Source organism: Oreochromis niloticus, linkage group LG4 (genome assembly GCF_001858045.2).
Source record: "Oreochromis niloticus isolate F11D_XX linkage group LG4, O_niloticus_UMD_NMBU, whole genome shotgun sequence".
NCBI lineage: Eukaryota > Metazoa > Chordata > Actinopteri > Cichliformes > Cichlidae > Oreochromis > Oreochromis niloticus.
The window spans coordinates 19,295,356-19,408,081 of NC_031969.2; the positions used below are offsets into that span (position 1 = coordinate 19,295,356).

The window sequence follows — 112,726 nt, forward strand, 5'->3', positions numbered from 1 at the left end:
GCATGTGATGTGAGCGAGAAATAATAATCACCACAGCAATTTGTTACCGTCAAGATCCCCTAGATAACAAAAGGAATCCCGGAAAGTGGATCGTGTAACTGTAAAAATAAGAGTCACAGAAAATGTCCACGAGAAAAGAAGTCGGAGAGATTTAAAAGTAGTTCTTATATAGTGCTTTTCTACTCTACAAGAGCACTCGGAGTACTTCATAAAGCATGCTTAACGATCTATAGCCATCAACCTAAATGCCATTTCATTCGTCATCCACGTTACTGAGCGTGTTTATTACTACTATTTATTACTTCTATTGGAAGACAGAGGGCATTAGCTTGAGAACTTTATTCTGAAAGGCACAGCCGGAAACGCATTGGATAAGTTGACGTTGCATTGGTGTGTTTTCTGTGAGAGCGGAACAGTGCCGCACCAGCTGGATGTGACAGAGTTGCATGTAGAGGGTCCAATCTGTGCTCACAGGCTGAAACAGTGACAGAGATCTTAGGTGGAGTGGAGTGTGCGCGTGCATGCGCTCGAGACTCGTCGTGCAGCGAGCTAATAAAGCGTGCACGTGTCAGTGATCAATTAATCTGTCAGGGTTACAGTGAACGAGGACGGAGAGGAGACGGCGGGGACTGTGGCGGCTGTGGAGAGCTGTCACTTTCTCTGCGCGTAGGATTATCATTACGCACGTTATGCGGAGCGCAGCTTCGGTGATGCGCTGAGTCGGGAGAGGTGCAGCGGGGAGCAGCGAGAGTCAGCCCGGACATTCAGCGGCAGTAACTGGAAGAGGGGGGGGGGATCCGTGTTGTTATGGGTATCGCTGGATTCCGACCGGCCGTCTGTTTTATTTATTCCGGTGAACACTCCGACGTTGGTGCCGAATCAAAGTCACATATGCGCACTGCTAAACAAAGGATTTAAAGGGAAAACGATAAAGAATCTCTTACATATTTCAACCCTTACACCCGGTTTGTCTCATCCTCTCTCTTGTTTTTGGACTTCCATTCATGCACATTCTACCGCTGATGAAAACAGACACGGGCTGAATAACCGGGTACCTCTGGTGTGGAACCAGGAGCAGGAGGAATCCTCTGGTCTTATCTCATAAGAGTCCATGTGGATGGAGAGAGAATACGCAAACCCAGCGAGCGGAGCTCATTACGAAATGTGACATTTTTATTGTTTCCCATCAAACCCGACAACTGTGCACCCGTCTTCATCCTCGAACACCTTTAATTTACGTCGTTCAAGGTACGTGCTGCTCACCATGTCGCCTACAGATACTGATTTTTTTAAGGGAAAAAGGGGGGTCAGGGGGGAGTTATCCTTGTGGAAATGTGTACGCACGACATTTACTGAGGGCTGTTTGGCTGAATACACTACAGGGAATCACTGTTTATTTGAATGCACCTGCGTCTGTACTGTATTAAGGCTGACTTTTTTTTAAAGGGGGGTTTATCAGCACTGAGAAGGAAGTTGCATCACTGACAGCCATAGAAAAAAAAGGCGATGCACCAAATGCAGGTGTGGGGAGCAGAGGGCAAACATGGGATGAGCATTTTTGCAGAAATATATATTCAAGCACGAGGCTCAACTCACACTGTCTTAAGGCAAATTAGGTAAAAACTAAAGAAAATGACTGTGAAGCAGTTCGACTGGTGAGACATTTGAGCTTTTTTTTCTCACGAGGATAGAAACGCTGCTCTCTTTTAGTGGCAGCGACTCCATTTTCATCCCACAACACACTGGGATATTTTGGGAGTGTCAATCACTCCGCTGTGCTTTAGTTCGGAGGTTAGATGTCATTCTTTTATTTTTGGAATCACACACACATTCCCCCCAACCCCCGGGATAACAATGGCCTTACTTCTGGTCCCTCAAACAAACACACTCTTCTGGAAGCCCCCAGGGATCCTCCCATGTGGTCGTATTGTTAAGAGAGAGGGGGATGCTGAAAAAAGGAAAAGAAGAAAAGGGCATTCTCTGAATTTGTGTTTGCATTAAGCTGCTTCTTTGGCCAGCTAAAACACAGGGGTGTCCCTTTTAGTAGACTTGAACCTCTCATGCTGGCCTTGCAGACAGGACACAGTGCCCAGGATGTCTAACTTGACAAGAAATCGCACTTAAATGCCCTCTTGAGCCCAATTAGAAAAAGGATCTTTGCATGGAAACTGATGCCAGTTTATGGATTACCTTCCTTTTTGATCAGTAGATAGATGATACGTGAGCCCTGAGCACAGGATTGTGTACTGAGAAAGCTCACTGGCCTGTTATGGAGCGCTTTGTTTTCTATCATTAATCAATATTCAGCAGGGTGAAGCTGTTTATTCTCAGACTGTGAATTCATGAGTTACTTAGTATCCTCTTGGGGGAAAAAAAAGCTACAGTTTGTCCTCCGGGAGGACGCCATATGTGCCATGTTCAGACGATTGTATACGTGTGTGTGTGTGTGTTTGTGTGCATGTGTAGCTTCTCTATGTACACATGACACAGCTGACTGTATAAGATGGGGTATTTTTGTCACTTACATGGGAACTCCTTGCTTCTCCTTTTATATGTGCATTTGTGATCATGCACCTCCCACCCTTTCCAACATACACACACACACACACCCACACACGCTCCAGGCAAGAGCCTCGCTCCAATTCTTCCTCCGCATATCCGGCTGTTCCTTCTTCCTCTTGCCTCTCTGATCACTATCACGCTCTCTAACCAAATCTGATCTCCCTGGGCCCCTGTGACCACCCCCACCTTCCAACCCCAGCCTCCTTCATCTCCACCCCAGATCCCATCAAGTTATCTATAATGGATGCCGCTCATTCGTGTCATACAGAAGCAGAACACGTGACACCAGATGTCCGTGGCTCTAGTTTCAGGGTACACTTTGGGGTTTGGCATGCCTTCACATCTGACCCGTCACCTCACGCTCGTTGTTATTGTTGGAAGGAGAGAGACAAGGTAGTCGAGGGAGGGGAGTGAGGGTTGAGAATAAACACTGGTGCTCTTAATTGCCAAGTCAATTAGCATATGGTCTTGCTGCGAGTCCAGTCACATGGTAGTGAGGCTTAATTAGGGTGGCCAGGGATGTCTGAAGAGTCTTGGGAGAATACTTACACTGTCAGATTCTTCAGTATGGCACCCAGGAGCTTGGTGTGGCAAATGTATCACGTCTTTTCAGGCTCTTCTTTCAGGGTTTTTTTTTAATTCCTAAACCTGTTTATATACGTTGTCTTTGAGTTTTTTTTCCCCTAAACTTTGCCTTTCCAACTTCTTCCCACTGTTTTAGCACCCACATGTACATCACAGTGCAATAACACATCACTTCCCTCATTTTTCTCTTTAAATTTCCATTGTTTTGTCCGTTGCTACCAGCTGGATTATGATCGAGGTCACAAATGTCATAAGACTGTTGACAAACTCAGTCAGATCAGATGATGGAATTCAATTTTGGCTATTTTATGTGAAGTAGGAAGTTGGATGCTTTCCAACAAATCCATTCCCTCACATTTGTTTATGATAAACCTTCATCAAAAAAACGGCATCATGAATGGGTAGCAGTTGACCGGCTATGACAAAAATCTTGTCTGAATAATGAAGAAAGCGTGCTGTACTTGCAGGATCAAAGCTGCTATAGATGTCTCCAATCCATGCACAGGAAACTAACTCTAGGATGTCTGCTGCTGCGTCGCTGTGATCTCAGGTCTGTTTATTTCAGCAGCCTGGCAGGAAGTACAAGACTTGGAAGTATAGAAATATATATTCATGCACGAGACCCAGAATATAAATTGGCCACATATTGGCGGTTTTCATCATTGAATGTCTGTGACTCTGGTTAAATGCACTGCTAGAGAGGATGTCTCTGGTCATCTTGTCAAAGTGTTCTCAAGAGAGAAAGAAGACTCTTTGCTATAGAAAATAAAACCAAGTCCAGCCAAGCCAAGTTTAATTTAAAACCCTCTCAGATCCTCTAAAACTGGTTGATGAAAACAGAAAACTGGAAGGAAGAAGATGTGCGAGTCCTCTCACTCAGAACGTCTTCATCTGTAGACCATGTACTGTCTTAATATACTTTTACACTACAGCACTTAGAAAGAATAGAATAAAACTAACTCTTACATTAACTGACTGTACTTCATTTAATAACTGAAAAAGTTACAGGAATAAACACCTGTTATTCAAATGGTCAGTATTTTAAGTAATTTATAGATTTTTGTCAATGCACTATCCTGACTTTATTTGGTTTATTTATTTTGTTTGTCAGCTAGTTATTATGTAGCAAAGATTTTTATATAAACAACATTATCATTATTTTAAAAATGCCCTGAAAGGATCTAATTGCAACCTTCATAATATTCTATGAGGACGAGTCAGTGGAGAGAGACAAACACCAGTTGTTCTTTCAGACCAGGCTTTAGTTCCTGAAGCCACTGCAGGCCTGGGTTCATATTATATATATATAATCCCAGCTAATAATGTAAACGTATGCAGTGTTATAAGAAAAGGTGGAGAATGGTGGAGTTATTGAGCGGTGCCACCAGCAAGCAGATGCCAGGACAAGACCTGTAATTGACCCGCTCACCTCAACAGCTGGATCCGTGCGTTTCCAGATGTATACCTATGCATTTAAGCACTCGCACAGACGCACATTCATCCCCATTCAGATTCAAATTCTCGGCATAAGACACAAAAAATGACAATTACTGCGGGTTGTCAAATCGGAATAATCCCCCCAATTATCACAAGGGTAATTAGAAAGCATCTGCTCGTGAGCTACGTCTGATAATTGTTGGAGCTTGTAATTGTACAGGACAGCTTGCTTCTACACCCCACCCCAAACCCCCATCCCCCTCCCACCCCATCCCTGCCTATCCAGCCTGGGGCAGATCTGAATGACTGCAGTGCTGCACATTTGCACTCTCATGCTTGTATTCCTGTTGCATTTTAACAGCAGCGGTGTAAGGAATTGCATGCTGCATTCTTTCCACAATCAGTGTTGTGTCAGAATGTGTTGCCTTCTCACACACCACACACACACACGCACATCCATAGTAAATGCCACCAAGCTGGATGTTATGTGCACATAATGCCAGTATGTTTATGCGAAAGCAACACATGTAACAGTGCTAGATGGGAAATGAAGGGGACTAAGATGGACCTCGGGTTGCCAGCAGGCTGCTTGGCACTGAGGAAGATGAAGCCTGAGAAACAGCAGCCATGCAGCAGAACTGGCAGGAGCTGGATCCTTCCCTCAGTTACATAAGATACACAGCGAAAATAAAAGGAAAGGAAAGCAGGGGGGATGAGGAGGAGGAGGTGGAGTAGGAAGGCGGGGGGGGCCACAAGCAGGAAAGGGGAAATGATGCCAAAATGGAAGCAAGACGGTGCATTTGGGATTAGACACTGGGTAGCAAAAGAGGGGGACTAGTCGAGGTGTGTGAGGCGCATCTTTCACAGCACGTCTTCAAATACAGCGAGTCGAGGCCGCTCTGGCTGCTCTGGAGGAGCGGGGGGATTGAAAATCCAACAGAATAGAGGATTTTTTTTTTTAATGGAGGGGAGGGCAGAGATGGCTGCGTGATGAGTGACAGAGAGAGAAACACGTCTAGAGAGAGCGAGGGGAGGGTGAGACGGCGGCTACATCCTCTGGGCTGCACAAACCAAAAGGCCAGACAGTTTCGCTTCTAAAACCACTCATGTAAAGCTGAAGTAAAAAAGAGGTGTCTGTAGGTTTCTGCGTGGCATTTTGCACATGCACGTCTCGCTGCTTGTGCATGTGTGCAGCCATTCTCTCTGCGCATCCTTCAGCCTTGCAGCTTACCGGTCTGCCAAGCCACTCAAAAAGCAGCCAGAGCAACCATCTGTGCGAGAGGGGGGTGACGAGATGGCGAGCGAGTCAAAAAGTCACGAGTGTGCAGGCCACAAGCTCCAGTCCCTCCATGTCCTGTTGTGATGTGCACTTGTCTCGAGTGCAAAGCGTTAATGTCCCAGTAATTACAATGTGACAAAGGATGTGGAAAAGAAAGACAAAAAGAAGGAGGAGGAGCAGGCTGCTTGGCTTTTTGAGGATGAGCGAGTGAGGTTTAACTCCTTGGCTCCTCTCCCTTTTGTTCCTGTAGTTTAGAGACGGAGCATAAAAAGCGGGATGATGTTAGGAGGAAACATGAGTGTTTTTGTGCGTTAAGGCGTGCATGATAATGTCAGGTGTTTGTGTATGCACAAAAAGATCCAGCTCTGTATTTTTATGTGTGTGTGTTTTGGTGAGTCATTCCTCTGTAAGCACTGATTGATGTTAATATAGACCAATAATAACCAGCGGCTACGAGCTGCAGCAGCAAGGAAGGAAGGAAGGGATGAGACAACAGGAAATAACAAGCAGGAAATGAGGGAGCAAAGAATTTTATTAATGAGGAGGCATGAAGAAGAATTTTGGAGGGTGTAAATCTCTGAAGGATACATGAAAGGGCTCGAAACACATGAATATGCACAACGCACATATATATGCACACATCTTTCACTGTTATGCCCTCAGGGGAGGGGAAGGGGGGGAGAGAAATAAATAATGCTATTTCACAAACTTGTAAACAACTGCTCTCTTAAAAAATCCGTCTTAAATGTATATGAGGAAAGAAACATCAAAAGCTTGTAAATAAATGGATGGTCCAGCTATGCAGGCAGGGTACGAGCGCACAAGAGAGCAAGAAGGAAGGTCTGGAGAAGAATTATAAAGCAGTACATATTATGTTTTTCAGTTTCTTATAGAACATTAATAATGCTTTTTTACATCTTTAGGAACTTTTTTGTGGCAAAATAGGTTTGAACATGGGTGTTATTGGTCTTTTTTAAATTATGTTTAAGGGATCTTAGCTACACTTTATAATATCATTCAAAGATGTAGAGAATCTGGAGAAATCTCTTTCTGCAAAGGACAAGACAGAAAACTAAAACAGTGGTGACCTTTAGGGCCTCAGCCTATACTTCATTAAATTGAAACTGCAGTACTAAAAATCCCTGCATGGGCAGTAAATATATTTTCTATGTGATGTAAAACTGTATGCCATAGGGCTACTGCTCTTTTTCTCTCTGTCTGAGCTTTAGAGACAGAGAGTGTCTGTCTGTCCCCCCACGCCCAACCCCAACAAGACCTTGATTAACCACTGGCTCCTCACTGAAGAGAGACCACTTGGCTTGTTATCAGCACACAGTTCAAAAGTCAGCATCCTTGATGGTATGGAGGTGCATTAGTGCACATGTCACGGGTGACCTGCACACCTGCGAAGGCACCATTAAGACTAAGTGACATATACGTCCACCCATCTATGTCAAACCACATTCTGCATGTGTTAGAACAACACGGCTGCATAGGAGAAAAAAGAGCGCGGGTGGTTAACCTGACCCATCCTACAGTCCAGATCTGTAATGCATTGAATTCATTTGGAGCTCAACAAACTGTTAAGCCTCGGATGATTTATTTATACTAAATATAGCATTTAAATTATTTCAAATCTGCTTGTTTGTATTGAGATTTTACACCGTGTCCAATGTCACCGTCTAAGCTGTGACATACATGTGAGCGGTCAATTTGAGCTTATTTACACATCCAGCCATTATAAAGCAACTTAATCATTAGTTTAGAGTCAACCTACTACATTTAAACCTACTGTTGAGTGTCCTTTTGTTAAAGGAGAGTTAGAATGAGCTCTTGTTAGAAGTGTAAAAGTAAATGGCACCGGTAAAGTGGCAGACAGGCATCTGAACAATGAACTGAAAGTCACTATAGAGCAGCAGAGAGCTGCAGGTTGAGCGATGGTTTTTATTTAATGCAATGTTGTTAAAAAATATTGATTGTAGCTGGTTTCGTCTTTACTGTCATACCTTACAGGAAAGTCAGAAATGTCACAAAGACAATACAGCACAAAGCGGGGCTACACTGCTACTAATTCACTAGACTTCCTCGTACTTTCCAAATGTCTTGGGTCTATTTCTCGCTTCTTCCAGTCTGCTCTATTTAATAACTGGTGTGTTTAAACCTAGTACTCTCCTCTATCGCCTCAACCATATGACTCATCCCGACTTACTTGATATAGAGAAACAGAGGACATGAAGCTGGAAATATCCAGTGTTCACTATGTGGTATGCAAACACTGTCTATTCGTGGACACAGCGAGACGTTCATGGCGGACTCGCACTGTGACTAAAGTTCTCTGAAATAAACAATCCAACGTGCAGCTGTAAGCATGGAGAGGATAGAAAAGAGCAGCGTGCATGAGCCAGCCTGGAAAGAATGCCCGAAAGCTTAGTGACAGCAGCCTGGCAGGAAGATATGTTTGTGCGCGCGGTGTTGTGGCGCCTTTAAATACAGATCAACCTCCTATAAAACACACAGCTTGTCAGGTGAAACGACAGCGCTGATCATCCCAGCAAAGCCCACAATGAAATGAAAGATTGTGTATTTTTATGCGTGTTTGTGTGGCTGACAGCTGTGATGAATAAAGGAAAAGGGAGACTGAGACGGCATTGATTTTGCAGAGTGCTTATGTGTTTTTTTGTTTTTCCCCTCACTGGGACACTTTTCTCAAAAGTACACAAATGTTTGTACTTGTGCTCGAGGTGCTGTTGCTGTTGTCTACAATAGATTGTCACTAGGTGCCCTTAGATGCCTGATAGTGAGCCAAACTGAGTGTACACAGTAGTTCCTTTCTCTGTTTCTCTTGTTTTTTCATAAAAATATGCATGATGCTGCAGCTCCCCTGTCAGCACTCCAAAGGCTAGTGCGCTGGATAAGACTAGACAAATCACACCCCTAAAACTCTGTTGTTGTGTAGATACTCGGGCTCTTTTGTATTTTTCATTGGATGGGGGGGTTGCTGTTTTTATTTGAAGCCATTTGCCTCAGAAATGAACCCTTTAAAAAACTTCTAAAAGGTTCAAAAAAGGTCTGGCTATAGGCTATTATTGGTGAAACGGGACGTGTGTGTGTTAGAAAGGCTTCAGTCATTCACCCTGCATGAACTACTGTCTTTTGTTCCCTCTCTAAAACACAGCAGTGGCCGATTGTCTTTATTGTCACACAAAGGGATGATTGCTGTGGGAGTGACTGCTCAGCTCTACAGCTTTGCAAATGTTATTGACCAGAATGACTTACTGACTTTCTCTCCCCCACTTTTCTCCACTCTCCCTCATTGCCCCTTACCTCTGCATCGTCTCCCTATCTGTCTTCTCTCAGAGATGGCGTTCCCACCAGTTCTCCTCCTGCTGCTGCTGACTGTTGCTCACCGTGCCAGCAGCGAGCCAGAGGCGCTCCCCAGAGGCTGTGGCTGGGGCCTTGTGCGTCCGTACACCCTCCTCTGTGACCTGGACTCCATATGGGGGGTGGCCGTTGAATCCGTGGCCGCCGGTGGGGTGCTGGCTGCCATCTTACTCGCCCTAGTCCTGCTGTGCCGTTTACGCCACATCAGTGAGGGCGAGAAGCGGAGCGGCGTGGGACCTATCCTCCTTCTGCTTCTCGGTATCCTTGGCTTGTTCGGCCTGAGCTTTGCTTACCTGATTGAGCAGGATGAGTCACTGTGTCTTCTCCGCAGGGCCCTGTGGGGTCTCCTTTTTGCCGTTTGCTTCTCCTGCTTGCTGGTTCAGGGCGTCCGTCTGCGCAGGCTGGGCCGGGAGCGTCGCAGCCCTGGTGGCTGTGCCCTAACCGGCCTGGCACTGGGTTTGAGTGCCGTACAGGGCATCATTGCTGCAGAGTGGCTGCTTCTGACCGTGCTGAGGGAAGGAAAAGCTGCCTGTCAGTACCTTCCTCTGGACTTCGCACTGGCATGCAGCTACGTGCTAGCCCTCCTACTAGCCGCGCTGACCGCAGCCTCCCTGGCCCTGTGTGGCAAGACACGTCAGTGGCGCTGCAATGCCATCTGGCTACTGGTCACCTGCCTGATGTCACTGCTGCTGTGGGTGGCCTGGGTGGGCTTCTATCTGTATGGAAACAAGTGGCTCGGCAGGTCTCCAGAGTGGGATGACCCAGCACTGGCTATTGCTTTGGTTGCTCAGGGATGGCTGCTGCTGATATTCCATGCCATTCCCGAATCTCACGTTTGCCTGAGACCCCCGCCCCAACCCACTGCCCCGGATTACTTCGACACATCCCAGAACTCAACACGGATGAGGGAGACGAGCTTCGATGATGACACCCCTCTATCTCACAGGCAGTTTGTGGAGAACCAGGGCTACGGATATAATGACGAGAACACTGCAGGTACAGTGCAATCTGATACTTTTGAGCAAACAGGTGTAATTTAGCTTTGTAGGAGGAATGTAGGCCAAAGTGACTAATGCAACTCTTGGAAACATTTGTATGCTTGGCTAGTAATAACTGCAGGAGGACATTTCTGCAAGTGTTTCTTTGGTTCCTCCAGACAGAAAGCCGAGTGGTGAGTCAGGGTGAGTAATCTCTGTCCGTCTCTTCCACGCCAGGCTTGAGGAGCGGTGGCGGTGCCGGGCAGCACAGCAGCAACACCGGTGCCAGGCCAAGCGCTCCTTTCCGCAGCAACGTCTACCAGCCCACCGAGATGACCATGATCCTGAACGGGGGAGCGGTGAGTACATCCTCCCAGTCACAGGTACACGCCGCTTACACGCCGCTCTCTCATTCGACCACGCCGACAAGACTGCATGCACATTTGTGCGTTCTGGACCATACGTCATTGCACAAGAATGAGGGAGAGGTGTGAGAGTGTGTGCGTGCGTACTCAGTTTGTGTTTGGAAACTCTCAAGCGACTGTGTTTGTTCCACATGCATGGACGGATTTGTCACAAATGGTCACTCATCTGACATTGATCTGTGTAAGGGTGATCGTGAGGAAGCTTCTGCTTCTTATTCTGCTGTCTGTGTAAAAATATAATACCATTAATCCACTGAGTGATGCCACTGTCAGGTGACCCAGCAGGCATTGTGCAGGATGAATGGTCATCGTGGCTGGTGCAGGTGAACCGCTTTCCAGCCACTGTGCTATGAATTAAGCCCACCGAACAACACCTCGCATATTACAGAAGTCTAAAAAGCTGAAACGACACTCTGCTGACAGAGATAATTTGTAGTCACTATTCCTAGAAATTGCAGCTGGGCGTGCTGATTGAGCTGACAAAGGGAACGGAGAGGCGTCTCCTTAAGCTGCTTTGCATAACATATCACTAGTCTGCATGAACGGTGTTGTTGTGCACCCACGTGAAAGGCAGGCAGAGGTTATTTGTACAGCCGGCTCAGGGCGCTCTGAGGGAACCGATTTGCAGAAAGCATGAAATAAATAAGAACCTTTAACGGCAATTTTAAATGATACTAAAAAATAAAAAAATAAGAGCACAAAGAATTAAATAGATTACTGCAGGATTGTATTGCAAGGTTGATAATGGTCTAAGTACAGTTTGACATTTTAGGAGACTGGCACATTCCCCATCTTACAGCAAGTAAAACAGGAAAATCAATACCCCTCCACTCTTTACAGTAAATATCAATCATCTGCCAGGCAAGGAGTGGAAACATGGAAACATTTAGCCTTTTTTAATACATTAAATCAGTCTTTGTACTAAGTTAATAAGCTCCTGCTTAAACCCAAATATTTACACTTAAAATAAGTGTAACTTTAGCTAAAGTGCAAGCTAAGTTGCACTGGCTAAACGTGAAGGTGGCCTGTACTGGAGGTAAACCTTTATTTCTAATTCTCTCTGCGTGATGAGTCATGTTTGCCCATTTCTCACTGCAGCACTATTTTTGTATGAAGCCTCACTTTTAGATCCACTCCACTTTCTCTGTTAAGTTACTCCGATGATAAAAACACAGCACTTTCCAAAACCCTTTATTCCTAAATAGGAGTTTTATTGTGAACCATCTGAAGGAGTAGGCAACCATATGTGACAACATCTGGCTGGTATTAATGGATGACAAACCGAAATGGATCAGAATCAACAAATTAAACATGACAAAAAGCAACAATATGATTGTACTGCTGGATTTTTATTTTTTTTTAAATCGGAATGCACATTTTATGACAGGCACTTTGTTTTTTTCCCGGAGGCTGGTCATTATTGGAGACCAGGCTATTAACTGACCACAGTGCATTTGGGGGAAATATAATAGCTGCTATAATTGGATTCGTGTGGCTTTAAAATTTAATAGCAATACAATAATATGAGCTAACATTTTCCATCAATAAAAACATTATACTTTTTGACAGATAAATGTTGCATTTGTTCCCTTTCTACAGAGAGCAGTATCATTTACTGCAGTACCTTTGTTAACACTTTCCACGACGACGTCCCCTTTATCCTTAATGACTAGTTTTGACACCTCAGGATAGCTCACTAAAGATGTGGTTTCACAACCATTAGAACAGTTTCTGGGGGGTTTAAGGCTAGCTGCACAGGCTAACTTCTTCTGATGCGCATCTAGTCATTTTGTACTACAAGCAGGCCTGAAAGATGTTCATAAAAGAGCTTCAAAGGTTACTCCTAGTAGGTTTTCAAAGGGTGAAGAGTTAAATAGCATTTTTTAGAGAATATTAACTATGCATTTACCAGAAAAACATGCAGTTTTCAGTTTTTCTGGAGCCCTGAATACAGCCTGCAGGTTTTCCACTCAGGTTTCAGGGTACAGCTAGTCTCTGGCTATGTCCACACTAATGCGTTTTCGTTTGAAAATGATGCATTTTAGTCATGTGACGCAGTCATGTAACCAATTAAACAAAGATAGCGGAGGGCATTATACAGCGGTTGTTTTGTTTGCTCTCAATTTTGACAGCCCTAAAAAAGATTAATATCAGTTTGTACATGCTCCAGATAGCTTTTCTTCAAATTCTTTAATTCTCACTCGCTTTGGCAACTTTGTACTTTTGTGTTACTCGCAGCAACAACTCCGCCTCATTGTTAGTCCATTTAAAAAACTCGGCGACGTTTCAAGGAGCCAGAAAGTAAATAAACGGCAGACAGAAATGAGGCAGGCCAAATCTTCTTGCGCTTCACGCATGCGCAGTACTGGAACGTATGCGTTTTCGGACGTTTCAATGTGGACGCACAACTGTGTGAAAACGACTGAAAACACTAGTGTGGACGCGGAGCGTTTTCAGACGAAAAATCTATCCGAGCTAGTGTGGACGTAGTCTCTGTGTCACCTGAGAGGTCAATAAAAGGGCAAAAAAGCCAAAGTAGCTTCAATTCTGTGAATGATATTTGCAATTTACCTGGTTTTTGGCAGCTCAATAGCCTGAAGAGACACGTAGACTGGTTTTAGTGTGTAAATACATCTGCAATGGCAAAAACACAGGCATTTTGTTTTAAAACACAGAGAGATGTGCACATAAAGTGTGAATGGAACGTATGCAGACCCTGTAACCATGTGAATTAAAATGCATGTCTAAAAATGAGATGCTTTCACTAACAAACTCAACTTTTTCACCTACAGGTGCCCTCTGCCCCTCCTACCTACACGGGGAGGCAGCTGTGGTGAGCGAGAGGTTTGGAAAGAGGGTGTGTGATTTAAAAAGGAAAAAAAAAAGGACGAGATGAAGAGGGTGAGGAGGGAGAATGAGGGGGGGTCCAGGACGAAGGGCCCACCTCCCTGTCTGGCTGGACTGGACTAAAAGCACGGATGCCTACATCGACCTTTCACTCTGTGTACAGACTTTAAGACTGACTGTGTGCCAATCAACTACTGTTTGAGTGTGTGTGAGATTCAGAGAGAGTAGGATATGGAGGACAGAGCTGAAGGTTTTCTAGAAGAGTGGAAATGTGAAAGAAAGTAGCAAAAAAAAAAGAAAAGAAAAAGAGACTCTGATCTGAAAATGCCGACATGCAGTATTCCTTTTTAGGTATCATTTGCTCCTGTGACACTGCAACATTGTAGGCATCCCTGAAAACTGTGAAATAGATTGCTTTTTCGTGCTCTCTCTCTTTCTGTCAGGCAGGATGTCTTTTCTGCAGCTCCTCACAATGAAGGCGTTCGAGTGGAAACATTTGGCTCTGTCCTCCATCCCTCCACACCGTAGGTGTAGACAGAGCACATGGGCAAACTGTACAACTTGAGCAGGGCCCTCCTAAAATAACCCTGCCTCTGTAGGTGTGAATGTACAGCATATAAGAGGAAAGAGTGTGTATGTGTGTGGTCCCTATAACACTCCAGCAAACCTTTCCTCTCCAGACTGTTACCCCCTCAGCAACCCCCACACACCCCAGGCCTGTCTCCTCCCTCTCTCTCACCTCTGTTAGGGTTAGGGTTGTGATCAGAACCATCTGTGAATAAAACATATAACTCTTCTCACCTTCCGCCATCCTCCCACCTGCATGGACACTTTGCAAACACAAACTCTGAAGCCTGAACTGTGACTGGAAAGGAAGTTTCCCCGATGACCACAGCTGCACCTGAAGCACCTGAACAGAGCTGCCCACGAACTGCTTTTAGATGTACGATAAAGCAGAGCGGATTATGATTGGACTAAGGGGACATCAGTCATGACCGGGCGAGGGGGGGGAGAGGCGCCGCTTAATGAATCTAGGTCAGACTGCTGTGCGCTCCCACATCTCCAGAGCCACTGGCGTTTTGAAGCAGCCAGGAGAAACTCTCACTTTATATCAGCAAGAAACTGAGCGAGGAAATGAAATGGTCTCCTGTTCTTGGTTCCTGTATTTGTGTTTGTGTGTGCGTACGTGAGTGTTGTGATTTCACGAGTGTCGACGGGGGAGAAAAAAGATTTAAAAAAAAATCAAAGTCCAGGTACATTTCTGGTGCTAAATATTCCTCCACACGACCCTCCAGTGAGGCACGGAACTACAAAAACAACACTTATATTGATACAGTAGTCAAGCTGTGAGTGACAAGACTATATTTAGAGCTGTGGCTGGTGTGTGGAGATATCCTAGAGCCTCAGAAAGATCAGATTAACAGTGCAAGGTAGAAAGAGGGGGATCAAATGGAAAAGGAGGAGGAGAAGGAGGGTGGCGGTGAGTAGGAATGAGATAGCACAAGACGGCCCCAAAGGGAAGTCTGTGTGACAGTGAAATCTCTGAGACTTCCTCCACTCAGCCTCCAATCTGTGTGAGAAAATGGCTCCCACGTCTGTCCGTCTGTATCCATGTTCCTCTTCTCTATGTCGTTGTCTTCATTTTTGTTTTCTTTTTTCTGGTGGAGCGTCTCTTCCTCCTCCTCCTCCTTCCTCTCCTCCTCTGGACTCTTTCTGTGGTCAGCTATAGCTCAAGTCTCTGTGCCAAGAAGGACTCTTGTTTCACTGGAGTCTCTGTTTCACGCCCTTTCCCTTCATCATGGCACCGGCTCTCTCTTTCACCCGAGGAGCTGTGTACATAGTAGTGCTGTAAAGCTTTGCTTGCTTGTTTACCTTTTTTTCTTTCTTTTTTTTTTAACTGTAGACTGAGTTTAGATATCAGTGATTCATTGCAGAACTGACTGACCACTGCAAACTGATTTTATCTTCTTTTTTTAACTGGTTTGCTTTGTGTTTATACATTTGCCTGTTTGTTACATTATGCTTTTATTTTTTAAACTATAGCATTTTGGAAATGTTTCGCCAACACTAGATGTGCTTTTATTTTATTTTATTTTATTTTCATTTTTTTGTTTGTTTGATTAAGGAAATAATGTGAGTTGTCAATTATCAGGATTTATGTTGGTTGTACCTCCCACACTTTGCTGTTACGGGGATGCAAACATGATTATGTTCAAATTTTCAAAAAGACGACAATGCCTATTGATAATTTTGCCACTTCATGCAGTAAATCCTGACTTAGTCTGTGATATATTAGGGATAGCTATAAAAAAAAGAAAATGCAAAGCAGGGAGGGCTCAAGCCCACCAATAGTCAGTGTGCTGGCCCCTGATCTTACTAAGAAAAGACAAGGGGTCAATCCTTGACTACTGCTGTATGTTTATGTCTTACACACTGGCTATTCTAAAATAGGACTGCTACTTGCAGGCCAGCTTCATGCCCAAAGACAGCTTGTCCTGCTATACCAGGCTCTGTTTGGGCAGGCCTGGTCTGAAACAGGCTACAAGCCTCATATCCATGCAAGAAGAACTGTCCTCAGGGTTTTAGATGGTCAGCAGCAAAGAAACAAAGCTCCTGAGTTTCAGCACTCAGAGCTGAGGGGGAGGGAGGTTTCGATTCTTGTGATGTTTTCACTCTATGTGGAGTACATTAAAAAAAAAGAATAACATGATGTGACTTTGTAGACTTTGCACTCGTCAACTACCTATCTGTGCATGCTTATCACCATTTCTACATATATGACCTTTCTCAGACGTACTTTTGAATACTAACTATTTATGTAAAAGGTCATGTGGCAACAATCATACTTTCAGTGTATATCAGATGACACACTTAATGTCTGTGCTTTCTTAAACACAAAAGAGAGCTGGTTCTTGAGAAACAAAGGGAAATGGTCCAAAGCAGTACGATTCCCCCAAAAGGAACAAAATGCCATCATCACTGGACCTAATAATAACTTCCTCTGTTAGTTTGAAGAGTTGAGGGTAAAAAAAGAACAAAAAAAAAGGAGAATCTTCCGACTGATATTGTCTCTGTGTTTAAAATCAAATAGACTGTGGTGAGATTTTGCACACAACTTCTATGTTAAGTTTGTCGTCCCTGGGTAGCCCATTTGAAAACCCATACTCCCTGGGGTTGACATGTCCTTGCCTGTCCTCTCCTGATTTGTCTTGCCTTCAGACTGCTCCAGTGGGGCAGCTGACAGGGGTAATATTGGTTTTCACAGCTATGACTGTGCAGTGACGCAGCATGCCTATGTATAGAACTTGATTCCCCTGATTAGAAAAAGAAAAAGACAAAAAAAAAACCCAACAGTTAACTCTCTTGTTTCTGTAACCAATTCAGGACAAAAAAAGTTAAATAAAGGTGTCATATTTGTAGTTAACTTTTAATTGGATCTTGTGTTTTTTTCCTGATGACACATGGTAACAATAACAGCCAGGTATTATGGAAGAATAAAAAACTGCATGTGCTTTTCCCATTTTTGTGAAACCTTCGCAACATTTCTGTCCATACAGATGAAACCAGGTCATTGAATGTAATCTAAAGCAGTTGGTTAGCCTAGCTTAGCTTAGCACAAAGATGCACAAAAGGGATGAAACCATTAGCCTGTACAAAAACATATTCGTGTGAAGTAATTTAATGAGATGCAACATGTTCAATTGTAAGCTTTAAGCATGTTTTTTGTTACCTTTGAACATGGACAGGCTAGCATAAAGAATTAGCATAGTCTTTATGCTAATTAAGCTAACAGGCATACAGATTCCATCTTTAACAGAAAAACTACCCCATCTGACTCTTGACAGAAAATGTTCACTAATGTTCACTAATATCTGTAGCAAATTCTTGAATCACCCCTTGAATTCTTTACATTTTGCTTCCAGGAAGCTACTTTCTTATAATATTTTAAAATTGTCTTGAGCAACAATTTCCCACGTTCTTCTTTGGACACTGGTTGCTTTTGCACTCATTTAGTCCAGTCCTTGTACCTAACCATTTTCAGAGGAATGTTTTTTTTGTTTTTGTTTGTTAAGCTATTTAACTCAACCTACAAGTAATTAAGCATTACAAAAGGCACCTAACTTACGGGATGAACCAGAGGTTTGTGTATACATAACAGACAACTTCACGAAGAATAATTTTACAATTTCTTTAGGCATCTTTAGGCACTTTATTACTATTGCATAAACATATAATTTGTTTAAATTTCTTTACTTGAATCTAGAAAAAATTACAAAGACAACACAGTTTGACTGGCATAAAATATTGTTTTTCAACCAATAAGGTGACTTACAAAGAGCTGTTAGCTGAACATTTGGCATATCTCAGTATAGTTTGCAGTGTGTCCTCAAAAGAACATGAGAAAACTGGACTGGATAGGAAAAAATCCAGTAAAGACCTCACATGTGAGCGATGCATCTGGCCCTTGATCCATCTACCATTCACCAAAGCCTCATCAGAAAAGTTCCATCAGATTTTGAGCTACAATGCAATGCTATGTGGAAAGCATCTGATTGGCAGCAGCTTCATTTTTTAGCATGAAAATGATCCCAAACACATTGCCAGTGTAGTAAAATCATACAAATAGGAAATCATTGTGGAACACAGTCAGTCATGGATTAGCCTCCCCAGAACAACTTTGATGAAGCGGTGTGGGATCATCTTCACAGAGATGATTCTTCAGTGCGTTGAAGAATAAAGGAGATTTTATAAAACACTGACTTTCATGCTCACCCCTATCCTGCACAGATTTCAATAAAATCATAGAATCTATTTCCCATTTTCCCAGCAAAATATAAAGAAATGAGGGGTGGCTCAAGTCTTTTGCACAGTATTGCATTTACATAAATGTCTACTTTGTCCTTTGATGATAGAGATGGAAATATGAGTCTGTAGTTTAACTTTGGGCTACATGTTCTGGGTAGTTTTCTGTCTGACATAGGCTTCTTTAATACATTCAGTGCATTCATAGCACACACAGATCAAAGATATTTTAGTTTTTACATTTTAAATGTGTAAACAAAGTTTTAACTAACACATCAGCCTGGAATCACAACCCAGAACCACTTGTTATCTGTCTATGCTCTGACAGCTTGATACCGACACTACCTTCTGCCGTTGTGTGATCAAGTTTCAGTCGGGCACAGTTCTGCCAGACTTCGTGGAGCTGGCTCCTCTATCAGATGTCCCCAGAATTAAATGGGCCGTTTTATCTCCTCACGCAGTGGCAGCTGTCTTCCAGGCGTCCACATACCTGCAAAGGGAGATACATGACCCTCCCCACACCTCACTCTGAGGTGGTATGCTTCACTTGGTCAAGAAGCAGTTCATCATGAAACAGAAGATCAACCATCAGTACCCTCTCAGGTACGCTGGGTTTGTGGCGAGATGGAAAAATGCCAGGAGTGCACTTTATTCTTTCACTTTAATTGACACCCACAGTCAAGAGAAAACAGCTATAACCTGGACAGTGTTACACAAAGAAGAACTGCAGAGTCACTTGAGCAGCAGTCTTTTAATTTTTGCAAATCAAATTTCATGATTTCTGAGGCTGATTCAAGATAAATGTTTGAATGCCAACAGCTAGAAAAACAAACAGCTGAAGGTGGCAGACTCAGCGGGGATGATGCAAAATGTGCGCCTATTCAACAGATCAGGCAAAAGACCAGTAGGAAAATACTCCTATTAAGTATGAATAAACAAAGGTTAAATACACCTCATACATCTTTTTATGGCGTTATCGTGTGTCGTGTGTGTAATGAGTAGCCAAGCCATCCCACGTTTCTGTGGCAGAAATCTTAAGTGACTTACTGATTAACAAGGTTTTATTTTTTAATCTCCTCAGCTGTGTTATTATTATATACCTATACATATATATACATCCATCCACCCATCCATTCGCTTCAGCTTATCCTTTTTCAGGGTCGCAGGGGGTGCTGGAGCCTATCCCAGCTGTCACAGGGCGAGAGGCGGGGTACACCCTGGACAGGTCGCCAGTCTGTCGCAGGGCCAACACATAGAGACAGACAACCACTCACACTCACATTCACTCCTGCATTCACACCTATGGGCAATTTGGATTTTTCAATTAACCTATCCCCACAAAGGGGATATATATACACATATTCCCATATGTATTGTTATACAGGACAACCTTACTTTAACCCTTTAATGTAATAAAAATCTAAGCATAATATTAGAGATTCTTGTTTTTTTGTCATAGTTGCCAAATACAAACCAGTGATCTAAGTGATGTTTTTCCAATTCTCTTTTATGCTCAGCTTCTCTGACAGTGTCATTTCCTTTCCTGATAAACAGGATATAAAGCGGTGCACCGTGTGCCAAGCCACCTTTGACTCTGGCCTCAATTTCTGGCTTGAATGGAAATGCTATGACCTCCTTTGTGGAGTAATGTCTATTGCTAAGGAAAGAGGAAAAGACAGATCAAGGAAATGTGGTTATCTTCCACTGAGCTGTCATCCAGAGGTGCGGAGAGAGAAATTATGACGCCCGTTACAAGAGGTTTCACTCCTGACAGTATAATATGTGAACCGTGCTATATGGTGTTCATTGGCTGGGTGAGACACGTGAAGGAAACTGATCCATCAAAAAGGCAATGAAAGCAATAAACTAATTAGACACGGATCTCAGACCATAAATCCTGGCCTGGCCATATCAAATTGGTTACAGGCATCTTTTTTATTCTTTTCCTTTTTAAACAGGGCTTGTTTGACTGATCACTTTAGGTCAATTTGACATTAGCCTAACAGAGTTTAATAGTCTTTAAACAGCAGAAAAAAAGTTTTTACACAAAGCTAATGTTTCCAGTTACCAAGTCCCACCAGGGTAGCTCAGGTTGTGTGTTCCTAGTAGCGATGGAGACCCTGCGATCAGTTTGTTGGACACAGACAGGAAATTAGTCAGAGATGTAAAGGCTACTTCTTCCCTGACGTGCAGGCTGGGTGTGAGCCACTCACCAGGCTGTGGGCTCATACGGGTGGTGGGTGTTTGGACCGCGGTGCTCTGGGGAGTGGGGGAAACCACCTGGATGGACACATTGTTTCCAGGCTGGGGGCTTTCTGGAAGATCTGTCATAGCCGAACCCACTGGAGACAAACAAGAGATGTTCGGATATGTTTTTCAGGCAAAGTGTTTAAAAAAGATCCTTACAGTCTTTTAGGAATTTGACAGATTAGCTCATTTAAATAACAGGTCAAAAAATCTTGAGTGTGTTAGCCTTTAAAGACTTTAGCAGAATTATCTGTTCCTTGCACAAAAGTTTTAATGATATCAAGCGAGTTCTTTTCAAGTGCAGTTTTTTCAGTAGAATAAGTTGAAAAATTATGAACAGAACACGACTGAGACAAGTGCTGACACTTTCTCACTTTCACAGCTACAACGCTACTCTGGTTGCCTCTGCTGGTGTTGTTGTTATCAGTCAGTAAAGAGCAACAGCTTTGACACTGTTAAAGTAAGTATATGCATGAAAAACAAAAGCCGGTATCACTTTATAACAAATAATGCTACTAAGCATTATTTATGTATTAGTAAGGTATGTGTAGTTGCTTAATTTATCATTTATATAGCATTACTACTCTTCAGTATGCCATTTATAAATATAGATATATCATTATGACTACAATTATGATCATTACTAGCAGTGATAGCTGTCCACAGTGTAACAGTAACAGATGGATAAACATATCTCTATTTATAAACGTCAAACTAAGGAGGACTAATGATATATAAATGATGAATTAAGCACTTGCTAATACCTTAATAATGCCTAATAGTATGACATTATTATAAAGTGCTGTCATGGATTGCAAGTTACGGTTTTGAATGCTCCTCACTACAACCGGTCACAGCAGATGGCCCCGCCCCTCCCTGAGCCTGGTTCTGCTGGAGGTTTCTTCCTGTTAAAAGGGAGTTTTTCCTTCCCACTGTCACCAAAGAGCTTGCACATAGAGGGTCATATGATTGTTGGGGTTTTCTCTGCTTTATTTACAAGCTAATTATTGAAAAAGTGTGATGGAATTGTGTTTTTTAAATTTTGTTTTTTGTTATTTTTTTTTCTTAAAAAAATAACATTTTCTTTAAGATTTCAAATTGCATCCATATATATGGAGAATCCAAATATGCAGTGATTGAGCCCTTCAGTATTTTTTTTGTTTTTGTTTTATCATCTGAGAATCATTTCCTTGATTCAGAACCCATGACTTAGCTTTTAAAAAGCTGTAGTTTGGTGTGGCAGGTTAAGAAAATCTAAAAAAACAAAACAAAACAAGGGAGAATGCCAAAGCAATTAACAGATTTCTGTTGCTACTTCATTTCATGTTGATCTATTCAAAACAATGTCACTAACCACGTGATGTCACAAGCTGTTTTAACAGGGCTTAAACTGACGGTAAACAAGCACCAGTCAAGGACAGTCGAGGTGATTCATGAACTGCTGAGAGCTGCACCTGTCTAGTGCAATGTGACCTTTTGACATATCAGTGTGTGCCTGCTCTTTGCTCTTTGCCTCATTGTTTTTCTCTCCATCTCTGACTAATTCTGATTTCAGACTATGAAGCGGCAGAGGAGGTATTGTACGCCGGCTTTCTTGGGTCAAATGCGCAGCTGTTGTGGGACTTACAGAATGAGCATACAGTCGGGAGGGGAGCCTCCCTAAATAATTTCTCCCTCTCTTTGTAACTCTGCCAGTGCACCAAACATGGGTCATTTATGTGTCATAGTGCAGGAAGGCGACTTCTATAAAATCCAAAAAACAAAAACAGAAGAAGCCGGCAAACAAACTGCAACTTCTGTCTCTTTCTGTCTTTCTGGTTCTCTCCTATTTTCATCCATTGTAGACTCAGTTGAAGAGGTTGGAAAATGGTTTCCATGCAGGGCGACAGTCTGGACAGACGCTCATGCACTCTCTTACGCATGCACACCCATCCCCAGGCCCCCAGCTAGAATGTCAGGTCAGCAGTAGCAGCAGCGGCGGCGGTTAGCAGTGGCAGTGTGGCATGGCCGTCACACGCCTGTGGAAGAATGTTCGTCGGCCGCAGAGAGCGGCTTTGTTGTGTGGAATGCGTCTGTGGAAACAACCTGGGCTCATGATGCCGCCGTTCTTTGTTTCTGAGTGACAAAAACTGAAACACTACCATGACTAGCGTTATTGGAGTGTGGGTGTGTTTATCATGACACACCGCCACACCCCCGTCAGATGGGCTCAGTGTATGAATGCTCCTGTATCTGGGTTAAATGCGAAGAGCAGAATAGATTAAATATAGATGTAATTGCTTCTTGAGGGTTTCTTTTTTTAAAGCTATTTTCATATATTAATATCATTATTATCATATATAATTATTTTACAAATCTGTCGTCTGGCGGCTATTTTTATCCTCCCATCTAGAAAAAGTTCACCACAAAGTGCAGTCAGTAAATTATCAGGCAAGTACACAGATTAGAGCACCAAACAGGGTAAAATGTAGAGATTGTAATTATTTATGGATTCATTCAAGAAGACAATTCCCAGTATTCCTCCAAACAGTGTGATGTTGACACACATCCATCCCTATTTATTTGTGGGTAGAAGATGAGTGTTGCCTCGTTGAATATATCAGTTCCCTAAGGGGGAGACAATGCGACAATATTACTGTTGAGCTGTCTGTTGTAAGCATGGTGTAATCGGATTTCTTTCCCTCTGTGTCATTAGTCCTATTGTGCATGTAGGAGTTGCACCTTCTGTATCCTTATTATCGACATTTTTGAAATCATTTACGTGGACCCGCTGGAAAAGTAGACAGCTGCAACAATGCAAAGTAAAGCGAAGCTTCATTTAGTCATCTTTTGTTCTTTGCCACGTGTTTTGATTTTTCTGTTCACTTGCTAACTCGTTGTGATGCACCATGACGATACAGCGTTCCAACAGGCACGTGGAAAAATAAATACAATGTCCCTAAAAAGACCAAGCATCTACCCCCGCTAGCTGCACAAAGACAACCATTTGCACACATTCAATCTGGAAGCACCAATTAACCTAACTGCACTAAGTGTGTATGTCTTTGAGTGTGGGAAGAAGCTAGAGTACCCAGAGATAACCCACAAAGACACAGGTAGAACATGCAACTCTGCATGCAACACCCCAGCCAGATTGTAGATTCAAACCAAAAACCTTTTTGCTGTGAGGCTAGAATGCTGATCATTGTGCCACCATTGCTGCTCTACTGTTTGATGCCTATATTCAAAAAAATGTGACTTGATTTACATTTTTAGTAACTTCTGGAATCAGCAGGGGCAGGATGCACCTACAGGTGTCTTTATGCTCACATGCTGAAAAAGATGAAGCGAGGACAGCAAAAGCTACACATGAATGATGGTGACTAGTGCATTTAGTGGTCTGCCCCCAGTTGTTTGTAAGAAAGGTCTGGGTCTGCACTGCAGGCAGGCCGTGTTTCTTCTGCTGCAAAGACACAGTGCTGTAATAGAGGCAGTATGTGATTTGGCATTGTTTTGCTGAAATATGCAATGGGAGAATGCGTTGCTCTAAAGCCTGTATATACCTTTTAGCATTGATGGTGCCTTTCCAAATGTGCCAGCTGCCAATTCCATACATACTAATGGACCCCCATGCCATCAGAGATGCAGGTGTTTGAACTTCGCACTGTTCTTAAGCCGGGTGGTGCGTCTCATCTTTAGTTCACGGGATGCGCTGTCCATGTTCCAAAATACAGGGAGTGCAGAATTATTAGGCAAATGAGTATTTTGTCCACATCATCCTCTTCATGCATGTTGTCTTACTCCAAGCTGTATAGGCTCGAAAGCCTACTACCAATTAAGCATATTAGGTGATGTGCATCTCTGTAATGAGAAGGGGTGTGGTCTAATGACATCAACACCCTATATCAGGTGTGCATAATTATTAGGCAACTTCCTTTCCTTTGGCAAAATGGGTCAAAAGAAGGACTTGACAGGCTCAGAAAAGTCAAAAATAGTGAGATATCTTGCAGAGAGATGCAGCAGTCTTAAAATTGCAAAGCTTCTGAAGCATGATCATCGAACAATCAAGCGTTTCATTCAAAATAGTCAACAGGGTCGCAAGAAGCGTGTGGAAAAACCAAGGCGCAAAATAACTGCCCATGAACTGAGAAAAGTCAAGCGTGCAGCTGCCAAGATGCCACTTGCCACCAGTTTGGCCATATTTCAGAGGTGCAACATCACTGGAGTGCCCAAAAGCACAAGGTGTGCAATACTCAGAGACATGGCCAAGGTAAGAAAGGCTGAAAGACGACCACCACTGAACAAGACACACAAGCTGACACGTCAAGACTGGGCCAAGACTGATTTTTCTAAGGTTTTATGGACTGATGAAATGAGAGTGAGTCTTGATGGGCCAGATGGATGGGCCCGTGGCTGGATTGGTAAAGGGCAGAGAGCTCCAGTCCGACTCAGACGCCAGCAAGGTGGAGGTGGAGTACTGGTTTGGGCTGGTATCATCAAAGATGAGCTTGTGGGGCCTTTTCGGGTTGAGGATGGAGTCAAGCTCAACTCCCAGTCCTACTGCCAGTTTCTGGAAGACACCTTCTTCAAGCAGTGGTACAGGAAGAAGTCTGCATCCTTCAAGAAAAACATGATTTTCATGCAGGACAATGCTCCATCACACGTGTCCAAGTACTCCACAGCGTGGCTGGCAAGAAAGGGTATAAAAGAAGAAAAACTAATGACATGGCCTCCTTGTTCACCTGATCTGAACCCCATTGAGAACCTGTGGTCCATCATCAAATGTGAGATTTACAAGGAGGGAAAACAGTACACCTCTCTGAACAGTGTCTGGGAGGCTGTGGTTGCTGCTGCACGCAATGTTGATGGTGAACAGATCAAAACACTGACAGAATCCATGGATGGCAGGCTTTTGAGTGTCCTTGCAAAGAAAGGTGGCTATATTGGTCGCTGATTTGTTTTTGTTTTGTTTTTGAATGTCAGAAATGTATATTTGTGAATGTGGAGATGTTCTATTGGTTTCACTGGTAAAAATAAATAATTGAAATGGGTATATATTTGTTTTTTGTTAAGTTGCCTAATAATTATGCACAGTAATAGTCACCTGCACACACAGATATCCCCCTAAAATAGCTAAAACTAAAAACAAACTAAAAACTACTTCCAAAAACATTCAGCTTTGATATTAATGAGTTTTTTGGGTTCATTGAGAACATGGTTGTTGTTCAATAATAAAATTATTCCTCAAAAATACAACTTGCCTAATAATTCTGCACTCCCTGTAAATGTCCAGTTTTCCATTTTTTCTCAGTTCATTTTAAATGAGCTTTGGTCCAAAGAAGACAGCAGCATTGCTGGGTCGTGTTCATATATGGCCTTTTTTTTCGATGATGGAGCTTTAACATTTCTTTCATTGCCATCACAGAATCGTGCCTGTTTTTAATGCCTGAGTGACCTGAAGATCACAGGCATCCACTGCTGGTTTTCAGCCTTGTCCCTTGTACACAGAGATTTCTCTAGATTCTCTGAATCTTGTCATGATTATATGTACTATATATCACAAATATTCAAAGTCTTTACAATTTTACATTTAGGAACATTATTCTAAAATTGGTCCACAATTTGTAGAAGCAGTTTTCTGCAGACTGGTGAACCTCTGCCCATCTTTACTTCTGAGAACCTCTGTCTCTCTAATATGTTCTTTTTAGACCCACTCCTGTTACTGACCTGCTGCAAATTAACCTAATTAGTTGCAAAATGTTCCTCCAGCTGTTTCTGTTTAGCACTGCTTACTTTTCCAGTCTTTTTGCCCAACATCGCCAATTTTTTAAGACGTGTTGCTGTCATGAAATTCAAAATGAGCTAAGATTTTTTTTTTAAATCGTACATATTATACCTCATAGGAACGTTAGTAGGTTACTCTGCAACCATCCTAACATTTCAGTCTATGGAGTTGTTTAAAAAGCACAAAGATGATAGGAATTTCATTACATTAGTCAAAGGTATCAAGGGTATGGTGATGTTAGAAAAAAAAGTTGGAGGTTCTCCAAAAATCTTCTGCTTCATATGAAGCCCCCACATAAAATCCTGTTTGTCTGTTTTTTTCTGTTCTTTATTAAAAATAAATAAAATCTCTTTAGCTGAACTTTGCAACAGTCTTGTTTTTTTCCCCCGCAAGCCTACTTGGATTTAAGAAAGTGCTTGCACAGTGTACCACTCTGTTCTTATGCAAGCTTCCAAAGACAACGTGTAGTCATCATCCTTTAACTCTAATGCTTGTCAGTCACAGTGGACATGGATCTGCATTCTCAGCTGCTCTTCCCTGTCTTTCATATGTGCACAGCGCACACACACACACACTCGCTACAGGCAAAGACGTACACATCACTTTACCCTCGTCTTAGACTTCATCCCCTTCCCCTCTACACTCTGTTACTCCACTAGTTCCACACATGAATCCCCCCCATCCTCTCCCGTCGCTGTCACACAAGCGCAGCCTGAGCCTTCAAGACATTTTCTTTCTCTTTTTTATTTGCAATCTTCTCTCTCACTTACTTATTTTCTCCCCATGTCTGCTTCTCTTTCTCCGTCACTGCCCTCATTCTCTCTGTGTGTCACCGCTCCCAAAATCCTCATCTTTCAGCTTTAAACATCAAAGCCCCGTTGGCGTGAATATCTCTGCAGCCGTTTATATGTGTGAAACTCTATTTGTGCACAGGCTGACACACCGCACTGTATGTGTATTCATTTTTGTAAACCTGAATATTGTATGTACTGATTTCTATGCAGTCTAGTATCTTTGTATGAATATCAGCAGCTTTTGTCACGCACTGAAGAGAATTTGATAGTAGTAGATATAATGCTACTAGCAAGCCTGAGGGCTGGCATTCAGTGATATCATGTGAGTGTGTGTGTAAGTGTATGTGAGCTCACCTCGTCTCTCTTGTTTTGCCCAGAACTGCTTGACAGTTTTGGCAATGTCACGGGTCTCTCTCAGTTTTTTCTGCCACTGGCGCATCTCCTGAACATCTGGCTGTGCCCTGATCTATAACAATCACAGGACACGTGCAAAGGGAGCACATGCAGAAATTCACATGAGCAAACATCATCAATAACTTAATTGAGCCACAAGCTAATCAGTGTTAGTAAGCTGTTAGGACTGTTTAAATAAGGTTATTTAGAAAGTCTGTTACAGTATATGCTTTAGTTACTAACATTAAGAACACTTCCAGGGAGGGTTAAGTAAATAAATGCACTATTTAAATTATTATTTTATTTATTATTGGAAAAAAAATATCCAAACCTACCTGAACTTTTGTGAAAAAGTCGCTCCCTAAACTAGTTGTGCCACCCTTGGCAGCAAGAACTATAGTCACACTTTTGCGATAACTGGCAAAGAGTCTTTTTCACTGTGGAGGAATTTTGGCCCACTTTTCTTTACAGAATTGTTTTAATTCAGCCAAATTGGAGAGTTTTCGAGCATGAACGGCCTGTTTAAGGTCATGCCAAAGCATCTCAATCAGATTCAACTCTGGACATTGAATCGGCCGCTCTCTGGACATTCTACTTCAGGATTTTCTGGTACAGAGCACAATTCATGGCTCCATGAATTGTGCCAAGAACTGCTTATGTAAGCCATTTGGTCACATCTCCATGCAAATATGCGGTCCAGTAATACTGATTGCACTGTGGTTGAAACACATACTGCAACTCACACATCTTGCCAACACCATGCTGCAAAAATAAGTGAAAACAATAAGCCAAGCAAGTGATAAAATCCTATTTCCTATTTTAAATTAAATTAATTCATTTTAATGCATTTTAAAATATTAGGCCTTACTATGAGATTAATGAATTCAGTGCATTTAAGAGCATCTAAGGATTCACAGGAACCCTGATTTAGCCTAATCCAGGCTGTATGAATTATGCTTCTGTTCTTGGATGAAACTACTGCAGCTGTTGTGTTTGGTTTTGTGTGTGTGTGTGTGTGTGTGTGTGTGTGTGTGTGTGGGTGGGCTGCAGGACTTCCTGAAAGATTACCGAGCAAGTTTGATGTTGCAAATGTGAATAAAATATCTGTAAAGGGCTTCACCTCCTGTTCCCATTTATTCCTCCTCCTTTCTTCTATTCTTCTCCCACTAACTAGTCCTCCTACTCCTCCTTTTTCTTTCCTCTATGCTCTTTGTACTCAACTATCTCTGACAGGCTTCTTTCTTCCCTGGGTGGTAGATCTCTCCTCAGACACTGTCTTTCATACTAACACATTACTCTCCCTTGATTCCCCAACACATCAGTATTTCTTCCCTCTCCATCCACCTCTCTTTACTCTGAATTCTCTCCCACCTCTCTTCTCACCAGTCTCCTTTCACCCTGCTCCATTCAACCCCAACTTTCTCCTAAGTGCCTGGTTATGTGGCAACAAAAGTGTTGCTATTGTACAAAAGTGGGTCTGTTATATAAGCCTGGTGATAGGTTTAGGAATGGGTAAGACTAGAGCGCTCCAATAGTTCATTCACATGGTGTCACAGTGCTGCAGCAGCCTCTCTGCTGATGGGAGCAAACCATAGAAATGGAAATGAGGGGTGAGGGTCAGAGGGGTATTGAGGGAGGAGAGTGGGAGGGGGGTGGGTTAAGTCTGTTGTGTTTGCTCACCATCGCTTGTGTGCTTTATTTGTGTCTGTGTGCCATTTCTTCTCTGACACTCTTCACTGATGTCCTCCATAAATCTTGTATTCTCCCTTTCAGCTTCTGATGCTGTCAGCTTCTCCGAAATGATGGAAATGGAGCAAAAATCAAAGTCAGTTCTTGGAAAGCTGACTTTATGAATACACAAGCTTTCTGCAGGATGCTGACAGCTTGTGTATGACAGCAGGAGACAAAGGGCTGAGTTGTGTGTGTGTGTGTGCCTGAGTTTTCTGAAGCCTGTCTGTGTGCATCAGCACAGCTGATTTGCAGGGCTAAGTTATTTTGACCCTGGGCACGAAGCCTTGTTAAGAATTTTGAGGCTTTACTTGTACTGCATGTTAAAATATATGCATCTCAACTTCATTGTTTTTCACAGTTATTTATACTCATTTGAATTCTTAGTGAAACTTTGCTAACGCATTATCTTCTTGATATAATCATACGTGCTGATGCACTGCTCACGTGGCAGAGTCTGGTTTTGTGTGCATGTGACTCAGTCCTCTCATGCTGTATGTTTGCATGAAGGCTGGGATTAGAGTGATTAGAAAAATTACTGAGACACTGCAAGAGCCACTGTTATCACACACCACATTATCCACAATTGCATACAACATTATGGTGTGCACGCACACGTCGCAGTCTCACAACTCAGCCTTTCAAGCTGCATTCCTTTTCAGTGTAAAGCTGACTGTGAGACTGAGCTCCTCACCCGGTCTCACACCAAACAGCAGCAACACAATGGCTTCTGTTTGGAGGAAGTGGCTGCACGACCAAGTGCATAAAGACACAGCCACAGTCTGCTTTATCTGCCCTTCACACTCCACCCATCCATCATCTTTGTGTTCACCACAGCTCCCTTCAAGGCTTAACCAGCCCAGTGACCTGTAGCCTGTGTTCATGCCCCTGTAGACTGAGTCACAATAAGCAGTTGCACTGCCACCCTACTGTCCTAAAGGTAAAAAATACTTACATTTAAATAAGACCTAAGACAAATGTAGGCACAGATAAATGCACAAGTGAAAATATGGTCCTCATATTGAGATATCAGCCCATTTACAGGAGGGTAAGCAAGGACCAAGCCTGAGACATATTTTCTGCATGAGTGTCACTGCACGTGGCACATCAAAATGACTTAACAGGGAACCACATTTAAAACCATTCATCTATCGCTGCCCTTGGACCATTGAACTGGAATCATAGACCTACTTCTACTGTTGACTATGCAGTACTCTGGGGAGGGGCAAGTGTGTGTGTGTGTGTGTGTGTGTGTACATATATGTGTATGTTTCTTTCAACCAGCTCTATTCGTTTATGTCAGGAGGAATACAACTCAGCACTTGCAGTGCCCCATTTCTTAATAATATCTGGACCTGCAGTACAAGAAGGAGGGAAAGGTCTATGAAAGAAGGAAACCAAAGATTTTTGCTATTCTATTCAATTAATTTTACTTATGTAGTGCCAATTTACAACAACAGTAACCTCAAAGCACTTTGTATAGCAATGCCAAGACCCAAGAGAGAAAGAGAGAGAAAACACTCCATTTTCACAAGCAGAGACCTCAGGCAGAACCAGGTTCAGGAAGTCGCAGCCATCGACCGCGACCAGCTGCCGGCTGGGGATAGAGGTGACAGAGAAGTAGGAAAAACGACAAATTCTGGGAGCACACAAAAATTAATGCACGAGGAATGTAAAGAAGGGAGTATCAGTGAGAAAAAAAGATGTATGAGCATTTAAAAAATTTTTTTAAGATAACATAATCCGTTGTTAATAAAACCACCCGTGCTGCATGCATTCACACTCTGCGTACGAGCTAGCATCGGCTTAAACAGTGTTTTCAATGTTTTTCACGGTTTGGTTGCACAGCCTACTGTATGTCATATATGTGGTACAGTGTATACACTGCATAATGACACCAACACTGTCTTGGACTGGACAAAGCTACCAAAGCTAGCAGTATTCTGGCTGGTTGCAGCTAGCTAACTAACTGCCTTACATCAACCTTGACTAGAAAACATGAAGTTTACTTTTTAAATTTTAGCCATTCTAAGTGTCATGAAAGCAGATTTATCCAGGATGTGCTCATTGGGTAACAGGATAGGACTGACAATTAGTCAGCCACTGAATGCCAAATTTCACGGTCAGCTCTGGCCAACGGTTGTCACATCTGGTTTCGAAACAAAAAATTGATAACAGTGAAAACACTTCAAAGTTTCAAAATAGGACGGGTGATGTCACAGCGGCTACATCCTTGTTTTATACTGTCTGTGGTCGTATCAGACTTTTCTTATACAAAACTCTCCAGTGGAAATCAACTGATGGTACTTGCTTTAAGTTTTTGGAATTAAGTTTGATTTTTTTTTTTTTATACAGCAGATAAAAGGTGCGCTGCAGCTGAGATAAGGCCAGCCACATAAATAAATCTGCAACTGGAGCCAGTGGAAATGGCAATGATGATGATAAAGGGCAAAGGTACCAGACCACAACCCTCTAATATTGACAGTCTAATTGCAATGGGAATTTATTACACAACAGCCACACTACCCTAGCTCAGCTGACTTGAATAATCCTGAGAAGTCTTAGTGATCAGAGGAGACTGTGCGTGTGTGTTTATGTGTGTGTGTGTGTCCATGCTTGCACATCAGTGTGCATTAGAGTAGCAGGCATGGATGAATGGATTATAGTTGGGTTAAGGTACACGGTGTAAAGAAGCTTATATAATATGTTTAGACCTAGGAGCTCTTAACAGTTATACGCGAGTGAAACAAAAGACAAACGCACTGTCTGGGTCATGAGTTTGCATCTGTGTCTATGTGTGTTTGTATGTGTGTGTCTGTGTGCACTCCAGCACTGCTCTGCTTCAGCCCTCAGCGTTTTGATGAAAGAGATTAATAATGGAGGGATAAAATTCCACTCTACAAAAATACTCTCATGCCCCTTCGTGTCTTCAGTCTGTCTGTCTTTCTTACCAGAATACTCACACTCACACACACACACACACACACACACACCCTCTGCAGTCAGCGCTGCGTCAAGCTGGTTATATAACAGCCGAGGGTGTAAGTGTGAGGGGGGGAATGGGGTGCGTGTGGAGGCAGATGGGGGTGAAGTGAACAGAGTGCACTGATCTTATACTGACTCTATATATTACAGGAAAATCCCACAATCCTATTATACTCTAATAAACTATCCTCAAGCACTTAAAATCAGACAGAGAGGCAGATTTGAGTGAAACATTCTTTGGAATTCTTTACTTAGAAATGAGATTTGTGAACTACGACATCTTGATTGCACGCTGGTGTCAGAATAATTCTGTAATAGTTATGTTTAATGATCCCAGTAGAAGTTTAACAAGGCACTGGTGCTTTACAGTTCACTCGGTTTGTGCTGACGTGCTCGTCCCTCCTCTGCTGCCCACTCCGCTGTTAACTGCCGTTTTTCTCAAGTCAAGGTGACAGCAGTCGCAACACACTACAGCGCCTGTCAGGATTAAACAAAATTCAGCTCTGCTCCATGTAGCCTAAATAAGTCATGATAGCGGCATCTTCCAAGAGGCCAACCCTCAGCTGCAGACCCTGATTGTGCTGCATCTCTCTCCCTTTTCCCACCCCCTAGAAAACTGCATCTTCCTACTCTGACACCACTTTGCAATATCAGCTCGCCTCTTTCCTTCCTTTTGCCATCCATGCGAAAGTGTTCCAAACATAGACCAACCATCATCCTTCCTCATAATCCTCCCATTCCCTCTCTCTGTCTCTACCGACTCTCTCTCTCTCTTTCTCTTTCCCTGGATCCCTTGGGGTGCTCAGCTGCAGTCCTATCAGTGGCCCTGCTGAACCTCTTAGTTCAGGGTAAACATACAGCGAGGAGTGACAGACAGCTGGCTCACTGCTGCCACCACATGTGAGCAGAGATCAATTATATTTTGTTGTTCATGGAAAAAAAAAAAGTCAAATAAGAGGGAGTGCTGCCCTCTGCTGGCGCCCCAGCAGTCCACGACACACATTCCATCCATCTTTTTTATGCCCGCATCCACACTTTTATCTTCAGGCCCACATGTGCAAGCACATTTTCAAATCATTCAAATGTAATGCAATTGTGCACGTCGGTGCAGCTGGCCTCTTTTCCTCTCAGTGGTTTGTGCAGCCACACTGAAGCTGAATCCTCCCACAAGCACATCGGATAAGAAACGCACAAAAGAAGAGGTTCTGTCGAAACAAACAAAAAATGACCCTTGCTTATCCTTACACCACAGGAGCTGGTGTTTATCTGTGTGTCTGTGTGTGTGTGTGTGTTTGAGGGAGAAAGAGCGAGAGAGAGAGATGCTGCTGTTTGCCTCTGGAAGTGTCTGTGCATATCTATTTATATCACAGCACAGAGTGCTTCAGACCACAACACCCACACAGGAGGGAATTAAAGCCTGGCATCACTGATGACATAATCAAGCTGCTGAATGAAACTGCAGCCCCTGTGGAAGAGGGGGCTCTTTAAGGGGATGGGATTATACAACAACACTGAGAACAACGAGACTGTTGGCCGATGCACGCTTAGCGGGCGCCTATTGTAGCCTAACAGACACGCACACACACAGGGTCGCTGTGTTCTTGTGGGATGATTGACACTTTCTTCTTCAAAATGTTATCTTATGTCTACACTGTGAATTCTTTGATGAGTTTGTGAAGTTGGTCAAGCAGGCAAAGCTAAAGTTGTGTGTCAGTGAAATGTAAAATGCATCCAAGACTATGCAACACATTTCCTCTTCGTTCCATAAAAGAGGAAACTTTCTTAAAGTTTAGGTTTCCTGTTTATTTTATCACACTTTTTGGTGATTTTCAGACCTGCCATTCTGCAACCCCTAGTCCTTTTGTGGTGGGACAGAAAGCCTGTAAACAGCATTCAGCTTCCAGTCATGTCCAGCATACCTTGTATCCCCTCCAAAAAGCCTGGATGAGCAGAGCAGCCTCGCACTCAGTAAGCCGTAGAAACAGAGGGGTGGGAGGCCTGGGACTGGAGGGGATTGGAAAAGAAAGGGTGATGAGACAAGAAAGGAGAGTGCGCATGGAGTTTTTCTGTGTGTGTGTTCGGTCATAGCTTATAATTGCTTTGTGCTATAAACCAGGGATGTCAGACTCATTTTACATGGGCCACTTACAGCCCACTTTGACCTTAAAGTGGGCCAAACCAGTAAAACGTGGTGTAGTAAGATTGGTCATGGGGGAGCTCTTTATCATGCTGCCAAACTTTGGAAAATAGAATTAAAAGTCCTAGATTTATGCTCACCTTTACATTTTCTAAAATTGCCCATTGGGCCAGATTAGAGTCTTTGGCGGGCTGATTCTGGCCCTCGGGCCTCGTGTTTGACACCTCTGCTACAGACACTGGATTAAAAACTGTACACTGTATGTTTTTGTACAATAACTTCAGTATGTGTTATGAAAATTTTACCTTCATACTAGACTAACATTTTCAATTATAGGCCATCGAAGTACCAAGATGTGGGTTAATAATAATTAATAAACACCTCCATCATTCAACATCTAACTAACAAATACTAAAACTAAGAATATTCCCTTCAAATTTTTATTCTATTTTAGTTAGTTTTTCAACTTCTAGCATTTTTTTTTTTTATTCTCGTTTACTAAAATGTTTTTTCACACCCAGTTTTGGTTTCTGGTTTCGTTTTAGTTAGCTATAATAACCATGGTGTGCAAACTGAAGAGATACTCACTGCATCCCAAGCCAGTCCTTGACAAAGGGGATGTCATGAAAGTTCACTGGTTCCTGTCCACTCCTGCGAGGGTTATGGCTGAGGAAGGATGAAAAACTTGAAACATGCAGTGTTTCACATACACAGCACTTTCAATGTGACATCAGAGAGAATCTATGTGGTGAGGTGAGGGTAGTACTACAGAGTGCAGAGTGAGCTGTGTGCAGGAGGACTCTTACTTGTAGAGCCACTCAGTCAGAAAGTCACATGGGTTCAACGCTGTTATTTTCCTCTGAAATAAAAAAGAGACTGCCCTACATTCAGCATCTCCCTTGACTATAAAGCACAACTATTTCAGCAGCAAAATGTACAAGAGTTAAAACAACAAAGCTCCCATGTTGGTGTCTGTCAGCACTGAATTGTTTTTTAGATCCCTCTACTGGTAAATTATTGCTGTACAGCATTTAAATTTATCAGACTACCACCCAATGTCAGGTTTATGGCACAGATGCGCTAAACTAATTACTGTTAAATATTAAAATATTATTGTTATTATCCGTGAACTTTCAAACTTACCATTTTCCAAAAGAAAAGCAGAAAATAACAATAAAATTAATTATTAAATTTTGATTAAGATGTCAAATTATGGTTATTTACTTCCTGAACAGAAAAAAAAATATTTTAGTGGTTGATTTTTATCATTGATTAATTTCTGATTTCTCAGAGAAGTCCAATTTGAGGTTTACAATTGATTTTTATTAAAGACACTTAGACCTTAAAGCAGCCATTTTTCTGGGCTTCTCTTAGCAAAGCCTCCAGTCCAGGCACCAACACTGGAAACACTTTCTTCTCCAAGAAACGCGTGACAGGATCTGACACAAGCACAACATTTTAAAGACAGAGAATTATAATGATGGCAAACATGTATTAATACTTATAGTTTCACATTACAGGGAGAGCAGCCATACATCTTACTTTCAGGGACTTGGGGGAAAAGTGTAGTTTCAGCGGTTGGGGGACGATTCTGCTGTGACGGATGAGGTCCTTCTAATGCAGAGTACCCAGGGAGAGCACAGCAAACATCGGGCTCAAAGTCTCTGAGAGGATCATCATCCACAAGTACCTAACCAAACCAATCATTCAACTTTCATGAACAATTTAGGCTTCAAAAATAGTTTAAAAAATAATGTATTTTATAGTTTTCTGTTATAAGCCATATAAAAATGGAGGAGCTATTTTGCACTTCAAGTAATATTTTGCAACCCCCCCAACAGTTAGGTTGCATTTTGTCTCAGAGCAGCAGCTGTAATTTACACATCACATGTATGTGTTAGTGTTTTGTGCATGACGGAGAATGCATTTGAAGACCCAGTTGGCCCAGTTATCTCAAACGAGGCTGACACAGGATCCAGATTAAATCCCATAGATTTGTATTTGCTGACCTCACCTCGGCTGTGTGTACTTACGCTGTACCGGGAGAGCTGGGTGCTCACAGAGCTGGCCTCTGTCCACGCAGGGCTGGGACCGCTGCGCTGTTCGGCCTCAAACTCTACAAAGACACAGTGAGCACGTAAACTTTTGTTTTTCTGTTTCACCAGAGGGTCAAACAGGTAACGCCTTACCTTCACACATTTTCTGCAAAAATGATTTCTTAGTATAGATGATCTCTGCCATTATCTATGTTAACTCAAGCGGTTGCCATGGACTCACCGGTAGGTGTGCTCACGTGACTTCCGGTGTAAACAAGTCTGAAGTAGCGCTTCAGTAATGCATGAAAATATACTGAAACGATGCAATTCGTATCAAATAAACCGAGTCGGGGACGGGGGTTCGCCCTAAAAATGCTACTGCTACTTTTGTGGTCCTTATATCTTTCTTTTAAACTTTCAGCTGTGGCAAAATTAGGAAAAGGATTTCTAATTTTCATTTAACCACTAGAGGGAAGCAGATAACTACCCACTTGTATCGATCATATAACTCTTAGATTAATGCCAGGAGTTAAGGAGAAATAATCCTATAAAGGTATATTTACCTAACAACACTGCGAGACTCAGAGAGAAATAGGTCAGCAAAGACACTGAATAACGGCAGTCACTAAAGAGTATGCCGTGTTATTTATTTTGTTGTTTTCTAACAATAATAAGCAAGATGGTGTGTAAAAAAAGACTGATTTTGAATAATACAGTACTATGCAAGTCTTGAGACACCACTCATTTCCATAAATTTTGACTTTCTTGTACTTTAAAATTGGTCATGAGTTAAAGTACTCCAGGTTATCTGAAAGTCTTTCAAAGCTTTTCTTTAGACACTGGCTGCTTTTTCACTAAACACAGACCTATGATTCATTCACAAACCTAACTCCAGGGATGAATCAGAGTTGTGCCTCCAGTTGAATCTAAAAAAAATGCCAAAGATAACAGCTTAATAGATATAGCATTTTTGCACCAGCAAGGTGACTCCCAAAGAGCAACTGGCCAAAACTTTCTATCTGTAAAATACAGCAGAGGCTCTGCCCCAGTCTGGGGTCAGTTTCAGCCAGTGACGTTGAAGATCTTGTCAAAACTGATGGAATTATGAACGCAGAAAAGTACAATCAGATTGTGATCTACAATGCAATACCATCTGGAAAAAACTTGGCAGCAGCTTCATTTTTCAGCATGACAATGATCCAGAACACACTGCCAATGCAGTACAAGCGTACCTGGATGGACAACCCCCCCCACACACACACACACAATGAAACACCATCAGTCATGGATTGGCCTCCCCAGAGCCCAGAGGTCAACATTATTGAAGCAGTGTGAGATCATGTTGATAGATAACAGAACAAAAGGCAGCCGACATCCAAAGAAAAGCTTTGTCCTTAAAGAAGCCTGGAGAACTATTCCTGGAGACTGATTAAACAAAATTACAAGAAAGCTTGGCTCAGAGAGTTCAGGTGGTCATACCAAATATTGATGTTCAAGCTCATTAGAATTGTACAAACTCTGTTTTTGCCTCATGTTCTATTTTTGCATTTCATCCATTTCCAATTTTCCTCATAAAATATGAAGAGATGAGCAATAAAGATTTTTGTACGTGACTATATATGCCTCAAAAGTATTAAGGTAAAAAACACATGCATATTATTTTTGGTTAACTCAGAATTACTCAGGCCTGTTGATCCTCAGATTTTTGCTTGTAGATGCTGCTGCAAAAGATCAAACAAACAACATATTTACTTAACCGTTTCCGCTGTGAATATAAAAGAGGAAAAGTTAGAGCTCATCATAGTAATTTTTAGCCATGATGTTTTTATTTTTTCAAAATTAAAGTCTTTATTGGAATATATTCCAAAGCAGTTAAGTCATCTCATGACTGAACAAAAATAGCCATTTATCTTTAAAAAACAAACAAACAAACAAAAGAACTAAGATGGTTCCAAAATGCACTGAACAGCTTTTAACAAAATATACATTGCAGGAAGTCTTACCTTGCAGCCACTAATTGACTTGTTAATAAATAAGGTTGTGAACAAAAGTCTTTTTTTTTCCTTTTTACACATAACAATTTAGACTTTCCCATATTTTGAACCAAAATTGATGACAGAACCCTTAATTTTAAAGAAATTGTGAAGACCCGTGCCACAAACATTTGTCTAACAAGTTCTTGCAGAGCATCCTCTAAAATGAACACCCTCAAAAATCAAATCAAGAAAGAAGTAAAATACCACGAGTAACAGAAGAAATAATAGTAGTACAATAATAATGACAGGATGTTGGGTTTTTTATAAAGCAACACTGATAAAAGGAGATATTATAAAGGATCAGCGCATCAGCTATCAACAATAAAATATACAGATTACATTCCTTCAGGGTTTTCAGAATAGTGGGAGCTCATGTGAGGAGGACGATTAACTGAGCTAGAGGGAGACAGTGAACCTCTTCTTGATAGCAGAACAGAAAAAGCAAAGTTAGTGACAGGAGTAGTTCAACATTGGTAATTTCATGGTGTAAAAACTATGAGTCTACGAGTTAACACTCAAGTCTCTACATAATGAGACGTATAGTGAGGATCCTCCTAATACTTTAGTCACATAGAGCTCAGGTCAGTGGTTTTATAGTGTTGCTGTGTAGTTAAAGGAAACTTGCATCAGAGCCTCCGCTTCAGAAAACATTCAGCGCTTATCCATAGGCAGCATGTTCAGTTCCAAAATAAAAGTCTTAGTTATGGCTATATGGAAGCATGAAGCCAAGATTAGAATGTAGTGGATCTAATGCGTCGAGTGCAGACCTGCAGACTGCGCAAAACAGTTCTGTAGGAGTCACTGTGGAGACTAGACAGCAACAAAGGAAGTGACATGCCTGGATATCATCTCAGGCAAAGGTGCAGTGGTCTTCATCCTGAAAATAGTAGACTCTGATGTGAAACATTAAAAAAGAAAAGTTAAACAGAGATAAGAAAAAAAAAAATCAGACAGATACAGTGTGTGAAGAATTGGTGGAGATGAGTCTGTAACCCCGCCCCCCTCCCTATGTCAAGCGTCCACCTTCTTGTAGAAGGTGCCAAGGGGGGACTGGTGGGTTTGTCGGCTCACGCGAGCCTTGGTGCCCTCAGGGGTGGGGGCTGATTCAGTGCAAGAGGCCTTGAAAAGGGTAGCAGTGGGACTTAGCTTCTTCTGTGGTTCAAATTCTCTCAATCTTTAACAGTCTTCATCCAAACTTTCCTGTGATTCTTTCAAATAACGCAAAAAACTACGTTCATGACTCAGCCCGAGCACATTGCTTTAAACAATCCACATCTTCTTTGCTTTTCATACAAAAACATCCACAAACTTCCTGCAGAGTCCCTTCAGTTTTAAGGGTTTAAGCCAGTGAGAGCTATGTACAGATGGGGTGGTGCATCATATATAAGGGAGTATGGTGGTGGTGGTGGTTGGTTCAGCGAGGTCTAGGTTCTCCGTGGACTCTGAAGCGGTACAGGCAGGTGTATTCGGGGTGACCCCAGTTGGACAACACCCTCACTTCGATTATCTGGAACGTCTTGTCATTCTCCTCCTGAGGAGAAAAAAAGTGGAATATTTCAGGAACTGCTGACAAACACTGAGGTGATTATTATTATTATTTTTTACATTTCTAATCATGTTAAGAAGTGCCTCTAAAGTTACCATAACCGGGAAGATCTGCAGTGATTCCCCATCGTCCTGGTATATGTAGTTTCCCAGCAGCTTTCCCTCTTCTTGGTGCTCATCATCTAGACCCTGAACACAAACAAGCAGCCTGTGATCACCTGGGATGTTTGCTTTAGAGTAAAAGGTGTCTCATTGCATGGTTTTCGTTGGTGTGTTTCTTACAAAGACGGTGAAGTTGCGTGGGGCGCTGGTGATGTTTCCAGTTGGGGAGAGGGTCTTAGGGATGTGCTCCACAGCAAAGGATGTGGGCAGGATCCTCAGGGACAGGCGGATCACCAGATAGCCCTGAGAGCCTTTAAACGCCCAGCAGTTTCCAGGATACACATCAGGCTAGTGGAGGAGTGAGAGAGACAGGCTTTTAGATCAGCAGATTCTATCTATTAACTGGTTATATTTGGTGCTGCACAGTTTTATTCAGCTCATGGCGAGGCTCACCTGAATGACAACACGTGGAGACTGGGAGAAGTACCAGAGTGGCAGGCCAAACAGACTCATGAGGGCCGTCTTGGTTTCATATGTCTCGGAGCAGCGAGTACTGAGGATGCTGCCACCTTAACACACACACACAGAATCAGAAATTATACTAAACCGGAAGTTTTCTTTCTCAAGTCCACAAAAAAATCATTAATATTAAAGTACACCATACACAGTGCTGTGAAAAACCTAAACCTTTCCAAACCTTGCTGTCAGTTCCAAACAGTTTTTTAGACACCGTGGAGCTTATTGCAATTAAAATTGTACTTATAAAATAAAGACCTTCTGATTTTTTCCCCAAATGTTGGCTAAAAAGGAGATGCCAGTCATGCACATTAAGGAGGCAATGTGTGAGGAAAACCTGCTCTTCTTGTATGGCGAGACAACAGGATGAATTTATTGCGGTAATCACCAGCAGGACTGTGATTCTCTCTGCAAACTAGTTGCCCGGGGCAACTCTCCAACCACTGATGTTACGTGAACTTTAAATCTTTGCACAGTGTTGCACTATAGTTGAGTTGAGGACTGCGACTCAGTCTTGGCGATACCACTTTTAAACAGAACATCAACACAAGACTAGGATTGCTTTTACTGATCGCTATTACTTCTATGCAACTAGAGCATTACAATTAAATATTGTGCATTTTTCTTCTATGAAAGTGCAACAATCTTTCAGTGCACACACACACACGCGCGCGCGCGCGCGCTGAAGTCACCGGCCCATATAGGTCAACACTCTGCTTAGTGGCACATTTCACAATGGAGATTTTGACAATAATACCCTGGTGTCCTTGAGCTTGCTAATGCCTGCACTCTTATTGCATAAGAGACGTGTACCAATTGAATTTAATGTGATTTATGCAGCATTCAGATTTTACAGAGGGCTTTACCTTGCAACCTAAAGTTTTTATAAGAGTAGTCATGTACCAAACATTAGTTGTGTTGATATATTACTGCACAGACGTGACTTATGTAATAACCAGCCTGATAAGCCGCACTTAGCTTAGCTACTGACTTGTGTAAAGGATGGAAAGATTTCCTCCTTCTTACCTCCAGACTCCAGGGCATAGTCCACCTGGCCTGTCCGATCCTGGGAGTAGAGCTTCAGAGCATTCTGCACAATCAGCTTCACTTGCTAATAAGAAGCAGATATAAAAATGACATATGAGCATAAAAAAAACAAAAAAACATTGCAAAGTAACAGTCTTCAAGAGCTCAACTAGGATTATGTAAACACAACTGATGATGCTGATGGTAAGTGTGCACACATTACCTCTTCTGTCAGTCCCTCGGCAGCAGAAGCGTGCCGGACAGTTCCGGTTACTGTCTGAACAATGCTCTTGGCTCTGGACTCAGCCTCAACCACTGTCTGGGTCCGGCTGACCTCCAGCTGCTGGGATATGTTTCTCAGGATGCTAAGCTCCAGTGACGCCAGAGAAGCCTGCAGGTCAGGCGTGCTCACGTAGCGCTGGGACAGCCAGTGGATCAGAGACTCGGGCACCTCGCCCTGCTCCTCTCCGGAAGCACCACCACCAAAGAACAGAGCCTGCAACTCCTTACGCAGCTGAGAGGACACCTGGGCTGATATCTGGGAGCGGGACGGGAAAAAATTTAAAAACTCATATAAGAGGATTCACAGAACAGGCAGGCTAAGCTTTTATTGTCTTACAAAGCCAAACAAAAGTCAATATTTGACTTACAGTGTCTTGCAGCGTGTCCAGCTGCTCACACCTGCCCTTGCATCCTGCAACGCCCTGCAGGTCCTGTCTGATTTTACTCAGCTCTACCTCAAGTCTCTGTACTTCTGTTAGCAGAGCGTCATGGTCCTCCTGCTTCACCCCCACACTGATCGGGAGACAGAAACTCAAAATGTAAACAGCACAAACAACAAAATAAAGGGAAAAAAAGTGGACTGTAAGGTTTATTTATTCGTCTTTTTTTCTTGTACCTCACAGGAGCTGTGTCTGCTGCTGAAGTGACAGCTTCTTTCTCTCTTTTTTTCTTCTCATGTTCATACTGCTGCTGCTTCTGCTGCACCTCCTGCCGCACACATATACAACAGTTATGGAAGCAGTTTGAAAATATAAAAACAGGAGGATTCGGTTTCCATATTTTAAAAAACTGCAAGTGACAAGATACATACTGGATACTATTTTGTCAAGGAGGACATGTGATTTTGTCCTGTTGGCTTTCACAGTGAGAAAGTGCAAGTTTAAATATTTCACATTGCACCACTGTTCCCTTTATGCAGACTTAACACCAGGCCTGCCTTCATACCAGCTTGGCTGTCTAACCCGTTTTTCCAACACTATACAAATATCATCAGTATTTTAACTGTTTGTCACTTAGTGTTTAATGCTCTTTTATAGATTCTCAGTGGCGAAGCAGCAATCCTGCAGTACATACCTCAGTCTTAGCAGACAGAGCTTTGAGCAGTAACTCTAAATCAGCCAGTCGTGCTGCCTGATTCTCTTGGTGTTGTTTTTGCAGCTCTGCACCCTGCAAAAAAAATGTAACTCTTGTAACTTTGTTCTTGAGCTTTCAGCACTAACTTGCGTTTTTGGCATTGTGTCATCCACCTACCTGCGCTCTCTGTGTGTTCTCCTGCTCCAGCTCTCCTCGCAGCACACCGATTCTCTGGTCCAGCATGGAGGCCACCCACAGTCCTAGGCTCTCCCTGTCAGTCTGCGTATGGAGCTGCTCCCTCAGGGTGCTGTAGAGACCCAAAACGTTGTCATGGCGCTGCTCCTGCTTCTGGTCTCCCTGCTGGACTCGCTCCCACAGCAGGGCTAGCTGGCGCTCGACGCGTTCAAGACGCTCCATGTCCACACTGGAGACTGCCACAGGGGGAAGGACTGGCTGAGGGGGGAAATAAATAAATGAACATCATGTAAAAAGGATTAGAAACAAAATCAATCAGTGATTATAATCATGTGTATATATATTCATTCTCTCTTACCGGTGCATGTGAAACTGGGGTGGCTGGGGTCTGCTCCATTGGAGCCTCTGGTGCAGGGCCAGGTACAGAAGCGGGAACTGGTACCAAATTTGACAAGAAGTTGAAGGAAGACGCAGGACGCCACTCTGTTAGGTTTATGGCTGGTAGGTAGGCAAACAGGGCAGCAGTGGATGGACCCCACAACCACAAGGCTGCACACAAATCACAGATCACACTGTTAAATCTTATTCAACACGCTGATATGAGCCTAATCCCTACAGAGTCAACATGTCAACATTGTGGATACAAAACAGTCTAAATTGTGGGTCATGTGTATAATGCAAGGCATGAGATATTTGAATATTCACATGTATAAGTGCAGCTGCAAGACTACAGTGTCTAAATATTTCCTTCCCTCATTTACAGAAGCAGCAGTAAGCAAGCCCATCATGATGACAATGTAGGGGCTAAGCCATGTTCACAAAGGAGTATTTCAGCAAGTAAACAAAGGATTAATAAAATGTGTTTGTGATTTACCCTTATGTGAGTAGAGCTTGTGTGAGCAGAGCTCAGCCACAGCACAGCCCTGAAAAGGCTGACCTGAATCTGCTACTTGATTTGTCCCACACTCCGGGGACGCGTGCTGGTTATAACATCTACTGCTTCGCCACACGATCACTTTTTTCTATATGTGCTCCCTAAATAGGTTAGATATTTGATGAAGCACTCACCAAGGAGGAGCAAAAGGGGCAAAAGCAACAACAGGAGCTTCCAGAGTTTGGGAAGGCATCTGAAACACAGAACGTACATGCGTCAGAGCAATGCACAACTGACAGCAGGACATGTGTGAATGCAAAATTCCACGTTAATAACTCAATATGCTCTCAGAGCTCAGGAAATGTGGCCTTAGTAGAACTGAAAATGTCTTACTCAGTGCAGTCACTACTGCTTCGAGATTATGAGCTGTGGCCACTCGATGGGAGTGAAAATAACAACATAATGACCTAACTTGGCTTTAGAGAGTTCGTAGAGTTTGTTAACAGAACTTCCAGCACTTTCAATTAGATATGCAACGTGTAGCTGCACTGCTGAGGAAAGCCTAGGGTAAAACTGTCACATACTTAATTGCTAGTGGAGGTCAGAACTGATCGTACTCACTATAATGATTCTCAGTTGAGCCTGGCAGCTCTTTGTTTGACCAAAGTGTTTACACAGCAGTTACAGGGCATCATTAGCATTTATCTGGTGTCTTGTTTCTGGCTGCATGATGAAAGTCCAGTGTTCACTCTCTTTTAACACCGTGTTTGGCCTCTACTAACTCCTGATGGAAATAAGTTCGACTTTAGCAGCTAAAATGCAGGAATCCCATTATATTATTGCACAGTTTTATCTTTTTTTTAAATTCATTTGATGCATTGTTATTATAGAAAAATCAAATGTAGATATTTTAGTATTTTGAAAGCTATTCAACAGATTAAATGTTAAACTCTCTTCTATTCCTTGCAAGATTCTGAAAGACAGCTGAGGAGGGACGACTCTTACCGGGTTAGAAAGAAGACGTTGAGCAGAGACATGAGAGACACCAGCTGGTACCATCCTGTTGCAAGAAACCACAGAAGTCCTTTGCCTGCCTTCACTGTTGAGAAAGAAAAATACAAAACACACAGAATGAGAGGGCAAGAAAGAAGCAGAGGATGAACATTTCTAAAAAGATGAAATAAAAACAAGAGCCACTGACCTGGAGCCGCCAGGAGCATCCAGAACAGTGAGAGCACCCTTTGTGCTGCCGTCCCTACACCTGAACCTAAAGCTTTGCCTGCTCTCATCACACAGTAACCTGGCTGGAGGAGGCAGTGACCTGGAAAACAGGGTAAAAGAGGGAAATGTTTAATTCACTAAACTCAGCTAAAGCAATAAACTGATCGAGCTGCAACTGAATGATCAAAACGTACATGTTCTTGTAAATTTATACGGTGTGATCAACAATAAGAGAAGTGCTGGTTAACCTGCATAAACTAGGACGCTCCACAGTGCCCCCGCCAGTCGGCGGGACCTAGAGGACTGTTTGAGGAGGACGGTGTGTGTCTCAGAGACCTGCTTCCCTTTACAGTCATCACCTGTGTAAGCCCATATGATGGACAGCAGGCACGCAGAATGAACAGAAAAAAGCATGTGTGAATGAACTCATACAAAAAAATAAGAAACGTAGACGGCAAATTATCAAAGCAAAGCAAATTAAAATAAAGAAAATGAAAAACAAATTATATTATAATTTTTAAAAAAGAAGCCATGAGCATGCAACTCTGCAATGCATGAGATGCTGCATCATGCAAAGCTGCGTTTCCTGACTCAAAGGTCATATTTGTTTCTTTTATTCTTAATTTTAAAGACCATTGTGAAATCCAGCAGCTACTTCATCTATTACTAGTCTAAAACAAGATGCTTTTCAACCAGAAATTTGCTTTATTTCTTGGAATCATGTTCAGTCGTGTGGAATCTGACGTTTTTGTGTAAACTGACGGCTCCACATTAGTCTGAGGCACACATTTAAGACAAAGAAACATCTGCAGGTCACGTTGGTCAACGGGCTTCAGACCAGCTAAATCAGTTCACACAACCTTTGCTCGCTGATCTTAACACAGGTCACGCATATCATTAACTCTGTCAATCATGGCTACGTGTGAGAAAATGAGCACATGCATGTGTGTGAGTGTGTGTGAGTGCCTGCTTACACAGGGAGCCATTGAGATTAAGATGTGACGCATCTTCAGTAACCAGATCCTTCACATTCATGCTTCCACAGAAGCTCGAGTGAGCTGCAACATACACACAAGGCATGTATTAGCAATATTATCAGTTGTGTGAGAAAGTTATGATGAAAAGGAAGACGGAGTGTGAGGATGGCAAAACGCACGCCACTAATGTGACGTTGAGGTGTCCTCGTTAAGGAAGTGAAGAGCAGTAGATAGAAGAGTGAGGAGGAAACACAGCGATGCTGCAAGAATGTAGTGAAAAGGTCACAGTTGATAAAGTTCCTCTGCAGCTGTGAATAAAAACAGCTTAAATCAGCAGCAGAGTTGGAAATAATTTTTCTTTTTTGCTAATTAAAACTTTTGATTGCACATTGATAAAGTGGCTGGAGTCAAAGAGCCTTGTTAGTTCTGCTTGAGCAGCCACATACTCAACACTTAACAATCAGGCGATGGTTGTTTTGATTTTAATTTTGTGTTTAGATTACTTCCTCCTTCAGAAACAGAAGCCAAAAGTGTGAAAGTGAAGGTTGAAACATAAACACTTGAGGAAGAGATTCTTGAACGTCAAGCCCACTTCAAAAGAGAAATCTCCATTTGAGGCGCCTTTCTCCTTAAACAAACAAAACAGTAAGAGCTGAAGAAGGAAGTGATAAAAAAGAAATTATAACAGGAAAGTTTATTAACACAAGGGCAGGTGAAGGTGTCAGGAGCTGCGACCTTTAACCTTTGCCCTTAGTAGTAACAGTGGGTACCTTGTCCTTCATATCCATTAGCCCCGTGGCCCATCATCCTGTGGAGAGTGGTCTGCTTTAATAGCCACAGTTGGGATAAACTTGAGGACGCCGCTTGTCTCACAGAGTCCGAAAACGATGTCAAGGCACCTGGTGACACAGCGGTCCGCATTCTTAGTGTTAGTCAAAAAGGCACACACTCAACAAAAAGCTACAGATAAATATTGGTGATAAGACGAGGAAGAAGTGAAGTTAATGATAGAGTTTCCCCAAAGATGCACTCGAATAAATACAAAACAGGAAGCTATGGAAAGAATCCAGTAAGAGGAAAAGGTAACAAGGTTACACATGAAACACAAAGAGAGTGAGACAGAGTGATGATGACAGGGCTGCTGAGGTAGAAATCACGAGGTTTCAAATTAGAGGCACACATCTCTAAAAGCTCCTGGAGTCACTTCTCTCTCAAGATCACCAAGAGTCTCACTCTGAGTGGCTCAGGAAGTTGGAACAAACGATGAGAGAGGAAAATGTGGAAATGACGGGAAAAGAATGAAGAGCAAAAGAATGTCTCTTTTTGTGTACCTGTTCCTGTTTGGCTCTTGGCCCTTGAACCCAGCCAGACCACACTGTTGAAGAGCACAGTGACTAAGGACACTATGGGGGCCAAGGCTTGTTTGCTGTAGCGTATACACGTGTTAGACATAGAAGCCAGGACACCTGTAGAGAAACACCACTACTGATTACATTCTCATCATTTCACGGCTTTGTGAAGACATGCATTTAACCTCCCGGCTCAGTTATCCAAGCAATAAAAACAATGGCTGCATTTAAGTACAACATTTCTCACCCGTCTTGTTCCTTCGACTCCTGTCTCTGCTGTAAATACTGGTGAAAGGTGATGATGTTGACGAGAGGGCGTCCGTGGAAGGTTCGGCAGCTTGAAATGTTGACGACGATGATGACGATAATAATGACGATGCGGACTGTGTGACAAAGGAGTCCATCTTTGGAGAGTGTAAAGAGCAGTCTCTGCAAATGTAGCCATTGGAGAGTGCGGCGTGGGACTTTGACGTACTGGCATCGCCGTTGACGCTTGATAAACTGTGGCTGGGAGGCTGCCCTGCAGGTGGAGAGCGTGTTCACATGTTTATGAATCATTCATTAACAAACAAAGGAAACCATTAAACCACTAGTTACATATTCTTTTCCTGGTGTTAAGGTAGTTGACTGCACACAGCAACATTAAATACCAACAGTAGCAGAACAAGGATTAAGATCTTTTACTCTCTCTTGCAAGATTGCATAAATCTGCAGTGAGTGTGCTGGAGTACACTGCTGTTAAGATACATTTTTTGGTATGGATTTCTGGAAAAGTCATCTTAAAATCAAAACAGGGCTCTCCAGATTACAGGCTTTTGGGCCCCTCAGACTCAGTGATAATCAATAATGAATATCTGAAGCTTCAGCAAGCATTAATGATAATGTCTGAAAGTGATTTTACGTCAGATGTCTGAGTGAAAATGATCAGTCAGAGAGAAAGTTAGAAGCAACAGAATGTCTCCTGTTATTCTCTTGCACAGTCAGCGGCCTCCATCTGGATGCTTTAGCTCGCTGAACGACAGAAAGGGAGTTCGAAATGTGCCTCACTTTGTGAGAGACGTTTTTGTAGAAAAACGAAATTTGAAACGATACCATCCATGGATCTGTGTGCAGCTGCTTTTAAAGGAGTTTCAGGGGATCTCGGGTGCCCAAGTGGAGCAGGCAAACATGTTCACATTCAATAATAAAACTGATACTCAAATGTCTGAATTGAAAACGAATCAACAACTAAAACAATAGATAAAAAACAAACAAAAAACCCTGCAATTACCCAAACATAAATATTTGTTTTATATATTCTCATTTGTGTTGTAATAGCACATCTTTTACTTGACTGAACATTTTATTTTACCATTACTCCGCCTCATTTTCTCAACCAACTCAGCAGTTTCACTTCATCCTGCCATATCTCCACTCCTGAGCAATTATTCTGGGTATGCAAGATTATCTAATATAGGGTCAACAAAGAGCAGTTACCCAAGATAAGCCTGGTTACCCAAGATAAGCCTTAAATTCTTTTTGATAGAGTATTTAGGAACTAAAAAAAAATTACATCTGTCATTTTATTTTTTCAGAGAGGAAGTTCGGTTGTATATTCTGCCCTGTGGAATCAAATTAAAATGCTTAATGGAGATTTTTCAGAAGTATTCTCTTTCATGGTTGAGTCTTTATTGTTATGTAGTTATTTATTCCAACTTACCCCAGTGTCCATCCACACAAGTTGTTGTTGTGGTGGTGGTGACAGTGCGTTGCCTCAGATGCGGCTGCTCCACGATGGCTGTGATCTGAGCGGCATCAGACGCTGTGCTGCTTTGCTGCAAGCTGCTGCTGCTGTTAATAGGGGTATTAGCAGCTGAGAAGGTGAGGGTTTTCCTCGGTGTGGCGGCCTGGCTCAGGGATAAAGACAGGGAGTTGGAACTGGACTGTTGCTTTCTGCTCCGCAGCGTCCTGTGTTAGCAGAGAGGGGAAACAGAGCTGTGAGTTTTGCGGTGTAAACAAGTATACGCTGAAAGCCCTGTACGCAAGTTATACACAGTAAGAGCCGTCCCAATATGCAGCCTCATCAAGAGAGTGTGCCATGTGATCAGAAAAGGTGCTCGATACACTTAAACCTCACGTAGTTTACGCTTCTCTAAAACGCACTTTAAAGAAGTGGTGACAGCTACTCTGAGTCTGCTGCAACACACTAATCCAGGTGGCACTTAGCTCCTGGCTGATTTTGTACCTAGATTTATTTAGTTTATAACACGCTGAATATCATTACAACCAAATCTCCACATTTATCATTTAGAATAATCAATCACATTGATCAGAATGAGATTTCTGTGTTTCTAGGTGATGCTTATCTGAAAGCAGTCTTCAAAGACATGAGAGTATTTAAAATAGCAACCAGCAGAGACCATTATTGTTTTTGTTTTATTTGATCCTTTGTATCACTGAAAGAAACTCTTCTTTAACAAAAAATAAATAAATCATAAAAAGTCTTTCAGCTTGGTCCTTGATAGATCTGGTCAGCGATACGACAGATAGACACTGGTGTAAGTGAACCACTGTACCAATGTTCAGCTCATCTAGAATCACTAGTTTTAGCAATGATTTTGAAAACTACAATGCTTCTATAAAAAGTGAAAATAGGTAAATATAGGAAATTCAAACCCGCGGTTTTCTCCTGAAACCTGCTTTTTTGGGGAACCACAGTAACAGAACTGTAGCACTGCACGCTTGCTCAATTTTCGGTAATTGTGTGGGAATAAAGAAAACCCACAACTGAGCTGTGGTTTCTTTTTACAGACATGCAGTCAAAAAGTGCTGCAGAACAAAATAAAACTAAAAATGCCCAGCAATAATCACAAGAGACATACAATAGAACATTAAAACACAGCTAACAGCATTTGAAAACAGATTAAATACAGATAATAAAAATTACGTGATAAGAAAAGTCCGCAGAATCAGCTTAACGTAGATGGAGTGGCAGACTATTCCGAAGCTAAGCCATGAGACACAAATCAGTCTGTGTTGGTATTCAGAATGACCAAATGTAAATAAACAACATAAATAAATCAACATTCTTCTTTTACTCTTTGGTAAGTTAAATGTTAGAGTCAAAGAGGAAAAGTGCCCATTGCTGGTCTCACCGTGTCTCTCTCCTGGTGCTGGTGTAGCTGCTGCTGCTACTGCTGCTGTGGTGGTTCTGGGAGTAATCAGCCAGGTTCTCGTTTCCATAGTGACTGGCACTGGTCTGCAGACGCAGGCTCCGTCGTGACATCCTGGGCGACTCGTACACAGGGGCTATCTGGTGCTCTTTCTCAAACTCTAACGCTGCTGTTGAATAGCTGGAGCTGAGAGTGAGAGCGGACAGAGAAAAGCAGGAAGAACAGAATGTTAGAAAATTGGGAAGGAAAAAAAAACTGTTCTGTGAAAGAAGGCACTGCATGATAGTTAATTACAAAGAGGGCGTTTCTTTTATCCGCTGCATGGGAATCCTTTTGGAGACAAACAAGCCTTGAGAGTGTCTTTATGCTTCAAATCAATACTGAATGGGGATATCCTGCCTTTTTACTCATGTCTGTCCCTCAGTTAGTCAACTTAGAGACACTTAAAAAAAAAAAATAAAACAAAAAACAAACCCAGTCCTTTTTACAGAGCCGTGATGCTTTTGTTCCCTGCAACTGGCAGTGCTCCTGACAGGAAGTGACTCACTCACCACGGAGAGAGAAATATAAGAACAGGCACAGAGTGTCTCTGAAAGTAAAATTAGACAAACAAACCCAGTAAACATCCAAAGTATGCGAGAAGGCTAAACACGAGACTCTTACTCCCCTCCCTGTAAAACCAACTGAAAGTCAGAACACACTATGAATGTTGTTTGCCATGCTTCGCTGTGACTCACAGGGCCACACCCACCTGGCAGAGTAGGCACTGAGCCAGGGCCAACATTCAAACAACTGCAGACTACACTGGTACTGCAGACTACTAACTTGCTAATGCCTCTAGGCTGGTGCAAAAAGAAAATGCCTTAAAGTACAACTGTTCCATCTTTCTCTGTAGTAGTAGAGGCACGAATGCTTTACAAACATGACTGTAGGGTCTGAATGACTCATCAAGAAACCCGATTATAACAAAACCCTCAGTGCAAAGTTTTTGCTATATCTAAAGAAGCGCTGGTGTACTGGACTGTATTCATTTCTAGGCTTTATTAACATAAGTTTAAAAATTTGCATTAACATAAAAATATTGTACTTGTGATTATTTGTTTAGGCATTTAAGAAAATGTTTCCTTCTAAAAAAAATCTAATTTTAATATGACACATAAATGAAATGAAAGGCTTTTTTGACAGAATGTACAGTATTCAAAAGGTGTCTCTTTTAAATATTTATTATTGCTGATTAATGAGACAAAAGCATTTTATTTCTCCTTTAATCTATGAAATAATCAATTAAATATTTGATTACAGCACGATCTGTAAAGTCTGTCCACAAGTGGGGAGGGTGGAGCTCTGGATTGAGCCTCTCAATGGAGGACGGGGAATAAACTTCCTGTTACACTTCAACAAGGAAACTCCGTAACTGTGCAAACACGAGTTTTATGGCCTGTCCATATCTCTTGCAGAGCACACACGGCATATGATTTCAGAGGAGACTGACCAAGCCAGCAGTATGTGCATGCATTGGTGCACGTTTCTATCTTGTGCAGGTTGCTCTGTGCCCCTCCCTCGGTCTCTAAAACCCAGAGGATTACACACTCCCACTGAGAGCCAATTAAGTGCTTTCGTCCTCACTCTGCCTCTCGCCTGCTGATCCAACTGGCCCTTCTTTGAACACATGACCACCGGGGCAGTATCCTGCTGATCTGAAATTAACCTAGCTTCTATTGCAAAGCATATACACAGGATTGGTAGCAAGGAGAGGTTTCTGTAAAACACCAAAAAGTATAAAAATGTTACAAATCTTTCAAAGCAAAATAGGTTTTAAAATGCTATAATGAGCACTGTCATTAGTGGACTAATTAGTAGGAGGCAAGATAAAAATCTACAGTTTTATTTGTGTACAGTTACATTTTTGAGTAAAATCCAAACTAGAATCAAAAGTTGGAAACATTTTTGTCTCAAACCATTGTCCACTTATACCTACAGCACTGATATCCCTGAATAAGCATCTGTGCCGGGAAAATGACTAAACAACAGACCCAACAGAGCTTCAGTAGAGACTATAAGGACTCTGCTGGACACTGTCTAAACAAAGGCCTGAGAAAATAGTGCGTACCGTAACACAGGTAGGCTGAATATCAAAATAACAATCAGTTTTCCATCACACCTGCACCTCTTTTCATCTTATTCAAATTTGAAATTTAAATATTGGGAAACAGCTGCGTGGCAGTCGAGCATTTGCCTTTCCAAATCAACTGCGAGTCCCAAACTCTGACTATTCTCTTTTTTAAAGTGATCCAAAAAGAACCGAAAGGAGTTAATCCAGTGGTTCCGGTCCACAGCGAGAATGTCTCAATGCCACACGCCAACAGCTGCAACATAGAGTGGATAAAATGTAATAGCTGTTGCTTCCAGGTTACATTCTTATCAAAACACAACTTCATTCCTATTTATACAAGAACTCACGCACATACAGAAGTGTGTTTTTCATACCAAAGCATAATGATTCAGGTTTGATTAGTAACGTTTCAGTGGGGTGTGAAAGCAAGTGTTACAGGGAAGAGCAGGGTGTGTGCAAGAGGAAACTGTCTGCAAAGCCTACAGCCAGGTAGAAGCATCATAACAACCTTCTGTTCTACCTGGAAACCCCATGTGGGCATATTTTAACAAAACAAACACCATTTGGGTTTTTATAAAAACAAAGCTTTTACCTCCCAACAGAGCTGGTTACCACCCCCTCCTTTAGCAAATTTTTTTTTTTTTAAAGTTTAAAAACAAGCGATTCGTTTCATCGGGTATCCAAATTCATCCATGTGCCGCTCTCTCCCAGGCGGCTTCCACGGCCCACATCGGTGACAAAAATAGAGATGAACACAGCAAAGAAGACAAAGATGAAGAGCCATGCAGTACATTACAGAGAGAAGACACTTCCATCCTGACATTCAGCTTCCTGGAATCTCTCCTTACATAACACTAAAGCTTTATCTTCCCACACTCAGTGGGCGCAGCCAAACTTTCTTACAGCACACAACTGCACATCCAATCTGATCAGACTGGAATCTACATTTAACCAGCTTAAGTTTGCCTTGTTGTTACTTAGGACATTTCTTATGCAGTCGAGCTGTTTATATTTGTTATAGATTACTAAAGCTCAGCCTACAATCAAGTAAAAATCACAAAATGGGAGGGAGGTAAAAAAAACAAGAAATGATCTTGATGACATTCATTCATCCGGGTGTAAATGTAGCTGAGTGAGTCTGTTTACTATGCATGATCAGTGCAAGGAAGCATTTGTCCATGGGGCGAAAGGCAGGTCTCCACAGATCCCACTTATCAAAATAACCAACTGAAACAGAAAACCAATTGGTTTTTTTTAGGGTTTTTTTGTTTTCTTTTATGACAGCGCAGGAGTCGCAGCAGCTGCCAAAATAACTCAGTAACTTGTCATTTCTGGTTTCATCTTCATCTATCCAGTGATAGATGATCCCTGCACACCAACAGGAAAAAAGTTACTCCTGTGACATCACCTCAGGTGAGTCTACACCCCCAGTGCTAGAATTTGTTTCCCGTCTCTAAATAGCCTCCCACATGAAGCCTGCTTTGCATAGTGTATGCAAAAGTATGAAATCCCATCATAAAAAATACAAAAGGAGACACTTTGTTGACACCAAGCAAATAAAATGAGCATATCCATTCAGTTATTATAAAAGTAATAATTCTGAATACTGTGAATGAATACATAAAGTCATTTTTGTGATCAAGCATCATGCATTCACATACAGCATGTCTGTAAGTAAATGTAACCATCTTCACTACTAAAGAAGTTATGAGGGCAGCAAATAAAAGATTAAATAAATACAACCCCAAAACGTATAAACCCATTAAAAGCCCCATGTTCTCCAAGGGCCTGTAATCTGGAAAATACTGATACCATCAAAGTCAAATTTTGCATGGTTTCATTAAAAACACTAAAAACTTATTGCACAAAAAAGAAAAAAAAAAAAGATCAGCTGGGAGGCACTAATTAGTTTTTTCCCTTCATTTTTCATTAAACTTGTTTAAAAGTCCAGCAATGAATGATTTAGCCCACCTTGTTTAATGTGAACAGATGTAAGCTAAGCACTAAAAGTTGTACTATACCGTAACGTTTGCCTAGTTCCTTTATCACTTTTTAACTTCTTCATAGTTTTTATGAGCCTTTATAGGAACGGTTAGCTTGTAAGATATTAAAACTATAAAACTGTAACAGTTGTAGTTTTCTAAAAGTAAAAGAAAAATGTCATTTTTCCCAATGGCATTCAGACCTCAAAGATATCTCTGTTTCATCTGCAGGAGAAAATGTAAACAGCATAAAAGAGATCAAAGCAATTATGATAAGTGCAGAAAAAAAACAGTTAAACACAGCAGGAAGGCAGCTGAAGTCTGCTGCTATATGTCCAGTTAGTAAGAACCCTGCCCCATGATGGCTACCATTTGCACCCTCTCTCTCTAACACTAACACACTTGCACATACACACATACACACACACTCACACACAAATCTTCAACAGAGGTTATAAAAACCATTTGGGTTGTAAATCTCAGTGTGGAAACCACAGGTGTGGCTGCAGTGCTTTGTCAAAAGCTTGCCAGGAGGTTTCTACTCCAACACACAGGCACGCGTACACACACTATCATAAGAGGGGCATGTTGGCCTGATTTAAACTTTTAGAAAAATGAAAAGTCCTAGTTAAAATCGTCCAAACAAATAGTTTGTTAGTTGCCCAGTGCACATCTGAATGTCTTAAGTACTGTCCTACCACGTAAAAGAACCATTTACATAGAACACCACTTTCAGGAAAAAGGTGGATTCAGCCATCAGATTTTCTAATTGAATTTGTCCAATTTTCCATCCACAATCTCATAAACCAAAATTTCTTTGGCTGGTACTTTAATCTAATCACAGCAAAACATAACATCTCTTGTAAACAACACAAAATGTGTTATATGGGAATGCTGCAAGCCCAAGAAAATTGAACCAACTGCATTGTATGTGAATGTTCATGGGTTATTAGATTGGTGCCAACAGCAAACTATTTTAGAGACTTGGGATGCTGTAATTTGGCTGACGCTCGTTTCTATTTCGTTTCCATTATTCAAATCTCCTCCTTGTGATATTACGGGATTGTGTTGCTTGTGCTTAAATTGTATTCCTCTCAGTTTTTTCAATTGGAAATTCAGTTGTGCGAGCCTTCGAAAGTCTGTGGGGAAAATATGAAATCAGAGCACAAATGTAGCCCCCCTCTGTCTTCCTGTTTTGTTCAACTGAGCCCTTTAAGTGCCAAGGCCTATAGTTACCAGAATCCAGGATCTGAGAGTCTTCAAGTTTCCATCCAAATATGTTTGGGTGGGTTGGATTTGGCACTGAGATTAGGATCATTTGAGCCCACCCACAGACAGTACCTCCCTCTGCCCTGCTGTGTGGTGTCCTTTTCCTATCCGTGCTATAACATCACACTGTGCCAATTTATGTTGCTGTTGCTGCCACGGAGACCGTCCTAAACAAATCTCTGGCTGGAGAGAGAGACTCATCAGAAGCAGAAGCTAGATATTTACCAAGTCCACAGACAGATGCTGTGATGCAAAACCACAAGACAGGCCAGAAACAGAAATGCTTCTTTTATGCAGAATCCTTCATCATATTCATCATGCACTTAAGATTTAAGGTTCAAATTTCTACTTTTATGGCAGTGCGAACCGTTTAAAGAAACAGAAATGTTTGGATAACACTCACAAGAAAAGAGGAAACGTCTTGATGTATTCTCAATCATCCAGGAAAGTAAATCTCCAAAAGTTGAATCTGTTCATCTGGACGTAGCGTTTGGTGGGAGAAATGTTTCGTCACTCATCCAAGTAACTTCTTCAGTCTCAGCTGACTGCAGGTTTCCCCAAACCTTATAAACAGTACATTTGCATAATGACTGAAACCAGCCCACTGAAGGAACAATGGGCTGTGATCAACAATCACTGACCAAACAAAACCCACTGATCAAAGAACACTGATCAATGGCCATGAGTACCATTCACAGAGAGTTGGGGAATGGCTGCAATCACAGCATTGTAAGATGGCGAATGGTACTCATGGCCATTGATCAGTGTTCTTTGATCAGTGGGTTTTGTTTGGTCAGTGATTGTTGATCAATGGTCATGGGAATTTGCATAATTATGATTAAGGAACTGACCTCACAGCCCATTGTTCCTTCAGTGGGCTGATTCAGTCATTATGCAAATGTACTGTTTATAAGGTTTGGGGAAACCTGCAGTCAGCTGAGACTGAAGAAGTCACTTGGATGAGTGACGAAACGTTTCTCCCACCAAATGCTACGTCCAGATGAACAGATTCAACTTTTGGAGAAGAAAAGAGGAAAGCTAACTCTTAAAAATCCAGCTGCTGTCATTTACTTGGCAGTTGAGCAGCAGTGCATGTAGTAAAAAAACAGACCACATGTCAAAACAACTGCGGCAGCACGGTGAGCAACAACTGTCCAGCTGACTCTCAATGCACTCGGCCCCACCCTTTTCATGTTGTATCCCTGAACCTCGTCTTGCAGAGCATAACTAGCAGGTACAAATCTGATGAGAAAATGTGCTTTGTATGCTCTTGCAGATTTATGAATCAATTTGCTTAACCAAATTAATAATAATAAAAAATTCTGTTTAAATCTGTATTAAAAATGTTTCCATGACTAGAAGGCTGAGTTTCTGTTATTGTCACATTTATTTATTTATTTTTCATCGCTCATGTGTAGCTAATGTTTGCAGATAGCACTACATAGTATCAGAGTACTCAATCAAGCCTGCTGCTTACGGTTTTCACAGTTCAACCATCACTTGATGGAGAAAAAGCCCCCAAACAAAAGCGCCAGTCCTACTGACCTACTTCCACTTCTATAAAATATGAAGGGTCTCTAAGAGTCAACACTTGGCAAACACACCTGCTTTCAGTGCATTTTTCTGGAGGTGGTGCAACTAAATTCTCAGTCACAGCCTGTAAAGTGCAATTGTTCTTGTTTGCCATTTATCAAGTCAAAAGGTTAAAAAATATGCAAAAACAATCTATGATGTTAAACCTTCAAGCTTAGACTATGCAGTTATCTGAAAAGGCTTCAGAAATAACAAAGAGGATTTAGTCTCTCTCACTATTTCTGGGCTAGTGACATAAATATCACCCAACTCTAAACAATAATTCAAGAGAAGAAATAAGACAAAGTCTGTGGTGTTTTGTACTTCAGCCTTGTTCACACATGCAAAAGTTGTTTTTTTAAAGCTTACCTTTATCTTTTTCCGTCTTCTCAACAGTTTTAGGACACTTTTTAAAAACACCTTCAGCTGTGGTTTTGCTTTGCTGTGTCACTCCTAACAGCATGCTCTAAGCTTCAATTGTAGTTTTGCATTTTTATATGGATGGAGGGTTTTTTTGTTTGTTTTTTTAAACAAATGTTTGTTCACATTTTTTAATATTGATGACAGCGGGAAAACCCTGGTAAAACTCTCCAGGAAGCTGATTCTGATCATCTAAAACAGTGTCAAAAATAATGGAACCAATTTTCTGAGGTTTCATTATCAAGATTACGGAGCATAGGGCTGTGCGATATGACCAAAATCTCATATCCCGATATTAAGACATCTATCGTCCGATAACGATATAAATCACAAAAATGTAACATTTTCTGTAAATTCTGTGAATGTCGGGCAGCTCGACTTGCGTGAAGTGTTTCCAGCTAGGCGTCGCGTACCTGGAGTCGAGTGTTTTAACTGATGCATGAAACGATACATTTTTAGACATAGGTTGTAACAGCCGCCGTTTTCTTTGTGAGTATTTATTACACAGCGTGCTGCGGGGAAAAGCCTGTTCTAACGTTTGAGTCTAAGGTTTATTAAATACTCTGAATCTTTCACGTGATTCAGTTTATTTTGAAAAGTCTAAACAGGATCTTGAGCTTTATTGTGAAAGGTTTATGTGGAAAATAAACAAGCGGACACGAGGTGGTTTTACCGTCGTTGTTGCTAACGACAACGCATAAAAACAAGCGCTTGTCCGTCTGTAGTGTGGTTATATTAAATATAAGAGAAAGAGAGAACTTTAGGAAATTAATATAGCCACTACAGTGACCATCAAAATAATGAAAAAATATTGCCGTAAACAGTTTATTTTGCGACACCACGAAACAAACGATAGCGTAAAATGAAACGATAGACGTTTTTATATCGTCATCCGATATATATCATTATATCGAACAGCCCTAACGGAGCATGAATCAAAGTGTCCTGGTTTAGAACATAAAAGAAAAGACTATTGAGAAGTCGCTTTTTACTGGACTGAGGCTCACTCTACATTGTAGCAGCTGTGTAGGAACAGGGGAATTCCCCAACTTAAACCTTGTTTGGTGATAAATTAGGTCATACGAGTATTTCTCTCATTGGGACCACATACAGTATTACTCAGACTGCTGGGTCCATGTTGTAACAGTCTCTCCCTGGTAAGAGGGAAGCCCCTTCCTCTAGCACTATTAACTGCTACAAAACTTGTCTCTGCTCTTTTGAGTTTTGACAACAGATGGGCCAACGGTTTCTGTCACCTGACCCTGTCCCTCTCTGTGCTACTCTTGCATTCACTGTAGACCGTGCACACTCAAACAGACACACACACTGAACACATGAGGAGCTATTTGCAAGCGCCAAAATTTAGTGCCTCTGAGCTGCAGTAGACACAGGCTAATAAAAACAACAGATCAGTCAACTAGCTAGTCAAGCAGCATAAACTGTTAGCCTAATCCTGAGATCACGGGCACGGCTTTGACTGGGAGGTTCATTAATAGCTCTCCAGCTGACTGCATTCAGAGGAACATGATTAGCGTGTTTGAGCCTTTCAAGTCTGCCTTGTAGACTTGGGTGAGGAGTCAAACAAGCTTTTGTACATTCTTCTTATTTGGCCTCAGTCTAGAGACTGTGACTCATGAGACTTATTCCTAGGAATGGATTTCACATAGCTTGAAAACACACCCTGTGTGCCACAATCCTGACCTGAAATCTGGAGAATGTTAATATTTTGTCATTTTCATTATAATACAGCATCAGAGATTACTTGCTACTCTAAAAGCTGAACGTAAAAAACATGTAGTCAGCCAACTACTACTGTCCATAAATACCAATCCCACCTGCTGACACATCAAATACATAATGAAAACAACACAACTTAGTGTGACACACATTTACTGAAGCTGCTGTCTGACTTTGTCTTGCTGGCTGGGAAAGAGCACATGGATCTGCTTAGTGAACTTCTCACCATGTGATCTGCATTTCTGCAAGAGAAGCTGTAAACCAAATGAGGGGTCTTTGTTCGAACTTGACTTTTTACAAGACACTCTCATACTCTCATATTCAAATGAAAAGCTCCTAAAAGTCATGCAATCACTCTCCCATTGCCTAAAGCAAGGAGAGGCACAATGAAGTTAAAATTTCTTGCTCTGCAAATGCTCCTCTGTTCTGAAAGCAATGAGTCGTAGATTCCTCCACATACCTTGCTGATGTAAAGTTGACCACGCCCATACCCCAAGCCGTGATGACTGACAAGAAACAAGGTGTGGAAGAGGATCACGATGGGAGAGGCTGGTGCTACATGCATGCACACGTATGGACAGCATCTTCTCCGACAATAAATTCAAAACACCACAACTTCTTCTCTTTTCTTCTAAAAATCATTGAAAAGTTTTAAACTGGCACGTTGATTTTGCAATATAGCGAAAGTGCGTACAGACAAGCCTCGGATATATTTCTGCGCAAGGCTTCCCAACTGCTCACCAAGCATGAAATGCACAACTGAACTGTGAGGCTGACTCATCAAAACCACAACCACACGATATTTTTACAGCCACAGATTTACTAAAACCTCGAGTTCAAGCGCAGAAATGTACTGAGAAGCAAATACAATTAAAAATCTCATGCTGTTCTTATAAATGAAGGCATTTCTATTTTAAATGAAAAGCAAATCATGTGCATAATCTCAACTTTCAAACAGCTGTGGGACAGATGGATATTTCCAGTAAGGAATAAAATGGGATAAAATGCAAGTCATAACCGAGTGGACAGGAAAATTATTAGAGTTTGACTTCAAGCATATTCTGTTCCTAGACTAGAGCAAACAGAAGAGAGAGTATTTGGACAACTCTGATTAAAATGCACCAGCAGGATCTCAGCAGCCACAAATGACATGCAAGGTGTGAATGAAATGCTGTGGGCCTGAATGTTTGATGCTGCAGCGAGACTACCGCAGCGAGTATACGGCAGCGCGGCGCTGAGGTCTCACCTGAGAGAGTAAGTATAGCCGGTGTTCTCTGGAGCACACTGTGGTGGCGTGTATGTGTGCAGCTGGGAAAAATCCATGTTCAGACTTCTTTGTTTAGACTGCAAGAGTTAGGATTCAAGGCAAAGGACTATTTTAGACAAGGACAACAAGAACAGACCAACTTCACAGACACACACAAAATGCAAAACGCTTTGTTCAGTTTGTCTCCGGCAGAAATGATGAGCTCGAGTTGCGCCACAGCTTAACTGCATTTCGAGTACAGACTCAGAACTGCATCTACATTTTATAAAATAACACAGCACTAGCAAATTTCCTGCGTCTTCCCAAATCAATTCAAGCTCCATTCACTGGGCTGTTCTCCAAGAAAACACAACCACCAGTAAGTGCTGTGCTGTGCAGCCATGTGCAGGCAAGACCCTAATGAGAGCTGCTGGACATTCCTTTTCCTCTGGAATACAACAATACTACTGTGTTTCTGCCCGTGGTTGAGAGTTGGCCAACCTCTTCCTCCATGCTGGCTCACGCTGGTAGATGACAGAAGCTACGGACACCAGTGAAGCCGTAGTGAATGACTCGTCTCTTCTCCTCCGGACACAAAGAAAACAAGCAGCTGATCGAAAAGGCTGGTAGAGACAGGCCAGAGAATGACGATCCTCTTCCCCTTTGTAATAGGAGGACTTCTCACCAGCACAGCTACAGCTACAGTGAGCGCTTGAGTAAGCTCAGTATTATGAAACCCAGTAAAACATGAAGGGGTGGGGCTGATTTATAAGGCAATGGGCGGGAAGCCTAAAGCCAAAGGGCTAGTCTTCTTGGTGAAACCTGCACTGTGTGAACTGCTGTACAAATATTTGTACCACATGCTCACAGTTGAAAGTTTCTCAGGTTAACCAAGGTAAGACTAATGCATTCCAGCACACAGTCCTGCAAATATTCCTACTTTGCTGAACAGTTTGAAGAGTTGTGTACTGTTGCAAGCATGTAGATGCAAATGTAATGACAACTCAATAATAAAGTGGACCCAATGTGCTCATTCCCAGCTCCATAGCTTAGCTTTGCATTATCATGCAGAATTCAAATACTGAGCTGTGATGAAAAGCTGCAGTCCATCCACGGTCTGAAACAAGCCATCTTAGCTCCATTTTTAAGCCTGCTTTCCGTCAACGGCCACGCACTTGCATGCAAAAGGTATGACTGGCAGGTGGGTAGGACTGCTGAGTGTCCCTGATTGCTGTAGTAGGGATATGAGCTCTAAATGACATCATACAGAGCCAAGGGTAGAAAAAGCTGCCTGCAACAGAGCGTTTAAGCACCCTGAAGAGTGGGATTTTGGCTCAAATGGATCACTTCCACGACCTCATCACACAAAGCTAGATGCAGAGTATACAGTGGTAGACAATATTGCCTCAGGCAACTTTAAATGAGATAACTGATGCAATAACAGTGTCCGATTGGAGGTTTCTGGCCACAACAGAGCAACTATTCTAGATGCCACTCTGTGCATGTGGCAGTCTGACTCAAACTTCTGTTCAACAACTCAAAGACACAGCAGCAGAATAAAACAGATGGCCATTACTAAAAACCCAGCACCAAACTCTCAAAACCATAATCTTAATCATGATTTCAAATCCACATCCAAGTCTCCAAGCCGAAAAGCGGGATAAAAGGAAACAAATACCCAAAAGCCAAGGGGACTCCTTAAATTCAGCCAGGATTAGTTTTGGGTTGTTTTTTTTCTTTTTTTGCAACATGTCAGCACTGCGCTGAATCATGACGCAGGCGCTGAATGTGGACACTCCGAAATTAAATACTAATCTCCCCTACGGTGCATTAATCCACCAAGAGACAAGCTGAACAGTAACAAGAGAAACCAGAGACACAAACACGTACAACACAGTGACACCTTTACATCTTTCCCACAGTACTATCGCACATCTCCCTTTTTATTTTTTTGCTGCCTCCTTTACGCAAACTGTGTGCGACGAACAGTGCAAACAGCTGAGTCCTGTGACTGCTCCAGCTACTGTCAAAACACAGTAATACACTAATACTGTTTACAGCACATGTGTACTCCTGTTCTAACTGTATTGCGCTCAGGCCCGATGACATACCAGCCCCGTTACATTCGTGCTAAATTTAGAAGCTGGATGTATTTAGACAGCGCCGTTACTGACTTACAGGCTTGTGCAACGACGCGCTAATCACACTGCTCACCGTGCAGGTTAACTTGATATTTATCCGTAAAAAAACACGCGCTTATTGATCACCACTAATCACCGACAACGCGTTTAACGTCTGATACTGTCGCAGGTGTAATAAAACGACCGTAGAAAATCAGGCCTAAAATTGCGCACACTGTCAAAACTGTTGGCAAAGGAGCGCAGCGAAGATCCCAATTTAAAAAAAAAAAAAATGCAGACAGAGTCACTAAAAACAGTTTCTACATTAATATGATTTTTAAAGCAGCAGGTCAACTTGCCCCCGTGGTTAGGCTCCATTTATGTTGTTATTCTTTAAGAGCGTAATCCAAATGAGTAAGATCCACACAGTACTATCAGGGAACATGCGCAAACTTCTGCCAGCATCCCGACGCGCGGAACCCCCAAAAGGGTTATTTATGACTGCGGATCCACAAATCCTTCAACGCTATTTTCTCACAGAAATACGCCAAAGTTTACAAGTGGCGAGAGACTGCTGTGCTAGTGCACAACAAGCAGATTTCCAAAATGGCTTCCCGGGCGTAACAAAGCCAGAAGGATCGCTGCCGAGCTGATCCTCCCACTCCCAGACCCTCCATTGTCGGCCAGAGCGCACACTTTAAATCTATTGGAGGAAAAGCGGCGTTGCAACGGCATCTGCTGAGCCACTGCTCGGTGCTCCGTGCACTGACGGAGATCACGCTTTTGTTTCAACTAGAAATCCCTGCATGACACCTGCCGCTTAAAGGAAGCTCAATCCATTTATGACAGCGCTGCTGAGGCTCTCTTTGTAATAATTTTATAATATGAAATATCAAATAAGAAAAATAAGACTCGCTCATTTTCACTGACCTCCATATAAGTTATTGTTTAACATTTTATTACACCAGTTGTATTTTTTGCTCCATGTGAAGGGTGAAAGAGTGGAAATGAGCAGGTGACACAAAGGAGGGGGAAAGAAGAGCCAATCGTGTCGAGGCTGGTGAAGGAAGTGAGAAAATGCGGATCTTCACGATTATATTTAAAAGCACCAGACTTTTGAGAAGCCCCGTCTTTTTTTATGTACCATTAACAAACTTGTGTAGGAAAAGGGAAACGCTGGCACTTGCTGCTGTGTTGTTACTACAAACCCTCTAAAGCAGGATTACACCAAAGTTATTAAGGTGTTTTTGTGCATTCAGTCATGTTGAAACAGTACAGTGACTAATGCCAACACAAAAAAGTGTTAGTCAGTAAATGATTAAGTGCATAAAGTCACTGCTTATAACAGCCTGCATGTCTGCACGGGTTTCCTATTCAGGATATTTCACCCTGACTAAAAGAAAGAGTCTGTATGGTTGCATATCTGTAGCTGAATTTATCTAATCTATCTATCTATCATTCACCCAAACCAATACTATCAAGTGAAGGTCCACTGATAGCTTGCCTCATAGGCGTAATAAAGACAGTGAAGAAATGCATGAGGCTTGTAAATGTATGGAAGGAAATAAACTTATTAAAATATTCAGAACTAAACAAAATAACCCAACCACCCTTTCTACATGCACAAATCAAAGATCAGCGATTTTTATTACTTTATTGAGCCTCATGAAGCTCAGTACTTCACAAGTCTCATACACTACAGAGTTAAAGTGAAAGGGTGTGGTTCATTTTAGGTAAAAGAATAAGAGAAGTGAGAATATGGCAAGAAAACCAACAAATAATTTGTTAGTAACAGAGACGTAAGCGTCGTCACTACCAATAAAGTCACTCACACTGCCAAATCAAACAATCCACTTTACAATCAAATCCGGATCATGAGTAATTACACTGCTAAGAACCTCGTTGAATTAAGCGTGTGACAAAGAAAGGAAATAAAAGACAGTAATTCACAGCAAAAGGGAAAGGTTACTGTAAGGGGGATTCCTACAAAGAGTCAGGTTTGCACGATATACACTGTAGGTTCTCAATTTGTATAAGACAAAAATCCCCCACTCCAAAACAAAAACGACCAGGTGAAACCACATGAAAGAGCAGCAGAGGACAGATCAGCCTTCTATAAAAGGACAGATTAGTAATATCACTACTTTACTAAGAAGTTTACTTGAGTTTATCATGTCAAATTTATGCTACATTGTACTTCTACACCATATTTCAGAGTGTAATACTTTAGTTTTAGTCCAATTCTTGATGTTATACTACATGTTACGTAACCATTTATAATGGTTGGTAAATAAGTTTTACTCTCGTCAGAGCTGTTCAGAGCCATAGAATTTTGTGTGTCAACATGCCCTAGAATTATTATGTTTCTGAATGAAGCCAGCAAAGTTTCATATCATGTCCGATAGGAGTCTGAGTTAGATAGAAGAAAAAGTAGACATCATCTTCAAGGACCTCAAAAGCTAAATAATAACTGTGCAAAAAGAGGCGATTTTGCACGACAAGCACTTTTACTTTTGATTTTTTAAAACTACAGCCTACCTGTATAATGCATGTTTTGGAAGCTAGTGGCACTTATCATTCAACAGCATCGTCTTATCTCTGCAGACGATAAGCTGAAGGAGAAAGTTCCCACAGAGGCATTTCAGACACCTAAAATCTCTATCCCCATTCTGAACAGGCGTGCTTTAGAGAGGCGCCATCTGCTGGACAGTCTGCTGAACAGCGCCAGTGTATTCACCTCATAGGAGCTTTCGATACGATCTTATTGTAAGTTTTGGCCTAAAGGGCGACAGAAGGTGGGCTCAAAAACTAAACAGCAAGCCCATCCACTTCCGGTTTCATCATTAACTATTAATGATGAATTATTATTAACGTGCAAGCGCTTTTGAGATCAGGAGAGAGAGGAAAAAAACCTTGTAGAAAATGTGAGTGCGGAGGACCCATGAGCAAGACAGAAGTGGCTGTCGCAAAAATAAAGGGGATTTAACACAAAAAAGACAAAACAAAGTCCGAGTGTGTGGCCACTTCCTACGAAAACGGAAGTGTACACTTATCAAGTCTCTCGCTTCTTCACATGGACCCTCAACCTCTGCTAAAGGTTTGTGGAAGTGTTGGTTAAACCACGCCTGCGTGGAATGCTCCTCGTTAGGCAGTTGGTCTGTGTTTAGTTCACGGACCAACTGCCAACAATCACCATTACGGAATGAAAAGAAGAAGTTAGCCTTGCTTGTCCTGATGTCCACCTCTATTACAGAGTCAGTAGTGCTCGGAGGCGTCACTTACAGTGCATACATTATTTGTATTATTATTATTTTCCTTTTACGACTAAATATTTCCCACCAGTAAAATTCCGCACAACACGAAACACCAGAGGGATGCAACACGAAAGAAACCATTAAAAACAGCAAGTTTAATACTGGAGATCATCTGTGTAGCTTCCCATGACAGCTGAGGATAGCACGCCGAAAGCAGCGCACATCATTAGCAGGGCAGACTGTACTCACAAGCTGAGAGTAACTGCGGGTTACTGACGGTAAACTCGTGGATGGTTGATTCATGCAGCCGGTTTATAGCTTCCACAGTTGTACCTTCACGTTCTCGAAAAGTGGACCCAGCTCTAACGTTCGCCTTTCCCGCACACGGTCACTTTTTCCGTTGCAGCACGCGCGTCACCACCGTCACTCCATATATGGTAAAAACGACCATATATGGGAGCCCACTCAACCGCCCATTGAATGATTTTCGATTTAAAACAGCGTCACGTAGTGGCCACGTGAGTGGATAAGAAAGGTAAAACTGTCACATAGCAGCAAAGATTTGCCCTGTTTAGTTTGCAGGAATTAGCTTGTCAAGCAACTTACTGAGTAACTTATTAACTAAATCGGTGCTTAATACTAACTTTTTCAAGGTGAACTGTTAGTGACACAGTTTGCAACTTTTACCTAAAAAGTACAACATATAACTTTTAAAAAATTGGACAAATTTTTTTCCATTAATGTTGTATGTGGTAAAAAGAAGCATTATTTTTACATTTTTCTGAGGTTTTCTGTGGCTTTCTCGTTTCCTCCTGCCTATCAGCACCATATTCAACATCATTTGTCCTGAATATGTCAGATATATCAGATCTGATATATACTGATATCTGATATATGCTGATATATCTGATATATCTCAGTGTGCAGTAGTTTTTTAATCAGACTGTGCAGTGCTCTATTCTCTGTCTTACTATTAACATTCAACCACTGCACTATGCAATATTCCATTTTGCTGCTATTAGGCATTTGAAAATAGCAAACTTTTGCATATACATATAGTGTACATTTTTCACCATTGTTGTATTCCTGCTGTATTCATTTTGCTGCTATGATAATGTGAATTTCCCAACCATGGGACAAATACAGACTTTTCTTATCTTTTATCCACCATTCCATCTCTGCACATGTCCAACCCAGCCTAACTTTGTCTGTTCTACCTGAGCCATCCCTTTGATATGTTCATTTCTAATCCTGTCTCTGTATGGAAAGACTTAAAATTTACATTTTCTATCAGTGTTGAAACTCATTTTTAATAGAATTTAATTTACTGTTTTATGTTGTTGTAAAAAAAAAAATCATAAAAACATGAATGGCAAATGAACAATGAACAAATGCACCCAACCCACACCCATTATTAAAAGTACTGTACTTCTTAATTCATCATAGTCATTTAATGATGCATGCATTTATCAAGCCTATGCTAAACTGTGTTCTTTACAGACCCAAAGACCCCTATCCAGAGCAGAACTCAGACTCTGGGCATTATTTTTAGAAAATGAAAACCTGAAAAACAAGAAACCTGTCACTTGTGGAATGGTGGTGATCACATGACAACATTTTATGAAAGGGAAGTTAGCTGAACCTGGGCGCAGTTGACTTGTTCTTGCCTGCTTCGTAGTGTGCAGATAGCTGCTACAGTGTTCACAGTTTACATGTTTGGTGTACAGTCACCATGAAAATTGCTATTTTGGTGCTGTTTGTGTGCCTCCTTCTTCCTGTGCAGCCTGAAGAGATAGATCGCTGTAAGTAAACACTACAGTCACCTTGGTTTCCTCATTCATCAGATAATATGTAGTTCGGCTTCTGCTGGAGAGTGCCTCTGTTAACTGTTCTATTTTTAACAGACACCTACTGTGAGACTTGTTTAATAGTGGCACAAGGTATGTTGGAAAATAATAAATTTTGACTCAGAGCTGTTTTAATGGTTACTGACAACCCAGTAGCACATTCTGAACAAATGGGACAGCAAAGAATAAATTTTTTTTTTTTTAAAGACAAAAGGAAAGGGGAAAGCAAGTCACAGTCTATAAATACCTTACAGAGCTTGAGAAATCCATCAAGGAAGCCCCATTTAAGAGCAGAAAGACGGTGGTTAAAAACCTCATCAGTGGGGCGTTGTGTGAGAAGCCTCTACCTCACAATCACCATGTCTCTAAGGATAAACTGACATCAGCCTGCAGACTCTTGTTAGGTAAGGTAAGATCAGACATGTCAAGTAATTTATCTTGTATTCAAAAGCTTATTCTGGATTTGCCATCCAGAGTCTCACCGTGACCAGTTCTATGAAGCTCTGGTGAACAAAGAGCCGAAGAATCTGGATATAGCTCTGTGTTATGAGCAGTCCAACTCATGTGTGGGGGTCAAACACCAGACTTTTGAGGTAAGCTGACAATGAGTGAGTAGCCAGTTGTGAAACGTGAACTTCATGTTTTTCAACTACACAAATTTGCTCTTAACATTTTGCTTTTGTGACAGGATTCTAAAGGCACTTTTACTGAAAGTGACATTGATTCTTTACTTCGGGACAACAAGGAAAACGTTCGCTTTGCTCAACCCATACATTCAGGTTCCCCTGTGCACACAGGAGACGATCTCTGAGAACTGCAGCATCATTTACTGTTTACTACTGTAAATTCTGGACATCAGTAAAATAAATAAATCACTGAAAACCCCCCATAAACCATTATTCTAGTCCTTAAATTATACCTTATGCGGTGTTGACCTTTGCCTCATACAGCCTCTTATTTTAGACCAAGGTCTACTGACCCATTGGATATTACTAACCATTAAACCAACAACAATTTCTAATGCACTTCTTTCAGAAAATTCATAGAAAAAAGCAAAACTCCAAAAAATAAAAAAATATAAGTGGGACACAAAGGAAGACATAAGGATGTATTATTGCACTGTAAGCAATTTCCTCACAAGTGTGCAGACTCAATATTTTCTTTAGAAAAGTAGTTTTTCTTTTGGACACTAAAAACCCAGGCCAGGCAAATACAACCACAACAATAAAGACATTAACGACAAGAAAGTGCTGTAATAGTAAAAACAAAGCACAACTGTGAGCAAATCACACCCATGTTATATCAGCTGGATGTGTTCAGCAGAGTTACCTTGGGGTGGCTGTAACTCAGGTGGCTCAGGTAACCTACTAACCGGAAGGTTGGTGGTTCGATCCCGGTCTGCTCCATGCCAAATATCCTTGGGCAAGATACTAACCCCATGTCGCTTTCTGATGCATCCACTGGAGGTGTGAATGTTTGATATAAATCGCTTAGAAACAGCATAGAAAAAAAGTGCTTGTGCAAATGGGTGTGAATGTGCAAGTTGTATAAAGTGCTTTGAGTGCTCAGATAGAGTAAACAAGCGCTATATAAGAACCAGAACCTGGACACACAATATCTACAAAAGTGGTACCCTGTACTTCTATCATGATGTTAGCAAGGTGTCTTCACGACTAAGAAGGTGTGACACATTGCTAAGGATGTGTCACCACTTACCCACCACTCAGGACTCCCAAAGTTGCATCGTACTTTTTTGTTGCTGACCGCCAATCTTTCTGTCCATGTTTGTAATCCTATTCAGTTTGTTCTTGTTAACTACAGATAGTGAAAAATACCATGCAATAAAGCACGAAGTTAGAATGCTCTCTGCAAAAGATCAATAAAAAAGAATCAGTATATGTCTGTCTCAAACTCCTCTTGAAGTATAATCATTGTAATCTATTTCTCTGTAATCCTGTCACAGTTTTTCTTCAGTCACTGTCCCTAAGTACTTGTATTCCTTTACATCCTCTGTACAGTCACCGCTGACTGCCACCTGTTGATGTGCCTTGCTAGCCCTAAAATCAAAAATAATTTCCTTTGCTTTCTTGGTGAAGAAAGAATACTAGCATTATACCAAACGAAAAACTCATTATTATGTTTTGTTTTACCACCTAAAAACATCAGATGAATCAGTCCTGCATTCATTAGCATACACATCTGATGATTTTGCTGTTCACCTTTAGCTGTGACAACCTATGCACTGAACTATGCAGTCTTACAGTTTTTAATGCATATGTAAAATCCATAAAAATATTGTATTTTATGTGGTTCGGAGGACAGTGTATTCTGTGTAATACACACAACAGATCATCTTCTTGGCTCCCACCCCTTTTATATGCACATAATTGGATGTAAAATATGGGCAATTTGTTGTACACATTACTAGAAGGCGCACCTGTTTTGTCACTTCATATTTAGTGCTTGTCTTGCAGAAGAGGGCGATTAAAATAGGGCTTAAATCACATAAATTCATTCATAAAGTTTCAGACTGGAAAACACACAACACAATGTACAGAAAGGAGAGTGGTACATAAATTACATTATTTTTCCCCAAGATCATCCTGTTTTTTAATACTTGGCACATTAAGTAATTTGTCTAATCACTCATAACAATAAATAAATAAATTATATACATATATAAAAATCTAAATTGAGATTTGTTTAACACAGCAGAGAATAGCTGCAAGCAGATCATATTAATGATATTTATGTAGACTCATTTGCCAGGAACTCGTTATCCTCTTGAGCACTATTAACTCGAGGCTATGAGCAGATAACAACATAGTAAAACAAAGAGCGTGTGATAAAATAGCACTACTTGGCTACAGCCTAATTCTACTGCATTCATTGAGAAATGAAGGGGAAAAGAGGGCAGGTCGCATTGAGCTTATTGGAACGAGAGACTTACTCGGAGGATCAGATTGGAACGTGGCCCGCGTGCTGTTGCTAGGAGGCGCTGTTGGAGCCCGGAAGAGTTGAGCATGGTGATGAAGATGATCGAACCGAGATTGAGGAGAGAAACGTGAGGCTCACCGATAAAGCCTCCAGTTTGTGTTTCCCTGCGACATCTGTCCGTGTCTGACAGTCCCCGCTGGAAGACAGGAGGGCGATATTAGTGTTTCTCCACTGAGTAGGTAAGAATAAGCGGCGGGTATCCGCTGTCATTCTGCAGGGGGTATCTGCACTAAGACGTCTTTTTTAGCTTCCAAAGACAGCAAAACTGGATAATGCTTAAATATTAACATAAAAGCTGCTGAAATTAAGCTTTCTCTGTAATACTAGATACACAAAGAAAACGGTCCCCACCTCTGCTCTGCCGGATGGAAGAACAAGCGTGGATTGGCTACTGTAATTAAGCGGCTGAAGACCAGCAGCAGCATCATTAGGACCTGCTGGTTGAATTCAAACCTGTCCGATAGATTAGATATGCTGCACAGAGCCAGTGACACTCACGCTTATTGCAAAGGCACATTGTTTTAATCGAATCCACACAGGAGCTGTCTGCTTGCGCAAACGTCCTACCTGTCTGTGAGTAGTCTGCAGACTACTGTCATTTGCTGACAGACATTTCAGAAATAGAAGCGGTATTGATCAGACACACGAGTCCCTTTTGCATTTCCACAAAACATGGAAACGGAAGACAGGCACCAGCACAGTATGACAGAAAGCAAAGGAATGGCAGGAATGTGATGAGTGTGATAAAATCACCGAGGACAGACAGACTGGCTATTGTTGTAGGTGATTTGTCACATTTACCCACATGGTTTCGTCTCGTCAGTCAAACCCCAGTGTAGTGCAGCCTCACACGGACCCTCCCTTTTAATCTCTCGTTCTCCATTTAATTTAACAGCTGGGCCACGAGGCTACATGGTGTGTGTGTCCTACTCAGAGTGTGGATGTGCGGGTGTCCAGAGATGGAAAGCTATGAGGAGTTCTTTCTGCGGAGTCTGGCATTATTGCAGGAGGAGGGGAAATTCAAGAAGACTACATGCGAGCCATCATGTTCCCTGAAGGCTCGCTCTGTCATCCACTTCTATGGAAGAGCTGCGCTTTCGCCTCTGGTAAGGAAGAGATAGACAGGCTTGGGAGCCCATGCTAAATGGATTACACAAGATGTAGATGCATGTGAGAGTTCACAGTTTAAACTGAATGAAACATCTCTTTGTGAGCAAATCTGATGAATGAATATATGAACTGCTTTATGACAACAGAGCTTCTCACAGGAGACTTTTTGGCTTGCCATAAAACTGTAAAATGCACTCCATTTAGGTAAGCTTGCTCGTGCATCCATTGCATTTACTGCTAAGACAAGCCAAAGCCTCTGCTGTGTGAACAGCCTGTTAGGTCAGCAGCTGGCAAAGGGAAACAGTGGGAAAGTGGAACATCAGGGCTGTTTGATGTTTGTCAGAAAAATCCATTTGCTTGTGATTGCTGAGTAAATAAGTTTGCAGGAAGAGTCCAGCATCAGTCTCTCTTCCATCCAGAAGAAGATACACAAAATATACTGGAAGAAGGCTGAATTCTTCCAGTATATTTCTCATCTGTAATAACATTTTTAGGTACAAAGTGAAAAACTGTGCCTCTTTTAGCTGAATAAACATGCGTATTTTTGAAAATGAAATGCTGAAAAACAAACAACAAAAGCCGCAACTGCATGTATTTTCATTTTCCAGCTGAATGCAGAGCAGCGGAGCGAGATGTGTGGCTACAGACAGAGGGCGGTCCAACTGGAAGTGGACAGACAGAACCAGCAGAGAAACAAGCTTTTGGCCAGGATTCAGGGCATTCTGGATCAGGCTCAGGTCAGTTGCACACTATGGTCACAGGTCTGGGTGTCATCTGGTAGGGTGAGAGGCCTACTTAGAATAAGATCAAAACATTCTTTGTGAGTACAAACCCAGTTCTACACTTTGTCCAATGTAAATGAAGGTCTACCATTTTAAGCAAAAAAAGAGATTATTTTGATTTTGATGGCAATAACAAAATCAAAAACTGTGACAGGGCCATGTTTACCACTCTGTAATGTTGTATTATACGCATCATGCATATTGTCTTGCTAAAATATGTAAGACCGTCCCCAAAAATACATAGATAGGAGTGTGTGTTGCTTTAAGAACTGGATACATCATGAGAGATGCAGGCTTTTGAACTGAGCGCTGATAACAAGCCAGATGGTCTCTTGCCTCTTTAGTCCAGGTGTGGTGTCCATGTTTTCCAAGAAAAATTTCAATATGTCTGACCACAGAATTGTTTTCCACTTTGCCTCAGTCTATTTTAAATGACCATGTCCATATAAAGCTTCTTCTTTGCATACAAGAACTTTAACCTGCTTTTCTGAAAACCTTCCTCTAAACCTTTTAATGTTATTAGTTGTTACTGACCAGTGAGCCTAATTAGTTGTAAACTGTTTCTCCTTCTTTCCTCCTTCTGTTTAGCACCACTCACTTTTCCAGCCTTTGGTCCCATGTCCCACCTTTTTTTAGGTGTGGTGCTGCTATCAAATTCAAATTGAGCTAATATTTTTGATGAAATAGTAAAATATCTGAATATCTGAAAATCATTGCATTTTGTTTTATTTACCTTTTACCCATCATTCCAACTTTCATGGAATTGGGGTTGTATAATGTTATGTAGGCAAAGTGCTGGACTCTCGTGCTAATATTATTATGCTGACATCGTGTCCTGCTTTTAGTTTGGGGGCTTTTGACCTATAGTATATATTAAATAGGTTTGTGTGCCAGTCCCATGATGGAGCACATAAAGTGAATTACAGTCTGTCCTACTGTCTCTGGTGACATACTCAGAGTTGAATACAGGTTATCTGGCCTAGCATTTTCCCCAGTGTGCCGTGCTATTTTTTACCTGATGACGTGTTTTCATAACAGCTCGAGATTCAAAGCGGTATTGTTCATTTGCTCAGTGTCAGATTTGCTCTACTTTCGTAATTCCCAGTCTTTGAACAAATGTGATCAGAAGATTTTGTCTGTTATCATTCACAATGGAACACCAAAACTCAAGCATGTAATCACATTTTCATTAAAAAACTAACATCAACAAATAAGCTAATTATTTACAGACCATAATTATGACTTGATTTGCCTGTATGCTGCTGTTACATGTGCTTTGGTGAAATCCTTTGGTGAAATACTGCTTTTTATCTTTCACAGGTGCTTAAAGTGCCAGATGAAGAGGTTGACAAGTTGCCAGTTTCTAAATCTGCAACAGTCAACGGCTACACTCTGGTCACTGACTCGCCTGGGCTCCCCAAACATGCTGGATTTGGGGTTCAGACAAATAGTCATTGTGCCGCTCCATGCTCTGAGATTCCCGTGCTTAATGGTTATAACGCAGCGGAGGAAGTGAAGGTGGATGCCCAAGAGAAGAGTGAGGAGGAGGAGGAGGAAGAGGACGAGGAAGAGGACATTAGTTTGGACAGCCTTCTTAAGAGATCAAGGGAGTATGTGAAGAAAGAGCAGAGTCAGCAGGGATCAAAAGCTGTCCGTGCAATGACCCAGTCTCCCCCACCTGAGACTGACTCTGTCAGTGAAGAGAAGAGCTGCAGCCCTGTGACGGACACAGGCATTCAGTTTGGATTCAGTCTGCACCACAGCCCTGTCGGCCCGCCTCAAATCCAGCATCAAGTACTGCGTGACTCTAGTCCTCAAAAGTCCATCTGCCTCTCACCTAGTCTACCAGAACCATTTTCTTGTCTCCCCAATCCAGAGACCAGCATAAGTCCTCGTCCACAGAGACGCAAACCACGCCCAGTTTCCACAGGCAACATCCATTTTTCATTTCCTATCGGCCCAGCAGACCTTATTGCTCGAAGCCCAGGACGGTCAGAGGAAGCCATTGGTGTGGCAGACTGGGGAGATGCTTCAACGTCCCCATCTCACTGGAGCTCAGTGGGAATAGAGGGCATCAGCCAGAGTGGCATTCGTCGATCCAGCCACTGTGGAACCAGTCCAGTGAAGGAGAACTGTAACCCTGTCAGTGCCTCGGTGCCCAGCTCAATGGGCGATCACCTGGCTGCAGGTTTTCGCCGGCGCTGCCACACTATGGACAGCCAGCTGCATACCTACCATTCTGGAGCGGGGCGCATAGACCGCAGCCAGGAACGCCTCCCTCGCTTCATGGCAGGAGTTACACTGTTTGCTCCCAGTCGGCGCACACCTGCAGCCCCTTTAAACCAGTCGTATGATGTAGAGAATCCTTCACTGCCTCTGCTGAGGCCCTGTGTGACTCCTGCAGACGAGTCTCCGGGGCCAAACAATGGCAGGAAAACACCGACTGTCATCAGACATGCAGCTGAAGCACAGGCCCGCAAGACAGGTGAGTGCCTTTTAATTTTTTTTATGTTTACAACTGTGTAACTCCCACTGAGATTTCTACATATTTTATGTTAAGTGAGTAAAACTCTGACATGGTAAAAGATAAATGATTTATTTGTATGCATTTGTGCTTATTAACAGATGATACCCAGTGGCGAGCGCAGGCTCTGGAGGACATGCAAAGACGTCTTGAGAAGGAGCATGCTTTGCAGATGTCTCTGCTCCTCGCTGAGCAGGAGAAAGAGCAACAGCGCCTCCACCTGGTCAGCACATGGAATACATCAGTAACCATTTTATATAGAAGTAGAGCAGAAAAAGTGTTTTTTTTAAATGACCATGAAAAGCTACACCAAAACCTAATATGTTTAACTACAATGTCAAATATTTTATTTTGCTTTCTTTGTGTGTGTGTTTGTACATCTGAGTTTTATATGCCTTTTTAAAAAGATTGTGAGCATTAGTGAAATACAAATAATGTTGTGTGCGGTGTGCTTAGGAGCTTGAAGAGACAGAGAGAAGGCTGAAGGAGCAGGGGTCTGTGCGCCCTCTAAGTGCGGATGCTTGTGGCTGGAATCGTAGGTCTGCGAGTGACTGCCGTCCTATCATGAGCCCCTCGTGCCCGGGACTAAGTCCTGTCCACACACCATCAGAACGATCACCTGGATACAGTATAGGTATCGTTTTAATAAACTACTATGTTCAAGATTGTAAAAAGTGTTTACAAAAGATACATGAGTGTCATGGTTCACTGACTCGAGAGAAATATTTAGGTTTTGTTCCTTTTATAACTTTCTTTTTCTGCTGCTCTTTTTGGAAGCCCCAAATGTAATACTGAACACTTCATTTCATATTCTAAGCTATATGAGTCGCCTTTCATATAAACAAACAAATGGTATTTTATTTTTGTATTTTATTTTATTCTTTTGTTGACATTTAACAATTACATTTTCAGTGGAACTGGAACAGAGCTATCTGATGTTAAACTCCAACAAAACGGTTGATATGGAAGACTTTCATATTTTTCTGAATACCTTTTATAATTTTTCTTTATGTCGTTTTCTTTTAAAATTGTGGAGAGAATTGTATATATCAGACAAATTAATATACATAAAATGTTTTGATCCGTGGTCCACAAGCAATTCCAGACTATTCTTCAGATCTTAAAATGATTTGAATGGAGGGTTACTACCATAGGCTACCAGAAAAAATGGTGGTGAAATGACCTTTTAAATGAACCAGAGCTGTCCCTTAATGATATACAAGACAGTGAGAGACATTTTTTTTTTTATTATTAATATAAGGATGGTGTCTTCCTCACTAAACTGGAAGTGCATTTTGTTGTTTGTTTTTCATACAAACAGCATTTCACACATCAGCACAAATATAGCTTAGAGGTGATATCAACTTATGAAGTCAGGGAGTAGAGAAACAGATCAGACACACTGACTAGTCGCTGAAGAACAACACTGATTACTTTTTAATGTTTCGATCATTGTTATTGTCTGTTATTTGCCTTCTAAATTCTGTGTCCTATAATATTAGTAAAAAATAAAATGTTAGTGTTTGTTGATGGAATATGCTACAATATGCTAATATTCTAAAATATCTGCTGTTTCTTTCTCCAGGTTTGCCCAGTCCTGTCCCTTCTAGTGCATCCTCTCCATGTCTTCAGCCTCCTCTTTATCTGTGGGGTTCCACGTGGGGGGCTAACAAACCTCGGGCGAGGCAAAGTCTGGTGTGTAAACACTGCAAAACAGGAATAGCATTTGCAGCCAAATCCAAACTTCAGCATACTGACTGAGCTCATTAAACCTTTAAGTATATGTAGTATATATACTGTAAAGTGTATATAATAAGTGTATATAAATCTGATGTATATTGTAAGTACCATTTCTTTTACTCTGTTACATCCATAACGCTGTGAACTGTTGTAAGTCTCCAAAGCAAAGACCAAATAGAAGCTAAAAGTCTTCTTAGCGTGCAGTCTTGTGGCCACCTTTTATTATAATTGAGTCTATTTCTTGTCCATTAAATCAGAAAATGTGTATGTATGTGCAGACTGATATCATTTATCTTAATATCTCACATTTTCTCCATGTTCTTCTTTACATTCTCCCAGGTTCTGACAGCAGATCAGCAGAAAGCATTTTGCAGAACTGGTGCTATCACTCGCGGCTTCCTCACACGCAGACTGCTTAAAACAGAGAAAGTCAAACACCTCCGCCAAACCATCATGGTGAGTTCAATTTCATGCCTTCATACACAATAAAAGGGTTACATGAGTGTAAGAAAGTTTCATTTTAGATTATGACGTTAGTGACTGATTGTGTCTAACTGTGCACTCTCTCTCTGTATTTATATGTGTGCCTTAAGGATACGCAGGAGTTCATCCGTTCATTTCAAACTGAAGCTCTACAGAAGAGAAGCACCTACACAGCACAAGATCTCGCCCTGCAGGAGAGAGTTAGAGCCCAGGTATGACTGTGTACTAAACCTCTATAGCCAGCAGAGGGCCATCTTTATTCATGTTTCTCCTTGTTTGTTGTTCCCTCAGTTACGTGCAGCCCTGTATGACATCCATGACATCTTCTTTGAAATGCCTTTGGAGGATCGCTTAGCATTACTGCAGCAGGACAGAGAGCTCCGTGTGGAGAGGAAGCTACGAGACATGGTAACATGAACACAGTCAAGTAAATAATCAAGTATCCAGATTTAATCAAGAGAAGGTGACCGTTATTGTCACTGAGAATATCCCTCTGTTCTTCTAGAGCCTATAAACTAAGCTTTAGTTTGTTCAAACACTGGAGAAAGTTTTATGAAGCCATGCTTTCTGTGTCTGGGAAGGTTAATCCAGACACTCGTGGCTTATCTTGTTGTTATTAATGCATTGTTTGTAATATAGCACCTTCTCAAAAAAGCAGTGATTAATATATCATTTTAAGAAATTGGTTTGTGACTATCTTTGACTTTTTCAGTATTCTTTGTTTTTTTTTTATAAACTATAAACTACATTCACTCCTATAGGAGAAAGCCAAGTGCCCCAAAGAGAGAGTGGCTCTTTCTGCTGCCACACAGAGGTCTTTGGACAGGAAAAAGAAGTAAGACAAGAAATGAAAACACGTGTTTTACGTTCATGCTGTTGAGATCCAGTGATCAGTGGTGTATGTGGTACTTCTTTAGGGTTGGTGAATCTCCAGCACAGACTAGGAAGATGCAGCAGAAGCCAAAAAGCCCCACTACCAACAGGTGTGAGACACATCTGTGGGATTTTATTATTTTTTAATTCATTTTGTGTTTCCCTCTATGTAATTACTAGATTTTTGTCCTTAGACGTTGTTTAGATAAATTCATTATTCCTTTCCTAGAGTCTTGAAGCCAAGCCAAGGACAAAATGCCTCTGTCCCAGGACAGCTTAACCGTCAGGGGTGAGTCTGTACTGCTACAGATTGTAAAACACTTTTTATAAAACACCAATTGGCTGAATCGCATATTCATGAAAACAGCAGTCTTCAGGCACACCCTGCTTTTGACGTATTTAAAGTCATCACAGTGTGACTTTTTTCTCTTAGGAGCTGGTACAGAAAGACCCCAGAGGAGAGGGTGAAGCGCACGGAGAACCTGAAGAAGCAACACTCGCTGGGCTAAAGCATGACACAACATGCCCCGACCTGTGAACTTGAATATTTAGTCTTTTAATACAAACCTTGTACCACTGAACTTTAGTCAGCGCTGCTAACCACATGATTGTCCTTCAGTTAGCTTTGGAAATTCACATGAATGTATTCACACACAAAAACACGATCACAGCGCTGTTGGTTTCTGTTGGTCACTGTTGCTACTCGCCGAAATAATTAGTTTCAACAGCTGATTGTTATGATGAAGGAAAGAATAAGTAGCTGTAGTTAAATGTAAGCCACAAGAAGCTCAATTCAAAACACGTAAAAACATTTCTGTGCCTAAGTACTCTGCCTTTGTTGTCTGTCATGTTTTAGCATGCATATATTTAATATCAAGTGCTTATAGCTGTAAGTTGCACACAGACAGTCACATAATGTAGTTGTCCTGAAAATACAATATTTTAATGTTTATGATTAAGTTTTCCTTCAAGGGCTTTAATTACCAGTTCGTGCATTGTTTCGTTCTTTATGCTAAGTGTACTATAAAATGTATAGTACTCTGAGTCTGACTGAGTCGTATCAGGGTGTTTTAGTATTTGGTTTAAATGCCTAATGAAAAGGAAAAAAGATAAATATCTCTGTTTACACTCTGGCATGCTGTTACATTAATGTAGTTTCACACAACCACAGATGCACAGCAGGCATTCAGTGTGGACTTTGTTTCAGAAATGACTGAAGACCGAGAAATAATATAAGACATTTTAATAAAATAGTATTTCTGAAATATTGTGTGAACTGATGCGTTCACTGCAGCACCACGCTGACTTCATATTTGTGCACTTGTAGCATTCAGTACTGATGTTTTTCTCCCACATTGCTGTGTGCGTCTTTTAAAGGATGGTTTATTTCATTTAAAATGTCAGATTGTTTTTTTTCTTCAATGTCCAGAATAAAATCTGAAATTATTTAAATTTTCATGGAATTTAATTCATGATACAGTTAAATTATAACCTAGCTAAACTAACCTAACTATAACTTAGCCATAAGTTTTTGACATGAGTTTCTTTTCTGTTCTTTGCTTTACTGATGTTTTATGACCCAGTAAATACGTTAAACGTGGTTCCAAACAAGGATCCTACTTAGATATTTAATTCTGGCCTATGATAAGGTAATAAAGCCACATATGAACAGTGGTTATGTTTATTTTTCAAAAATCTCTAAAAATAATTTACTGTATTTACACATCCTTTTTTTTTTTTTTTTTTAGGAAATTGACTATTTTTTTAATCTACTCTGAATAGCAGCACAAATCCAGAGTAAAGAAGGAGACCAAACAGATTTTCCCAGGCATATTTACAGCAATAAGACTTTAATTATAATAATTTTTATGTAGCAGGATACAAACATTCTTGAGCAAATCAATTTGTATTATATTCAACAGACTTGCACACATTGCAACATTAAACAGAGTAAGTCTCATCAACCATTACACAATAAAATGAGGTAATATGAAGCTTTATGATTCATTTTCTCAGTAATAGTAATCTGTGTCAGGATGCAGCTAAACCATATTCATCCAGTTGGCCTGGATTTTTAGCCTACATGCAAAAAATGTTTTTTATGTCACAATAATATGCATTTCATTTCAAAAAGAGGCACAACTGCTATATATTATAAATACATGGTGAATATAAAGTTAAAAAAGGCAAGTTTGTGGCTGTTTACAAATAATTGCATAATCTACGTCTGTCTCCTCTATGTACAAAAAATACGCATATAGTAATGAGTGATATAATCCTACATTGCACTGACTACATTATCTCCGCACTGTCACACCAAAAGAAAACGTAAGCCACAGATCTCGCACACATTTGAACAAAATGGCTCCAAACTGCTTTAAAAAAAGTTAAATATCTGTCATTTTTCTAAGACTGTGCAAGAAATTTTGTTTTTCATTTTTTCTACTGTCGTCAACATAAATAAAGGTTTTTAGTTTCCTGTAGTTAAAACAGCCATCTTTCAAGAAGAAGGCTTTGAGTTGAGTTTTCACTTCCACAAAGATATTCTGTGATGCACTGTCAGGAATCATCTAGCTGCCCTCTGCATCATCCATCCATCCCTCCATCCATCTTTTTTCACTTATGTGGGGCCGGGCCGTGGGGTCAGCAGCCCAAGCAGAGAAGCCCAGACCTCCCTCTTCCCAGCCACCTCCTCCAGCTTGTCTGTGGTAAGACCAAGGCGTACCCAGGCTAGTCAAGAGATACAATCTCTCCACCGGGGCCTCCTCCTGGTGGGACATGCCCGGAACACCTCATCCAGGAGGCATCCTTGTCAGATGCCCGAACCACCTCAACTGGCTCTTTTCGAGGTGAAGGAGCAGTGGCTCTACTCTGAGCCCCTCCTGGAAGGGAGAGGCCAGCCACCCTTCGGAGGTAGCTTATTTCCGCCTCTAGGTATCCACAATCTCGTTCTTTCGGACATAACCCACAGCCTGCGACCATAGGTGAGGGTAGGGACATGGATCGACCGTTTGAGAGAAATTGAGAGCTTCGCTTTTACACTTAGGAATAAAATTATTAAATAAAGTTGCTATTGTGATTCTTATATACACATTGCAATTCTGCTCATTAATTAGTTGGCACTCTGTGTAATGAGGGTCAAAAGCATCAATTCAGTGCTATGATTGAATTGAATTATTGAGACTGACATAAAGAGCTGTAGAGGGATTTGCAAACATGCAAAAATTCTGGGCGAAGGGAGTCTGAACAGAATGTCCCGGACTCAGATAATAAGGAGAATCAATAGGCAGAGAATTGCCAGCTAATATTAATACAGCAAGGCTAGGGAGCGAGGTGTTTTTCTTTCTCTATTTTTTTTCTGGGAAAAGGAGTGTTGGAATTGATATTTCTTATATTGTCATTTGTGCTAAAATATATAGATATATAAGCATTGCCTTTATGTGTCCTAATATGGCTATCATTATGAAGAAAAAGCCAGACAGTCAGAGGATTTATTTTAAACCTTCTAACATTTCCTTTATCTGTGTCTGTGCTGACAAAATGTGCTTTCTTTATTTAGAGTGCAGCTTAGTCCAGAGATGAGCTGTGTTATACATTTGGAAAGCACCATATTCCGTTTTCTTAAAAGTGCAAGAGTTTACACCTTTAAATGACCTATTGCAAGTTTCTGTTTTTATAGTTTAGTAAGACACTTACTTATGATTTTCTGCATACAGTTTAAGTTCATTGAAAGGTCGTATGTCTATGTATAAGTATGGCTGGAAACACACACAAACATGCACCTACACACACCCACACACACAGAATACAGACACTGATGTTGTTCAGATATGCCTGTTTAAGAATGTCACGTGTATTTGTAATTGCATATTCATGAATGATTGCTTGCTGACAATAAAAAGGGCTGTAGCGAAGGAATCAGTCGAAGTTGGTTGAGTTCAGGTGAAGGAATCTTTTCCTCAACTTTGACTGACTTCCCTCGCGAGCCACAAAGACAAAGAGCTCTGTCTTGCCTTGTTTTGTCGTGCAGTTAGTTGGTCTCGTGTTCCAGCAGGGTTTGTGCCTAGATAAACCCAACAAGGAGCAGATGCAGACAAGGTCAGATGTGGATAGAATGGGGGAAAAGATCCACTCGGGAGACAGCAGAACCGGACACATTGTTTCCCAGAAGTAGTCATAATAACACTTGTTTTTGTTGTGGTATAAAATTGTAATACCTGCTTACAGGCTCATCATTTTTGTGAAGCAGACCTCTGGTTCACATCGAGGTCTAGCATTTTGTAACTTCAAGTGCTGAAATGAATCTTTTAAAAGACTGTTTCTCTTTCTTTAAGGAAGCACAGGAGAAAGACTAACACCAATACACTCAGCTCTCTCTTCACCAAGATGGATCGGTACAGCTTCCGCATCACTGCAGCCGCAGCACCAATCTGTCTGTCAGTCTCCCGCTCCCCTCTCCTATCGCTCACAAACAAGACCCCGAGATACTTAAATTCCTCCACTTGGGCCAAGAACTTGTCCCTGACCTGGAGTGGGCACTCCACCCTTTTCCAGCTGAGGACCATGGCCTCAGATTTGGAGGTGCTGCTTCTTATTCCCATGCATTCTCAAATATCACTACTCGGATAATTCTGTTAATTTATGTTGATTTGAAAAAAAAATTGAAAAAGTTTCCAGCAACATTGTGTGATGAAATTGTGCAAAGTTATCAGTTATCATAGTTTGTGATGGAAATATTTAAAAAATAATTTGAAATAACAGTTGTTGTGTCATCTTTGGAGATGCTTTACACAACAAGTAAACTGGAGTTTATTTTGTTGATGATGTAGTTATCATCTGCCTTAGACTGGCCTCTCGCCCAATGGTAGCTGGTATATTCTGAAACCCTTGATAAGGCTAAGCGTCAGAGGATGGACATAGTTATCATTAAGTGATTAGGCCTGTGGTAAAAAAGGCTGCTTCCCTGATAGATGACAGAAGAACTCGTGATGAAGTGAAAAGCCTACTTACTCTAAAGTGAGAGGCCATTCCTGTCTGAAAGGTTTACAAGATAAATCTTAAAGGTCAAGAGATGATTAGTTTTTCTTAACTGGCTTGGCACATTTCTCCAAATATTTTTAGCTCCCTCAACTGTTCATCCATGCAGTAAAACACCAAGTTTAACCACAAAAAGACTCCAACTTAAATAAGCAATGTTTTCATGTCAAATAATAAGTAATTGTCAAACAAACAAGAGGTTAATCTGAGATTATGTAAAACATCATAAAGAAAATATAATAAGGACAAAAATAAAATAATGATATACAGAAAATGTCTTTAGTTTTAAATTGTAGAATAATTTTTGTGTAGTGTTTAAAACTACAGTAGTGTGAAAACGTATTTCTCCCCTACCTGATTTTCTTTTTTGTTTTCTTGTATGTTTGTCACACTTTAATATTTTAAATCCTCAAACAGGGCATTTAGGAAGGAACGCTGGTTTGAATGGGGAGTCGAGGAGGGCATTTATGTGAAAAAGGCAAAGATCATCTCTGAATGGAGGAGGAGGGGGTATAAGGGTACATCTTTCGCCATCTTACAATGCTGTGATTGTAGATATTCCCAAACTCTGTGATTGGTACTCAAGGCAACTAATTGGGCGCTGTCACTTGGTGTTCGCTCGCTTTGTGGTAGAGTATCACTTCCTGTTCCTGCTCAAACACAGTGGTGTTTCTGAGTAGCTTTTCTGCTTAGCAATTTAATTTAAATCTTTTGATACATCCCTTTTTCATAGTATAATCTTAACGTGCTTCATCTGAATCACCCTTTCTGTGTACTCACTACCTAATTTATAGCCAAAGTATTCACTCACTGTCTCTTTACTGTTTCGCTAGCTTAGCTTAGCTCGTAGCCGACTCGTTAGCACCATGGCTACTTCACCTGTCCCTCCTGCACTTTCCTGCTCATTGTGTCAGATGTTTAGTTACTCCTCGGCCTCCTTTAGCAGTAATGATACCTGTAATAAATGTAGCATATTTGCAGCTCTGGAGGCCAGGATTACTGAATTGGAGACTCGGCTTCGCACCCTTCATTCACCCGTAGCTAGCCAGGCCCCTGTAGCTGGTGCAGCCGAAGATAGCGTAGGCCCCGCTAGCTGTTCCCCGGCAGACCCCAAGCAGCTGGGGAAAGAGGGCGGCTGGGTGACGGTGAGGAGGAAGCATAGTCTTAAACTGAAGCCCCAGGTACACCACCAACCTGTTCATGTGTCTAACCGTTTTTCCCCACTCGGCGACACACCCGCCGGGGGTCAAACTCTGGTAATTGGTGATTCTGTTCTCAGACATGTGAAGCTAGAGACACCGGCAACCATAGTCAATTGTCTTCCAGGGGCCAGAGCAGGCGACATTGAAGGAAATTTAAAACTGCTGGCTAAGGGTAAACGTAAATACAGTAAGATCATAATTCACGTCGGCAGTAATGACACCCGGTTACGCCAATCGGAGGTCACTAAAATCAATATTGAATCGGTGTGTAACTTTGCCAAAACAATGTCGGACTCTGTAGTTTTCTCTGGTCCCCTCCCCAATCAGACCAGGAGTGACATGTTTAGCCGCATGTTCTCCTTAAATTGCTGGCTGTCTGAGTGGTGTCCCAGAAACGATGTGGGCTTCATAGATAATTGGCAAACCTTCTGGAGGAAACCTGGTCTTGTTAGGAGAGACGGCATCCATCCCACTTTGGATGGAGCAGCTCTCATTTCTAGAAATATGGACAAATTTATTAAACCCCCCAAAATATGACTATCCAGAGTTGGGACCAGGAAGCAGAGTTGCAGTCTTACACGCCTCTCTGCAGCTTCTCTCCTCCTGCTACCCCCCCAAAAACCCATCTCCATTGAGACTGTGTCAGCTCCCAAAAAGACAAAAAACAAACCAAAAACCAGCAATAAACAACTTAAACATAAAAAATCACAAAGAAAGAACAATACAGTATCCACATCTGAACCAAAGAGTAAAACAGTGAAATGTGGATTATTAAATATTAGGTCTCTCTCCTCCAAGTCTCTGTTAGTACATGACTTAATAATTGATCAACAAATCGATTTACCCTGCCTTACAGAAACCTGGTTGCAGCCGGATGAGTATGTTAGTTTAAATGAATCAACACCCCCGAGTCATTCTAACTACCAGAAATCTCGAAGCACAGGCCGAGGGGGCGGTGTGGCAGCAATTTTTCACACCAGCCTATTAATTAACGAAAGACCAAGACAGACTTTTAATTCATTTGAAAGCCTGATGCTTAACCTTGTCCACCCCAGCTGTAAAACTCAGAAACCAGTCTTACTTGTTATCATCTATCGTCCACCTGGGCCTTACACAGAGTTTCTCTCTGATTTCTCAGACTTTTTATCTGATTTAGTGCTCAGCTCAGATAAAATAATTATTGTGGGTGATTTTAACATCCATGTAGATGCTAAAAATGACAGCCTCAACATCGCATTTAATCTGTTATTAGACTCAATTGGCTTCTCTCAAAATGTAAAAGAACCCACCCACCACTTTAATCACACTCTAGATCTTGTTTTAACATATGGCATAGAAACTGAACATTTAACAGTGTTTCCTGAAAACCCTCTGCTGTCTGATCATTTCCTGATAACATTTACATTTACAATAATTGATTACACAGCAGTGGAGAGTAGACTTTATCAAAGTAGATGTCTTTCTGAAAGTGCTGTAACTAAGTTTAAGAATATAATCCACCCACTGTTATCATCTTCAATGCCCTGTACCAACATAGAGCAGAGCAGCTATCTGAACGCTACTCCAACAGAGGTCGATTATCTTGTTAATAATTTTACCTCCTCACTACGTACGACTCTGGATACTGTAGCTCCTGTGAAAACTAAGGCCTCAAATCCAAAGTCCCTGACTCCGTGGTATAATTCTCAAACACGTAGCCTAAAGCAGATAACTCGTAAGCTGGAGAGGAAATGGCGTGTCACAAATTTAGAGGATCATCATTTAGCCTGGAGAAATAGTTTGCTGCTTTATAAGAAAGCCCTCCGCAAAGCCAGAACATCTTACTATTCGTCACTGATTGAAGAAAATAAGAACAACCCCAGGTTTCTCTTCAGCACTGTAGCCAGGCTGACAAAAAGTCAGAGCTCTACTGAGCCAACCATCCCTTTAACGTTAACTAGTAATGACTTCATGAACTTCTTCACAAATAAAATTTTTATCATTAGAGAAAAAATTACCAATAATCATCCCACAGATGTAATATTATCTACAGCTACTCTTAGTACCATTGATGTTAAGTTAGACTCTTTTTCTCCAATTGATCTTTCTGAGTTAACTTCAATAATTAATTCCTCCAAACCATCAACGTGTCTTTTAGACCCCATTCCTACAAAACTGCTCAAAGAAGTCCTGCCATTAATTAATGCTTCAATCTTAAATATGATCAACCTATCTCTAATAATCGGCTATGTACCACAGGCCTTCAAGGTGGCTGTAGTTAAACCTTTACTTAAAAAGCCATCTCTAGACCCAGCAGTCTTAACTAATTATAGGCCAATCTCCAACCTTCCTTTCATATCAAAAATCCTTGAAAGAGTAGTTGTCAAACAGCTAACTGATCATCTGCAGAGGAATGGCTTATTTGAAGCGTTTCAGTCAGGTTTCAGAGCTCATCACAGCACAGAAACAGCTTTAGTGAAGGTTACAAATGATCTTCTTATGGCCTCTGACAGTGGACTCATCTCTGTGCTTGTCCTGCTAGACCTCAGTGCTGCATTCGATACTGTTGACCATAATATCCTATTAGAGCGATTAGAACATGCTGTAGGTATTACAGGTACTGCACTGCAGTGGTTTGTATCATATCTATCTAATAGACTCCAATTTGTACATGTAAATGGAGAGTCCTCTTCACACACTAAGGTCAATTATGGTGTTCCACAGGGTTCAGTGCTAGGACCAATTCTATTTACATTATACATGCTTCCCCTAGGCAACATCATTAGAAGACATAGCATAAATTTTCACTGCTATGCAGATGACACGCAGCTCTATCTATCCATGAAGCCAGGTAACACACACCAATTAGTTAAACTGCAGGAATGTCTTAAAGACATAAAGACCTGGATGGCCGCTAACTTTCTGCTTCTTAATTCAGATAAAACTGAGGTTATTGTACTCGGCCCTGAAAATCTTAGAAATATGGTATCTAAGCAGATTCTTACTCTGGATGGCATTACCTTGGCCTCCAGTAACACTGTGAGAAACCTTGGAGTCATTTTTGACCAGGACATGTCCTTCAACGCACATATTAAACAAATATGTAAGACTGCTTTCTTCCATTTGCGCAACATCTCTAAAATTAGAAATATCCTGTCTCAGAGTGATGCTGAAAAACTAGTTCATGCATTTATTACTTCCAGGCTGGACTACTGTAATTCACTATTATCAGGATGTCCTAAAAACTCGCTGAAAAGCCTTCAGCTAATCCAAAATGCTGCAGCAAGAGTACTGACAGGGACTAGAAAGAGAGAGCATATTTCTCCTGTTTTGGCTTCCCTTCATTGGCTTCCTGTTAAATCCAGAATTGAATTCAAAATCCTGCTCCTCACATACAAGGTCTTAAATAATCAGGCCCCATCTTATCTTAATGACCTTGTAGTACCATATCACCCTATTAGAGCACTTCGCTCTTGCACTGCAGGCCTACTTGTTGTTCCTAGAGTATTTAAAAGTAGAATGGGAGGCAGAGCCTTCAGTTTTCAGGCCCCTCTTCTGTGGAACCAACTTCCAGTTTGGATTCGGGAGACAGACACTATCTCTACTTTCAAGATTAGGCTTAAAACTTTCCTTTTTGCTAAAGCATATAGTTAGGGCTGGACCAGGTGACCCTGAATCCTCCCTTAGTTATGCTGCAATAGACGTAGGCTGCCGGGGATTCCCATGATGCATTGAGTTTTTCCCTTCCAGTCACCTTTCTCACTCACTATGTGCTAATAGACCTCTCTGCATCGAATCATATCTGTTATTAATCTCTGTCTCTCTTCCACAGCATGTCTTTCATCCTGTTTTCCTTCTTTCACCCCAACCGGTCGCAGCAGATGGCCGCCCCTCCCTGAGCCTGGTTCTGCCGGAGGTTTCTTCCTGTTAAAAGGGAGTTTTTCCTTCCCACTGTCGCCAAAGTGCTTGCTCATAGGGGGTCATATGATTGTTGGGTTTTTCTCTGTATTTATTATTGTGCTATCTACTGTACAATATAAAGCGCCTTGAGGCGACTTTTGTTGTGATTTGGCGCTATATAAATAAAATTGAATTGAATTGAATAATCAATGGTCATGACAATTTGCATATTAATGGTCAAGGACCTGACCTCGCGGCCCATTGTTTATTCAGTGGGCTGGTTTCAGTCGTTGTGCAAATGTGCTGTTTATAAGGTCGGGGAAACCTGCAGTCAGCTGAGACTGAAGAAGTCACTTGGATAAGTGAAGGAATGTTTCTCCCTCTGACGCTTCGTCCAGATGAACAGAATCAACCTTTTGGGACCTTCATTTAGAAACTCCATTTTGTGTTTACTAGTATTATTTTTGTTTGATTTTTAAATTTGTTTGCTGTTCTCAAACACTGAAGTGTGACAAACACAAAAATAGTAAATCTGGAAGGGAGCAAACACTTTTTCACACCACTGTATGTTGGTCATGCAATGCAATTTTTGGTGGTTTTAGGGTAAAAAGATCTGGGTTAGAAAAAATATGTTTCTATCTAATGATTACAATAAATCTTTGCTTGCACGTAAGATTTATTGAACAGTATACAATATCAAATACATGCATTCTTTTAGAATCAGTACAGATAAGGAAGCAAGAAAGCTAAATGATATACTAGCTGCATCACAGTGTGCTGGATTAATTAACATTTAAATGCTCTATGCCACAATCTCAGTGTTGTTAATCTTTTTCTTCAACACCTGCATGGTCTCTCACTTAAAATTATGAGATGTAAATATTTTTGTTTCACCAGTGTCCTAATCCTGTATGTTAAAGGAGGTAATAAAGGAAGCACTTTAGTACCTTTCCTGAGCATTTTTAAAAATCAACAAAGTCATTTTTTGTAATGACATTACTAAAATAAGGTTACAGGAAACATGACAGTAAATGCTAAATGTGAATGAACTGTTTCAGGAAGAAATAAAGTCTGGTGGGTGGAGATTTTATTTCTTCCTGTTTTGATTTTTTTACTGACGACAAAAATCAAAACAGGAATTTAACAATATGCACAGAAGTAATTAAAATGTTAAACATTTAACATAACAAAAAATAACAAAGAAACAACCCTGAACCTAAACTCAAACTGTAATATATTCACCAATAATTCCAAACCCAGAAAAATCTAAATGGCAGGGAGATGACAGAAGTAGCTGATGATTTCCTACAGCTTTACTTACACCTATTTCTCACTATTTGTCATGTACACATATTGTATAACTGCAACAAACAAGTATTTGTCATTAGAACTGTGATGTAAAATTGGTACCTTTTCGGTGCTGGATAAGGCTCAGTGTTTAACTGATAAACACTTACATTAAAATAAATGTTCCCGTCCCAATGAACCCACAGTATACACATCAACTTAAAACATTAAATTATGATATTTAAAACAAGCAACACAATCAAAACGCGTTTGGAAACTGTAATCTCAGACTCTTACAATTAAAACCATAAATCTCAGGTTTAAATGGGGAATGCATTACATTTCTTCACACTCTGCTATAAGTGATTAAAAACTACTACAAATTTTTAAAAAGAAAGAAATCAAAACATGATTTAGACCCTCGTGATTAATACCTTAATATTAGCAGTTTTAATTGACATCTATAATATTCAAAATGCTTTTTGTATAAAATTAATTAAAAGTCAAAAGTACACATCAACACAACATTAAAAGAGAGCAAAACAAATATTACTGTGATAATATGTAAAGACCTCGTGTCTCTAATCAGTGTTTCCTCAGGGATGTCCTGTGGGTTATCAGGCCTCAGCTGTTTCTGTGGCGCAAATAACAAATGGCTGCTGGATGGATCAGTTATATTTAAATAAAAACTAGTGCTGTCACCGTTAATCTCGTTAAAGTGAACTGATCCGTGTTAACACGTCAAAATTGGCAAATCCCTGTCAACGAGTTAACGAAGATTAGTCCTTGTGAGGGGTTACTCGGCATTAGCGCGTTCATGCAGCTTAAAACTCTTTAACGCCATCATCACGACTAACACGATTAATAATTAACTCATCTGGAGCGCAGACTGACTCAAAATCCTTGGAATGTCTCTGTCAATGCATTTCGGGCAGTTTGTCCGAAGTTTGTCTATTCTGTGCTACAGATGGGTTGAGTGCATTAAAAATGTTTATTGCGTTAACTTTGATGACCGCGTATTAACGTGATTAATGCTAACAGCACTAAAAAAAACATTGTTCAAAATAATCAGAAAAATAGTTCATGATCAAAGCCTTTTAAACAATTTGTGACATTTTAAGATTTACCCAGTGTGGTTACTTTTTTTCATCTTGACCCCCATTAAGTTCATCACAGCGTTTCTTCACCATCTCAAGATATTCCAAAACATCTAAAAACAAAGTATTTGTATTCATTAAATATTTATTGTTAGTGTTTGTATTGAGAGGAGTCCTAATACTTTATATATTCTGTTTACCTGGCAGTGAGCAGGCCTCAGTCTTGAGTGAGTGTTCAATGGATTCCTTCATGGTTTCCTTCAGTGTCCTCAGGACGGTTTCCTAATTTATCATCAAAACCTTTGTTACTTTTTACAGAGGCAACTATTGAATCCAAGAATAACTGGACAAGATATAAATTAAACCTTCAAATCGTTCAACTGCTCCAACATGGCATTTTTTGCCTCTTCAAACATGTACTTCTTTGACTCTACATGTCTCTCAATAGTGTCCCGCATCCTCTTCAGGGAGCCTGGTCCTTCAAAGGCTGCTGCTTCTACAAGGAGACAATAATTTTCATGCACAGTTGAATAGAAATACCTTACCGAAATTTTCTAACCACAAGGCGCATCGGATCATAAGGCGCACTGTCGATGAACGGGTCCATTTTCATACATAAGGTGCACCGGATTATAAGGCACATTAAGCAAAACAAAACAGTAAGATAACTCAAACGCCGGGAGACCACGTCCTATTGTGGCCAAATTTGGCCACTTCAAACAAAAGGAACAGGTGAAAAGCCGCGGGAGGGAATTAAAAGGAACGGACTTCAGCGTGAACGACCAGTTCCCCAAAGAGATCCTGGAACGACGCAGGGTCCTGTTCCCAATCCGACGCAGCTTCATCCAGAAGGGCTCCCGCGCTGTCATCGCTGTGGACCGGCTGTACGTGGACGGACAACTCCACCGCGACCCCGACATCACTCCGTGGCTGTATTAACTTCACACCAGATAAGAATCCGCTACACCCTTTCCCTATCCACGCACACTAACTTGCATTAACTTAACATTAACATCTGTTTAACTTACCAGTATCAAATCGGCTCATCTTAATTTCATAGCAGAATTAACACCGTCACTCTCCGTCAACGGTATGATTGGAATGTTTCCGGGTTTGTTTGTTTGTTTTTTTTTGGTTTTTTTGCTATTGTTCTTCTCTCCTTCTCGTTTTTTTTCTCTCTTTTTCCCCCTCCTGTTTTTATGCTGCTCACCCTTGTACTTGGTTTCTTTTATTTCTTTCACTGCTTCGATCACCTGCTTCCAGACTCATCCACAAACTTTATTTCGACACATATGCACAGCACGATCACACACAATCATGCGCTCAACGGCAGCACATTTACATCAGACAGACAGCGCACACAGTATAGGATACACACACTTAAGTCAAGCGTACTACTCATATTAGTAAATATGCACACACATAATCAGACTCAGGGAGCATCTCGCCACGCATTTTTTCTCTCTCTCCCTCTCTTTATTTATGAACTGGTGATGTATTCTCTCCACCTGTCTAAGCCACACACACAGCATACACCCCTAGTTATACAAACATATCTATGGGTGAACTAAGATTCGTTACATGGAATGTAAATGGAGCTGGCTCCAGAGAAAAGAGGTTAAAAATATTTAACCAACTCAAAAAACTACAGGCAGATGTTGTCCTTTTACAAGAGACCCACAGACCTCTTAAAGGTTCGAATGAACTTAAAACACCTGAGTTTCCTAATGTGTTCTCAGCTTGTTATAATTCTAGACAAAGGGGAGTAGCAATTTTAATACATAAAAATATTAATTTCACAGTACTCGATACAGTTATAGATCCAGAGGGCAGATTCTTAATCATTAAACTATCTATATGTGATAAAAAGCTATGTATTGTAAGTGTATATGGTCCAAATGTTGATGATCCCTCATTTTTTCACAGTTTTTTCAGTGCACTCTCTGAACACTTAGATGGCACACTTGTTCTTGGAGGCGACCTCAACCTTGGACTAAATGAAGAAATGGATAGGCTCAATACAGCAGGAACTCAGCGTAATTGGCAGTCCACAAATATAATCAAACAGTATATGAGTGACTTTGGTCTTTGCGATGCATGGCGCTCCCTTCACCCCAACAGTAAGGAATATTCTTTCTTCTCACATGTTCATCACTCCTACTCTCGTCTGGATTATTTTTTGGTCAGCAGCTCACTGCTGAGTGACATTTCAGACACTGAGATTCATCCTATAGCTGTCAGCGATCATGCTCCTGTATCTTTAACACTAATGCACAAGAATAATACTACGCCAAGTAAAAACTGGAGATTTAATACATCACTGCTTAAAGATGAAGACTTTATTAAATATTTTAAAAAAGAGTGGACTTCATATTTAGACTTTAATGACACTCCCGGAACATCAGCTTCTGTTCTATGGGAAGCAGGGAAAGCTGTGATGAGAGGTAAAATAATTTCTTTCTCATCACATAAAAAGAAAGAAGAAAACAAAAATATTCAGGAATTAGAAAAAACCATCAAATCCCTAGAAGAAGCCTACGCGTACCACCAAGATCAGGAAACATTGAACAAAATACGCAAAACAAAACTAGAATTAAATGAGATAATTGATAAAAAAACAAAATTCTTAGTACAAAGACTACGCTTACAAAATTATGAACATAGTAATAAATCCGGTCAATTTCTAGCAAACCAGCTAAAAATAAATAAAGAAAAAACAACTATATGTGCTGTTCAAGATTCATCTGGGAACACAGTATATGACCCGAAACAAATAAACAACATTTTCAGGGATTTCTATAAAACGTTGTATTCACCACAAATAAACTCATCTAAAAAGGAAATTGATCAGTTTTTAGACAACATAACTCTCCCAAAATTATTAGACACTCAAGCAATGGCACTAGATTCGCCACTGACACCAGGTGAACTCCAGGAAGCCCTGATAAGTATGCCCAATAATAAGGCTCCAGGCCCAGATGGCTTTCCTGCAGAATTCTACAAAAAATTCTGGACGATTCTAGCACCAGTTTTATACAGAACGTTGTTGGAAATCAAAGAAAATGGCAGACTTCCATCAAATATGAATTCTGCAAACATTAATCTCTTACTAAAACCAGGCAAAGACCCTGTATATCCCTCAAGCTATCGTCCAATATCCCTTATAAATGTAGACCTCAAAATAATCTGCAAAGCTCTCTCAAAGAGATTAGAGAAAATAACCCCCCTCTTAATTCATCCTGACCAAACTGGTTTCATAAAAGGTAGGCACTCATCAACAAATACACGTAGATTACTTAATTTGATAGACTACTCATACAGTAAAAACCTTGAAACTACAATATTTTCTTTAGATGCAGAAAAAGCGTTTGACAGAGTTAACTGGAAATTTCTATTTGCAACTTTACACAAATTTGGTTTTGGATCTTCTTTCATCAACTGGTTAAAAATATTATATAATTCCCCAACAGCTTGTGTGAGAACAAATGACCAGACATCCTCCAGCTTCTGTCTCCTGAGGGGCACCAGGCAGGGATGCCCACTCTCCCCTTCACTGTTTGCAATTTTTATCGAACCACTAGCAGCAGCAATTAGACAGAATTCAGTAATTAAGGGCATAAAATGCAAGAACGTGGAATATAAAATCAGCCTTTATGCGGATGATGTGTTACTCTTTCTCCAAAATTCACAAACCAATATCTCTGGGGTGATTGAACTGATAAACTCTTTTGCAAGAATATCAGATTACTCAATTAACTGGTCAAAATCTACAGTCCTTCCGATTAATTGCTCCTTCCATAATTCCTCTTCTACTCCACTGCAATCGGGAAATATAAATATTTAGGTATTAATGTATCTCCCAAGCTTGCAGATCTAACTAAATTAAACCATATCCCACTTTTAAAGAAGGTAGAAGGTGATCTGGCTAGGTGGAAATGTCTACCCATATCACTCATGGGAAGGGTTGCCGCTATAAAAATGATGGTATTACCAAAAATAAATTATTTATTCTCAATGATCCCAACTAAACCGCCGCAAGATTGGTTCAGATCTCTAGATTCATATATGTCCAAATTCCTTTGGAAAAATAAGCCCCCACGTATAAGCTTAAAAACACTACAAAAGACCAAGGATAAAGGAGGATTAGAACTACCTAACTTTCAGCACTACTTCTTAGCCAACAGGCTTCAGTTTATCTCAGGATGGCAAAAACATACTCTCTTAGATGAACCTTGGCTAGATGTAGAACAAGCACTTTGCAATAATCTAGAGATTTCAGATCTACCATTTATCAGCTCAAACATCCAACGACATGAATGCTTCAAAAGCATCAACATCAGCTCTTCTCTGACAGTGTGGTGGGAGTTTCTGAAGTTGACAGAGTCTTCATTAATCCCATGCAAACGTACACCTATCTGGAACAACCCTGACATATTACAAAACAATAATATGATAAACTTTTCAGATTGGAGTAGTAAAGGAATCAAATACTTAGAACATATACTAGAAGGAACAGAATTTATTTCATTTGACAGACTAGTTACACAATATGGGATCAACAAGAAAGATTTTTAGAATATCAACAAATTAAATCCATAATAAAAAAGAGATTTAAACCGGGTCAAGTTGAACTACAAACGCCACCAAGTGTGGTTCAATTTCTTACTCTTAAAACCCCCAAATTACTATCCAAAATATACAGAATGCTTTCTAAAACAGATGAATCAATATCACTTCCTATTGCAAAATGGGAAGCGGATTTATCAGTTAACTTAGACCAAAACTTCTGGTCTCAGATTTGCTTAAAAACCTTTCATCTAATTAGAAATACCAGTCTTCAATTAATTCAATACAAAATACTACATAGAGTGCACTATACAGGCCATCGGATGTTCAAGATGGGCTTTACGTCTACCAACAACTGCTCACACTGCCAAACCAATTCACCGGACAATTATATCCACGCTCTTTGGTTCTGTCCACCAGTTCAGAAGTTTTGGCGCGAGATATGTGAAGACTTATCAAAGTGTCTGAAATGTAACATTCCAACTTCCCCTTTAGTATGTTTGTTGGGCAGCTTAGATAATGTCACTCCGGAAAAGAATATAGCCCATATGGTTTTCACTGCCCTATGCATAGCCAAGAAAACAGTCCTCATGAACTGGAAAAATAAAAATAATCTTAATTCTAACCAATATAGAAATTATCTATTAGATTACATTAGTCTTGATACAGCCTCTGCCACCACATCAGATCAATTGCTCTGGGCTCCTTCGATCAGCTCCATCACCTAGTGGGGTGGGGGTCTTAGTTTGGTCCCACCTTCACTGTTGTGATTGGTGTGGGGGTAGGGACAGGCTTAGGGCATCAGGGGGTTCCCCGGGAGCATCTTCCTTGGGGGCTCAACCCGGGGTAACGGTCATGGCCAATTAGGGGCTCTGTTGGCTCTTAGGTGACGGTTTCCTCGTGGCTGCGTGCAGCAGGGCTAGGGAGGGTCTGTGCTGACGGACGTGGGTTACTGACCTGGTAGCCTGGCTGCCCCTGGGTGGGTCCGGGATGGGCGTGAGGTTCTGGGGGCACTCCGTCTCTGGGCTGGGGCCCTGGCCAAGCCTCAGGGGCTTGGGTCCTGGTTGGTGTGTTGCCGGGTTGTGGGCGGGTGGGTGTATGGGGCCCAGTCCTGGCGCAGGGTGCCGCCTGTGCATCGAACCACCTGGGGGGCTCTTCAACTGGTGGGGGAGGTTGTCAAATCCTGCAGGAGATTTCCTCTCTTCAGGAACTCTCTCTGCAGGAGGGGGAGATACAGGAGAGGTGGAGGAAGATCTCAGCCTGGGCGTCTATTGTCTTGTGTAGTCTGGAAGATGAGTGGATGATGGGGTGGGTGCAGTTTTCTCTGTGGTGGGGTCAGGTGGACTGTCCCGGGCTCTGTGGGGCCGGGCGGCGTTGCTGCACTGGGCCCCGGTCCGGATGGGCCTGGGCCCCCTTTCCCTGGCGGGTTGCAGAGTATGGGGGTGCCTACTGGGGTCAGCGGGGGAGCTGGCCCCAGGGAGGGGTCACTTGCCCCTCCCTTCCTTCCCTCCCCATCTCCAGCTGCCTCCCTCTTCCCGCTCCACCACAATCACCCACACATGCAGGGCCTTGGGGTAGGGGTGTGTCACCAGGGTGCAGAGGAGACATCCCCCCCTCTGTCCCCTTCTGGCTGCCTCCGCCTCAATTTTATCCCACAACTTAGACATTCACATTACTCACACTCTCATTACACATACATATAGGATCTTGGGGGTGGGCACGCTACACGGATTCCAAATTACCATCAGGGTGTACACCTCACCCCTGGCGTCGTTGCCCACCTCTCAATTTTAAATACACGTAGACATTGAGGGCTAGCAGGAGGGGCTATACGCTTACCTGCTGCTCTGGCAGGTAGCTCCATGCCCTCCTGGGTTTTAAATGCACCTTAGAACACACATACATCAACACTACATATGAGCGGGTGGAGGGAGGTTTGGAGTCTTCCTACACCCCCGTTCTCTGCGGCCTGCTGGAGCGGGGGGGCTAGGAGGAGGAGTTGGCCGTCCGACTGGGGTCTGGAATGTGGGGCCTCCCTGCTGCTGCGGAGTCGGGGCGGTCTGCTTCTCCCCACCGCAGGGAAAAGGGTAACACCACCTGGGTCTGGGCGCAGTTTCCCCCTCCAGGGGCAAGGGTACCTAGACCCGGGGCTTAGAGTACGCTTGGGGAGTGTGATTGTGTGTACAGTGTCTCTCTATGTCTGTCTCCACGTTGGGTGAGTGTTGAGTAATTGTATATGAGAGCATGAGGGTGGGAATAGATGTTTGTATCTGTGTGTGCCTGTTTGTCTGTGTCTATATGTCAGGTTGGGTATCAGACGCCACCTCTCTGGGGACATCTCAGGCCCTCCAAGGTTTGGAGGCCCATCTCCCCCACCACTTCCCCTGCCGGTGGCAGACGCCCTCAGACATCGGTGCGTTGGTGGTTCTTTGTGTCCGGGGGTGGGCGCCCAGGTACCCACCGGCTCACTCCTTGGCGGCTGCTTATCGGGGCCTGGAGCCTGGGGCTCGCTCGGGCCACTTCGGGGATGGGGTGCCCTTGGCCTCTCGGCCCGGGGCTCGGTCACTCAGGCACAGCTGGCTGCCGGCGGAGCTCACGGGCACGTCACTGCAACCCCCCCCCGGCTTCTGCTCCGCGGCTGCTGAGTGACCCCTCATCTGGGACTCTCCTCAGCTCTTTCTGGGATAGTGGCGCGGCTGCCCCTCTGTTGGTCTTCCTTGGTCTCTTGTGTTCTGGGGCCTCTGGATGTCTGGAGTTTTGATCTCCTCCATACCTGCTTCATGCCCTGGAGGACGGGGCAGTGGCCCCCACACCCTCTAGCAGATCATTACATGAAGGAACCTTTTAAAAACAAGCGCGTTCATGCTCACAGGTGCACACACGGGTGATCACACACACAAACTACACCCTTTTTGGCTCCTACCTCAAAGCACACTGTGCGCTGTCGATCTCACGTGCTGCACAATAATGTTTAATATTTAGTATTTACTGTCATATTCCCATATATCATTGTGATGTTGTTTATTACTCTCGTTTTCTTCTGCTTGCTTTCTTTTTTCTTTCTCAACAGGTGATCCAGGTGATCGATATGTATTTTTTGTCTGCTTATTCTGTTGGTTTTTGGTTTTTGCCCTTTTTCCCCGTCCCTCTTCTCAGCTGTTTTTCTTTCCCTCTTTCTTTCTCCCCTTTCTTTCCACCAGTCAAGTCTGTCCCGTATTCAGCAAGTGAAAATAAAATAAACAATAAAAGGTGAATCAAATGGACCATTACGGCAAGGCTGGGATGGTCCATTTGGTAAAGTAAATCCGTTGGGCATCTTTCTTCGCCTTTAGACAATAATTCTGATGGCAAAAGAACCAAACGGGACAGGTTTAAAAAAAAAAGAAAGAAAGAAAAAAAATAAAAGATAACTCAAACTTTACTCAACTCATTCTTCTTGCTTCCTCCACTTCCGTATGTGAAATGTGAAAATGAAAATTACCTGAAGCGCCTCAATACTATGCTTTATATGAACCAAAATGTCATATAACTGTATAGTGTAGTATTAAGTGGACACGGCCCTGATAATAAAGGCATTAAACTACGTGTCCTTTAGTGGTAGAATGTTGGAGACTCTCGCCCACGCTTGTCTGTAGAAGTAGATAACTGGGAATCATCTCTCAGTGGAAATGTACTGGAATACTGTGGTTTAGACTAGAGTGACACAGCTTGTAATAAAACTGTTAAGCGCACACCGCCATTTGGAGATTCGTGGCAGAGTGTCATGCAGGACGCATCTCCCTTTTGGACGTAATAAAAGTGTAAAATGGTCTACTGAGCAGTGTGTTGTCTTCCATTAGATGCCTATGAGGAATCGAAAGAACTCGGTGAAGTCTTGATATTTAACACGTCCCATTGATTCATTATTGTTGAATTCTCTCGCAGCTGCTCTATTCCCATGTTGTTGCACTATATTAATGACTAACCTCGTATTGTGGATGGATTATCTCAGCTGTTCTCCTGACTGAAGTTTGGTCCGTTTACAGTATCTTGACATGCGAATGCATTTGTCCCTAACCATCGGGAACCCCCACATTAACTTTCATTGAGTGGAAAAAAGTTAGCATTCATCCTCCAGCTTCACTGTGTTTATGTTATGCAAACATAGGTGTGTTGCTAGCGATCACGTAGCACATCATTATATATCAGCTAGTCCAACTTCAGTGTATAAAAGGCTCTGAGATTTTATGTTCTGCAATATTGTTTGGGGTGTAGTTGCGGGAAATGACGTAGGCAGAGTGCTTATAGCATTGCATTACCGCTGTGCTTAATTGGAGTTATTGTATATTATATATTATGTCATGGATATATTTATATGGATGTGTTGGTTTATTTCATTGGATATTTTTTAATTCATATTAGTTGGGCTGCTGCTGTAATATATTTGGTCTCATGGCAATTTATTTGTTACTACAGACTGCTGGCAACACTGAGCATCTAGTTGGCAATAAAACGGCTGGTGGTGACAATCCAGCAAATTGGAAAAGTGATACCAGAGCTGTACGTTTAAATTTTTTCAAAAATCTCTCAGTCAGAATATATACGGTATATTGTTTTTAGGTGGAAACTAATGAGCTAACTTCCTGCTAACTTCTAACTCGCTTAAATTTAATAAATTTTGTTTTCATGGATGTCTGGATGTTAAATGGATTACGACTGGGATTATTCCGCGAGGCTCCTGACTATGGTAGCCGTAATGTTCCGACAATCCATCAAGCGGTGCGGCTTCGTAGCTTACCAAAAACATAACACTACAGCTTGTGTCTCAATTTGATTGATGACCCTAGCCTTGACCTTTTGACCCCTCCCCTCCCCCACCGGAAGTGTGTAATTTGATCCCCCCTCCCCCACAGGAAGTGTGTAATTTGATCCCTAAGCGTGACGAATTGCATCAGCGGCTTGTGTCAAAATTTGATTGATGACCCCTCCCCCACCGGAAGTGTGTAATTTGATCCCTAAGCGTGACGAATTGCATCAGCGCCTTGTGTCAAAATCTGATTGATGACCCCTCCCCTCCCCCCACAGTAAGTGTGTAATATGATCCATAATCGCGCCATGAGAAAAAAATAAAAAAAAGTTTTTAGAGGGAGGGAGGAGAATAAAAACAGAGAGGGCGGCGCACTATGCACAGACAGCAAGATGGATCCTTTCATTCTGCAGCCCTGTGTACTTGGACGGGGAAGAGATCTGGGGATCAGAGAGGGAGGGGGGATCCTGAAGGGTGACGCGGCTGTTGAGTCAGTGCTGTATAGAGAGACAGTTAGTTTTCCACAGACAGCAGTTTGAATTCTGTTTAAATATTATGACAATTTTCTCACTATTTCTTTTTTCAATAGCGGATGTATTTTACTTTCTTATATGACAGGCACAATAAAATAAAAAAACTTTGAGATTATCTGACTAGTAACGGATTACATATATATATATATACATATATAGTGCCGGGTAGAGGTAAGCTACACCAGCGCTTGTAATGAGAAAAGAAAATAGTGACTTCCTATTGGCTGTAGAGAACCATTTCTTTCAATAGTATTTTACTTTCTTATATTACAGACGCAATAAAGAACCTTTAAGATTATCTGCCTAGCAACAAATTGCATTTTTATAGAGTGGGGTGGAGGCAGGCTACACCATTGCTTGTAATGAAAAGAAGAACTTTCTATCCGCTTGTAACCTACAGACCACCCACCTCGTATGTGTAAACCTTAGAGGAAAAAAAGCGCTGCGCACATCTTCAGAAATCGGCCTTACTTAAACAATTAAAACACCAGGTATTTTGGTTTTGTGCAGCCACTCCTTCTCAGACCAAAGTAAAAAGTTTTTCTTCATTTTTTTGAGCTACTTTTACAATGGGTTTTCTCAATAGACAGAAACCCTAAAAGAAAACGGCCTTGTTTTACGCATATCGAGGAGGAGTCAACAGCCTCTCTAATCGTTATTAGTATTTCTTAATGCCTCCAGCCAAGCAAAGAATTTCATATTGGCCTCAACTCAATGTACGTGTAAAATAACCCTTAGTGAAAAAAAAGCACAGCGCACATATTGAGAACTTGAATAAGTTCCGTCGGTTCATTACCTCCGAGAGATTGGGATGCTTCCTCCATCTCGTACCATAAACATATGAGAAAAAAAAAACCCAGAGAATTTATTATTTTGGTAAGAGAGAGAGAGAGAATCGAACAAACTTTTCTACAACACGTTATACCACTCCGGGTCAGGGGGCGATATAGCACGGACCGGCTGGATGACTATGCCGGATGGAAGCATAACCGGAAGCGTGGCAGCGAGTTTCCCTTTGACCTTCATCCTGCTCCATGATCAGCCGTTCAAACTTTCCCCAATATTGTAACAACAAAGTTAGTTTTTTAAGATCAGACAGATCACAAAACATTCCTCACACACAGTCACTGAATTACCATCTGTGGCACAAATAAGCTTCAGGGACTGACTTGTTTTTTAGAACCGACCTTTGACACTTGGATGTTGGCTTAATTTTTACACAAAGAGAAATTTGACCCTAATAAAAAAAACATGGTGAATACTTACCTCAACTTTGATGGGGGTTTTTCACAGCTATTTATTTAGAAAAAAGTAAAACAAGGACACAATGCACATTGCAGAGTACATGAATGGGAATTCCTCCTCTCTAACAAATGCCGAGTCATCATCTCCATATTGTGTGTCCCACTTTTTGAGTTTCATTGAAGTGTGCACAAGATGTAAAACAATGTATTAGTATTTTAAGCCCCGGTCTAACAAGATGCCATTCATTTAAGAGACTAATAATCTTTTGATTTTAAATTGTGCTAACGCAGTAACATTAAAAATAAAACATAGCAGAACTCATTTTTGTTGGACACAAGAACAACTCAAGCATATTTTCCGGGAGCCGGCTTACAAGTTTGCCGTGCCCCTGGGGACCAGTGCTGCAGATGCTGGCGTGGAGGGTCCGGACACTCTCACAGCGCAGACTTTGCTATCCGCACAGAGCTTTTCTGGTGTGTCTCATGCAAAAGAGACAAAACAGCGAGTTTCTCTGCTCCCGGTAAACCTGTCCTTTATAAATATCTCTTTGATTATTCAAACAGTGTTTAAATTGTGACTCCAAAAAACATTTTATCTATGTTAAAATATACATACATATATTTCAAGTTTTTTAGCTTAAACAGACTCTTGAGCAAATCCGTGATGGCATAACCAGTGTGCAGCCTAATGTACATCGTTTAAGTGTATGTTAATCGGTACATGAAGCGTACCTCTGAAAAGAGTCCATCATTTGTGAATTTACAGATTTATTTTTTAACCTGCGGATGATGAAATCATTGTAGAAAATGTCTTTAAACTATCGCTGTTCCTACTTATTGAGCTACTTCTTTACTATGTGAATAAACAATTTGAACGAGAAAGGACACATTGAAGCAAAGGTAAAAAATTTGTAATGAAATTTATGTGACCGTTCTCCGACACACTGAAAATCCAAGAGCAGCTGCAATCCTCTGATCTGTCTGTTTCTCTCCTTGTGTGTGTGTGTGTGTGTGTGTGTGTGTGCTCACAGAGCGGAGGTCACGGCAAGAGTTCCCTGAGTTGACACGTATGAACCATAAAGTCAGTTTGGACTGAGGAGCAGTCGGTAAACTACATTCAGTGTAGACAAAATTACTTTTTTATCCGATGCATGCACAAGAAATCAAATCTCTGTATCACATTTTCATTAAAGTCTTATTATTTTATGGGGACCGTAGATCATTAATAGGGAAGAAAAAAGGAGGATCACATCAGCAATGGGAGACAGAAGTCTTGACACGTGCTTATAACTTAAAAAAAAAAAAAACCCAGTTACAGCCGGTAAGATTTATGGTATAAACCAGACTTTCACAGTCTGCATCTTTACAGGGTTTTTTCTGCTTTTGTTCACTCCTAGTCTGTGATTAACAAACAACAACCACAGAGCCCACTAACTATTAGCCGCTTTTACCCCCTAAACAGTCAGTTGACTGAGAGAAATGCAACCCATTATTGTGAACGCTGAAGGCTCCATAGTCAAACTTATATTCCTTAACTTACATCCTATGTTCTGTTTAATCCCTTTGATGGAAAATTGGTTAAACCGTTGCTCAACTTATGTCTGAATGACGGCAGATAATTCTGATGAAACTGACCCGTAAGCACTTTGCAGCTGAGTCGAGGGCTCGTGCACATAAGGTCAAGGAGGTGTCAGGCGTGAGTGCGGCCTGACATTCCAATTGGGGACAGCTGCCAGACACATTAGTGCAACTGTGAGCAGCAACTCCTGTATAGTAGACATAAGAAAAGTAATGGGTAGTGCTAAACCGAGATTCCAGGGCTCATGCTTATATGGTTCAAAAACAGGTTAGTTTATCCGGTTTGAGGAGTTGGTTCCCTGGTCCAGATATTTGGGGATGGTTCAAATGCCGAGTCTCCAAATGCAAACAAAAGGATATTTTCCACGTTATTTCTTAAATGTGTATGAATGAGATCGGATGATAAAAGTAATAAAGGATAAATGTAAATCAGTTTTTTAACTGTGCAGACTCATTTACAGTGAAAGCGATAAAAAACTATCATGACTTAAAAGAGATTATGAACAAAATGCAATACATTTTGTTTTTTTGCTACATTAACAACTTTTCCAACTCTGATTTCCTGCAGGACCAACACGGACATCAGTCCAGACTGAAATCCAGTTCAGACGACACACGCAACATGTTCAAGCTTGCACGGAGGCCTTTCAGTAAAAATAAGAAGATGGTTAAGGCGAGAGATTGCTATTCTGTCTTTTACATCGCTACAAAGGGAGGACTAAATGCCAAAAAAGAGAAAAGTTTTTTTTAAAAATGACGCTTTAAAACAGTTCGAGTATCTTTGTGTTTACGGGGAGAAGGGAATAACTGCGGCCGAGGCTCTGAAAAGAGACGGTCGCTTCGCCGATGACCTGGGCTACTTTGAGCTGGTTAACATCGATGACGAACGTAAGACCGAGTGCACAGACATAATCGATTGTCTGGACAATAAGAAATTCCAGATATGTTTTCCACAGGGAGCAGATACGGACGTAGCCATCCCAGGGCAGCAGAAACCTCCACACGCATCAAATAATGCAAAGTGCAGCGGTGGAAAGGTTCATTTTCTCCTCTGATAGTAATCATATTAAACATGTCAAGAAAGAAAGAGTATAAAGAAAAATAGTAAATGTGTGTCTAATTCAACTCTTCCTGTAAACCTTATATCATCCTTTAATATGTTTGGTTTTAGAAACTTGAAGAAGCACAGAAAAGATCATCAGACATTAATCTAATCAGTTTTCAGCCTTCATTCATATTGAAAAGTTGAAATCTTCCCTGCTAGACCAAAGTGCAGCGTTTAACACAGTTGGCCATAACATTTTATTACTGCTATTATTAAACGGAGAGTCCTCTTCACACACTGAGGTTAATTATGAAGCTCCACAGGCTTCTGTGCAAAGACCAGTTCTGTTTACATTACACGTGCTTTAGAAGACATAGCGTACGTTTTCACTGCTATGCATATGATACCCTCTTTTATCGGTTAAACTGCCGAGATGTCTTAGACACATAATGAGCTTTAATTTTCTGCTTCTAAGTTCAGATAAAACTGAGGTTATTGTAACGGGGTGTAAAAATCTTAGAAACACTGTGGCTAACGAGATCCTTACTCTGGACGGCGATGCCTTGATTCGGCGCATTGTTGTAGTGATTTGGCACATTATAAGTAAAATTGAAACATACAATCCCGTCGCACAACATCAACATTTATTTATATACAAAAATAAAAATGCTTTTTTACAGAAAAGAATTGTAACTTCACAATTCATCACCGATTACGTGGGTACATTTTTTTTTGTTTTTTGTTTTTTTTTTTAAATGCACTAAATGTAGGATACATTGTTTGGTAAAATGCAGGTTACACGTTTTAAGAAAGAAAAAAATCAGTCTTTCGGAGAAAAAATTAGCAGCCACCTTTGTAACACTCTGCGACCAACCGTAGCTGTCCGATTTTCACCATGTCCGAACCTACCAGACTGGCATATGCCTCGGCGATGGCGTCAAAGACTTTCCTTTCCGATTTCAGTTCGTGCAAGAGAGTCTCCGCCACCATGCGGACTTTGACGTCGTCCATTTTGATGTTGCGAGCAATCAGCAGCCGTTGAATGGAAGGAATGAAACGAGGGGTGATAAGTCTTTTCTGATGCTGTGATAATTTTCAGCGTAAAAGTCATCCTCCAAGACTTGCAGACACTCGTGCTGTTTGTGGCGGGGGTGATCGGACTTACAGCCGTTGCATTCGTCAGTGAGGTACCTGTTGATTGCTAGGTTGACAAGATGATACACCGCGGTTTCACGGCGTCGATGAAAAAAGAAGACGCCCAACCGTCAAGCTCGTCGGCTTGCTGCTGGTGCTTCTCCAAGGGGCAATAGTAACCGGGCGTGTCAGGTACTATTGTGCCCTCGTCCGAGGAACTTTCCTCCTCCTCGGTGTGGCGCAGGGCTGTAGAGGCCATACTTCTCTCTGTTTTTGAGCTAAACAAAAAAGGCTCGAAGGAATGAGACGGCGGTCTTCTTTTTAAAATAACAGAAGGGGCGTGATCTGGAAGTGGGTTGATCTTAGAGAGCGGCGGGAGTGGCAGCGATTTTCAAAAAACCGTAGAGTTGGCCACTGCGTCTCTTTGGATACAGCTTCTGTTTTGAGGGTTTTTTGTTTTGTTTTTTCACATCCCCCGAAAACACCATTTTTAAAGTTATGATCCTGCATTGTATTTTTATTTTCTGAAGTCTCATTTCTTCAGGCCACGCCCTCTAATACTCATGATGTCTCTGCGGATCTACCTCTTCACTGTGATCACAACCTGTCAGTTTTTGGCCATAGGTTCCTTCCAATAATATGACGCGAGACTGGCACTTTATTAAAGAAGGCACGTATTAACAGCACAAACACTAAAAACAAAATGGCTTCCTTCTATAATCTACCTATTCGGGTGAACATCCGGACTAGCCCGAGGGTTAACTAATCAAAATGAAACATTAACGTACAATTACATTAGAGCACATAACAAACATATACATATTTCCAAAAACGTACTATAAACAAATCAATAACATATGCTTCAACCATTACTATCTAACCACACTCCCCTAACCCACGTCCTGCAAGAAGCAACCGGGACAGGTGACTACTTTTACAAATTCTCTTTTCACATATGTTTAGGTAACCGACAAATGATTAAATGTAAGCAGCTCTACCTTTGACTCTTTTCTGACACAGGTAGGATGGACCTTGTCGTTTCACAAGCTGTCATTTAATCCTACCTAATAAAGAATTCATAAGAACTAGCGCGTTGTTTTTATTATATTATTTTAATTCCCAATCAATCAATTCATTAATAAAAATGCAAACTAAGTAATGGAACCACTGGTTTCCGTTGCATCCCCTAAAATTCCAAATACCTGAGTTTAATTATGAGCTGCTGTTAGATCAAGGAAACCGAGCCTTGCTTAACAATGGTACTGCCCTGCATCCTAGTACCAAACCGAAATCTGATATATTGCAGAGTTTGGTATCAGAAATGGTCGAATACAAAATGCGTCCTTCCAGTGCAGAACTTGATAATACGGCTGTGGCCCTGATAACAGAGTATCCGTGCTTATATGAGCAAGGTTCGGTCACTGGTTATTAAGGATGGAAATCCAGCCTGAAATACAAAATGGCAAACCAAACATTTTTCGAATACAGCCTTTCACAGATGACGCCCTTTACCACAAGTACACAAGTTTGATTTATCCTGCTGCTGCTCCTTCCTCCCTTTGGAGGGGAAGAAGTAAATAGTACCGATAACTATTTATTGGCTGGCGAAACAAACAACTTATCACCGTGCTTCTCATGCCGACATTTACTCGCTTGTCCCAAAGTTGAATTGTTATCACCATGAATGAAAGCTTAGAGCTGAGTGTTTTCTCTGTTCAATCAATTTATTCATAAGCACACGTAAAAACAACACAGGCTGACCATGACGCTGTACATAGCAAAAAAAAGCAGATCAAACACAGACAAAGTACAGAACAAAACTCTGTTATAATTAAAAGCTAAAGATTAAAATGTATTTTCAAGCGGGTTTGAAAAATGTCAAGTGTTGGACATCCTAATTTCAAGAGGCAGAGTGTTCCAAAGTTTGGGCGCAGCAATCGCAAAGGCCCGGTCTCCTGTATTTTTATTAATGAATTGATTGATTGGGAATTAAAAATAATATAATAAAAACAACGCGCTAGTTCTTATGAATTCTTTATTAGGTAGGATTAAAATGACAGCTTGTGAAACGACAAAGTCCATCCTACCTGTGTCAGAAAAGAGTCAAAGGTAGAGCTGCTTACATTTAATCATTTGTCGGTTACCTAAACATATGTGAAAAGAGAATTTGTAAAAGTAGTCACCTGTCCCGGTTGCTTCTTGCAGGACGTGGGTTAGGGGAGTGTGGTTAGATAGTAATGGTTGAAGCACATGTTATTGATTTGTTTATAGTATGTTTTTGGAAATATGTATATGTTTGTTATGTGCTCTAATGTAATTGTACGTTAATGTTTTCATTTGATTAGTTAACCCTCGGGCTAGTCCGGATGTTCACCCGAATAGGTAGATTATAGAAGGAAGCCATTTTGTTTTAGTGTTTGTGCTGTTAATACGTGCCTTCTTTAATAAAGTGCCAGTCTCGCGTCATATTATTGGAAGGAACCTATGGCCAAAAACTGACAGGTTGTGATCACAGTGAAGAGGTAGATCCGCAGAGACATCATGAGTATTAGAGGGCGTGGCCTGAAGAAATGAGACTTCAGAAAATAAAAATACAATGCAGGATCATAACTTTAAAATGGTGTTTTCGGGGGATGTGAAAAAACAAAACAAAAAAACCCCTCAAAACAGAAGCTGTATCCAAAGAGACGCAGTGGCCAACTCTACGGTTTTTTGAAAATCGCTGCCACTCCCGCCCGCTCTCTAAGATCAACCCACTTCCAGATCACGCCCCCTTCTGTTATTTAAAAAGAAGACCGCCGTCTCATTCCTTCGAGCCTTTTTGTTTAGCTCAAAAACAGAGAGAAGTATGGCCTCTACAGCCCTGCGCCACACCGAGGAGGAGGAAAGTTCCTCGGACGAGGGCACAATAGTACCTGACACGCCCGGTTACTATTGCCCCTTGGAGAAGCACCAGCAGCAAGCCGACGAGCTTGACGGTTGGGCGTCTTCTTTTTCATCGACGCCGTGAAAACCGCGGTGTATCATCTTGTCAACCTAGCAATCAACAGGTACCTCACTGACGAATGCAACGGCTGTAAGTCCGATCACCCCCGCCACAAACAGCACGAGTGTCTGCAAGTCTTGGAGGATGACTTTTACGCTGAAAATATCACAGCATCAGAAAAAGACTTATCACCCCTCGTTTCATTCCTTCCATTCAACGGCTGCTGATTGCTCGCAACATCAAAATGGACGACGTCAAAGTCCGCATGGTGGCGGAGACTCTCTTGCACGAACTGAAATCGGAAAGGAAAGTCTTTGACGCCATCGCCGAGGCATATGCCAGTCTGGTAGGTTCGGACATGGTGAAAACGGACAGCTACGGTTGGTCGCAGAGTTACAAAGTGGCTGCTAATTTTTTCTCTGAAAGACTGATTTTTTTCTTTCTAAAACGTGTAACCTGCATTTTACCAAACAATGTATCCTACATTTAGTGCATTTAAAAAAAAAACAAAAACAAAAAAAAATGTACCCACGTAATCGGTGATGAATTTGAAGTTACAATTCTTTTCTGTAAAAAGCATTTTATTTTGTATATAAATAAATGTTGATGTTGTGCGACGGGATTGTATGTTTCATTTTACTTATAATGTGCCAAATCACTACAACAATGCGCCGAATCAAGGCATCGCCGTCCAGAGTAAGGATCTCGTTAGCCACAGTGTTTCTAAGATTTTTACACCCCGTTACAATAACCTCAGTTTTATCTGAACTTAGAAGCAGAAAATTAAAGCTCATTATGTGTCTAAGACATCTCGGCAGTTAACCGATAAAAGAGGTATCATAGCATAGCAGTGAAAACGTACGCTATGTCTTCTAAAGCACGTGTAATGTAAACAGAACTGGTCTTTGCACAGAAGCCTGTGGAGCTTCATAATTAACCTCAGTGTGTGAAGAGGACTCTCCGTTTAATAATAGCAGTAATAAAATGTTATGGCCAACTGTGTTAAACGCTGCACTTTGGTCTAGCAGGGAAGATTTCAACTTTTCAATATGAATGAAGGCTGAAAACTGATTAGATTAATGTCTGATGATCTTTTCTGTGCTTCTTCAAGTTTCTAAAACCAAACATATTAAAGGATGATATAAGGTTTACAGGAAGAGTTGAATTAGACACACATTTACTATTTTTCTTTATACTCTTTCTTTCTTGACATGTTTAATATGATTACTATCAGAGGAGAAAATGAACCTTTCCACCGCTGCACTTTGCATTATTTGATGCGTGTGGAGGTTTCTGCTGCCCTGGGATGGCTACGTCCGTATCTGCTCCCTGTGGAAAACATATCTGGAATTTCTTATTGTCCAGACAATCGATTATGTCTGTGCACTCGGTCTTACGTTCGTCGTCGATGTTAACCAGCTCAAAGTAGCCCAGGTCATCGGCGAAGCGACCGTCTCTTTTCAGAGCCTCGGCCGCAGTTATTCCCTTCTCCCCGTAAACACAAAGATACTCGAACTGTTTTAAAGCGTCATTTTTAAAAAAACTTTTCTCTTTTTTGGCATTTAGTCCTCCCTTTGTAGCGATGTAAAAGACAGAATAGCAATCTCTCGCCTTAACCATCTTCTTATTTTTACTGAAAGGCCTCCGTGCAAGCTTGAACATGTTGCGTGTGTCGTCTGAACTGGATTTCAGTCTGGACTGATGTCCGTGTTGGTCCTGCAGGAAATCAGAGTTGGAAAAGTTGTTAATGTAGCAAAAAACAAAATGTATTGCATTTTGTTCATAATCTCTTTTAAGTCATGATAGTTTTTTATCGCTTTCACTGTAAATGAGTCTGCACAGTTAAAAAACTGATTTACATTTATCCTTTATTACTTTTATCATCCGATCTCATTCATACACATTTAAGAAATAACGTGGAAAATATCCTTTTGTTTGCATTTGGAGACTCGGCATTTGAACCATCCCCAAATATCTGGACCAGGGAACCAACTCCTCAAACCGGATAAACTAACCTGTTTTTGAACCATATAAGCATGAGCCCTGGAATCTCGGTTTAGCACTACCATTACTTTTCTTATGTCTACTATACAGGAGTTGCTGCTCACAGTTGCACTAATGTGTCTGGCAGCTGTCCCCAATTGGAATGTCAGGCCGCACTCACGCCTGACACCTCCTTGACCTTATGTGCACGAGCCCTCGACTCAGCTGCAAAGTGCTTACGGGTCAGTTTCATCAGAATTATCTGCCGTCATTCAGACATAAGTTGAGCAACGGTTTAACCAATTTTCCATCAAAGGGATTAAACAGAACATAGGATGTAAGTTAAGGAAATATAAGTTTGACTATGGAGCCTTCAGCGTTCACAATAATGGTTGCATTTCTCTCAGTCAACTGACTGTTAGGGTAAAAGCGGCTAATAGTTAGTGGGCTCTGTGGTTGTTGTTTGTTAATCACAGACTAGGAGTGAACAAAAGCAGAAAAAACCCTGTAAAGATGCAGACTGTGAAAGTCTGGTTCCATAAATCTTACCGCTGTAACTGGTTTTTTTTTTTTTTAAGTTATAAGCACGTGTCAAGACTTCTGTCTCCCATTGCTGATGTGATCCTCCTTTTTTCTTCCCTATTAATGATCTACGGTCCCATAAAATATAAGACTTTAATGAAATGTGATACAGAGATTTGATTCTGTGCATGCATCGGATAAAAAAGTAATTTTGTCTACACTGAATGTAGTTTACCGACTGCTCCTCAGTCCAAACTGACTTTATGGTTCATACGTGTCAACTCAGGGAACTCTTGCCGTGACCTCCGCTCTGTGAGCACACACACACACACACACACACACACAGGAGAGAAACAGACAGATCAGAGGATTGCAGCTGCTCTTGGATTTTCTCTGTGTCGGAGAACGGTCACATAAATTTCATTCACAAATTTTTACCTTTGCTTCAATGTGTCCTTTCCGTTCAAATTGTTTATTCACATAGTAAAGAAGTAGCTCAATAAGTAGGAACAGCGATAGTTTAAAGACATTTTCTACAATATTTCATCATGCAGGTTAAAAAATAAATCTGTAAATTCACAAATGATGGACTCTTTTCAGAGGTACGCTTCATGTACCGATTAACATACACTTAAACGATGTACATTAGGCTGCACACTGTTATGCATCACGGATTTGCTCAAGAGTCTGTTTAAGCTAAAAAACTTGAAATATATGTATGTATATTTTAACATAGATAAAATGTTTTTGGAGTCACAATTTAAACACTGTTGAATAATCAAAGAGATATTTATAAAGGACAGGCTTACCGGAGCAGAGAACTCGCTGTTGTCTCTTTTGCATGAGACACACCAGAAAAGCTCTGTGCGGATAGCAAAGTCTGCGCTGTGGAGTGTCCGGACCCTCCACGCCAGCATTGCCAGCACTGGTCCCCAGGGGCACGCAAACTTGTAAGCCGGCTCCCGAAAATATGCTTGAGTTGTTCTTGTGTCCAACAAAAATGAGTTCTGCTATGTTTTATTTTTAATGTTACTGCGTTAGCACAATTT

The 112,726-nt window shown here is 41.4% G+C and overlaps 4 protein-coding genes and 1 long non-coding RNA gene across 16 annotated transcripts; 2 read left to right on the forward strand and 3 right to left on the reverse strand.

Annotated features, from left to right (window-relative positions):
- Positions 1 to 399: 399 nt before the first annotated feature.
- On the forward strand, positions 400 to 16,924 carry gprc5ba (G protein-coupled receptor, class C, group 5, member Ba). 2 transcript variants are annotated; one of them, XM_013264807.3, is made up of 4 exons: positions 400 to 1,248; positions 9,221 to 10,240; positions 10,459 to 10,604; positions 13,439 to 16,924. In XM_013264807.3, exons 2-4 carry the CDS (start codon positions 9,223 to 9,225, stop codon positions 13,481 to 13,483), a joined length of 1,209 nt encoding a protein of 402 aa, XP_013120261.1. In that variant the 5' UTR covers positions 400 to 1,248; positions 9,221 to 9,222; the 3' UTR covers positions 13,484 to 16,924. The 2 variants fall into 2 exon arrangements, with proteins under 2 accessions (XP_013120261.1, XP_003456375.1); XM_003456327.4 differs by having other exon boundaries at positions 401 to 1,248; positions 10,459 to 10,580.
- Positions 16,925 to 19,648: 2,724 nt separating this feature from the next.
- iqck (IQ motif containing K) lies at positions 19,649 to 36,668 on the reverse strand. Of its 2 annotated transcripts, none has more exons than XM_003456326.5 (10): positions 36,534 to 36,668; positions 36,378 to 36,460; positions 35,887 to 36,034; positions 35,686 to 35,783; positions 35,151 to 35,203; positions 34,933 to 35,010; positions 34,127 to 34,211; positions 27,456 to 27,567; positions 20,510 to 20,638; positions 19,649 to 20,416 (listed from the first exon to the last, which is right to left on the reverse strand). In XM_003456326.5, the coding sequence occupies exons 1-10, from the start codon at positions 36,583 to 36,585 to the stop codon at positions 20,361 to 20,363; spliced, it is 894 nt and encodes a 297-aa protein (XP_003456374.2). In that variant the 5' UTR covers positions 36,586 to 36,668; the 3' UTR covers positions 19,649 to 20,360. The 2 variants fall into 2 exon arrangements, with proteins under 2 accessions (XP_003456374.2, XP_005461105.1); XM_005461048.4 differs by lacking the exon at positions 19,649 to 20,416 and adding an exon at positions 29,175 to 29,283.
- A 1,516-nt stretch (positions 36,669 to 38,184) lies between these two features.
- sun1b (Sad1 and UNC84 domain containing 1b) lies at positions 38,185 to 66,859 on the reverse strand. 9 transcript variants are annotated; one of them, XM_005461041.4, is made up of 23 exons: positions 63,548 to 63,953; positions 61,069 to 61,166; positions 50,712 to 50,915; positions 49,277 to 49,524; positions 47,825 to 48,097; positions 47,560 to 47,694; positions 46,999 to 47,127; positions 46,226 to 46,309; positions 45,500 to 45,610; positions 45,232 to 45,351; positions 45,036 to 45,129; positions 44,225 to 44,283; positions 43,515 to 43,705; positions 43,139 to 43,414; positions 42,962 to 43,054; positions 42,504 to 42,595; positions 42,256 to 42,400; positions 41,829 to 42,143; positions 41,606 to 41,690; positions 40,517 to 40,632; positions 40,244 to 40,411; positions 40,058 to 40,150; positions 38,185 to 39,947 (listed from the first exon to the last, which is right to left on the reverse strand). In XM_005461041.4, exons 2-23 carry the CDS (start codon positions 61,143 to 61,145, stop codon positions 39,831 to 39,833), a joined length of 3,225 nt encoding a protein of 1,074 aa, XP_005461098.1. In that variant the 5' UTR covers positions 61,146 to 61,166; positions 63,548 to 63,953; the 3' UTR covers positions 38,185 to 39,830. The 9 variants fall into 9 exon arrangements, with proteins under 9 accessions (XP_005461098.1, XP_005461097.1, XP_005461101.1 ...); XM_005461040.4 differs by lacking the exon at positions 63,548 to 63,953 and adding an exon at positions 61,570 to 63,403; XM_005461044.4 differs by lacking the exons at positions 61,069 to 61,166; positions 63,548 to 63,953 and adding an exon at positions 66,692 to 66,859.
- A 4,394-nt stretch (positions 66,860 to 71,253) lies between these two features.
- On the forward strand, positions 71,254 to 80,250 carry ccp110 (centriolar coiled-coil protein 110). The gene is made up of 14 exons (XM_005461039.3): positions 71,254 to 71,465; positions 72,182 to 72,392; positions 73,005 to 73,133; positions 74,499 to 75,663; positions 75,804 to 75,925; positions 76,159 to 76,336; positions 77,288 to 77,397; positions 77,782 to 77,898; positions 78,036 to 78,137; positions 78,217 to 78,333; positions 78,687 to 78,760; positions 78,843 to 78,908; positions 79,028 to 79,087; positions 79,232 to 80,250. Exons 2-14 carry the CDS (start codon positions 72,228 to 72,230, stop codon positions 79,305 to 79,307), a joined length of 2,481 nt encoding a protein of 826 aa, XP_005461096.1. The 5' UTR covers positions 71,254 to 71,465; positions 72,182 to 72,227; the 3' UTR covers positions 79,308 to 80,250.
- A 9,324-nt stretch (positions 80,251 to 89,574) lies between these two features.
- Positions 89,575 to 93,005, reverse strand: LOC109201965 (uncharacterized). 2 transcript variants are annotated; one of them, XR_002061921.2, is made up of 4 exons: positions 91,666 to 93,005; positions 91,501 to 91,582; positions 91,331 to 91,413; positions 89,575 to 90,837 (listed from the first exon to the last, which is right to left on the reverse strand). It is a non-coding gene; the product is annotated as an uncharacterized LOC109201965 (long non-coding RNA). The 2 variants fall into 2 exon arrangements; XR_003219610.1 differs by having other exon boundaries at positions 89,575 to 91,413.
- Positions 93,006 to 112,726: the final 19,721 nt, after the last annotated feature.

Bases quoted from the DNA above. Each gene is read 5' to 3' on its own strand.
- ccp110 (XM_005461039.3), top strand. From the start codon at position 72,228: ATGTGCGGGTGTCCAGAGATGGAAAGCTATGAGGAGTTCTTTCTGCGG. The intron at 75,664-75,803 runs GTGAGTGCCTTT...GCTTATTAACAG, and splicing joins AGCACAGGCCCGCAAGACAG to ATGATACCCAGTGGCGAGCG. The intron at 77,899-78,035 runs GTGAGTTCAATT...GTGTGCCTTAAG, and splicing joins ACCTCCGCCAAACCATCATG to GATACGCAGGAGTTCATCCG.
- sun1b (XM_005461040.4), bottom strand. The intron at 45,352-45,499 runs GTTAACCAGCAC...CCTGTTTTCCAG, and splicing joins GAGCGTCCTAGTTTATGCAG to GTCACTGCCTCCTCCAGCCA. The intron at 40,412-40,516 runs GTGAGCCTCGCC...CTCCTCCACTAG, and splicing joins CTCCACGTGTTGTCATTCAG to CCTGATGTGTATCCTGGAAA.
- gprc5ba (XM_013264807.3), top strand. From the start codon at position 9,223: ATGGCGTTCCCACCAGTTCTCCTCCTGCTGCTGCTGACTGTTGCTCAC. The intron at 10,241-10,458 runs GTACAGTGCAAT...CTTCCACGCCAG, and splicing joins TAATGACGAGAACACTGCAG to GCTTGAGGAGCGGTGGCGGT. The intron at 10,605-13,438 runs GTACACGCCGCT...TTTCACCTACAG, and splicing joins GTACATCCTCCCAGTCACAG to GTGCCCTCTGCCCCTCCTAC.
- iqck (XM_003456326.5), bottom strand. From the start codon at position 36,585: ATGGCAGAGATCATCTATACTAAGAAATCATTTTTGCAGAAAATGTGT. The intron at 36,461-36,533 runs GTAAGGCGTTAC...GTGTCTTTGTAG, and splicing joins TTTGCAGAAAATGTGTGAAG to AGTTTGAGGCCGAACAGCGC. The intron at 20,639-27,455 runs GTGAGCTCACAT...GTTTGTCTCCAG, and splicing joins GGCAAAACAAGAGAGACGAG to TGGGTTCGGCTATGACAGAT.